This window comes from Gobio gobio (assembly GCF_949357685.1).
Source record: "Gobio gobio genome assembly, chromosome: 2".
In the NCBI taxonomy this organism is placed as follows: domain Eukaryota; kingdom Metazoa; phylum Chordata; class Actinopteri; order Cypriniformes; family Gobionidae; genus Gobio; species Gobio gobio.
In genome coordinates this window covers 12,104,587-12,248,765 of record NC_137098.1, presented here as the reverse complement: position 1 = coordinate 12,248,765, position 144,179 = coordinate 12,104,587, and the positions used below count along the sequence as shown (strand labels likewise).

Sequence of the window (144,179 nt, the reverse complement as noted above, 5' to 3'; positions counted from 1 at the left end):
TACTAAAGTTACTAACTTTCTGACATGAGTGACAGCCCCTCCGACTAGAAATAAACTAATAACCTGAAGTATATTCTAGTAACTACAACAGTTCACCCTGAACTGAGACATGCTGAGAGAACTGATGAGAAGTGAACTCAGGTCCATCCGTCTCTCTGGCAGCAGCTCGTGCGTCGTAGACCTCGTTAAACCACGCCCCCTCCGCTCATTTCAAATGCAAAGATGTCAGCCAATCACAACAGTGGGCGTTTTTACTGAAGTCTCAAAGCAGACACGCCTCTTGAAACAGGGCAGTCAGCCACAGGGCAAACTAACCTGGTTTTACCAGACTCTCGTACATTTCATTTGTACATAGAGTCTGGCCACTCTCCATTGACAAGCGTTTACTTCCTTGAAGGCGGGTTCTCTGTTGAAATTTAAAACTATTGGTTCTGCCAAGAGTCACTCTGAATCTGCCTAACCAATCGCTAACGTTTGGTCGTGACGTATGTCATGCGCCGTTCGCCTTTGATTCTCACATTAACTGAGCACACCACCTCAGTGTCAGTAATAAAACCTTGTGCATTCGGATTCTTATTTATTCACGGTGGAGGAGAGTTTTGTGATCGGAACGCGCTGCTCTCGTGGTGCATATCTCGTGCAATCATAACATGATTGTATGCTGTCAATAAAATGTCATATGCTTAGTATGATAAGAATAAATGCTGCCTTGAATAACAGCCCAATTCAAATGTTTACGTGCTTTTCTTTTATTTTTTGAGCGGTGGTGAAATATTTTGCTCTTGTAAACACTTGCCAGTATTCAAAGAGATACAAGTCTAGAAATGCAAATTACAGCTCACGCAACCGCGCAGTGCTCTGAAAGGGTCTATAAAGGATATAAACAGTGAGTTTTGAAGTGATATATTCTTGAAAACTCAGAGATGTGGATTCGGACAGCAATTACATTACCACACGACCTTGGTGTTTGTCAAAAGTCGATAATTCAGCCTGGGTTTTTCTCGCGGGTGGTGGGAGACGGACGGCTTCAGCAACTCCTTCACCACTAACGGAGCGAGCTGGAAAAGACTTTTCCCGGACCACAACATCAGCAGTACAGCAGTGATTGTTCTTGCTCCGTGTAACGGGAGTTCGTTTGTTCAGGGAAGAAGGAGGCGGGAACCGGCGAACGTTTAACAACTTTTAATCAAATAATAAACACAAAATGAAAGTAAAAGCGGCAGCCCCTCACGGACGACTGCCGCGCACAAACATAACAAAACCCAACTTAAAATCCAGGCCTGGTCCTCTCTCGTCCTTCACCGGTGTCGCTCGCCCTTATATGCCTCCGTGCTCCCTCATGAGAGGACTCGAGACCGGTGTGTCTCAATCACGCACACCGGTCTCGCTCGCTCGTCCACCTCGCCACACTTTTAACTTCTGGACATTCGTCAGCGCTGCCACACACTCGCATCTTTCTCCGACGCCATTACTGAACTACAACTCAAACTAGCGCACGACATCAACGTCATCGCTCTCAGCCACTCTCTCTGTTCGCTGATTGGACCGGTAAAAAATTGTTCGGGGGAAAACCTAAGCATACACGCAGTCCCAGACGTAGTACTGAAGGAAAATGAAAATTGAGCGGAAGTACGTAGGAGGGCGGAGCCAGGCTAAGGGCAAACAGCAGTAGAGACAAAATGCCTTTTATTTCTAAATTATGACATTTTATGATGAAAAAATCATACTAACAATATAAGTACACCTCAGGAAACACTATAAAATAATAGAAAAATGCCATGCCATGGGACCTTTAAAGTAAATAAAACCAACAAAAAAAACAGCAATAAGTGGATATGAAGAGTCAACACACTCCTGTGTGTGTGTGTGTGTGTGTGTGTGTGTGTGTGTGTGTGTGTGTGTGTGTGTGTGTGTGTGTGTGTGTGTGTGTGTGTGTGTGTGTGTGTGTGTGTGTGTGTGTGTGTGTGTGTGCGCCTATGTGATTTACGAGGACATTTGACATGAATACACGCCACACTATGAGGACATTTTGAATTATGAGGACAGGGCCGATGTCCTCATAATTCGGGGAATGTAGAAGTGCTCCAGAAGCTAGGGGGAGCTAAAATCCAAAATTTCTCCACATGTCTTTATAATTCACATAGACCTGAATTTGTGTATGACGTGTGTATCGGAAGTGCGCCTCTGTAGGACGGACTTGGTACTGCGCCTCCTCATTAATTATTAATACGTGTGTATAAATCGCGGCTTCTGATTGGCTGACCGCTAGAAGTCCTCATAATGTTGGAATTTGTCAAACTCAAGCCCCTTTAACACAGGTCGACGACAACGACGGTATTGGAAAATATATAATTCTAAGTATAAAATAATAGCCACATGTTACATGGACTAAGTTATAAAAACACTGCACACTGAAGCCTTTTCTCCTGACCGAAGTCTTTTCTGACGATATCATCACTCATCGCACAGGTAAGATCAATGATCAGCACAGCTGCTATCTGTGTTAAAATCTGCTTTAGTTTATAACGATTTAAACTATGACTGTTATTAAGACAACTGTGAAATTAAAGAGCATGAACTTTTAATCAAGTTAGCTTTGGTGAAACATCCCTTACGAAAATAAACCATGGTTTTATTATAGTAAAAGTGTAACCATGTTTTGTTTGGCTTACTGATTACCATTTAAATAACCACAGTTTTACCCCAAACTTTAGTTTAACTATAATTACTGTCGTTTAAGATCACATTATTTAGCGAAATGTCGTAATGCTTCTCAGCTTCAGCTGTTACTGTAACACATTAATCTGAATCTGAATGATAACGGTACTGAAATAATTATTTGTGCATCCCTAAGAAATGCAACAGATTCTGTAACTGCATGATAACTTTAATGTTGTCATTTTACTTAGTCTGAGCTAATAGATCGCTATGAGTTATAAATAATGTGTCTTAAGGTTTCAGGTATGTTTCAGCTGTAACCCTGTCTGTCAAATCATTAAGTTCAGTATTATTCAGTATTCAAAATATCAAGGATATGTTTTCACAGAATGTTTCTTTCATTATGTAAGATGCTTTTATGTATAAAACAATAAATCACAAAAAAATGACTTGCTGGACCTTTGCAGAAAATTGCAGGAATAAGGCCCAGAAGAGGAGGCTGTATATTATGATCAATGTGTAAAAAGACAAGGATGGATTTGAAGCAAAATAGATCACTTCATTCAAAGGTAAGTAACGCAGACCTATGTTTGAGTCAGGGATTTCCACCCCTGCTCTAAATCTTTATTTAAAACTTTTCTCTGATTAATCAGACTAATTCTTTTGTTAGGTCGGGAGTGTTCACCACTTCTCACTTTCAAAAAGGAGATGTTCTGATGGAATATCGAGGAGAGGTCATTAATAAAGAGGAATATGAAAGAAGACTCCAAACCTATGACAGTTCACTTGAAGTGTTTTTATTTGAATTCCGTTTTAATGGAAAACAATTATGGTATGTATATGGTTTTATTGGTTCTTATAAATATATTTGTAAGTTGAAAGTGAACCAGAAATGCAAACTGCATTTTCTGCAAGTAATAGCAATAGTAATAGTAAACTAGTGACTTTCATAACCCTTATTTCTTAAATGTTATTTTGCTCTAAACAATTATTCAAACATAAGCTTTAATCATGTTAAAGATTTATTTATAGTTTATTGTTAATCTACGCAGGTAACTTCGGAGACTGAAGAACCTGCCTCACTCGTCTGTGGAGCTGGAAGTAAAGCATCGCAGATGGTAAGTGTTCATGAAAAGTGACTGAATTTTGGGTCTTCTCGTTTTATTCTATATATTCTCCTTCAAACATGCATGTCACACAGTCAGGCACACAGTCAGGCACACAGTCACGCACACAGTCAGGCACACAGTCACGCACACAGTCAGGCACACAGTCACGCACACAGTCAGGCACACAGTCACGCACACAGTCAGGCACACAGTCACGCACACTGTCACGCACACAGTCACGCACACAGTCACGCACACAGTCACGCACACAGTCAGGCACACAGTCACGCACACAGTCAGGCACACAGTCAGGCACACAGTCAGGCACACAGTCACGCACACAGTCACGCACACAGTCAGGCACACAGTCACGCACACAGTCACGCACACAGTCAGGCACACAGTCAGGCACACAGTCAGGCACACAGTCACGCACACAGTCACGCACACAGTCACGCACACAGTCACGCACACAGTCAGGCACACAGTCAGGCACACAGTCAGGCACACAGTCAGGCACACAGTCACGCACACAGTCAGGCACACAGTCACGCACACAGTCACGCACACAGTCACGCACACAGTCAGGCACACAGTCACGCACACAGTCACGCACACAGTCACGCACACAGTCAGGCACACAGTCACGCACACAGTCAGGCACACAGTCAGGCACACAGTCACGCACACAGTCAGGCACACAGTCACGCACACAGTCACGCACACAGTCACGCACACAGTCACGCACACAGTCACGCACACAGTCAGGCACACAGTCACGCACACAGTCACGCACACAGTCAGGCACACAGTCAGGCACACAGTCACGCACACAGTCAGGCACACAGTCAGGCACACAGTCACGCACACAGTCACGCACACAGTCACGCACACAGTCACGCACACAGTCACGCACACAGTCAGGCACACAGTCACGCACACAGTCAGGCACACAGTCACGCACACAGTCACGCACACAGTCAGGCACACAGTCAGGCACACAGTCACGCACACAGTCAGGCACACAGTCACGCACACAGTCACGCACACAGTCACGCACACAGTCAGGCACACAGTCAGGCACACAGTCACGCACACAGTCAGGCACACAGTCAGGCACACAGTCAGGCACACAGTCAGGCACACAGTCACGCACACAGTCACGCACACAGTCACGCACACAGTCACGCACACAGTCACGCACACAGTCAGGCACACAGTCACGCACACAGTCACGCACACTGTCACGCACACTGTCACGCACACAGTCACGCACACAGTCAGGCACACAGTCAGGCACACAGTCAGGCACACAGTCACGCACACAGTCAGGCACACAGTCACGCACACAGTCACGCACACTGTCACGCACACAGTCACGCACACTGTCACGCACACAGTCACGCACACAGTCACGCACACAGTCACGCACACTGTCACGCACACTGTCACGCACACAGTCACGCACACAGTCAGGCACACAGTCAGGCACACAGTCAGGCACACAGTCACGCACACAGTCACGCACACAGTCACGCACACAGTCACGCACACTGTCACGCACACTGTCACGCACACAGTCACGCACACTGTCACGCACACAGTCAGGCACACAGTCACGCACACAGTCACGCACACTGTCACGCACACAGTCACGCACACAGTCACGCACACAGTCACAGTACATTTACACTCACAAGACCCATAAAAGGCACTAAACACGTTATTACAAAGTCCATCTCACTACAGTGGCTCTACAATAATTTTACAAAGCGACGACAATAGTTTTTGTGCGCAAAAAAAAAATCAAAATAACGACTTTATTCAACACAAACTTTGACCTCTGCCGTGAACTCATGAACCACCACGACGCATGTGCGAGAATATGACGCAGAACCGGCGTTCGGGAATCCATGAAATGCACACTTTAGTCCCATATTGAGCTCTACGCCGAGACCTAAAGCAGGATCAATGTAGAATTCAACAGCTTAGATACGGCGCGTCTTCCTCTGCTTGTAAACACATCTCCTCACGTCTGGGTCACGTGTCCGAATGCCGGATCTGCGTCATATTCTCGCACATGCGTCGTGGTGCTTCGTGAGTTCACGGCAGAGGCCAAAGTTTGTGTTGAATAAAGTCGTTATTTAGATTTTTTTTTTTGCGCACAAAAACTATTGTCGTCGCTTTGTAAAATTATTGTAGAGCCACTGTAGTGAGATGGACTTTGTAACGGCGTCTTTAGTGCCTTTTATGGGTCTTGTGAGTGTAAATGTACTGAATGTCAATGGAGGCCTTTCTCAGCATCAGCTTTCAACAAAAATATCTTCATTTGTGTTCCGAAGATGAACGAATGTCTTACGGGTGTCGAACGACATGAGGGTGAGTAATTAATGACATAATTTTCATTTTTGGGTGAACTAACCCTTTAATAAGGGTAAAGGAATCCTGCTCCTAGAGAGCCAATGTCCTTCAGAGAGTTACACCCATTTCATACCGCACGTGTAAGCAATGCGTAAGCAACACATCTTTTTTTGGCACCTAAGAGCAAATCACAAAGCATTCATAAGCAGTGCAGCCATCATTAGGGCCCTATAAAATCTGTTTTATTTTTTCCCAAATTCCGTTTTATTTCCCCAAATTACATTTTTTTCCATTCAAATTTTTGGGAATTATATATTTTTTTATCCTTAACTGTTATTTTAGTCGTAAAAAGATTGTGCTTTTAATGTTAATATAATAGAACATAGGAATGACCTAAAATTGATTGAGGAAACAAACAAACATTTACTCTGTACTTCAAGACAAATACTGCATGATGCAACATAACACTGCACTCTAAGTACCTCAAGTCACAACAAAATATTAGTGCTGTGAATAGATCAATTCAAATTAATAAAAAAAATTCTGTAATTAATCATGATTAATTGCATTTAAAAAACATTGGAGTTTTTAATATTTTGATATTGTATTAATTTCAGTTACTCTCCAAATTAATGTAGATACAATTTTAAAGACAGCAGATTTTTATGAATGAAGGCCAGTATCACTGATACTAATGTCTCTTTGAAACATTAATGACGTTACATTACAGTATCACTGAAAGATACCAATTTAACATTTATTAGGCTTTAAAAAAACTTTTAAAACAATCTTTACATAAACCCATTATAATAAATGTTATATTTACCCATGGCCTAGCCCTGTTAGACATAGCCTAAATAGAAATTGAATAAAGTTATCAACACCTTTATTAACTGCATAAATAATCTAGATTATTCATCATTAAAGCTACATTTGTCTCTGTTCCTTTTGTTCTTTGATGAACATTAATGACAGACATCATCAGTTCTCCTGTCCCTTTAAAAACGGCCACTGACGAACATGACGCAGATCTGACGCTGTCCCGCGCATCTCATTTTCTCACAAGTTAATTTAAGAAATTTTCCATACAGTACATTAAAGTGAATTAAAAGCAAGGGAAAATACAGTAAGTACTCCCCGCGAGGGAACTGCTCGGTACCGAGGGCTTAGCGTTGAGTTTCTTAACTTTTTCGCCAGCGAAAGCAGAGCCGTGGTGATCCGCTTTGCCATGCTTTCATTGTTTTGAAGGGGGGGCTGAAATGAAGGGGGGGGGTTGTGCTTCCCCCGGTCTGCATTTTCCCCAGACATGCGTTCTTCTCCCACACAAAACAGCATTGCATTCCAAATATGTAAAATTCAGTGAAATTCTGTGTTAACACTAGATTCCGCGTTAATATGCCAATTCTGCGATTCCGTCTGCCCATCCGTGATCGCGGAATTTATAGAGCCCTACATAATTTCAGAGCCAAGTCTATTTTTACTGCGTTGCTCATGCTGACTGGGGTATATGCTTATGTGGCGATGACATATTTCCGCTAAAATCTCAGCCAGCTTTGTTCCATCACGCGCATGTTGCTTTAATAGGGAGCAATGTTGTGTGTTTAGTCATTCACACAGAAGCCATACATCAAGAACAGTAAAGGAGAAGGGCTTCAAACTACACATTTCATTCGCCATTCACAAATATGAAAAAAAGGAAAAATGATTGCATCACAAATCACTCTCTCCTATAGTGAATAAACCCTTTATGCCCCCACATCATCAATATACTGCTTACATGTGCAGTGTAAAACAGGCGTTTCCCTTAATGGATCACGAATTGTGTATAATGTCCTCATATTTACTGTTGATGTCATGTTGTGGGGGTTGGGTGAAGATCCAGGTGAGGGTTCTACAGTCAGATAGGGATACGTGTTGTGTATAATGTCCTCATATTTACTGTTGATGTCATGTTGTGGGGGTTGAGTGAAGATCCAGGTGAGGGTTCTACAGTCAGATAGGGATACGTGTTGTGTATAATGTCCTCATATTTACTGTTGATGTCATGTTGTGGGGGTTGAGTGAAGATCCAGGTGAGGGTTCTACAGTCAGATAGGGATACGTGTTGTGTATAATGTCCTCATATTTACTGTTGATGTCATGTTGTGGGGGTTGAGTGAAGATCCAGGTGAGGGTTCTACAGTCAGATAGGGATACGTGTTGTGTATAATGTCCTCATATTTACTGTTGATGTCATGTTGTGGGGGTTGAGTGAAGATCCAGGTGAGGGTTCTACCGTCAGATAGGGATACGTGTTGTGTATAATGTCCTCATATTTACTGTTGATGTCATGTTGTGGGGGTTGAGTGAAGATCCAGGTGAGGGTTCTACAGTCAGATAGGGATACGTGTTGTGTATAATGTCCTCATATTTACTGTTGATGTCATGTTGTGGGGGTTGAGTGAAGATCCAGGTGAGGGTTCTACCGTCAGATAGGGATACGTGTTGTGTATAATGTCCTCATATTTACTGTTGATGTCATGTTGTGGGGGTTGGGTGAAGATCCAGGTGAGGGTTCTACAGTCAGATAGGGATACGTGTTGTGTATAATGTCCTCATATTTACTGTTGATGTCATGTTGTGGGGGTTGGGTGAATATCCAGGTGAGGGTTCCACAGTCAGATAGGGATACGTGTTGTGTATAATGTCCTCATATTTACTGTTGATGTCATGTTGTGGTGGTTGAGTGAAGATCCAGGTGAGGGTTCTACAGTTAGATAGGGATACGTGTTGTGTATAATGTCCTCATATTTACTGTTGATGTCATGTTGTGGGGGTTGAGTGAAGATCCAGGTGAGGGTTCTACCGTCAGATAGGGATACGTGTTGTGTATAATGTCCTCATATTTACTGTTGATGTCATGTTGTGGGGGTTGGGTGAAGATCCAGGTGAGGGTTCCACAGTCAGATAGGGATACGTGTTGTGTATAATGTCCTCATATTTACTGTTGATGTCATGTTGTGGGGGTTGGGTGAAGATCCAGGTGAGGGTTCTACAGTCAGATAGGGATACGTGTTGTGTATAATGTCCTCATATTTACTGTTGATGTCATATTGTGGGGGTGGAGTGAAGATCCAGGTGAGGGTTCTACAGTCAGATAGGGATACGTGTTGTGTATAATGTCCTCATATTTACTGTTGATGTCATGTTGTGGGGGTTGAGTGAAGATCCAGGTGAGGGTTCTACAGTCAAATAGGGATACGTGTTGTGTATAATGTCCTCATATTTACTGTTGATGTCATGTTGTGGGGGTTGAGTGAAGATCCAGGTGAGGGTTCTACAGTCAGATAGGGATACGTGTTGTGTATAATGTCCTCATATTTACTGTTGATATCATGTTGTGGGGGTTGGGTGAAGATCCAGGTGAGGGTTCTACAGTCAGATAGGGATACGTGTTGTGTATAATGTCCTCATATTTACTGTTGATGTCATGTTGTGGGGGTTGAGTGAAGATCCAGGTGAGGGTTCTACAGTCAGATAGGGATACGTGTTGTGTATAATGTCCTCATATTTACTGTTGATGTCATGTTGTGGGGGTTGGGTGAAGATCCAGGTGAGGGTTCTACAGTCAGATAGGGATACGTGTTGTGTATAATGTCCTCATATTTACTGTTGATGTCATGTTGTGGTGGTTGAGTGAAGATCCAGGTGAGGGTTCTACAGTTAGATAGGGATACGTGTTGTGTATAATGTCCTCATATTTACTGTTGATGTCATGTTGTGGGGGTTGAGTGAAGATCCAGGTGAGGGTTCTACCGTCAGATAGGGATACGTGTTGTGTATAATGTCCTCATATTTACTGTTGATGTCATGTTGTGGGGGTTGGGTGAAGATCCAGGTGAGGGTTCCACAGTCAGATAGGGATACGTGTTGTGTATAATGTCCTCATATTTACTGTTGATGTCATGTTGTGGGGGTTGGGTGAAGATCCAGGTGAGGGTTCTACAGTCAGATAGGGATACGTGTTGTGTATAATGTCCTCATATTTACTGTTGATGTCATGTTGTGGGGGTTGAGTGAAGATCCAGGTGAGGGTTCTACAGTCAAATAGGGATACGTGTTGTGTATAATGTCCTCATATTTACTGTTGATGTCATGTTGTGGGGGTTGAGTGAAGATCCAGGTGAGGGTTCTACAGTCAGATAGGGATACGTGTTGTGTATAATGTCCTCATATTTACTGTTGATATCATGTTGTGGGGGTTGGGTGAAGATCCAGGTGAGGGTTCTACAGTCAGATAGGGATACGTGTTGTGTATAATGTCCTCATATTTACTGTTGATGTCATGTTGTGGGGGTTGAGTGAAGATCCAGGTGAGGGTTCTACAGTCAGATAGGGATACGTGTTGTGTATAATGTCCTCATATTTACTGTTGATGTCATGTTGTGGGGGTTGGGTGAAGATCCAGGTGAGGGTTCTACAGTCAGATAGGGATACGTGTTGTGTATAATGTCCTCATATTTACTGTTGATGTCATGTTGTGGGGGTTGAGTGAAGATCCAGGTGTGGGTTCTACAGTCAGATAGGGATACGTGTTGTGTATAATGTCCTCATATTTACTGTTGATGTCATGTTGTGGGGGTTGGGTGAAGATCCAGGTGAGGGTTCTACAGTCAGATAGGGATACGTGTTGTGTATAATGTCCTCATATTTACTGTTGATGTCATGTTGTGGGGGTTGAGTGAAGATCCAGGTGTGGGTTCTACAGTCAGATAGGGATACGTGTTGTGTATAATGTCCTCATATTTACTGTTGATGTCATGTTGTGGGGGTTGAGTGAAGATCCAGGTGAGGGTTCTACAGTCAGATAGGGATACGTGTTGTGTATAATGTCCTCATATTTACTGTTGATGTCATGTTGTGGGGGTTGGGTGAAGATCCAGGTGTGGGTTCTACAGTCAGATAGGGATACGTGTTGTGTATAATGTCCTCATATTTACTGTTGATGTCATGTTGTGGGGGTTGAGTGAAGATCCAGGTGAGGGTTCTACAGTCAGACAGGGATACGTGTTGTGTATAATGTCCTCATATTTACTGTTGATGTCATGTTGTGGGGGTTGAGTGAAGATCCAGGTGAGGGTTCTACAGTCAGATAGGGATACGTGTTGTGTATAATGTCCTCATATTTACTGTTGATGTCATGTTGTGGGGGTTGAGTGAAGATCCAGGTGAGGGTTCTACAGTCAGATAGGGATACGTGTTGTGTATAATGTCCTCATATTTACTGTTGATGTCATGTTGTGGGGGTTGAGTGAAGATCCAGGTGAGGGTTCTACAGTCAGACAGGGATACGTGTTGTGTATAATGTCCTCATATTTACTGTTGATGTCATGTTGTGGGGGTTGAGTGAAGATCCAGGTGAGGGTTCCACAGTCAGATAGGGATACGTGTTGTGTATAATGTCCTCATATTTACTGTTGATGTCATGTTGTGGGGGTTGGGTGAAGATCCAGGTGAGGGTTCTACAGTCAGATAGGGATACGTGTTGTGTATAATGTCCTCATATTTACTGTTGATGTCATGTTGTGGGGGTTGAGTGAAGATCCAGGTGAGGGTTCTACACTCAGATAGGGATACGTGTTGTGTATAATGTCCTCATATTTACTGTTGATGTCATGTTGTGGGGGTTGAGTGAAGATCCAGGTGAGGGTTCTACAGTCAGATAGGGATACGTGTTGTGTATAATGTCCTCATATTTACTGTTGATGTCATGTTGTGGGGGTTGGGTGAAGATCCAGGTGAGGGTTCTACAGTCAGATAGGGATACGTGTTGTGTATAATGTCCTCATATTTACTGTTGATGTCATGTTGTGGGGGTTGAGTGAAGATCCAGGTGTGGGTTCTACAGTCAGATAGGGATACGTGTTGTGTATAATGTCCTCATATTTACTGTTGATGTCATGTTGTGGGGGTTGAGTGAAGATCCAGGTGAGGGTTCTACAGTCAGATAGGGATACGTGTTGTGTATAATGTCCTCATATTTACTGTTGATGTCATGTTGTGGGGGTTGGGTGAAGATCCAGGTGTGGGTTCTACAGTCAGATAGGGATACGTGTTGTGTATAATGTCCTCATATTTACTGTTGATGTCATGTTGTGGGGGTTGAGTGAAGATCCAGGTGAGGGTTCTACAGTCAGACAGGGATACGTGTTGTGTATAATGTCCTCATATTTACTGTTGATGTCATGTTGTGGGGGTTGAGTGAAGATCCAGGTGAGGGTTCTACAGTCAGATAGGGATACGTGTTGTGTATAATGTCCTCATATTTACTGTTGATGTCATGTTGTGGGGGTTGAGTGAAGATCCAGGTGAGGGTTCTACAGTCAGATAGGGATACGTGTTGTGTATAATGTCCTCATATTTACTGTTGATGTCATGTTGTGGGGGTTGAGTGAAGATCCAGGTGAGGGTTCTACAGTCAGACAGGGATACGTGTTGTGTATAATGTCCTCATATTTACTGTTGATGTCATGTTGTGGGGGTTGAGTGAAGATCCAGGTGAGGGTTCCACAGTCAGATAGGGATACGTGTTGTGTATAATGTCCTCATATTTACTGTTGATGTCATGTTGTGGGGGTTGGGTGAAGATCCAGGTGAGGGTTCTACAGTCAGATAGGGATACGTGTTGTGTATAATGTCCTCATATTTACTGTTGATGTCATGTTGTGGGGGTTGAGTGAAGATCCAGGTGAGGGTTCTACACTCAGATAGGGATACGTGTTGTGTATAATGTCCTCATATTTACTGTTGATGTCATGTTGTGGGGGTTGAGTGAAGATCCAGGTGAGGGTTCTACAGTCAGATAGGGATACGTGTTGTGTATAATGTCCTCATATTTACTGTTGATGTCATGTTGTGGGGGTTGAGTGAAGATCCAGGTGAGGGTTCTACAGTCAGATAGGGATACGTGTTGTGTATAATGTCCTCATATTTACTGTTGATGTCATGTTGTGGGGGTTGAGTGAAGATCCAGGTGAGGGTTCTACAGTCAGACAGGGATACGTGTTGTGTATAATGTCCTCATATTTACTGTTGATGTCATGTTGTGGGGGTTGAGTGAAGATCCAGGTGAGGGTTCCACAGTCAGATAGGGATACGTGTTGTGTATAATGTCCTCATATTTACTGTTGATGTCATGTTGTGGGGGTTGGGTGAAGATCCAGGTGAGGGTTCTACAGTCAGATAGGGATACGTGTTGTGTATAATGTCCTCATATTTACTGTTGATGTCATGTTGTGGGGGTTGAGTGAAGATCCAGGTGAGGGTTCCACAGTCAGATAGGGATACGTGTTGTGTATAATGTCCTCATATTTACTGTTGATGTCATGTTGTGGGGGTTGAGTGAAGATCCAGGTGAGGGTTCCACAGTCAGATAGGGATACGTGTTGTGTATAATGTCCTCATATTTACTGTTGATGTCATGTTGTGGGGGTTGGGTGAAGATCCAGGTGAGGGTTCTACAGTCAGATAGGGATACGTGTTGTGTATAATGTCCTCATATTTACTGTTGATGTCATGTTGTGGGGGTTGAGTGAAGATCCAGGTGTGGGTTCTACAGTCAGATAGGGATACGTGTTGTGTATAATGTCCTCATATTTACTGTTGATGTCATGTTGTGGGGGTTGAGTGAAGATCCAGGTGAGGGTTCTACACTCAGATAGGGATACGTGTTGTGTATAATGTCCTCATATTTACTGTTGATGTCATTTTTTGGGGGTTGAGTGAAGATCCAGGTGAGGGTTCTACAGTCAGATAGGGATACGTGTTGTGTATAATGTCCTCATATTTACTGTTGATGTCATGTTGTGGGGGTGGAGTGAAGATCCAGGTGAGGGTTCTACACTCAGATAGGGATACGTGTTGTGTATAATGTCCTCATATTTACTGTTGATGTCATGTTGTGGGGGTTGAGTGAAGATCCAGGTGAGGGTTCTACACTCAGATAGGGATACGTGTTGTGTATAATGTCCTCATATTTACTGTTGATGTCATGTTGTGGGGGTTGAGTGAAGATCCAGGTGAGGGTTCTACAGTCAGATAGGGATACGTGTTGTGTATAATGTCCTCATATTTACTGTTGATGTCATGTTGTGGGGGTGGAGTGAAGATCCAGGTGAGGGTTCTACACTCAGATAGGGATACGTGTTGTGTATAATGTCCTCATATTTACTGTTGATGTCATGTTGTGGGGGTTGGGTGAAGATCCAGGTGAGGGTTCCACAGTCAGATAGGGATACGTGTTGTGTATAATGTCCTCATATTTACTGTTGATGTCATGTTGTGGGGGTTGAGTGAAGATCCAGGTGAGGGTTCTACAGTCAGATAGGGATACGTGTTGTGTATAATGTCCTCATATTTACTGTTGATGTCATGTTGTGGGGGTTGGGTGAAGATCCAGGTGAGGGTTCTACAGTCAGATAGGGATACGTGTTGTGTATAATGTCCTCATATTTACTGTTGATGTCATGTTGTGGGGGTTGAGTGAAGATCCAGGTGTGGGTTCTACAGTCAGATAGGGATACGTGTTGTGTATAATGTCCTCATATTTACTGTTGATGTCATGTTGTGGGGGTTGGGTGAAGATCCAGGTGAGGGTTCTACAGTCAGATAGGGATACGTGTTGTGTATAATGTCCTCATATTTACTGTTGATGTCATGTTGTGGGGGTTGAGTGAAGATCCAGGTGAGGGTTCCACAGTCAGATAGGGATACGTGTTGTGTATAATGTCCTCATATTTACTGTTGATGTCATGTTGTGGGGGTTGAGTGAAGATCCAGGTGAGGGTTCTACAGTCAGATAGGGATACGTGTTGTGTATAATGTCCTCATATTTACTGTTGATGTCATGTTGTGGGGGTTGGGTGAAGATCCAGGTGAGGGTTCTACAGTCAGATAGGGATACGTGTTGTGTATAATGTCCTCATATTTACTGTTGATGTCATGTTGTGGGGGTTGAGTGAAGATCCAGGTGAGGGTTCCACAGTCAGATAGGGATACGTGTTGTGTATAATGTCCTCATATTTACTGTTGATGTCATGTTGTGGGGGTTGAGTGAAGATCCAGGTGAGGGTTCTACAGTCAGATAGGGATACGTGTTGTGTATAATGTCCTCATATTTACTGTTGATGTCATGTTGTGGGGGTTGGGTGAAGATCCAGGTGAGGGTTCTACAGTCAGATAGGGATACGTGTTGTGTATAATGTCCTCATATTTACTGTGTAACCAACATAATATTAGAAGGGGGGTCTTAATGTTATACCTGATCGGTGTATATACAGGTTGGGAAAGCAATTAAACATTAATCTTAAAAGAATGGTAAAAAATTTTAATGGTACAAACCTGCTTCCATATTACAAAACAAGCAGGTCAAAACAGCCACTCAACACTTTAGTAAAGACTAGCAATCATTCAAACAAGCCTAGACCAAAGATAATTATTAGACTGGTTAAAAGAATAGTGAGATGAGATCTAGCCATCATGGTGTTTACTCTAGTTTATTCTTGTATATAAATAAACATGTGACACCAAAACCTTAATATTAAACTATATTATTCATACCACAGCACTGAAGCGAGTTAGGCGACCTGTCGAGGATCTTCCAGGCACCTCAGAAGGTATGGGCATTAATCTCATTTAACTAGCATGTTTAGCAAGGTTTGATTCAGTTCATGTAGACCAAGCAGTGCCTACTGTATATTACAGTATTATTTTATTCTTGGATTATTAGCCTTGGAAAGCCCTGACCTTGAATCTGCTGGTAAGACAAGATGGAAGTTTTTAACTACTAATCGATTTTAAAGATATATAAATGTTAGTCGAAGCTAAAAAATCAGTGGCATATCTAGAATTTGAGATTCTGGATCACTTTTTGCATTTGCTTGATTGATTTAAATTAGATGTGCACATGTTTCTGTTTTGTTTTTAAGCAGTTTACCAAAAATGTAAGAAGAAGAAGAAGAAGAAGAAGAAGAAGAAGAAGCAGCAGCACAGCAGTAGGGAAGAGCATGAACAAGCTAGTAAAAAACACCAACAAAAATGTACAATAAACACTTAATTAGATCTGTAGATCAAGCCGCCTTAGCATCTGTTTCTATGAGCCGTTATACGTAGGTAATTCACCATATTGGAACAGTCCAAGCGGTTGGGGATGCCAAGTCCATCCCCCTAAACTACACTACTTTTAAAGGGGTGGTAAAACACATTCTTTCGAAGGCTTGATTGTGTTTGTGGGGTGGAATGTAACATGTGTTCATGCTTCGTTTAAAAAAAAAGCATTATTTTTCATATATTTGACCTTTATTCTACACTGCTCTGTCCCTCCTTGTAAAAACGGTCTGATGGTTTCCGGGTTGTATGAAGCCGGTTCCTCAAAAATACGCAATGGGCTCAGATTGGTTAGCTGGCCCAGTGTGTTGTGATTCGCTAACCGCCTAGTGCACGTATGTCGGAAACGCCACGCCCCTTCCCTTTACCGGTAGCCTCAGGCTACTAGCCTGTGCTTTGGGTAGTACAATGGCGTCTATAAAACCATACAAATTTGAGCAGTTTGTAACGTTAAGTGTTTGTCGGATAACGTTAAGTATGAATGAGCATTTAACGAACTGGTTTGCAGAGCCAAATGAGCGTTGTCATCTGTTTATTTCCTTGCTAACGTACAATTAACAATACAAACTATTACAGGAAAACACTGCGAAGAAAAATAAATCACACTTACAGGTTGTGGCCCGTAAACAGCTTCTGTTTTTAAATCCATCTTTCAGGACAAGCCGTTGTGCGAATCCTGCATTGAACTCATTGAACATGTGCAGCGGGAGCCGTGCACGCCCGCACGCGATTGACGCAAATAAATCGCGCTATTCGCGCGAAGGTGGACGCTTGAACATTTTGAGTTTACTCGCTTCATTCGCGGGTGAAATTCGCTTCATTCGCGTGTGACATTCACTGCACAACAGACGCAAATCCGTGTCATGGGCGGGGCTTCTGCCAGCGGCTCGTCTCGTTGAGAAATGGCTGACATGGGCTGCTACACATCTTTTTTTTGTTAAAATCTACTGTTAATGTGTGACAAAAGGAGTTTTAAGACTTTTTCAGTCGATAATGTAGTTGTTTAAAGCTCAAATCTGTGGTTTATTTATATAAAGAGTGCCTATTTGTACATTTTATCTGGCGTTTTCGGAGTTGTGAGCTCCAGTGGATCAGCGGCGCTCACACTGGCAGTGTGTGTCCCGTGCAGCTGAACCGCGGCTCGTGGATTGCAAATACAGGCAAATATTGTCCATTCTGTCACATTTTCCAGTCTTCTCCTCCGACCCCTGTCTGTCTCGTGCTTTGATTTATGATGGGCAGCATATATCTGCTGCAGATGCGACCTGTTCCCCTCTGTCTCATACACACATGCATATAACATGTTGAATGTTAAATGCACTGCAACCCCCCCCCGTCCCTAGGAAGGCTGAACAAAGTGGACCTGCAGTCTGGATGAAAATAACAGCGTTTCGTCGGCATTGGCAACAACACTCCAGCCTACTAACTATACCACAGCAACACTCCAGCCTACTAACTAGCCTACCTCAACAACTATTCCCCGCGGCGATACAAAATGGCCTCGCCCACCCTTATTTAATATTCTTGGAGGAGGGGTTTATGCAAATATTGGGGCTGGTGATGTCAGAGACCCCTGAGGAATGTCTAGTAGTCCCTAGCGGCCGTTTGCTGTAGTCCTTAGAAATAGATTTCTTTAAAAGCAAATATCTCCCTTTGCTTTAAACTTTGAACGTTGTAACTTTCCAGATGTTGTTTATGCTCAAACAGCAACATTACACACTAGCTAAAGTTAGAAAAGTGAAATCGTGCTTGCTCTATTGCTCTAAACTATAGAATTAAACTATTATTCTTCCGCAGTTTAAAGGTTAAATTTTTTTTTTTTAGCCAGCTGTCTTAAGGTGCGTTCTGGTTTCACCGATATCTATGGTTTCTCCACGGGGTTTGCAGCTTTTCGATGACCGTTGGCGTCGGGTGGCGTCACTTCAAAGCGTTCCCATGGCAACAGGGGGAAATGGCGGCTCTTGTGTGAAGTAAACGAACATTTTTCAACTTTCTACTAATATATGTGACTTTATTGCAACGAAAATGCGGGGATTATGAAATCATGCTAGCCCCAAATATTTTGCACGCGGAAATAGGCAATTTACGCAGCGAAAGTGCGGCGTATTTGGAAAAAAATGCTGTCCCCGCATAAATATGCAGATTTTGGCTGATTATGCATTAACTCTTGCGATCGCCTAATCGCGTTTTTCTGGAGGGACTGTATTTTATTTAACAGAAGTTCCCTTTCAAAGCCTACAGCGAACTGCCGGTTTGGACTACATCCCTCTACTTCCTGCTTTAATTACGTCAGTAGAACAGACTAACCTCCGCCCACAAGAATACGCCAAAAAGGGGGCGTGGTCTTGTTGCTCTCCCACGTGGAGAAGAGGAAGTGTTGCGTGGAGAAGAGGAAGTGTTGCGTTTGAGTGTGTTTGTCGCCATGTCGTCGAGACGCTGTTATTTTCATCCCGGAGTCAAATCACCTTTGTTTGGCTTTCCCAGGGACGCTGTAGAGATTATTGAACGCATACATCTCCCCGTTACGGTAAGAGGCGTGACCTTTCCGTGCAACGTGCGCTAAGCTGCTGTCCAATCACAACACGGGAACCGGGCAACGTGCGCTAAGCTGCTGTCCAATCACAACACGGGAACCGGGCAACGTGCGCTAAGCTGCGGTCGAATCACAATACAGGAACCGCTGGCACAATCAGAACTCGTTACGTATTTCTGAAGGAGGGACTTCATAGAACAAGGAACTCATCAGCCGTTTTTAGGACAGTGAGAACAGCGGTGTACAGATGAGTAAATTGTGTGAAAAATACTGTGTTTTTTTACACGCGAAACATGAACACATGTTATATTGCACACTGTAAACACAATCAAAGCTTAAAAAAAAACACGAAAACGGGACCTTTAATGTTTTTGATGAAAGCATTTCTCCATATAATGGACTTCGATGGGCATCATTCTGTTCAAGGTCCAAATGAGTTTCAGTGTATATCGTCTGGTGTCGTTTGGTATTATTTAAAGGTCCCGTTCTTTGTGATCCCATTGTTCAAACTTTAGTTAGTGTGTAATGTTGCTGTTAGAGCATAAATAATACCTGTAAAATTATAAAGCTCAAAGTTCAATGCCAAGCGAGATATTTTATTTAACAGAAGTTCCCTTTCAAAGCCTACAGCGAGCGGCCGGCTTGGACTACATCCTGGTACAGCCTGCTTTAATTACGTCAGTAGAACAGTAGAACAGACTAACCTCCACCCACAAGAATACGCGAAAAAAGGGGGCGTGGTCTTGTTGCTGTTCCACGTGGAGAAGAGGAAGTGTCGCGTGGAGAAAAGGAAGTGTTGCGTTTGAGTGTGTTTGTCGCCATGTCGTCGAGACGCTGTTATTTTCATCCCGGAGTCAAATCACCTTTGTTTGGCTTTCCCAGGGACGCTGTAGAGATCATTAAGCGCATACATCTCCCGTTAAGAGGCGTGACCTTTCCACGTGCGCTAAGCTGCTGTCGAATCACAACACAGGAACCGCTGGCACAATCAGAACTCGTTACGTATTTCTGAAGGAGGGACTTCATAGAATAAAGGAACTCATCAGCCGTTTTTAGGACAGTGAGAACAGCGGTGTACAGATGAGTAAATTGTGTTAAAAATACTGTTTTTTTTTTTACACGCGAAACATGAACACATGTTATATTGCACACTGTAAACACAATCAAAGCTTCAAAAAACACGAAGAACGGGACCTTTAAAGCCCTTTTGAAGCTGCACTGAAACTGTCATTTGGACCTTGAACAGAATGATGCCCATCGAAGTCCATTATATGGAGAAATGCTTTCATCAAAAACATTAATTTCTTTTTGACCGCAAAAAGAAAGACATGGACATCTTGGATGACATGGGGGTGAGGAAATTATCAGCAAAAGTTTATTTAAAAGTGAACTAATCCTTTAAGTTTATCAAAGGGAAATGATAAAGTGCTTTACCTCAATTCGCATTTTAGTTATTTTTTATTTTTGTATTTGAAAAAGCACACATTAAACTTTGCGTCTTGTTCCCGTACTTGGTGTACTGTTTTATGTTCCTATACACACACACACATATATATATATATAAAAATGGCCTAGTGGTTAGCGTTAAACTTTTCGTGTTTGTGTTAAACCATTTGTCCTCATAGATCACTTTTGTCCTTATAATACACAATGTTTTCACATTTGTGTTTGTGTGTTAAACCGTTTGTCCTCCTAGATCACTTTTGTCCTTATAATTAGGGTTGGGAATCGTGAGAAATTTTCCGGTTCCGGTTCCGGTTTCGGTTCCGCCTAACGATTCCGGTTCCGATTCCGGTTCCATTAAAATTATTACACAAATAGTGGTAAAGGAAAAAGGCACAATACGCAACTCAAACAATCCATTTTGTGTTTATTACTTGCTCTAAAATTAATTTACAGGTTGGCAATATCAAAAAAGTCCTGTACTGTACATATATTACAGTATTAATTAAGCCATTCTTGCAACACATTGTTTTTCAAATGAACACCTCTGAAATTGTCTTATTATATTTTATCTCTCTATCTCTGAATAAAACCAAGTTATAAATTATATTTATTAGTTATATTTATTAATTAGTTGTATATTAATGTAATAGTAATTCAGTTATTCAGTGAACTTGTAAATAATAAATTGCAATTCAGCATTACAAAGGTAATTGTGCCTAAACGCTTACCTAAACCATGGTGACTCAACGTTGACATATATATATATATATATATATATATATATATATATATATATAGGCCTTACACTATAAATCTGGTATAAGCCCTGTGGCACTCTGTGCTGTAGCAAATGTTTTGTCAAATTGCTAGTGCAGCCTCCTTTGCATGTTATTAACTTTTCACATTTTGCTTCATTATCATTCATTCTTTGGAAATGAATCCATACTTGTGACTTTCTCTTCGCCATGCTGGTGGTCAACGAGAAAATATCTGACGCAAAACCGTAAATGTGTAGCGCGAGGGCTTTCAGGCTGAACTGCGTTGCACTCCTGGAAGCGGCAGGCAACGTAATTAATATTCATGATGAGGTGAGCCAGGGTTGCCAGGTTTACACAACAAAACCCGCACAATTGCACAATCGCTTCAACCCGCGGACATGAAACACAGCCCGCGGCAACAGTGGAAAGCGGGAAAACCACGGACTTGGCAACACTGGCTGTCACTCGCTATGAAAGGATACGCTTCCAGCGCTTCGCACACACATTGCACCAGAACCGTTTTCGGAACCGAAACTTAGGAATTTCGCGCGGTTCTGGTATTTTTCAAAAATCAGTTTCGGTTCTGAATAAGAACCGGTTCTCGGTTCCCAACCCTACTTATAATACACAATGTTTTCACATTTGTGTGTGTGTGTTAAACCGTTTGTCCTCCTAGATCACCTTTGTCCTTATAATACACAATGTTTTCACATTTGTGTGTGTGTGTTAAACCGTTTGTCCTCATAGATCACCTTTGTCCTTATAATACACAATGTTTTCACGTTTGTGTGTGTGTGTTAAACCGTTTGTCCTCATAGATCACTTTTGTCCTTATAATACACAATGTTTTCACGTTGGTGTGTGTGTGTTAAACCGTTTGTCCTCATAGATCACCTTTGTCCTTATAATACACAATGTTTTCACGTTTGTGTGTGTGTGTTAAACCGTTTGTCCTCATAGATCACTTTTGTCCTTATAATACACAATGTTTTCACGTTGGTGTGTGTGTGTTAAACCGTTTGTCCTCATAGATCACCTTTGTCCTTATAATACACAATGTTTTCACGTTTGTGTGTTTGTGTTAAACCGTTTGTCCTCCTAGATCACCTTTGTCCTTATAATACACAATGTTTTCACGCTTGTGTTTGCGTTTTTAAGTTTTCAATTAATGGTGTTCTAGGGGGTGCATATAAAAATATATGGCTTGGTTGTCCAAGGATAAGACAAAGCTCACACATTCACACTTAGTGTAAAAAGATGAACAGAAAAAGAATTACTCTTGATTCTGATTGAGCTAATTATTGTGGCATTATATTGTTTTTGCATTGAATTATGTGTATGCATGGTTAAAGAGATGAGTCTGTAGACTTAAACTGATCAAGTGTGTCTGAATTCAGAACGGGGCTGTGGAGGCTTTTAAAGTTTAGAAGTCAGAAAACTGTTTACTACCTTTTAAAGGATTTAGATATTCAGGGCATTATTAACAGACCAGAACTTTGTGACTATAAGGTTTGACTGACAGTAGTCTCATGAGGGTTCACAAATATATTGACGTGATAAGCCATTTGTCCTCAGGTCAGCGATGTCATTTCAATACTCAATGCCTTGATTTTGTGTATGTTTAGATATGTCCTATTAATACATTTGTGTCCCTTTAATACCCGATAATAACGTGTGTGTGTGTGTGTTATAGCTACTGTCCTTATAATAATGGTTTGTGTCATAGGCGGGGCTTGCATGTAATTATAATATGTCCTCATAATTGTGTATTTTGTCAGGTTGTTACATTATCACTTGTGTTGAGTGTAAACTAATTCTGAAGTGAAATCTGTGTTGTGTGGCTAAAACAAAATTTTTTGATATGCACCACAACTCTGTAGAGCAAGTGCAAAGGGGTGTCCCTCTAATACAGCAAAAAACTGGTTTGGGCTGAAGTGTCCTTGTAATACACATAAACCCGTATGTGTGTGTGTGTGTGTGTGTGTGTGTGTGTGTGTGTGTGTGTGTGTGTGTGTGTGTGTGTGCGTGTGTGTGCGTGTGGACTGGTAATCCCTTCGTTATGGGGACAAAATGTCCCCACAAAGATGGCAATATCCGAAATCCTTGTCCTTGTGGGGACATTTTTAGGTCCCCATGAGGAAAACATCTTTTAAATTAGACTGTGATGTTTTTTGAAAATGTAAAAATGCAGAATGTCTCCTGTGATGGGTAGGTTTAGGGGCAGGGGCAGTGTAGGGGGATAGAATATACAGTTTATACAGTAAAAACCATTACGCCTATGGAAAGTAATCCTAAGTAATATTAGGAGAATGTCTGAAGTGGACTATTGAAACAAAGTATAACTTTCTATATTTATCAAAGAATCCTTAAAAAAACAAAAGTGTATCACGGTTTCCTCAAAGAATATTAAGCAGCACAACTTTTTTCAACATTGATAATAATAAGAAATGTTTCTTTAGCAGCAAATCACCATATTAGAATGATTTCTGAAGGATCATGTGTCACAGTAGCCTGACAAGCCAGACCCACATCAAGATGTCGGGTCTGGGAACGCACCATTGGCAGGGCTCAATCCGAGGGGCGGGGTAAACTGTTGTCTTTCAAATTCCCTCTGCACGCAATAGGATAACGCTACAACCAACCAGAGCAACGAAGAAGGTGACGTAGTCAGAGCAAACACACAAAACTCAGAACACATCTTCCTTTTTTAAGAATGACTTCACTGCCGTTCTTTGTTCTTTTAGCTTAACTCCAAGTCTTCCAGTGTCCAAAGCCGATTCGAAAGATCACCGTTCGCCAGCATTAGCCATCTTCTTTGTTTTCAAGTAGCAGGGAATTCACACAGAATCGTCGCAAACTCTGCCATCATTACGTTAAGCCCGCCCACAGACTCTATACACAATGTGATTGGCCTGACTAGAGTTTAGTTTTTCAAGCTCGCAAGCCAACAGAGAGTTGCTATACGACCCTGGCTGCAAATTCATTTGCTGCCGCTAGGGTGCGTCTAGATTTCTAGGCTATTGTCTGTGTCACTGAAGACTGGAGATGATTTTGTAGTCTTCCAGAAAGCCAGTTGGATTTTTTTCTCGTTAGGAAAATGAACAATAATTGATCTAGAATGAACAATGCGATGAGACAATAACTAATTGGGAATGTTAAACTGTGCAAAAAGTGACTTCATTTTTGAATAGTATGTTGACCTTCAATTCCACAGTGAATACATTTTGTAGAACAATTTGTTCTGCTGATTTGATGTGTCCTCTATCGCACGGGTTGATTTATTTTGAGAGTTTTAATGTTCCCTTTGTGCTGCTTTCTGAACGCAAACCTTGTTGTAAAGATTATATTTAGCCTTTATATAGGAAATATAGGAAAGTTCTCCTTTTTGTTAAGCCCATAATCTCTGGGGTGAAGCAGGGTTTATCAACGTTGTATTTAACATTTTTGGTAAGATGATTTTTTAACGGGACACGCTGAATTGACGTAGCCGTGTCTATGTATTTGAGTTGGCTGTTTGCATCCTTAAATATGTTTCACCGAGAATGCAAGCTGTCCTTGAGCCCCTCAAAGACACAGTCCTCCTCTTCACTCAACTTTTAAGAGGCTTGACAAATTTAGCTTTCGCCTGAATCAGGGGATTAGGTGGACCGTTACATGATCCCAGTTTCTGAGTGGGGTTTATGTTATGGCGCTAAGTGTCCTTTATTCTAAAGCGGTATATTTCCCACAGTCTTGTCAGAAATTTAATTAACGGTTCATATTTAGGCAATGACTTGAGTTTTTTGTCATCAAAATCTCTTTGAAATATGGTCACGGTGGATTATTTGTTCAGTTAGCAGGTAAAGGAGCAGTCGATTTATTGAACAGTTCTCTACTTCTGACTCAATGTGGTTTGCATTTATCTAATTTTCTGATGTTTTGTGCCACCATTTCATTTACTTAAAAAATTGTAATTTGCTTTCTGTTGTCTGAGTCAGCCCTTCGTGTACTTGCTAGGTAAGCTTCTTTGAAAAGAAGTAGGAGCATTTTGTTAAAAATATACAACTCATCTTAATAGTGACAGTCTTTGGTGAATCACAAGTGTCAAGGGCCCAAACAATCTCAGAAGCTTTGCTTTCTAATTATAATAGAAATGAACAGCTGAAAGATATTCTCAAAATGACATACACGGCTGCTGACCTTTATTTCTGCACTAAATTCTTCCTCTGTGAGAATGTTGTGCATTATAAAGGGTGTTATCTTCAGCTGTTTGTAGTTTTGAGAGCTGATGTTAGAGTCACCTCATTCACATTTGTTGAAGCCATGTGTTCTGTGTGCCATTTAGTTACTAATTACATTTTGTTTTTATTTTATGAAAACGAATATTTCTTGAGAGCAGGCTTCAAATGTCGTCTATGAAAAACATGTGTTTGAATCTGAGAAAAATAGAAAGAAAGAAAAAACAGATTTGAAATGTGAAATAATGGCCTGTTTTCACAGACAGAACTTAGATTAAGCCAGGATTAGACCTTAGTTCTGTTAGGGCATTTAAGTAGCTTTTATACACATGCCGTAGAAAAAAAACATTACTGGTGAGCATCTTTAGACAAAACAATCGCACTGACATATTTTAAAGGGGTCATGAACTGTGTTGTTTTATGATGTTTCCTGGGGTGCACTTATAATGTTAGAATGCTTTTTACATCCAAAATCGGTTACACTTTATTTTGATGGTCCCTTTTGAACATTCTGTTGACTATAAGTAGCGTTGCACCTACATGTCTACTAACTCTCAATAGAATATTAGTAATGTATTAGTAGACTGGTATGGTTAGGGTTAGAATAAGTTGACATGTAGTTGCAAAGTTACTTGTAGTCAGTGTAATGTCTGTTGGAGGACCATCACAATAAAGAGTTAGCAGATATTAAGCAGACGGTCTACTAATACTCTAGTGAGAGTTAGTTGACATGTAGTAGCAAAGTTACTTATAGTCAACAGAATGTTCAAAAGGGACCATCAAAATAAAGTGTTACCCAAAAATCATTTATAAATATAAAGGCATTTCTCCTACCCTGATTTGAATGCTCTGTTTTAAGGGGCGTGTCTGCTGTGTAAACTGCAGTGTAAACGCCCACTGCTGTGATTGGCTAATGTCTTTCCATTTGAAAAAGTATTACTCTCTCTTTTAACACATTTTTACTATTACAGCTCTCATGGTAAGACCACCTTAAGACTTGTTTGCAGGAAGAATGGAACAAAATTACACCTGAAACACTTCATCACTTGGTGTCTTTAGTCCCTAAACGTCTTTTAAGTGTTGTGAAAAGGAATGGCAACATTACAAAGTGGTAAATGCTTTTTTTGAAATGTGTTGCAGGTCTGAATTACAGGAAAGGATGCATATTTACAAATGACATGAAGTTGACCAGACAAAACATGAAATATTTTGTGTTCATATTGTCTGCAATGAAATACAAGTCAAAGTAAATTTAGAAATCATTTCATATATATATATGTATATATATATATATGTATATGTATATATATATATGTATATATATATATATATGTATATGTATATATATATATGTATATGTATATATATATATGTATATGTATATATATATATGTATACATTGGTGGTGGATGAGGAGATTCCCCCCTTCTATGTAAAGCGCTTTGAGTGCCTAGAAAAGCGCTATATAAATGTAACAAATTAATTAAATTAAAAGAGATTCGTTGAATAAAACGGGAGTCACTGATAAACTCTCCTGTTTGATTGACAGCTTCAGCGCGCGCTGCTCCAACGATTGCAAAGGGAGCTCTTTTATCGCTTTCTTTATAGAATTGAATCACCGTTAAATAACAGATTATTTTCATCCTACTAAGAGAAACAACGCAAGTTGACGTTTAGTCACTGGTTTGCTTTACTGACACACAGACAAAGAACATCTGACAACATGAATCATCACACTTCAGATCAGGCATTAGAATGAACACAGTTACTTACATGTTGCATTACTGTTGAGCCCAGGCACTGCACAATATTTTGTAATCCTCAACAGCATGTTTATTGCTTGGTAGCTCGCTCTGGTTTAACACTAGGCCTATGTTACATGTGCGAATCGGTGGGCGGGGCTAAACGGCAGTGATGAAGTAGGCGTTGATCTTCTTCTGCAGAGGTGGTGCTTGCCTCCCTTTGACGTCATAGATCCCCACTTTGAAAAAATTGTTGTTTGCTGGGCCTGGTGTCAATAAAAGCTTTTATTGGACTAACAAGGAAGTTTTCAGTTCTGAAACTTACAGGATATTCTTATAGTATGACCTCTATGTCTAAAGCTCAAGGAAAAATTGATTTCTCAGTTCATGACCCCTTTAAGCCAGGATTAGACCTTAGTTCTGTTAGGGCTTTTAAGTATGATTGTTTAATCATGTAAAACAGCATTGCGTTACCCCACATATGCAGCGAAAACAGTGGAAGCGGCCGACTGCAGCTCAGAGATCGGTGTTTCGCGCAGGTTTCAAACCACTGTAGCATTAATAAAACTTGAATATATTAGCTCATTCATGAACATGATTTCTGGCAGAGTCCGTCAGATTCCTTTCCTACGGCTGTGAAAGTGAAGAGTCAAGACTATAACTCCCATTATTCCACGCTCATTCACGGCGACATCAAGCTACCCCTTACTTTTGAGTAAGAAACCTCTAGCAGTGAAACTTACATACTGTGCCTTTAATATTAATGTCACATCCGCCAGATGGACTCCTCACTAGTCCATTGCTACCATTTCATGAACTACATTTCCCATAAACCTTTGCCTGGACTCATCATGTGCTGATTACTTCCACCTGTGTGTCATTATCTCATGAACTCTGCCTTTATAAGCCCTGTGTTTTCAGTCATTCTTTGCTAAGTCTTGTTTTTGTTTTTTTTATCACATTGCAATTCTAAACACTATCCTGGTATTCTGTTTTCATGTTTTTTTTAATCTCCTGCCTGCTTTCTGGGATTATCCTATAGCCTGTGTTTTCTGCCTTTTTGTTATTGTTTGGATTGTTTTCCCTGTGTTTTGACCTTTTGCCTGTTTTGGATTGGGGGACTGCATTTGGATTCTCAACCAAAGTCTCGGAGCAGTTTGTGACAGTTACAATATAATAATATATATATATATTTTTTTATATTATAGTACTACAATATTGTAATAATAATACAATTATTTTTAACAGACATAATTTGGGTCTCTGGGACCCCAACCACATAAATCTCAAACAAGATAAGTAAAACATTTTAATTGTTTACATTTTTAAACTGTAGTGGCGATGATTCTAAGGAGAAGAAAAAAACAGTATGAATTTTAACAACCCAGATCAGAAGTTATAAACCCAACCAAAACAAAGACTTTCTAAATTGTTGTTGACAGAAAAATGAACCTTGCCACATCCAGTACTGCAGGACAAACGAACTTTGATTCTTCAAGCGGTTACCGATTGGGGCAGCAACATATTCAAAAATAGCCTCTCAGGAGGAAAAGAGAGGGAGAGATTTTGAAGATATTGTCCTCAAAGGCGAGCATTAGCTTTGAGTGAGATGGAGAGAGAGAGAGAGAGAGGTGCTGTCTCTGGTAAAATATGAAAGGCCTGCACTTGCTGACAGCCCATGGCTTTTCTCCATAGCGCTAACACCAAGTGACTGGAATGATCCATCGCTGCTTTGTGGAGACTTGTGATATAAATGCTGAGGGCGAGATGTTGAAGATCCAAGTCCCCCCCCTCACTCCCACATCTCTCTTCTTTTGCCAGGCGGCGCCACGTCGCACGGGGGAATTTTTTATGTGTTCTCTCGTCTCGCCATTTCCGGGCGGGAGGCAACTCGGCCTCCCGTTCGTCCTTGTGCCTTTTTCAGTTTGACAAGTGAGTGGCCTTGGGGACTTCGGACTCCATTTTCAAATTGACCATTTGTAATCAGTTTTCAAAGGAGTGAAGGGGTTGAGGGAGGAGGTGAAAAACATGAGGCAGAAAAATGGAAATGAAGTCCTGCTTGTTTTGGCAAAGGGGACTTATATGAGAGTCAGGCAGCGGTGATCACTTAAAGGGATGCACAAAAAAGAAAATTCTGTTTATGGTTAGAATGCAAGGTAGGGTTATTGGTTAATATTTGCCGTAGCATTAGGCAATCAGCACTGTGATTGACATCAATAATTAAATATTTGTATTACTTTTTAGTTTGGGGAAAAAAATCACACGTCCACTATGTATCGGATTTAATACAGTTCATCATCGCACTATAGGCTGACTTTTCTCTGCAGAACATAAAATAAGATATTCTGAGAAATGTTTCAGTGTTTTTTGTTCATACAATAAAACTCAATGGTAACCAAAACTGGTTACCAACATTTTTCAAAATAACTAAGTCATACATACCATTTTTTTTATTTTTATGGAAGTTTATTGAACCTTTAGACATAAAAAAAACATGTTTTTATAAAGCATATTTTAAACATTGTGCTTTGTCATGGCTCATAATGTAGTATGATATAGCCTAGTGAGAATATGGTGGAGGAAATAAACAAATTGATTTTGTTGAGACGTACAAACTGAGCAAAAATATTTGGTGCAGTTTCTGATATTTATACGGCAAAAACTAAGATGAAATTCTAAAAGCTTGTAAATCAAAAAGAACTTTAGCAGTATCATGAGTCTACCACAAACTATAATAAAAGTTCTTTTACTTGCTAAACAAGTATGGACTATCAATCAGATGACAGAAGGTATGTAGTAGATTGTGTAATACAGATTTTTCCACAGTTTCTGCAGGCTTATATATGACAGAATTTTCCAAGAGTTGGAGGTGTGTATTTGTGTGTGTATGTGTACACTCACCTAAAGGATTATTAGGAACACCATACTAATACTGTGTTTGACCCCCTTTCGCCTTCAGAACTGCCTTCATTCTACATGGCATTGATTCAACAAGGTGCTGAAAGCATTCTTTAGAAATGTTGGCCCATTTTGATAGGATAGCATCTTCCAGTTGATGGAGATTTGTGGGATGCACATCCAGGGCATGAAGCTCCCGTTCCACCACATCCCAAAGATGCTCTATTGGGTTGAGATCTGGTGACTGCGGGGGCCATTTTAGTACAGTGAACTCATTGCCATGTTCAAGAAACCAATTTGAAATGATTCGAGCTTTGTGACATGGCGCATTATCCTGCTGGAAGTAGCCATCAGAGGATGGGTACATGGTGGTCATAAAGGGATGGACATGGTCAGAAACAATGCTCAGGTAGGCCGTGGCATTTAAACGATGCCCAATTGGCACTAAAGGGCCTAAAGTGTGCCAAGAAAACATCCCCCACACCATTACACCACCACCACCAGCCTGCACAGTGGTAACTAGGCATGATGGATCCATGTTCTCATTCTGTTTACGCCAAATTCTGACTCTACCATCTCAATGTCTCAACAGAAATCGTGACTCATCAGACCAAGCAACATTTTTCCAGTCTTCAACTGTCCAATTTTGGTGAGCTCGTGCAAATTGTAGCCTCTTTTTCCTATTTGTAGTGGAGATGAGTGGTACCCGGTGGGGTCTGGAATCAGTCGGCCCATTCTCCTCTGACCTCTAGCATCAACAAGGCATTTTCGCCCATAGGACTGCCGCATACTGGATGTTTTTTCCTTTTCACACCATTATTTGTAAACCCTAGAAATGGTTGTGCGTGAAAATCCCAGTAACTGAGCAGATTGTGAAATACTCAGACTTGCCCGTCTGGCACCAATAACCATGCCATGCTCAAAATTGCTTAAATCACCTTTCTTTCCCATTCTGACATTCAGTTTGGAGTTCAGGAGATTGTCTTGACCAGGACCACACCCCTAAATGCATTGAAGCAACTGCCATGTGATTGGTTGATTAGATAATTGCATTAATGAGAAATTGAACAGGTGTTCCTAATAATCCTTTAGGTGAGTGTATATATATATATTTGGGCTGTCAATAGATTTTAGGCTGTCACTTATCGTGAAATTAATCATACACCATTTATCTCATTAAACACATAATTTGATATATCCAAAGTAAACAATCAGATTGAAGAGTGGTTCTCACAAAACTGTATTTTCTGCAAGCTTTAAGGATCATTGGAGACTCCAAAATTACATCAAATAACCAAATAGGAGGAGTCCATATTCTTCTATTGTATAATACATTTATACAAACCTAAGCACCCATGAAAAAAAACATTACATAAAAAAACTTTACAGAATTCACAGTGTATAGTATGTGTACAGAGCAACAACAACAAGATTGCTTTCATTTTAGACGTCAAGCTGCGATACCAAACAGGTCCACACAGAGACTCAAAAAAAAAAAATCCTAAATCAACCGCTTTGACTGAATAAACCTACGATTACTAATCACAACAACATACACATAACAAATCAAACATAATCCTTCCGGAGTGTGTGTGTGGAAACAACGCAAATGTACTGAAATGTGTCTGTACATAAATGCAGTGTGCGATCAGTGATCGAGAGCGCGCACATACACAGTTTGTTGTTTGTGCATCAGACACTCACGTGCTTACTGTACGACTCCGGTACGTCACCAAAATTGCGTTCTTCAGAAACAATAGTAGAATACGACAGAACTCGTGTTTTAAAGCAAAGCACACTGGAACGAACAATTCACTAAAAACGCAATGTGAGTCTCTATTTTCTCTGATATGTGTGATGTGATCAGCCTGGCCTTCTTTACATTAGCACATGCAGTTTTGGACTGTTTGAATGATTTCGATTACTGGATCACTGAAAACTTTCCCAGAGTTTAACAGCTTAAAATAGCCTGATCACAAACAGAGAAGCAGAATCGGGTTAAAGAGTTAGAACGGACATTTCCTCCTCCCAGGGTTACAAGTGCTTGTAGATGCTCAGTATGATTGTGATAAACTCCCGACATCTAACATCATCTAATGCGTGACGGAAATTACGTCAATGACACAGCATCACGTACTTCTGAAATGTATTTGCCTTAATTGCATTAAATAATTTTAACGTGTTAAGGGCTTTAAATTAATCGCATGTGTTAACGGGTTAACGTTGACAGCCCTAATATATATATATACTGTATATATAGTATATTTGAAGTAAGAGGCTCAAGAGAAAAGAAAATGTCTTGCCCACCTCTGTCTATTCTATCTTTTAATTTCTGAAACATTTCTTGCAGAACTGTTCTTTGATGCAAATGTTAGTGAGTACATCTCTGGACACAAGGTCAGCCAGTCGAGAGTGTTCGGCGGTCGCCTTTGGTCACGCTGGCTGCTCCTGGCTCCTTGACATGGCTGACATTTTCGCTAGATAGCTGCCTTTATGTGCTATGAGAAAGAGAGAGAGAGGGTAAGCCATTTTCTGGATGTCTGCTTCACACCTGAAGCCACACTTGTTTCCATCAGCACGTTGTGGTGCTTATGCAAAATGGCATGGTGGTAATAAGGAGACAATCAATGCTGTCCGCTGCTTACTTTTCGACAGGCCGTGTCTGCGGGGCGGAACGACCCTGCGTACCCTCCAAGCGTGTCCTTTTTTTCTAAATTACTGCCAATTTAACACAGGTGGGATGTGATAACAGATATTCATGAAGTCTAAACCAGATGCTGGAAGCATTTCCTTACAAGCACAATTTGATAAAATGCTAAATTTTGTCATTATGTTCATGTCATTCTCAGAAAACAATGCTATAACCTTTTATTGTTTCAACTGGAAAAATACTATAGAACTTTCCAAGAAATTAGACCCATTTCCAGGTTGAAGTTCCGCTCCTGCATTTTGTCCTTGCTTATGAAAGGTTTCCTATAATGCTCCTTTTAACAAGATGTAAAACAAATCCCTGATGTCCCCAGAGTGTGTATGGGAAGCTTTAGCTCAAAATACCCCACAGAACATTTTTATACAAAAAATGTGCCGTTTTTGTGTGTCCCTTCAAATACAAATGTGATTTGTACAAAATACAAACATTTCTAAGAGGGCGGAGCTTCAAGAGCTCATGTTAGCAGCTTCGATTACCTCACACAGACACGCACTGAAAATGTCCGACAGCCTTTTATGTCCAAATCGGAGTCGGACAATGATGGAGAGACTCAAGATGAAGTGACAACATGTTGAATGCAACAGGACATTTCTGAATGGTTAGTAGATTAATCTATGTAGCTGATGTGGAGTTACTATCTTCAAGTTATTGATTAGCATAGTCTGTCATGATAATCTATAAATTGCTCGTGTGGGAACTGTTTTTTCATTTTCAGTTGGACTACTTTAGAATATGCAAGTGCTGAATATTCGCTTCTATACAATATAGTACAATACTATACTTGCAGTATATTCAGTCTACAATAAACACTGATCAGGCATAACATTATGACCTAATATTGTGTTGGTCCCCCTTTTGCTGCCAAAACATCCCTGACCCGTCGAGGCATGGACTCCACTAGACCCCTGAAGGTGTGCTGTAGTATCTAAGATGTTAGCGGCGATCATTTAAGTCCTGTAAGTTGCGAAGTGGGGCCTCCATGGATAGGGTGACCACCCGTCCCGCTTTGCGTTGTACCGCACAGCATTTTCATCCCTTGTCCCGCACGTCGCATATTGAGAAAATGTCCCACATTTTCATCAGTCTGTTGGTTTTTAATTATCATATTAAGAAAACATGCATGCGTTCTTTTGCCTTTTTAAGAAAGCATTTTATTTATTCTTTTTGCGGCATCGTTTTTCAACTATATTTAACAGCACTTCGTCAGAAGTAACATCCCGCCTTACACAAATACAACAGCCGTTTTTTAAATCCTATCCAATTGTTGAAAAGAAAGGAGCAAACACTGTCACTAGTAGGTTGTGACGGCTGTCAATCAAAATGTGGAGCGGTGATTCGTTCCATGTGTTCCTTGTCAGTAAACGAATGGATAATTCGCTAAATTGGTTATATTCTTAATATATAATATAATATAATATAATATAATATAATATAATATAATATAATATAATATAATATAATATATAATATAATATAATATAATATAATATAATATATAAGACTGTCAATTAACTAATTTCATGTTGTTTTATATTTTATTTGTTCATTATTTATTTAGTTGGATCTTAGTTGGCTCAGTGATGTTAAATTTAAATAACATGTAAAATGTTACATTGTGATGTAATGGTGTTTTCTGGAAGGGACTAAAGAACAAAGTATTTTTATCAGCTTAAAGACAGAATACAAATGTTTTTATTAAGTTAGATAGACATTATGTAACAGTTTCAGGTTATGTTTTAGTGTCGGTAACATGTCCCACATTGTCCCACACAAACTTAGTAATCGTCCCACATTTGGTTTGTTTGATAGTGGTCACCCTATCCATGGATCAGACTTGTTTGTTCAGCAAATCCCACAGATGCTTGACTGGATTGAGATCTGAGGAATTTGGAGGGCAAGTCAACACCTCAAACTCGTTGTTGTGCTCCTCAAACCATTACTGAACCATTTTTGTTTTATGGCAGGCTCATTATCCTGCTGAAAGAGACCACAGCCACCAGGAAATACAGTTTCCATGAAAGGGTGTACTTGGCCTGCAACAATGCTTAGGTAGGTGGTACGTGTCAAAGTAACATCCACATGGATGGCGGGACCCAAGGTTTCCCAGCAGAACATTGCCAAAAGCATCACACTGCCTCTGCCGGCTTGCCTTCTTCCCATAGTGCATCCTGGTGCCATGTGTTCCCCAGGTAAACGACACACACGCATCCGGCCATCCATGGAAACGTGATTCATCAGACTAGGCCGCCTTCTTCCATTGCTCCGTACTCCAGTTCTGATGCTCACGTGTCCACTGTTGGCGCTTTTGGTGGTGGACAGGGGTCAGCATGGGCACCCTGACCGGTCTGCGGCTATGCAGCCCCTAAGCAACAAACTGCGATGCACTGTGTATTCTGACACCTTTCTATCAGAACCAGCATTAACTTCTTGAGCAATTTGAGCTACAGTAGCTCGTCTGTTTGATTGACCCACACGGGCCAGCCTTCGCTCCCCACACTCTAAAAACGTTTACTATGATTTACTTAACTTTTTGTTGATACATTTTTACACTAAAAAAATTTTGTACATTTTAAAGCAGTGAAATCAATTACATACACCGTATGAGCTGAGCAAATGCAAGTAAAAAAATTAAATAGATCTGTGTAACTACATTTGGTACATTTACAAATAAAATTGAGTAGAAAAAATTGGAGGAAAAACATTTAAAAACCAATATTTATGAGTAAAATTAACTGTTTTTATTTATGAGTAATATTAACTCTTATAGTATAACTTTAATATTAACTTTAATTTCCTCTAAACCTTTGTAAAATACTCCATGCAACCACACTTATACATGACAATGGCCTTTATTGTCGATGAGTAAAGCAATACAGCATATATTACAGTTTTGACATGTATACAATATCATACAACATATTTACAACATTTAAACTCATGTAACAAACATTTTAGAAGTAAAAATTAAACATTTACAAGTAATTCAAGTGTAATCAACCTGTCTGTTAACCAATATCCACCGTATCAGCGCCGTTTCACGAGCCTGAGATGGACTCGCGTTCTGCGGGTGGACTTTGAACTTCAGACCGCTGTCCTGCATTTCACTCTTAGCTCAAAGATGCTGCAACGCGCCTGACTCCATAACCTGCCAATAAACAAACAGTGCACAGTTTTAAGAACATTTTATCATCCAAATTAATTATATTCATTATCTTAAGGATTAAAGTCGTGTGCTTTGGCTTCAAAGACAGATGCCGCACCTGTTTAGGTGACTCACATTGCGTCCCTGTATGTTGTTTTGCCTTAAATAAAATAATTTTAAGCACATTGATGATTTTATAGATAAAATAAAACACACAAACCTGAATTTCACAGAGGAAATGCACCAATTCTGCAACGCTGAGAAAAAGGAACTGCTCTGGAGACTGAAGAGAATTCAAACAGCCTGCGCGCTCACTCAACCGTCGAGCCGTCGTCATGTCAAAGGGCGGGGGAGGGGTTCAGTGTTATAATCGAGTAAAGTTACTCAATTTCTTCAGTGTGTGTTAAAGATTAATAATCTTGATTTGAATTAAGTAATATTTATGGTTCTTGAAACAGATCGATTTAATTATACTTTCTCAAATATTTTGATGGAAATTTCACAAATATATTAAGTATATTTTAAATAAATAATTGGTTATTCAAACACTAAATTCTTTTAGTGAAAAAAAACTTAAATATAACTGTAAATTTGAGACAAAATTAACTGTTGGATTTTTAGTCAATTATTTTGGTATGTTCAACTCAAAACATCAAGTAAATGATATTTAGAGATTTTATTAAGTTAATAAAGTTAATTATTACTGTGATATTTACTAAGCCACTGAATTATTTTTTAGAGTGCACGTGCATCAATGAGCCATGTCCCTTGACCCTGCAGCCGGTTCCCCACTGTTCCTTCCTTGGACCACTTTTGATAGATACGGACCACTGCAGACCAGGAACACCCCACAAGAGCTGCAATTTTGGAGATGCTCTGACCCAGTCATTAAGCCATAACAATTTGGTCCTTGTCAAACTCGCTCAAATCCTTACACTTTCCCATTTTTCCTGCTTCTAACACATCAACTTAGAGTAAAAATGTTCACTTGCTGCCTAATATATCACAGGTGCCGTGATGACGAGATAATCAGTGTTACTCACTTCACCTGTCAGTGGTTATTATACTTTATGTAACTGCAAAATTTGTTTACTGTATACAAAATAATATGATCTGTAGTGTTTATATATTGACTGCCTGTTTGTATGATCTGAAAGCATTGTTTGATTTTGAGTACAAGTGTGAGAAAATGCAATTGTCTTAGCAATTGGGAAAAACGTAATACTTTTCTTAATTCTTAGGTCACTTTTTCAAAACTCTTCACACAGTGAGCACAACAGCCGTCTACATGCATGGGCTAAACTGTGCATCATTTATTAAAGCCTTGGCACAAAATGCATTCAATGACAACATCTTTCAGTTTACATGAATTATTTTCTTACACAAACACCATCAAAACTTGATGTACTATACATGCCAATTTGCATGTTTACATACTCTTTTCAAAACTGTTAAACTTATGTTCAAATCCTAGCACAGCACAAAAATGAATGACAGAAATCTGCAACATTTCTACAGTAATACCATATTGAAATATATCCTGAATCTAAAAAAATCAAATACTATCAAAGCAATTAGTTTTTTTTTCAATTGCTAACAAGCATTGTTCAGTACTGATGCCACATTTTCAAAACTCTTCATACAGTCCGCATTACCAACATGCATCTTGGACAAACAGTTAATCTCACCTCCAAAACTCACTCATCTCTCAAAATAAGCTCCTTCCACCATAACACTGGCAACAATTCTCATTCAGAATGTCATTTATAACACACTGACCTAAAAACATTAACAACAGGGAGCATTATGATAAACTGATCTTTAAAGGGTTAGTTCACCCAAAAATGAAAATTCTGTCATTAATGACTTACCCTCATGTCGTTCGACACCCGTAAGACCACCGTTCATCTTCGGAACAGAAATGAAGATATTTTAGTTGAAATCTGATGGCTCTGAAAGGCCTCCATTGGCACAATGGCACGGTTCACTCTCAAGACCCTTAAAAGGTACTAAAGACGTCGTTACAAAGTCCATCTCACCACAGTGGTTCTAAAATAACTTTATGAATCGGCGACAATAGTTTTTGTGCGCAAAAAAAACGTAAATAACGACTTACATAGTGATGACGTTTTCAAAACAAGGCATCATGAAGCTTCGAAGCGTTATGAATCAGTGAGCCGAATGATGATTCGGATCGCGCGTCAAACCGCCAAACTGCTGAAATTTGGCGATTCAAACCGCTGATTCGACTCGCTGATTCATAACGCTTAGAAGCTTCATGATGCCTTGTTTTGAAATCGTCATCACTATGTAAGTCGTTATTTAGGGTTTTTTTGCGCACAAAAACTATTGTCGCCGATTCATAAAGTTATTTTAGAACCACTGTAGTGAGATGGACTTTGTAACGACGTCTTTAGTACCTTTTAAGGGTCTTGAGAGTGAACCGTGCCATTGTGCCAATGGAGGCCTTTCAGAGCCATCAGATTTCAACTAAAATATCTTCATTTCTGTTCCGAAGATGAACGGAGGTCTGACGGGTGTCGAACGACATGAGGGTAAGTAATTAATGACAGAATTTTCATTTTTGGGTGAACTAACCCTTTAAAATTAGAATTCTTTTTTTTCACATAAATTTGTATTTCGTCATAGGAGAAGAATAACATTTTCATTTTACTGACTGTATTACAGCATAAAGAATGAATGAGCATTTCAGAAATGTTTTTTTTTTTCTTCTTCTATATCTTTACATATAGTAACTCACTTGTGATAAATGAAAAATTGAAACAACAACAAAAAATCCTGAAGCAAAAAAACTAAAACGTAATCAGAGCAGTATTGGAGTCCCAACTGTGACAGGATGTCTTTCTGTGTGGAGTTTGTATATTCCAAAGATGTACAGGACAGGTGAATTGGAGACTGTAAGTGAGTATGAATATGAATGTGTGAGTGTGTGTCGTCCCTGTGATGGACTGGCCATCTATCCAGGGTGTTTTCCTGCCTATGGCCCGCTGGGAAAGACTCCAGTCTCCCCACGACCCTTCACAGGACAAGAGCTTTGGAAAATTTATGGAATAGATGGATGGATGACTGGATGCACGGATGGATGTACACTACAGTATCTAGTCCTCCCTCTTTCTGACACTCTTCTTTCACCATCAATGTCTTCCTTGATCCATGTTTCCAAACAAAATCATTCTGAAGCCATCCTGATTTACCAAAAGAATAAAAAAAATAATACTACTGTAATATAGACCAAAAATAGGACACCGGATTAGCCTTTCAGCTGAAATTAAAATGAGTTGCGTTTGTAATAATAATTTTATATGTGCTGCTAAGATTTTATATTTCAATATAGTTCCTGCAGAAATGCACAGAGTTTGCCATCATTTTTATTTGAATGTGCTTCGAAAAATGTGCAGCAAATATATAATGTTTTGCAGATGGTGAAGTATGAATGACAATATGAATGACAATGAGTTCATGGATTTTGAAAAATGTGATTAGTGAATGCATTTTGTTTGAAAGCAATGAAAAATGATTTGCAGTTTGGTACGCATAGACTTCTGTTTCACTGAATGTGTGGAGGGTTTTGAAAATGTGTCTTCAGTATTGGCCGATGCTTGTTAACAATTGAAAAAAAAAAACACTAGATAGAACTGAACACCTACACAAGTGGCCTTTCAATTTCATTATCATCCATTCAAAAGGGGAAAACTTAGGAATAATTGTGTACTGTAAGTGTACTGTTATTACTGTTTTTCTCTGTATGTAATATGGGATCTTGCTGTCACATTTTTACATTCTATTACAGTTTTACAGGGAATGGAGATTGAAGGATGAAAAGTGCATATTTCTGAATATGACCTATATAAGCATTCAAAGAAAAACAAATGAACACGATACCAAACACTGCATGTAAGCAGGCTAAATTCTATCGTTCAGATTCCGACATGCTTATGAGCTCCTTCCATTTTGTGACACAGCAAATCCATGATGCTTTCCAGAGGCCCATAAAATCAAATGGGGTTGCTCTCGATTTGCAATCACTGTCCTTAAAGCGTCCCCTTTGTAGGTGTCTCCCTATGCACACATTTTTATATGTCAAAAATGGATTGAATCATTTCGCAGCATACCTGAGAGTGCGGGCCTTTCATTATATTAAAAGCAATGGCTGGTGTGGAGGGTTTGGGCCTGGGGATTCGGATGGAAGGGAGATAATTAGGATAACACAGAGGATCCAAATATATCCAGCTCCGGTGGTGAGCTTGCATTTGTTTCAATAAAGTAAATTGATTATCAAGTCTTCCACTGCATCCCTTCTAATCGCTTTGATACACGGGACACAACATCTACACTAGACAAATCTTTTAAATAATACATTTGTTTTAATGTTTTTGAAGGAAGTATCTTGTGCTCACCAAGGCTGCATTTTGTTTTAATCAAAAATGCAGTAAAAACAGCAAAATTGTGAAATAGTTACTGTTTTCGGAAACACTTTATTTTGAATGGTCCCTTTTGAACATTCTGTTGACCATAAATAACGTTGCACCTACTAACTCTCAGAGTATTAGTAGACTGTTTAATATCTGCTAACCCTTTATTGTGACGGTCCCCCATCTGACATTCTACTGACTAGAAGTAACTTTGCAACCCTACCAGTCTACTAATACTCTACTAACACTCTAATAAGAGTTAGTAGACATGTAGGTGCAGTGTTACTTATAGTCAACAGAATGTGTTAAAAAGACCATCAAAATAATGTTAAACCTTGTTTTCTGTTTCAATATCTGTTAACATGCTTTATATTCCTGTGATTGCAAATATTAATTTTCTGCAACCATAACAAAAAAATCATAATTACTCCAAATTTTTGACCGGTAGTGTAAGTGCAATGATTTTATAGATCCTCATCATGATGTGAAGTTGTTGTGATTGGCTATAGCAGATTTGTGGTTATTTCCTGAAGGCAATAGCATAGAACTCATTACTCAATAGTACCTCATTTGCTTTACCTGTAGAGAAACAGTATTAATGTTAATATATGTATTCATATGCTAAAATCAAGTGCAAATAGCCCGCCTAGTTGGCAAACGCCATTTACACTAACTCCGCCCACCATTGTCTGATTGATGCAGACAAAATTACAAATGAAATCCAGCTGATAACAGGACCAGAATTAGACAGAATATTTTTTAAGAACTCGTTCTTCTCCTTTTTCCCATTGCACATCAGCTCGAAGAGATATAGAAGTGTGTTTATGGGAATTTTTTAACCATTCTTCTAGAAGCGCATTTGTGAGGTTAGGCACTGATGTTGGACGAGAAGGCCTGGCTCGCAGTCTCCGCTCTTATTCATCCCAAAGGTGTTCTATCGGGTTGAGGTTCAGGACTCAGTTCCTCTACACCAAACTCGCTCATCCATGTCTTCATGAACACTGGTGCACAGTCATGTTGGAACAGGAAGGGGCCATCCCCAAACTGTTCCCACAAAGCTGGGAGCATGAAATTGTCCAAAATGTCTCACGCCTCCACTGCTCATTCGACACTTTGCATTGCAATTGGTGATGTAAGGCTTGGATGCAGCTGCTCGGCTAAGGAAACCCATTCCATGAAGGCCACATGAAGTTATGAGGTCTGTAGCTATTGACTGCAGAAAGTTGGCAACTTTTGCGCACTGTGCTCCTCAGCATGCGCTGACCCCGCTCTGTGATTTTACGTGGCCTACCACTTCGTGGCTGAGTTGCTATGGTTCCCAATTGCTTCCACTTTGTAATAATACCACTAACAGTTGACCGTAGAATATTTAGTAGTGAGGACATTTCATGAATGGACATTGCTCCTGAGAGCGACCCATTCTTTCACAAATGTTTGTAGAAGCGTCTGCATGCCTACACCTTTGTCCATGGAAGTGATTGCAACACCTGAATTCAATGATTTGGGGTGGTGTCCCAATACTTTTGGCAATATAGCGCATATATTCAACAATGCATCATTAAAACAGCAAACAACCTCTAATATGAGAAGCTGAAAATGTATAATGCTTTATATGGTCAGTGGGTAGGACATGACGATACACTGAGTTGGCTGGCAATCCAGGATTATAAAGTGGTAGCCGCCAGCAATAGGCAAAAGAGGATGTGAAGGACGAGGACGGAATGTTGATTGCACATTGTCTCGGGGGTATTTCTCAGTCCTGCTCCCCTATAGAGGTGACTCATCAGAGTACAGGATCCAACCAGATACTTATCTGCACCCAAACTTTGCCATAATTAAATGTATATTGGGTTTCCCATTCATGCTAGATCAATCATATTTATATTTTTTTAAATAGAAGAATGTATCTGCTTCTGTGAATTTAGTCTCCTTAATACCAATTATGTTGCTCAAAACCATGGTGAATCATGAAGAGGAAGTGACGGTCATGAAACGGAAGTTGCGGTAGTCTTTTCTTCCCAAGGAAAAGTGTAGGGAAGGACTTGATTTTGTCCTTGGGGAATTGACTAGATGGTTGTGGTTTGCTATTGGTGGATCTCATGTGAGAAATATATATTTTAATTATAATTTTTTTATATAATAACGTACACACATAAATCATTTATAATAAATACTGTAATATTCCATAGAGGAAAAAAACTAAACAAGAATTGTCTATTTTGGTTTCATGGTGACTTCAAAAGCAAGTTCTATTCTCATTTAATATCATTCGTTATTTTTCATGCTTGGCCAAAGCATATCCATATATTACCTACAGTATATCCTATTTCCACCCTGTCACATAAGACAAAAATCCTTCTTTTTTTCCCCTACAATTTATAAAAAGTAATATCGTTGATGCTTGACTGCTAAAGATAGGAGGGCATAACCTTGAAAACAGAGAAAGCAACAGCAATTTTGGTTTAAAATGTTTCACCCTGTCACATGTTCAGAATATTCAAATTATTACCATTTGTTTAGTAATTTAACTTGAAGACTTAAATTTCAATACATGGGTTTCTAATACAGGGCCCTTCAAACACACTGGACAAGAGGATTTCAGGATTACTAGAAAGTTACAGAAAGGTCAGTTTGATCAGGGATGCAACTAAAACCAGTGGACCTTGAAGGCCAGAGTTAGTATTATGTAATAGGATGTTTAAACTTTAAGATTAACCTTAAAAGGCACCTTTTGGTTTGAATTGTTCAATATTGAGCAGAGTAGAAAGGTAACTAAAACAAACTAACAAAAAATCCAGAAGCAACTAATAATATTGCAATATGTGTATCCCACAACATTTTGTGAAATGGTCTAGGACCATCTTTTATTCTATCTTTTTCATACAGGATCATGCATAACAAGCCTGTTGTACATGATCGTGAGCTGGACATACAGGGACAGAAATTCATCATTGTTCTTTTAGACTGTTGTTAGTACATGGTCATTTTTCCTATGAACAGAGCTGACCCTGCCACACTGATTAAAGTGTCAAGGCAGTAAAAGAGGATAATTGAAACAGAAACGACACATTCTCCGTTGAATACCTTCTGGAAAGTGGTCCCAGATCGTCACTTTACTTAGACCTCGACATGTTTACACGCGCTCATTTTCACTGAAATGAAATAAATCCAACCCAATTTTAGATTCTGAAAGTTATGTTTATATGAACCCTAAATGATGCAGTCGGATTCATATTTGTTTACATGGATTTACATGCATTTTGAACAAATCGTCAGTGCCAGTCACGTTCACAACGGGAAAAAGTCACCATGATTATGTCACTGTAGCTACCACAAGGATAATTGTTGTTTTGCAAAATGGTATTTGTTATTATGTTATTTTTATCTATTATCATAATCATAAACACAAATGGTTTGTAGCACCAATAATTTTACTTAGCAAATGATTATACTGCACTTTGTTATTCTTCGAATTATTTACCTATAGGGTCTAATAAATCCGCTTACTTCCGCTATTAACTTTGGCATGAAACAGAAGTTGTGATCATTTTTCTTCCCTATTTTGGTGTACAGTAGCAGACAACATTTTTGATATTTGTTTTTTATGACGCTACAAGTTTCGATTAAACCATCAAAATATGAGGAAAATATTTAATATTTCTTAAATATGACAGAAGAACAAAATACTAACAAAATACAAACTTTTATTTCAGTATTATTTGGAAATTATTTGTGGGAAAAAGGCAAACTACAGCAACAGGTTTTATTTTACTGTGCAAAAAAGTGCATAGAAAAACAAAAAGCTCACAGGAAGAAAAAAAAAACCATGCATTGACAACAACATAATCAGTTATTCATATTTCTTTGGTTCTCTCTTGTTTTTGCATTTGTTCATAATTTCTTTGTATGACAACCTGGCCAAAAAAGATTTGGGTATCACAAATAAAACAAATGCCAATATGCTTACATAAAGATGTCAGTTTTCCTAGGCCGGACATCACTTTTGGCCACTACTGTATGTCCGAGTTAAATGGCTTCTCAAACAAGATAAAAAGTAGGGCGGGACTTGATTTTGTCCACTAGGAATTGATTGGATGGTTGTGGTTTGCTATTGGTCGAGCTCGTGTGATTGACAGCTTGTCCCGCCCTCGCGCCAGTAAACATGTCATTAGAGAAGAGATGTCACGGCAAGAGATTTAAACACTCAAGATTATGAGGGCATATGAATTTTAAAAAAGAATGTGTAAGGATACATACATTTATAATAAATACTGCAATATTACAAAAAAAGAAAAAAAAGAATGGTCCATTTTGATTTGATGGTGACTTCAAGGGATACAGACACTGCGATTCATTTGGAATGTATAAAGGTATTTTACAAAAACTCACTGATCAGATAGTCCATCACATGTCAGACGCCACGCTCCGTCCTTGCCAAACAGCAGCAGCTGGCACACACTCCGCTGGGCATTTTCCACTGCCCCATCGCCGCTCCATCACATCTAAAGATGAGAGGCTGTAATTCACAACAAGCTATCTATTCTCAAGGTTTAGCCACACAGTCTTACCCCTCCACTCGTCCATCCACCACAGCTCCCAAACCATGGTGGTATCCATCTCTTGTCTGCTATGGGAGGGCTGCAGGACAACCTCTTCCGGCATGGCATCACTCCCAATGCCCCACTTAGGGCCATCAGTCACTGTCTCAGCTGATAGCTCCATGTGTCAGCCGTATGGATGACTGTCGCTTACCTGTACGGACCTGCATGCCAATCGACTAGAAAAGAGTAGTCAGTCTGTTCAAGTATTTCACATCATCTGTGACGGGATGGAAAAGCATCTTATATTCATTAAGGCTGGGAAGTGTAAATATACTGCAATTTTTTTTCTATGTTTTTGGCTTGTTTTCCAGTACATGTATTTAATCAATCATTCTTAAAGCAATAAACAGAATTCAAAAAGAGAGCACGTTTATTTTTCTTACCCCATTCATTTTTCTCATTTTAAACACTTAATTTTGATAAATTTATCAGAAAACACAAAATAATTCCCTTGTATGACAGACAAAGCTTAAGCTAGTCCCAGTCTAAAGTTTGAGCTGTTTTAACTGAAAGCAATTTGCACTGACATATCTTAAAATATGTCAGTGCCATTGTTTTGTCTCAAGACACACACCAGTAATGTTTTTTTTTTTTTTTTTTTCTAAGGCACATTTTTAAAAGCTATAAATGCCCTAATTGAACTAAGGCCTAATTCTGGCTTAATCTAAGCCCTGTCTGTAAAACCGGGCCATTATCTTCTTAAGTAAATTACTTAAAAAACAAGACAAAAATAATGAATAAGACATTTTTTGTGTGTTGTGATAACAATCAGGTTTGAGAGTAACCAATTAAAAGTAGCGATGCTAACTTATGCCGAGTTCACACTGCCCGATTTTAGGCTTGATTTTGACTCGTCGACAGGTTTTGTGAAATCGCCGACAAAAGCCCGAAATTATAGGCAAATAGGTACTTGTACACGTGAGTGACAATCACGCAGTGTGAATGATCAAAGACTCGATCTGAGAGAATCAAACTCCTGCTGTGTGAAATGTGTTTTGACTGAAAAATATATCGCCGATGGCCAATGAGCGCGCAAGATACAGGGCAGCGGGAGGTTTGGGGAGAAGTTATAGACCAGAATATACCATACCAAAACAAAGCACACACATTTGCTTGACCCGCCGCAAGCAAATTTTCCTCAAACTCTCTTTGCAGAACACAATCCTTGCTCCCTGCGTCTCCCCAACCATTTCCTCCGCCATAATCTTTTTTCTTTTTCGCTGTAAATCAGCGCAGACAATTTGGATCGCAAACTTTCTGCAGTTTATCATTTTTAATAACAATTCCAGTCTCGCATGAGAACTCCGGTTTGACGCACGCGTGATCTTGTGTAGTTTACTTGTCACATCCCTCGTGTGTTTGGTTGTGAAAGGTAGTTGTCGGTGATTCTTCCTCTTGTACAGTCATGCAGTGTGAAACACTCTTTTAATGTCTTTGATAAGAGAATTGAACATGCTCACCTAAATGGTTCTCTCTCGCATATGTAGCTTCATTGTAGCGAATAACTTCATCAAGACGCAGTCTTTGACAAAAATGCAATTTTCTCAGATTTTTGCTCAAAATGTTGCTTTTTTATGAAACTTGCCCACATTCAAGTATTGATATAAAAAAAAATGCATGAAGCTGGAATAAAACAGATTTTTTTTTTTTAAGCAGACGGTCTGTTCTTTCTTTTGACATATTTCATGTTCAGATATTCATACAACAAAATATTCTGGGGGCCATGAAATCTTTGCGAAAATGACCAAAAATGCTGGTGGTATCTGGGAAAAAGTTAGGCACTGTCCCAAATGGCACACTTCCTATGTACTTTCGGTCTTGTGGACTTACAACGGCTGCCGCATGCGCGTATCCGTTAAAGGAACAAGCCGACTTTTTAGGACTTTAGCTTATTCACCGTATCCCCCAGAGTTAGATAAGTCCATACATACCATTCTGATTCCTGCGTAATAATCAAGGAACTTTGTGCTGTACAATGGGTGCAGCGGCGCAATGATATTACTGAAAATAGTCCCCAGCACGCTCTCTGTGCAAGCAGGTTGTCACGTTGGTTATGTTGACAGAAGTTAGCCTATTTTCAGGCACTGAGTAATATCATTGTGCCTGCTGCACTCATTACACAGGAATGAGAGAATAGTTCCTAGCCATATTGGTCTGCAAAATCGCAACTTTTCATTTTCCCTCAGTCTTAGTACACAATGTAACTCTACACATCACAACATGTAAATAGGAAAATGTTGGCGTTATTGTCACTTATTGAGCAGTAGGCTAGCTGGAGCCATTCACCTCCAGTCTTTGTGCTAAGCTAGGCTAGCGGTGGGTGCGTCAGACCGAGTTATGGCACGCACAGAGATGAGAATGGTATGTATGGATTTATCTAACTCTGGGGGATACGGTAAATAAGCTAAAGTCCCAAAAAGTACTTTTGCCAAGCCTGCACTGGTGCGAGGTACGCAGCAGACTACTTTCCGTTGCGCAGCGAAAGTGCAGAATCAGAGGAAGACCGCAAATGTTTAGGGTGCCGTTTGGACCTCAAAGTGAAATGAATAAGCCTCAGGCTGAAGGAATTGGAAATTCACCGCTGTACAGTAGAGGGTGCATCTCAAACAAACCTTTCAGCTGCTGCCATTCTGGATTGCAGAAGAATAGGACACAGGAGATGAAAGTTCAACACACTTCAGTAATAAAAACCAAAAAAGTTTAACAAATGTGATTACTTATTAGTATGGTTGAATTGGATCATTGAAGGTCAGCAAAGACAGTGGTTAATAAAGTGAGATTAAATACATAAAGGCTTGTTTCACATGTTAAATTATTTATAGGTAAAATAGTTTGCATTTCACTGTTTTTATGAATTTTAAGGCATACTGAGACTGTTTTTGTGCAAATAAGATAAATACATGCTCACATTTAGTCTAGAACTACAATAACCATCATGTTCACACAGCGCACACAACGCCTTGCTCTTGATTTCTCTCAACATGGGGTTTTAGTGTTGGGAAAACAAAGTAACTTGCATTACATATTTGAAAGAGTAAACTGATATTTTGTTGTAAATTTTAAAGTAATGCATTACATTACGAGTGACTTGAAAAAGTAATCTGATTACAGTACTCGTGTTACTTGTAATGCATTACCCCAAAATTGTTAAAGTTTTTACTTCAGAAGAGTGTGAATAAAAGAATACGGCTGAACATAAATTAGGACATTCATTTCCAATAGTTTTTTCAGTAAAAATCGCAATGTAATTGGTGCAATAATCTTTACAGTCTCTTAGTTTAAAGCTTATAGGGGATTTTTTTTTTTTTCAGAAGAGATCTTATACAAACAAAGACTCTGCAGTATCAATTGAGAATATAATCCTGTCATTATTGGGGCCCAAGGGAGGCCTTTTTCAGCCACTCAGATGATGACAGTTCACAGTGAGTGCCTATTATTCAGGACTAAATGGAACTGAAAATGTACATGCCACACTGAACTGGCTGCTGAAAGTACAGTCCTCATGCAAGCAGAAATGGCGAATCTCTTGTAATTGTGCCATTAGTGTTCCCATTCACTTCAGTCCAAATAGGCTGTAGTCAGTCAATTGAATGTCACAACAGTATGGGAGAGTTTACTTTTATTGCTGTCTCCTATACAGCTCTATCTTTTACAATTCTATGAAAATATATTTGTATCTTTTTGAATTCCTGACCGAAGATGTAAAATATAAATTCCATAGTGTCTAATCTACTTTTGATTTGAAATAAGGAGCTTGAAAATGCAGACACAAAACACAGAAGCAGAAACAAACAAGTGGGCTTGAGAATATTTAATATAAAATATTTACATTTATGTTCACTGTTATTTTATCATGAAATACCACTGAACCAGCAGGCTCTATTATTTATTATAAATATATATTCAATTCACATTTATTTGAAAGCGCATCTTTACAAATGTATGTCTACATGACAATTTAGAGTGATCTGTTATCAGAGGTGACTGTGGTCAAGTAATGAATTTCAGAAATACATATACAAATCACACAGTTGGCTAACATTATTTAAAGGGAACGATCAACCAAAAAAAGAAAATTACCCCATGATTTAATCACCCGCAAACCATCCTAGGTGTATGTTACTTTCTTCTTTCAGATGAATACAATCGGAGTTATATTTAAAAAAGTCCTGGGCCCTCATTTATCAACCGTGCGTAGAAAAGGTTCTATATTTTGTCCTACGAATGAAATTTAGAATGTGCCTAAGTACAATAAAATCCGTATTTATCAAACATGCGCACACAGTTCTTACTGTTCTTACGCACTCATTACGCACAAATAAAAAACACAGTTGATAAATGAGGGCGTTGATATAATGGCATTGAATGGTACCTTAGATTATAAAGCCCAAAAATGTGCATCCATCCATCATAAAAGTAATCAATACAACTCCAGGGGGTTAATAAAGGCCTTCTGAAATGAAGCGATGCATTTGTATAAGAAAAATATCCATATTTAAAACTTTATAAACTAAAATAACTAGCTTCCGACAGACGGCTTAACGCATCGATTTACAGCGAAAGAGTAACCTTGACCTGGCGCAAGAGGTATTGACGAACACAGAATCGCAGAGGATAGAGCAAAACAAAACACGTCACGAATTAGAAGTCTAAAATGAGTATTTTTAAAGAGAAATGTTTCAATATAAGAGAAGAGGAGCTTGAGTTTATTGCCTAGCCCTATTTGTTTGAACCGTGAGAGGTGACTAAGCTTACGCTACAACTACATCGCGCCATTAGTTACTCTTTTGGCGCAAGTCGGCTTGTGTAGGCCGTCTTTTGGAAGCTAGTTATTTTAGTTTATAAAGTTTTAAATGTGCATATTTTTCTAACAAAAACGCTTCGCTTCGCTTCAGAAGACCTTTCTTAACCCCCTGGAGCCATATGGATTATGTTTATGATGGATGGATGCACTTTATTGGATTTCAAAATCAGGAAAGCCATTTACTCCCATTATAAAGCTTGGAAGAGCAATGATATTTTTTAATATAACTCTGATTGTGTTCGTCTGAAAAAAGATATACCTAGGATGGCTTGAGGGTGAGTAAATCATGGGATACTTTTTTGGGTGAACTAACCCTTTAAGGCAGAAACAATGAGCTCATTGAAGTAATTATTACAAGTTGCGAACATAATTAAAATATATAGAACATTTAGCATTGGTGCATTTTGATTCAGAATTATATAATTGTAAATTATTGATTCTATATTGTATAAATTGGTAAATTCACAGAGGAAGGCCTCAGTCATGATCATTTGAATGTTTATTTGACAAATATCCTACATTTCTTTGATTGGAAGCATTCGGTCACTCACAAGGTTCTTCATTCAAGTATTGTAATACATAAAGCATCAGTTATTGGTGTTTTGTTACTTTTGGTGCTGTATCTATTCAGTGTGGTATAAAAATGTGATTTCTGGCCTATACACCTTATGCGCCATCCAGAGAAATGAAGTGGATTTACTAATTGTAAAGTTAACGACAGTTACCATGAGCACTGTAATGTTTGAAGTGGGTGTCATAACAAATGTCAGTAGACCGGGAAGATTTTAAAATGAGCTGTTCATTCATAAATCCATCAGATTCATGCTTAATGCTGTGGAAATAGAAACCAGAAGCCAGAACACAACGAGCGAAGATCTGCTACACAAGGTCTATAGATGTATTATAATATAAAAATGACAAAATGTAACGCTTGCATCATCATAAAAGGAGTGCTGAATTCAGCATCAGACTTTATTAGGTGAGGCTCTTTGAAATGCATTCTCTCTCATACACATTTTGTTTTTCTTCTGTGGTTTGTTTATTGCAACTGCCTTTATCTCACAGGCTATCTCTGTTTCTACATCTGTATTCCCCTGGATGTCTTGCACTCCCTGCTGGCTTCTCCCCCCCCGACACTGGAGCTGTATCAATCAGCACATACTGTCACAGACACTTAAAACTATAGGATGCTCGTCTAGCAGGGTTCACATCTCTTTACCAGAGCAGCGTTTCCTAAAAGCATTGTAAGCCTAAAGCCCAATTTATACTTCTGTGTCGAGTGTACGCTGTAGTTACGTACCCTGACGTGCACCTCTCCAAAAATGTAACAACACGTCAATTCTATGCGGACTGTAAGCGCTGTGATTCGTCTGCCAGAACCCCTCCCTCGGGGGTACACATGCTCCCTCTGCATGTGTAACTGCACGTCGACGAGGACAAGGACTAAGAAGTATAAATGAAAATCAACGCATAGCCCATGGCGTAGAGGCTACGGCACATGTCCGACGCAAATGTTCTACGACAATGCTTTTGGGAAACCCGCGTTTCCCAAAGTGCATTTCCATGAATTTGTCTTTTTTTACACTTCTGGGTTTCTGGCGTTCTGCATTGCTGGGTAAATTTACTTCTGGCAATGTCTAAGCATTAAGGCCAAAGTATACTTTACTTTTTACTCGTACGCAAGGGTCAGCATGCAGTACGCAAATTTCCTCATCAGAAGAGTGCGCGTACAGCCAGGTTTTTGTTACATTGTTACTTTGTACGCGTAGGTTGCACATGCGCATTTAACTTTTTGGCAGTATTTACATGGGTTGTAACTCAAAACTCAAAACTGTGCATGCATCACACGCCTGTGTGCACGTACAAGTCAAAAGAAGTATACTTTGTAAGGCTGTGCGTTCAACTTGTGCACATACACTCGCATACTCATAAAAAAAAAACAAAGTATACTTTCGGCTTCAACTTTTCCGTCCGCTAGAGGTCGCCTATTCAAAACAAAGGCGAAGTTTGATGAAGCCAAGTTTGAGCGCAGAATCTTGTGACATGTGGTCTTCACCTCACAGCCAGTGGAAAATAATCGGGATAGGACTCGGGCAGAAATCATGTGCATGGATGCGATTATTAACGTTACTGTAGTATGAACACACGCCTCGTGAGCAGCGGGACTTTTATTATGCCATAGTCGCCATTTCCGCTTTTCCGGTCATGAGTATGAGGTAATGCAGCTATGTTTATCATATTAGATACATCTGAGTGTGTTGAAAATTATGTTATGACATTACTCTGCGCGTTCACTCGGCGGCTGCTATGACACTTGTTGCACACTGCAGTGAGAGTAAAGCGTTTCTGCAAAATAAAAACGGAAACCGAGGGTAACGCAGATATGACGCAATCGACAGGCGACTCCCTCACGTGCCCCGGTTCTTTGGTTAAAATAGCAATTTTCTCACGATTTACAAATAGTTGGAAACATTTGGGATATTGTAAGTACTCAACTGAACAAAATATATAACACTGGCCTAGTGGTTTTTGGAGTATGTTATGGAGTATGTAAAATCAGTTACATAGTGCACCTTTAAGTGTTGTTGTAAGAGATTACATTAAATATATTTTTTTCTCAAATAGCAAAAGAAAAACTCCACAAAAGTGTTGTCAAAAGGGGGGGGGGGGGGTGTAGAGAGAGATTGATAACAGCACTCGGAACTCGGAAGAGAAGAAGGATGTCAACTTTACCATCCCTCCTACAGCCGCTGTATTAGAAACACCCTCACAGCAGCGTTAACTAGTTTTATGTAGTTTGATGCAAATGTAATATAATACAAAGTATAGTTTTATAAATGTGTACTTTTTTAAAATAAAAAACTTTGCCGGATTTACGATGCTTGTGACCATTAAAATCGTCATCACAGTCTTTGAAAAAGGCCTATTATCTAGTTAGTTGTTCATGATTAATGAATAAGGATTTTTAAAAGTAACTTCATAGAGAATGCACTCACAAAAAGCTATTGTTATACCCAATGAAAAATTTGAGCATAACCAAACATCATTTTAGGATTTTGCTAATTGCTGTGACTTTTTCCAGGCTGGAAATCACACACCCACACAAAATAAAATTATATTTCAAGGTTTTAATAGTGGGAACCCTGTTCTAGGACTGAGACACAACTTCTAGGTTTTGAATATAATCTTCTTCATACTGGAAATAGTTAATTAGCAGCTAAATTATTCAGTTAATTTATATTAATCTAATGAGTTCCCTTGTTGCTGAATATTTCATAAGTGTGTCAAAATATAACAAGTATGTTCCAATAAAAATGTGCCTCCGTTAATTTGACAACTGTATAATTGTCCATCAGTGGAGATGATTGAATGTTACAATTAAATACACTAATTTACAGTCAAGAAACCTGTATAAAAAATGCATTTGCCATTGGAACATGTGGATTAAAAATCGCTTCCAATGTTGCTTAATACACTTGTGCTCTGATTCAAATCATTTGAACAATTCAACTTGATAAATACCACATTCTATAAGATAATAATTCAAATATCTCTAAAATGTCTTGCGATCTTATTAATTTATAGGATGCGATAATGGCTGTTCCTGTGTGAATAATTAGAACGAAACCCAAATTTTTTCAGTCATTTATTCCCGTGGGAGTTTAGGGCTGCAGTTAGGTTCAGCATAACCTCATTTCCAATAGTAATTACATGTGCAATCCAGTTAACGACACTTGAGTTTGCATGTAAAATTACTACAACCTGTTACGTTAATATCTCATGAACATTCTGATTTTACACCATTAGGACTGTGTAATGCCTGTAGAACTGGCATAAAGCAATTCCAGCCAATATACCAGCACAAAATGCTGTTCCAAATTGAATACCATTTTGGACCACACAGAGGCAGCATTTATCAACTAAACACTAGTGCTGAAACCTTGATTCTCTTTTTATGGAATATTCATCTATGATGACTTCCCTACAGGAACTTTTTATCAATCAATCTTCAAATTATTCAAGGTATCTTATTTGACTGGAGATTCTAGTCAAAGCCACTCGTAGAAATCAGTAAGAAAATGACAAAAGTTCACCCTACAACAGAAGAAAACCCATGTGCTTTTCTTCATGCTTCATACTAAATGTTAAAGAACCCTCAGCTAAAGCAATTCAGTCCAACTTCGATTAAATGATTCTGAATCATTTAATTTTACAGCAAGCAACACTATAGAGTAACCACGGTAAGGCTTATCATTATTTTGGCTGCAAATAGCATTTTCATTAGACATTTCCTTATGTAATTTCTTCACGTGTAAAAGTGTTGATTTAGTTTCTTAGAAATTTTGTAAAATGCTCTTTGGTTTGGTCTGTCGATGTTTGGATATGACAGCAGCATACTCTCTACCTGAGCGATAAATGGTGCGCTTTAGTTAAGGTGTAGAGAAATCCACATGAAACAAGCCGAAGCGCACATTGAAGCCATCATTCCACTCAAAGTTATCCAGCAGCGACCAGGCAAAATATCCCTTTACATTCACTCCATCTTGACTGATAGCTGGAAAACAAACACATCATGCAGTTGATCCTCAAAACAGAGCTCCTATCATATTATAATAATGTTGTAGATATTATTTGAAATACTTCCAGCAGTCTGGGCTTCAAAGCTACAAGGAATGACTGGTTTTTAAGGACTACAGCCACCCTTGTGAAAAAGAAATATACTTACGCATACTTTTAAAAAGAGTACTTATTATGGCAATAATATACTTCATTAAAATGATATACTTAAAGGCACAATATGTAAGATTTTTGATTAAAATATCCAAAAACCCCTAGAACAGTGTTATACATTTCGTTGTCTTGTGTACTTACATTATTCCAAATGTTTCCAAGAATGTTTAAATCCAGAGAAATACTTTAACCAGGACATGGACTGCGTCCATCCGTCGCCTATCAATGACATCCTACCCGCGTTCGATTTCTGGTTTTATTTATTTTGTAGAAACCATGGAAACTAGCGCTGCATTACCCCACATACGCATGACCAGAAGAAGCCGAAGCGGCGCCTGTGGCATAATAAAAGTCTGTCGTGCTTGTCTCTCAGTAGCAATCGCTTCAGCGGCCACGTTGTGCCCACAGCTCTCGCCTCTGCTCTGCTTCATACTACAGTAACGTTAATAATCTCATCCATGAACATGATTTCTGCCCATGTCCCATCCCGATTCTTTTCCACCAGCTGTAGAGGTGAAGACGACAACTCCCAAGATTCCGCGCTCAATCTCGGCATCATCAAGCTACGCCTTTGTTTTGAATAGGCGACCTAGCGGCGAAAAAATACATAGTGTGCCATATGTTTTTGGACACTTAATTGCAATTAAATTAAAATGCATTATAGTTTAAATGAATATAATTAGTTAAACTTAAGAGTGCTTTTTGACCCACTTAAGAACATCATTATTACTTCCATTGTGCTTAAAATAGGGCAGCCCCCGACTAAAGATTTTTCTAGTTGCTAGCATTCATTTATGCCATTAGTCGACTAATCTCACATTTATATTAATTGAATAACTTAAATATATATTGGGGACAGAATATATGCCTCTCGCTCAAGCACACGCATAAAGCTTGACACAAAGCACTGGAAAAAATGCGTCGGAAAAAATAGAAAGGAGCCATTGTAACTTGTATGTTTAAACTTTAAAGTAATGTTTAGTAAACTATTAGGGGGCAGCCCTACTTTAAAATATGGCATTGCCACGTGTACTGACAAGCATTTATGGAAAAATAACATTTTAAGTAATTTCTGTTGAAATACATGTCATGTATTTAAATATATTTACGATCACACATTTGCAATGATACTACACTTCAACAGCACATTGAAGCACACTTCTTTTTCACAAGGGCACTACTAGTCTGTATAAAATGAACTTTGTACTCTGGAGTTATTTTACTATACATTGCAGTGTTGATATGACAGTACCTTTGCCAACTTCCTGCAGAGTGTCCTGATAGAACTGTGAGCGGTCGGCATCTTCTATCTGAACTGGCCCCATCTGCGAAAAGCCATTTTCTGTGATATAGATGGGCAGACTGGAATATGTATCCTAAAAAAAAAAAGCAAATGTAAATTATTTTGTTATAGTCCAATATATAAATCCTTGTATAATACATATAATAAAGGGAAGATCGAGAAAATGGTGCACAAATAAATGAAAATACCTTTATATATTTGAGCAATTTCCGCAATCCATCCGGAACAACAGCCAGCCAGTGAACCCCAGATATTGGCCATGATGGGTCAACAACCCCCTCTGCCGCCTGATCCCCCACAAAACTAAGCTTGTTGTTCTTACTAGCACTACTTTGATCTTTTACTTTCCGAGACGTGTAATAGTTCAGCGCAAAGAAATCCGCTGTGCCCAGAGGAGTTAGCTCTTCCTTTGAGAAGTGTGGTAGCCTTGAGCCCTGCTCGTATCCCAGATCCAAGCTCCTAGTCTCAATCCTGAACCTCATGGTCTCTGGGTAATCTCCTGTGCAAAACACAGGGCAGGCAAACCAGCCCAGAGTGAAGGCCTTGTAGCGCTCGGTGGCTGCAGCATCTTTAGGACAGCCCGGGTCCAACGGCTCTGCCCAGTCACTGTTCAGGGCAAGAGACACTTGTCCTGCTTGAGAAGGCCTGAAATGAGCATTATAAGCATGCCAGGCTTTAGTGTGGGCTCGCAGCATATTATGTCCAGCCAGGTAGACTGATATTCCGGGATCTTTGATCCCAGGGGCAAAGGTGCCATCCTCATGACCCAGCTTGGCACAAATATAGGGCTCATTCAGTGTGATCCAGAGCTTCACTCTGTCCCCAAAGGTCTTGAAGCAAAACCTGGCATAACTTTCAAAGATGTCTGCAATATCTGCCGCGTTCCATCCGCCAAGATCCTGTAAGGCCTGAGGTAAGTCCATGTGGTACAATGTGATCATGGGCGAAACATCACAAGCTATCAAATCGTCAATCACTTTGTTATAATACGCCACACCTGAGGGTTAAGGAAAAGAGACAAACACACAGGTAAACAACCTCTGGGACATTAGGTAACAAGTAGGCCAAAATTGAATTTGCACACTTTATAAATTGTCTGTGTCAATAGAGTTGGCATGAAACAGATATTTTCCTCACTAATGTGACGTATATCAGAGTGCAACGGCTTCACAGGCTAGGACAATGTGTGCGGGACTCATATTTAAGCTATTTAGACTTTTTGTGTTTTTAGTGAAAAGTTCTTATTTCAAAGTATTATTTACAGTGTTTGAAAATCTGTTTAGCACAGAGAAAGAACAAAGGATTGACTCTTTCTTTTCTTTTGACTCTTATGATCCTCACACAGAGGGTAATTTTGCCCTGAGCACCTTTTGGATTGACGTGATTTGTGGTTCCATCCGGAAGGAGCCGTGACCAGGATATGGACAGACGGTAATGGGTGAGACCAAGCTGTTGGATACATTTCAAGTCCTCTTTCCAGAGCTGATAGCTGTTACAGGCTACATCTCCGGTATGGTCTTCAAACACCCGTCCTTTGGCGTGACAGAATGTGTCCCATATGCTGGGGCCTCTACCATCCATATCCCAGCCGCCTGCAAGAGAGTTTAATTGAACAGAAAGTTTAGACCTATTATACATAATCTCATTTAAGTTTTTGTCATGTACAACTGTCAAATAATAAAGTTGAGAGTTTATCTGCTACAAAAATAACAATCCATATCTAACTTCAACAAAAAGTAGGCTACTGTAGCAGTGCTATGATCCAGCGAAATCAGCCTACCATGGTATTTACATGGTACTATAATGTACTTTAAAGAAGGAGATAATATAATTAAACCAAGGTATTTGGGTCATTCCTGTTATCCAGTAACATTTTGGCTTCATAATAGCATTCTACCAAAATAGTGGCATGTTTAACTATTAGGAATATATATTGGTCAAGCTCAGGGACTCAAAAAAATTATAATTATGGGTAGACTGTTCAGACACTGGCCGTGAAGGTATTCCACCCTGTTAGGGACATACCGGTATACATAGTCATCACAAAATGCTAATAATGTAAATGTTAAACAATATTGAGCTTTTCTTGGGTAGTATTATGTCCCTTATGCCATCATAGTATGTTTTATTCTTGAAACAATAACAAAACAATTATTGATTAATAGAATATGTCTTGATTATTAAGAACAGGTATTTTTTGTGCCCATTTTTTCCAACAGGATGGTAAATAATTGTAAATAATAAAAAATTGGCGAGAAAGTTCGTACTAACAACAGTGTGGAAGATGACTTCAGGGACACGGTAAATTAAGAAAATTTAAGAAAAAAAAGTATTTTATATATATATATATATATATATATATATATATATATATATATATATATATATATATATATATATATATATATATATATATATATATATATACGATGCAGTTTATCCTAGTCTATAACATACTTAAAAAAATGTATCAATATTATCATTTGATGGTTTATAGTTCTGGTCAAATATGATTTCTTTGCACTGAGGACACGATAAAATGAAATGCATATATATCAATAAAAAGTGTGTAAATACAAAACAGTATTTTTAATGTCTATTATCTCTGTTTAAGTGATAAAGACCTAAATATATAATTTAAGCCAAATATAAATGTGACTAATTTAGAGAAAACATGACAATATGAGTAAATCATAGAGACAGAAAAGTCACTGTATAACAGGAACAACTCATTAGTCAAAACAACTTGACAATAATGACACCACGTTAAACATTGTAACGTGATTTTTGTTAGAGTTACTGAACAACTTTATATTCTAAATAATTGCAAATGGTTGCTATTACATGCATCCTGGCCGATGCTGCAAGTGAGTCAAATCAGATGTTTACTACAGGAAACATGAATACTAGTGTAAATGTACCTTCTATTTGGTAAGCAGCAGTTGCCGCTCCCCACGCAAAGTCTTTTGGAAATACGGTATCTAGTGCAGCCATTTTTTAAGACAATGATGAAGGAGAAACTTGACAAGGTTATCGCGCTATTAAAGGGAGTTAAAAATACTTGCTATATCGAGTGTGACTGCATATGCTCTGCTTTAGTTTCGATAATAGCGCCGCTGAAAATCACCGGTGAACGTCAGCACGCACTGCACGTAACGTCATTGCGCACCTCCAGCACGAGCTCGTACAAATCTTTTGCAAAGTACATTTTTTAAATTTTTATAAGATGTTTTTTTTTTTACACGAGACGTTTTGGGTAGAATAGAAACGTTAATCAGTTGTTTTTATGCGCAACGAGTTTTAATACAAGAGTTCGTATCTCATGTTTCGTAAGAGACTGAAAAGCAAATAATACAAACGGAATAGCCCCAAGGACAGAGACCTTTGACCTGCATGAGGTGCAGTCCTCTTTACACGCGGCTTCTAAATTGTCCCTGATCATAATGACAATGTATGAGAAAGATTTATGCTCCCATAGGAAACAGATTCAGAGTCACAAACGCTGCACACAAGGCATTGTTCTCTTCAGATTGTTCTGCTATACGAGGGCCCATCTAGGCTATCTTTTTTTTAAACTACTGCCAAGTGCCAACCTGTCTAAACTTGTTTATAGTGCAGCGGTGTAACGAGAGTCTTTTGTGAGGGCCATAAAAAAAACGAATGAGCATCTACACAATGGAATTGCATTTTGTTTTGTGGTTTTGTAAAGGAAAAGCCATAACTTTTGAGGAAATAGATGTACTTTTTCATTAACTTTAGAAGTGGGTCAGTTATCTCTTACATGTTTAGATGACAAAATTGAGATTTTGATGTGTAATTTACTTAAATAGTACTGTGATCTGCATGTCAGTCACGCAACCTTTTAATGACATCAAAACATTTAGGCTAGTTGTAGCTATTCTAACAATTTTAAAAGGCGATCAAGCAAAAAGTGAGATTTTTCTGTGCAATTTGCTGGCTTTGAAAAGTAATGAAAATGACTAAAATGTATAGTCATAGAAATCAACAAGATAAAACTGATCAAACAAAATAGGTCAAGAGCAGATTTTTTTTTTATTTTCCATAACGGGTTTGGACAACATTAACAGCAGGAAAGCAAAGTAAACCTTACCAGTAGCATTACCAAAATAAATCTCTATATTGCTTCAGGAATCTGTCGCATTTTTATTAGGCCTAACAGTTAAACAAAGACTTTTAGGATGAACGTGATGTAGCCCAACATGTTCCTCTATCAACATTTTTGTTGATCCTGAAACAACATTCCAGTCAACCAATCAGATTTGAGGAACAAGTTTAGAGTTTATGTCAAGTTTAGGCTTACAGCAAGGTTTAGGTGCTTCTGCATCAATGTTATTAACCTATTATTTCCCTCTGATTTTAGGGATAACTTATGGGATATGGGCAGGTGTAGGGTTAGGGTTTTCGGACAGGAATGTTGCAAAATGTGTTGATCCAGGAATATTTCTTACTTGGCAAAATCACGGTGAACAACAATTTATATATCAGCCTAACTAAATCGAAAATGAGAAAGGGAGTGAAAATGAGGCAGTGATTCCAAAAACTTCTGTTCATGTTATATATATATATATATATATATATATATATATATATATATATATATATATATATATATATATATATATATATATATATACATATATATATATATATATATATATATATTTATATATATATCTCGATTAATCGTATCCAAAATAAAAGTTTGTGTTTACATAATATATGTGTGTGTAGTAGCCTAATTATTTTGTATATTTGAATACACACACATACATATTTAAGAAATATTTGCATGTATCTACTGTATATATATATATATATTTATATTATATATAAATATTTTATATATAAATATAACAAATTTTATATATATATATATATATATATATATATATATATATATATATATATATATATATATATATATATATATATATATATATATATATATATATATATATATATATATATATATATATATATATATATATATATATATGAAACTTACAAAACAAAACTTTTATTTTGGCTGTGATTAATCACAATGAATCAATTTGACAGCACTAATATATATATATATATATATATATATATATATATATATATATATATATATATATATATATATATATATATATATATATATATATATATATTAGAAGGAGAGAAGATATTGAGGATATATTATATATAGACTTAAATACTGACTGAAGTGTCAGTATAAAATAAATTTTATTTTTTTTTTATTTTTTTTAAATAAAGGTTTGGGTGTGGGTTCAAGGATCGGTGTTGACTGGAGTTCAGACCAAACCTGTGATGACGTCAGGGGAGGAAATGGAACATGGAGCCCGAGGCTCAGAGAACAGCAACACACTCCGCAATGGACTGAACGGCGTTGGATACATTCACGCTTTTACCGTCTGACCGCCTGCAAGGATCACACTCCGGGACCCTGGGTTATACACTCCGCTTGTGGCTTTCGAAAAGCGCTTTTTTACCGTCGTGGTCGGTAGCAGCATTCAAGCTTATGTGGGAACAGTCGCAAAGTGAAAACCAACTTTACGCATTCAGTTTTTCAAGAATGGTTTTATTGTTCGGCACGCGGATATATCGCGTTTAAAGACTTGTTTTAAAGAATCTTAGAAGAACCACCGTCTATAAACTGTTTCCTTTTCTCTTGGAGTGCAAATGTGCATTGAGACGAGCACAGAGAAAAAGTTTATGTGAACAGATTTCCTTGAGTTTGTGAGACTGTTATCTCGGGATGGTTGCAGCTGTCTCTCTTTTAGCGCAGGAGCGAGATCCCCACTTTGACTGGAAACAAAGAAAATGCTTCGCGTAAAACAGTGGAAACTTGCGTACAGTCAGCTGGAGAAGAAGGGTTGTTGAGTTGAGTTGTACAATGATTCTTATGGAAAACAAAGAAGGATATTCGACCGCTTCCTCTCGGACTGCTTAATGTGAAGAGCAAAAACCATGATACATCGACCTATCTAATGTTGTGTCGAGTCAGTGTTTTGACCATGACTTAAAGGAGTGCTGACCAGCGTCGCTGCTTGATGGCTTTTGACGAATATTCATCGCAGAGATCTTGTTTAGATATAAACAACAGCAGCGAAAGGCTTTCTGGGCTATTTATATGCTAATCTAACCCCCTCTTCTTGCCGTGTGAATATCAATGAAGGCAGGAGTGATGTCGGCGGGCGCTTCTTGCGTCTTTTTCCTGGCTTTTGTGCTGCTCAGAGGCTCGAGCTATGCAGGATCGACTGAATGCAAATCATATGATGATCGCTCCAAAAGTGCAGGGAAAAGCTCTTCGTCTGGGGCCACACTGGACAGAAAAGTGGTCTGCAGTAACATGGAGCTCCATCAGGTGCCTTCTACTGAATCATTTCCCAACAGAACTCTGTCACTGTAAGTCAACACTCATTTACCTCACATAATGTGCTGTAACATTGATTTTTATCTCAAAAATGCCCACAACCAGACATCACGAGGGTCATTCCAGCCATTTGACTTCATGGTCCTTCTGGGAAACTTTTGAAAGTTTTTTTAAGTGAGTCACACAGATCAAGCTGAGTCACTTAACTTGTATTTACAAAAAATACAACATATTTCATCCACTGATCATTTGATAAAGTCTCATGATTTTACTTAAAAGTGATTAACTTCTTTTGTGATTAACTTTTGAAGGATGCACACTATTAGTCAATTAAACTGTGATTTTCATTATTGAATTATGATTAAAACAAATACATAGAGAGCATACAGCCATAAAGGGTGTTCATTGTCATAACAATAACAGGACATAACTTATTAGCAGTGAACAATTTTACTTAATTTTGGGAAACATTCATTGTAACCAAACCATTTATGCATAACAACCTTGTGCAATTTGTTTTGCATGCCTACTTTAGATATTAGTGACCTGGTGTGACATTTTATGGTTGTTACTTAAAGGGATAGTTCACCCAAAAATGACAAATCTGTAATTGAATCGCCTTCATGTTGTTCCAAATGTAAAAATTTCAGTTCGGCTGAAATATCGAGAGGCGGCTCGCTGCTGAAGAACTTTCCCATGACTGATTTAATTGAGAACCTGACACCCTGAACAGCATAAAGAGTTTAATTACCCACTTACATATTTAATTTATGGTTTTATGTATATCTAAAAAATGGTTGACACGCATACATAGAGCACATTACATTTGGTAAACACAGAAGCTCCTGTGTGATGCACGAGAAAGTGTTTAACGTGATGCGCTATATGTATGTGTGTCCAATCGATCATTGTTTACATGTAAATAAATTCTAAATCAAATCTATGAATCATATAAAGCGATCATATCTCTTCACAAAACCGCTCTGTTCATATGGATTCATTTTGCAATGCCTTTACAACCTTTTTGGATCCTTTTACAGTTTGGTAGTGTGGACTTTCAATGGAGGGACAGAAACCTCTTATTTAATATTATTGATTTATTTCAGGTTTATTTAACAGAACACATCAACAGTACATAAATGTACAATGTGCCAACATTAGTATTATTACATGGTAAAGGGATAGTTCACCCAAAAATATGAATAAAAGCCTAAATTAAATCTGTTCTTCATATAAAGTGATCGAGTTTCTTCAGAAAATGTGGACTAAACCGCTCAATTCATATGGATTAGTTTTACGATCTCTTTATTAACTTTTTGAAGCACCAAAGTGGTGGTTGTGTAGCTGCCAATGGAGGGACAGAAAGCTCCCATTTTTCATTAAAAAGATCTTCATTTGTGTTCCAAAGATGAACAAAAGTCTTACGGGTTTGGAACAACACAAGTGTGAGTAAATGACAGAATTTTAATTTGTGGGTGAACTATCCCTTTATTTTCTGTCAAAGATGAACCAAAGCCTTATGGGAATAACATGAGGGTGACTAAATAATAAGTCGCTTTAAAGCTAGAAAATATTTGGTAACAACATTACATGTTATACACTCTAGTCAAAAGTTTAGATTGAATAGCCTATGTTTTTTTTGGGTCTTCATAATAACTAAATTTTTCACTGTGGTTTAGTTTTGCCTTGTGCTCAATCTGTGGCTGGCGGTGCAGCCTTATTAGAGTTTAAATGAAAAGCGGCCCACGTGACGGTGTCTTTCAGAGATGGATATCAAGCATGTCTGAAAGCCTGAATGGTGCAGTCGTCTTTCTTCATGTGGCTGTGCTGTGTTTGCAAAGAGAGGAAGAACACCTTTTGTACATGTAAAGGCAAAGATTTTGCTCAGGTGAGGGGAAATAAATGTGCTGTTAGTACACACTGTTGAAACCTTGATTTAGGTGTCTGTAAACATTTATTTCACTACTTTATGCACTGAAATAATTTTTTTTACTGAAACCTTTTTTTTTTTTGCTGAAAAGGAAAAAGAAATTTGGGTAATTGGTTAGTTCCAATTCATAGTAAAGTTATACGGCCACGAACCGCCTCTTAATATTTCCTCCAACAAATTTTACATATTGCCAATCTAGCAACCTTTTTGGTCACAGTTACCTGTTGCTTTTTGACATTGTGTGCATGAAATAGTTAAAACGCATTGAGGGACGCCATTTAAAAATCACTGTTTTGGTCAACTCTCCAAAACTATTTCAGCCGAAAACGAATATAATTTTTTTGGGGCTTTTTCAGAGGAATATTTTCAGTTGCCAAATAGTGTGTGCCACTAATAATGTAATGTAAAGCGCACATTTGATTTAGGAACACTAGGTTGATATTATAACACTTCCTGAGCATTACTTTGGTGAAGCTTTGTGAGCTGGTTCCGTCAAATGCGATTGGCAGTTGAAATTCAGCAGTGTCAAGTTCAGGCCCTGTACATGAAGTCTCAGCATTACAATAACCAAACTTAAACTTCATTCATGGTGTCTCAATTACTTTGGTTTGGCACATGAATGGCTATTTACACACAGGCTGAGTGTGTATGGGTCGCAAATCCTGCAGTCCTGTCACTTCACGTGATGTTTTCTTCACATGGAGAGGCAGACAGTAGTTATCCTACTACTTTTTTGACCTTCTCTAACCCTGAAAATCAATTACCTTCCCCAACCTGGTGTAGGAAATCCTTTACCTCACACACATGTGAGGTCATCAGGTTTATTATACCACCCTTTTAACAGGGTTATGAAGATACAACCTTGTGAAATGAAGCATTTTAATTGCTCACCTTTTGTACTGGAGGACCAGTTGGTTTTAATCCTGTTAAAGTCACAGTGAACTGGATTTTATTTCAGTGCTGATGTATTTCCAAGTGAAACGGAATATTGAATAGAGGGCAGGGTTTTATTTCAGCGCTCCTCGTCTCCATCTCTCGCTCATAGTAGACTAACAGTTGGAGGGGAGCGGTTAAGGATATTCAAACCGTCAAACTGCCGTCATCGGAAAGGGAACGCCATTCCAGACCGGAAGTTACTTTTCAAATTTTGATTAAAGATTACCACGGCAAACTACTTTTTTCTGTGTATTAACTTGCATGGATTAATTGTAAAAAGACCTGTGCACAGCGTTTTTTCGGCCACACCCAATCGCTTTTCACTGACGATGCGCCGAGTGAACATGCAAATTCTGTAGATGGCGCTCCCGGTACACAAGGTGGTGCTGCGCCACTTTACGCTTCTGACACTCGCTTGTCACGCAGAAGAAGAAGAGAGACGTGCTTGGTGGATTGCCAAACCCATTCACACACTTTTTGCTAACTGGCAAGCAGCATTAGCAGCTCATCATCTTCTTTGTCTACTTACTTCCTCTTTGTCGTATCAATGTGTGCTCGGCAAGACCGTTTTGTGCTTGTGCTTGAGTCGTGTTTTACTGAAACTTCCGCAGCTCCAGGCATGTGAACAACAAAAGCACCGATCTCATTGGTTGGACAGTTTTTAACGCGCCACGTCAAAACAAAAAAACGAACCCACGGCGTTTTTTTTTTCTAAATGACGCTTTTATGCCTTGCATTTTGGTTGGTGTGCACACTTACATTAGCGCCCTTTGTTTAGTCATGAGGCGTTAGGGATGCACGGTATACCGGTACTGTATTTCAAACGGTACGATATCATGATTTTGCTCATTTCGGTATATGCTGCTGTTCCGAAGTTCACCGCTAGGTGGCAGCGCGCTACCCAAACTGACGTGAAACCGGCAAATGTGGCAACAGAACAAGATGATTACAGCAGTTGAATCTCACTCAACACGCACAAAACTCATTAATAAAGAGAGTAGATGTGAAATTTGGAATTACTTTGCTTATAAAACTGCTGAAGAACCATCAAACCTTGCCAAGCATCTGTCAATGAATTCCTGACTTGAAAGACATTAAGAGATCGATAGGTGAGTGCATCATTCAAACGATCTAATTTAGACATTTTTCTTTTAACACTGATCAACGCACATACATAAGATCGTATCTTTTAAATATAAAGAAATCTCCAGCGTTCGTTTCAACCAGTGATGTTTAGACCTCATAATATTTGCACGCATACTATTGCACTATTTACATCCGCGAAAGACATAACCAACTGTGTTTGTGACGACTCACTAAAGATTGAAATTTGACATAATTTTGTGTGTATTTGACTGAGAAAAAACAACTTAATTTGGAGGGCGAGAGCTCTTTAGGCTTGTGTGTTTGTTGTTGGTATGAGCACAAAGAAAACTCTCTCTTAAAGAGCTCCCATCCCATATGTATTACGAAATGCTAGAAAATCGCTTGCATGTTCAAATTGGCAAGGTTTAAAAAGATGTGGGCAGTGATTTCCGTCAGCTGTCCCACAACGGAAGCGAAAGTGTTGAATTTGAGCGCGCAGATTGCTTTTGTGTCGGTATGATGTCTTTTAAAACCAGAAGCAATTTGCTCATTTTGAGAATGGAGACGTGCAGTAATGCTGAAATTACTTACAAGAAAGTTTCCAAATGACTGATTGATGTGAATCTTTGTTGATTAATTTAATAATAAACATTTGCGGTAATTTCCCGCTTCATAAACCCAAAACTTGCGAGAGTGAGTAAAATTATGCGCAATACCCGCATCATAATTCAGACCCTGTGTGGTATCGATTTAATATCGGTACTTCGGTATTAGATTGTGGTACCGTACCGAAGCCAAAATTGTGGTATCGAGCCATCCCTACGAGGCGTTAAACGTGCGAAAATCGCCCTGGTGTGAACAGGTCTTAAGACCTGTAATGTGTGCTAACAAAATAAATAAGATTGATTTTGATTTCTTGAGGACTTTAAAGTCTAAATGAAATGAAATAAATTCACCCTGTTTTCTAAATGCATACAATTTAATCCTTCCTTTCATTTACCTGCGTTTTTGAGTCCACAAGTCCCTGCCATATTTTCTTGTTTGATAATCTGTACACTTGGATTTGTATCACAATATCAAAGAAAATGTCTGTCACTACTTTCGTTTCTTTGCAACTTGTGCTTGTATCTGGAGTTTGAGAGTTTGTTTATGCAATGCTACTTCTTAAATGTCCTGCAAATGGCTTTAGGAAAGTTACTAAATCCCCGCCCAACGTTGACATTGTTTCTTAGTGCCTGGGATCGGTTTATAGCAATTTCTGTTGTAAGTGGATCATGTTTGTGCAGCTGTCTTTTTATGTGAGCCCAGTCCTAGAGATTGTTTCTCTTAGGCAAGTGTTGAAAGCTACACCTGGACTGAGCTGTCCTCCCCAAAGCACACCTGGTGACTGTAGCAAGGCACTGTGGGATAGGTTTCAGAAAAGCTTCAAAAATATTCCTTAATAGTTTTTTGATTAACTTAGATTTTTTTAATGGTTGCAGCTTGTAGTGAATGATAGTGAATCGTCCACAGGTCAAGTAACAAAGAAATAAGAGAGTCCTCAATAAGCAAATCATGTGTTGATTGCTCACAAATTACACGCTTCACCTTTAATGTAATTATTTGTGTTGTGAGACTGAGAAATAAATTGTCTGCACTTAGGTTTAATTAGTTGATTTTTAGTTGATTTGCCCTATTTCAGATCATATTTCCAAATATTATACTGGCTGTTTGAACATAGTCCAGGTTTTTAATTTGTTTAGGAAGATTTGTTCTTTGTAGAAAAAAGAACTTGGATCAATTTCAAGTTTATGTAACTGCAAGCCTGTTTTGATGCTCTCTTTGCTTTCCAGTGGTGTTATTTGTTTGGTCACTAGATCCTGTAGAACCTCTGAAAATCAAGATAAGATTGTATCTTTACCATCTGTCTCCAGCACCGGCAGACCTACAGGTGCCTAGCCAGACGCTCATTTAAATGCTAATTGTTAGAACGTCTTGTCCACTGATGCAAGTTCCAGATGAGTGGTCATCACCCCAATCACTTAATGTCACCCTGTACGACTGGACTACACCTCATTCTTGCCAACTAGACATCTCATTGGTAGAGAATGTAAATACATGATATATTCGAAGTGATTTTGCTGGCTATATAAAGTTTAGTTTTTGCTGTTCAGAAAGAGGTCCCTCTTTGGATTCTTTCATGTGATTTAATGCTTTAGTAAAAATAGTTTATTAGGGTGTAACGGTACACAAAATGGTGTACGTACCTCGGTTTTTGAAGTCACGGTTCGGTACGGGTTCGGAATAGCAGGGGAGAGAAAATGAAATATAAAATAGCTTTTGTGTTTGTCTTTAATTTAATTATAACTAAAAGTTTCTTAAAGATAAAAAAAAATTATCTGCTAATGCTGTAAAGTTTAAACTTTATAGGGAGCCCTTACTTGCGCATTACTATAATATAACAACAGATCCCAAATTACCTTAAATTAAGTAGCTATTAATTTTTAAATATAATAATCAAAACTCAAATAACATTGTATGCAAACATTTAAACTTCACAGTTTTTACATTAACTATTAAATCTAATTATAAAATTATGTTTTTACTCCAATTCGTTGAAATACACTCACCTAAAGGATTATTATGAACACCTGTTCAATTTCTCATTAATGCAATTATCTAATCAACCAATCACATGGCAGTTGCTTCAATGCATTTAGGGGTGTGGTCCTGGTCAAGACAATCTCCTGAACTCCAAACTGAATGTCAGAATGGGAAAGAAAGGTGATTTAAGCAATTTTGAGTGTGGCCTGGTTGTTGGTGCCAGACGGGCCGGTCTGAGTATTTCACAATCTGCTCAATTACTGGGATTTTCACGCACAGCCATTTCTAGGGTTTACAAAGAATGGTGTGAAAAGGGAAAAACATCCAGTATGCGCAGTAATCAATGGGTTTGTGTAAGAAAAATATCCATATTTAAAACTTTATAAAGTAAAATATCTAGCTTCTTCCAGACCGCCTTCCAGAATTTTATTTATACAGTGAAGACTATGCAGTAGTATTTTACATTGGATTTAAAAATTTCTGTACCTGAATACTGTTAGATTTACCTGAAAAATATAAAGCACTTTGTTGTATTGTATTTATCTTATCCACCCCTGTGATGTGTGGCAGCAGCTGCAGCGCAAGATCTTGGGAGAATGCTCAAGGAACCACAGACACAGTGCAGTACTATAACATTCTCAAATTTATTAAGGAAGAAAGGTCATATATAAAGGTGTAAGTGAAACATGTATGTGCGCAAAATGTGTGTATGTGTATCTTAATGTTTTTTCTTGGATGTCTGGGTGTGTGCGAATGTGTCCAAGGACTACTGAATGTATTGTCTAATTGTGCACACGTACCATGGCAGAAAAGTCAGTGTTATACAAGGAAAGTAAGAAAGTGAAGCCCAAGAAATAAGAAAATATTAACACTTCTTTAGTATTTTCTATGCAGATTCACTACCCCTACAAAATCATCCAAATCATTCTAGAATGATTAATTCTTTCCAAATAGAGCTATACAAGTCATCTGGTGATTTATTTATTTTAATTTTGAAATATCACAGAAAAACAAAATATTGCAATGTCATTTTTTTCCAAATATCGTGCAGCCCTACGTCATTTTGTAAAATTTAAATGCCAAAGAAATATTTTACTACTACTTTGAATATCAAAAGGCTGAAAAATATAAAATTTTGAGGTACATTTCCATTAAAACTTTTGGGGTGAATACGATTTGTTTTTTATTTTAATTTATTACTGTTTTCTATTTTAAAATGTAATTTATTCCTGTGATGGCAAAGCTGAACTTTCAGCATAATTATTCTTGTTTTCAGTGTCACACGATCCTTCAGAAATCATTCTAAAGGTCCAGGTATAACTTTCTTTTCCACTCCATGCCTTTCAAAGTAAACTCCTTTGGCCACGAGCATGGAAAACGTGTTCGGCACGTGTACACTATCTACTTTAATCACTTTAATGCATTCTTGCTGATTTTTTTCTTTAAAAAAAATAAACTAAAAACAACATCTTAATGGCCCTAAACTTTTGAACTGTAGTGTATGTTGGCTAGCCCTAAATGTACAGAAAAGCAAAACAGAAAGTCAAGAGGACTTGCATTATTCTTGTTTTTAAATGAATGTTTCTGTTATTAAAGGATTAATTCACTTCAAAATGTAATTTTCCTGATATTTTACTCACCCCCATCTCATCCAAGATGTTCATGCCTTTCTTTCTTTAGTTGAAAATAAATTGTTTTTTTTTAGTTAAACATTCCAGGATTTTTCTCCACATCATAGACTTCCATGACAACCTAAATGTTGAAGATTCAAATCTATGCGGTTTCAAAGCCCTTCGAAGGGCTTCAGAGGCTCTACGTGATCCCAGACAAGGAATAGGGTCTTATCTAGTGAGACCATCAGTTGAGACCTAAAAATGAATATACTTTTTAACCTAAATTGCTCATCTTGCGCTGCTCTGCGCCAAGGATTGTGCAATCACATCGAAAAACGTCACTAGACGTAGGCAGAAGTATCGCCCCCCTGTTTACAAAGCGCACCTGCGAAGACTAATACAAAACATACCCCCTTGCTAATACCCTTTAGCAAAAAAAGGTAAAACAACGACCTTTAACATTCTGGTTGTCATGGAAGTCGATGGTGTGGAGAAAAATCCTCGAATGTTTTCCTCGAAAAACTTAATTTCTTTTTGACTGAAGAAAGAAAGACATGAACATCTTGGATGGGATGGGGGTGAGTAAAATATCAGGACATTTTCATTTTGAAGTGAACTAATTCCTTAAACACAATGTGCTGCTGCATTCAGAAACCAACTTGTTGTTGTTCTGTGTTTTGACTTCATTTTGCAAGTAAAATAACATCAGTGCTGAGTAACCTTGTAGATGCTGTTAAACTTGTACTCAGGCCCACACTAGGAGTTGTTTGTCAGTAATTCTCCTGGGCTCATTGTAATCATGAGGGAGGGGAATCGCTCCCAGCTGGGAGATCGCTGTGCTCATGAATATCAGTATCGCTCTCAAATTGATCTTGACAGATCAGAGTCACAAGGCAGCGTGTGGTTGTTTATCTCTACAAACTTCAGAATGTTTTCATGCATTTTCTTTCTGTCTTTCATTCTTGTCTTGACAGCATCAAAATCTACAATTAAAGTTGTCCAGAATGAAAATGTAAACAAACACAACTGTAATTGCAGACAGATGAGAAGTTAATCTGAGAGATATCATTAGATATCATACGTAATATACACTGCCCGGCCAAAAAAAAAAGGTTTTGTTTGGATTTAAATAGGCAAATGCTTTAGAGCCTATGATTGGATCATTGTTGCAGTGATTATGTTGTTTCTGGAATGTAGGAAGACATCATGGCCATATTCCAGGATGACAATGTCAAGATTCATCAGGCTCAAATTGTGAAAGAATGGTTGGGAGGATGCATGAAGAATCATTTTCCCACATGAATTGGCGAGTCCAGATGTTAAATTCATTGAAAGTCTTTGGGATGTGCTGGAGGAGACTTTACAGAGTGCTGGACTCTTGTATTGCCAATACCTTGGCCCAAAAATTGATGCACCTCTTGATGGAAATAAAAAATGTTGTGATGTTATTTTGTAAAGTTACAAAGCTCATAGTCTCCCACAAAAGGGTTTATTCGATCTAATAGACAGGCCCGTCGCGACAAGGCAGGCAAACCAAGCAATTGCTTGGGGCCCCGAGCTGGCCTGGGGCCCCAAGACAACGACAGGTTAAGAATAAAATGAAACGACAAACTGTGTGAGCGCCCCATCGATAGTCAATGCAGTAAAGTGCAATGACACTGTTATCGGGATCCCCCTTAAGGGGGCCCCTCTCAGTAGTCGCTGACAGCAGCCAGCCAACCACGCGATCTCTGCTGCCGGTAAAATACAAAATCGCTTCGGATTTGAAGCGGAATTTTATGCTTCAGGAAGCCAGAAAGGAAAAAAAGAGAAAGGAAGAGCAGGATAAGAAAAAAAACAAGATAGTGGTATGTGATAAATTACACTGGATAAAATAACTCTATTTGTCTTGTACAAAAATGGTGTAAGTTTGCAGCAGGTAGGCTAGCAAAAATATGTTTATGTTGGCTAACTTACCTGCCTGACTGCAAATGCTGCTTGTAACGAACAGTTAGTGCAACTTTTTTTTCGAACAGACGGAATGACATAAGATTGCTATAGCTTTGTAATAGGTTTTGATGAAAGTGGCATAGCATGCTATACTAACTATTATTTATGCTATGCTTAAATACGGTAACCTGGAGTTAATATAGCATGCTATATTAACAATTATTATAAACATTTAACCAGAAAGAGGCAGAGGAACATGATTTTTTTCATAGCTTATCTTAATGTGCTAGTGTCGGGATATATACGGTAGTGACAGAAATGCAAATATGACATTATTTGTATTAGTTACCAATGGATCTTGAACAGTTACTTTATTCTGTGTGGCAATTTTTACACTGTTACATTTTGAAGTACAGTATCAGGACAACCCACATGTTTTACAGGTACTGTTTACATGTTTTACTGGTACTGCCCACATGTTTTACTGGTACTGTTTATTAACTATTTAACAAGGTATTATAGTCATCTGTATTCTGCAACTTTATAATAACCATCCAGATAATGTTTATAGACAGTTTACAAACCAACTAGTAACCCTTAAGTATTCCCAAAGTGTTAGGAATATCTGGTCCGTCTATCTATGTAAATGTAATGTTTATAGATGTTTAAAAAAATTCTAGTCAATCTACTGCAGTATTTCCTCTCTCAATCAGTAGAAAATATGGTTAACACCCGGTCATGCATAGGGGAAAAAAAATTCTGTCATATACTGCGAAACCGATATAATTTTGAAAAATACTGTGATATACATTTTTGGTCATACCGCCCAGCACTACTCTGACGTCACAGGGAAGAACATTCGCAGATTGATCGTTTGCTGAACCAGCTGTCAAATAAAAGCTTTTCTTTGACTAACAAGGACGTTTTCAGCTCTGAAACGTACACGATATTCTTATATTAAGATGACCTTTTATATATCAAAAGCTTAAGGGAAAGTTGATTTCCCAATTCATGACCCCTTTAAGAGAGTAAATGGTATCATTATTGATTTCATGTTGACTTTCCCTTCATGCAAATACATCCTCTCAGTGCAGTGAGACACTTGATATCAGAGTTTTGCACACAGGTGGTGAACCACCAATTTGATGTAATGGGTGTAATAATATTTACCTGGTCAATTGCGGTACAGGTCGCAAATCAATAGGCACGGGCGGACTGAGGGTCTAATAGCCAAGACTGTTTTAAATAATTTGGTACCCACTGCTTATGTTTACATGCACAACTTTTATTTAAATCGGACTGAGCTCCTTCCGATTGATGAATCTGAATGTAGAGTTCACATGAACGCTAAACAAAGTGATCGGGTTGATGTGCGCGTTTATATGTCACAAGCTTCAAATTCGAATTGATGTTTTTTTTTGTTTTTTTTTTGAGTTTCCCACTGTTTGCACACACCTTTTCGAATACATTGGTTATTTATTTGTTTTAAACAGCAGACTTAATATTTATCCTTTTCTGGTCATAATTTGGAGACCATGAGCATACCTTTTGCCGTGCTGCTAATATTAATCGTGCAGTAAAAATGCATCCCCTAGCGCCCAAAACCAGTTATCTGTCGATGAGAATCCGAAACAAGGACTTGTGGGATGTTGTCCTGCCCCACTTCACAGACGCTGAGTGAAAGGATCATTTTAGAATGACGGGACACTCATTTCTATATGACACTTTATTCAACAGCTTGTTCCGCACGTCACACTATTTCTACGTCATTGCACATTCGCAGTCCTTTCAGTTTCGGTTTTCAATCCGATCAAGTGTTTGCATGTCTTCTTGATCGGATTAGAAATGGAATAAACTCCCCCTTTCAATCCGATCAAACTCAATCAGATCGATTAAGGTGTTTACATGAAGGCTTTTCAGTCCGATTGAGCCGTCAATCTGATTACTAACGGATTATTATACATGTAAACGTCCTGTGCTTATTTGTGTTCATGCTCTGTAGTCTGAAGACCATCAAAGGTTTCTGATTACAATGTGATTTGCAGCGTTTGCGTGCTGCAACTAGGGCTGGGCGGTATGGCCAAAAAAGGATTTCGATTAAAATCTTTTCAGATCAGTCGATATCGATAATTATCACGATAAATGTCAAATATTTAGACTTAAGACGTAGATTTGTGCTCCTAAGTGAAAGTTGTAGAAACCAGACTGTTAATTGTGGTTTTAAGCTACTTTTTGTTGTCAGAATATGACAAACACTTCACGTTTGAATTCCTTACACTTCTCCAGTTATGTTTCCTTAAAATACATTTCTTAATAGAAAAAAATTAATGTCTTAGTTTCTGCATGTTCTAATGTGATATTGTTTCTAGTCATGAAACGGGTTTGTGTTGCCTGACTTTGGCATACATCTTTGGCGCAGTTTGCAGTGCAGCCTGCAGTATTAATAATATTACATGGTTTGTCTCTTAGAAATGCACATTTGACAGTGAGTTGACAGTAGTAGTAGCTTGAGTTAGGATGCAGATGTAAATTTATGTTCATTAACAAAAACATGGGCATCTATAAAAATTGTAACAACCTCATTTTTATATGGTAAAATTTAAATGTATATATTTTTTCATATTAAAATGTTTTAAATAATAGTTTTAATAAAATTTAACCAATGGTCTTCCATAGTATCATACATTTAGATCATGATAACCACAGTTAAAAACATATTTAGCTCTTCACTGCCTTGGTAAAATATTTCTACATGGTTTCTATGGTATTTGTATGAAAAACAATAGGCCTAGCCTAAGAACATTTAGTAAAAATGCACAAATTCTATAGCTCAATTACAAAAAAATACTGAAATAATATTCCATTACTCCTTTTAATACATGTCTACATTAATAATATATAATTAAATTATATATGAATAGAATATCCCATATTTCTGCCACAGTACCATGGTGCAGTTAGTTACAACAGTACATCCATGGTAAATTATGGAGATTTGTCGATCGGAAAGTCTTCTGACTGTATCGCTTCTCCTGTTTGTCAAGACTGTGTAATCAGGCTATAAAGGGGTCATGAACTGGCTTTTAAAAAAAATGTTATACTGTTTTCTGAGGTCAACTTATGACGTGGTTTTTACATTTAAAAACATCATAATTAAGTAATAGGCTATTTTCTACCCTGGTTTTAAGGCTCTCTCAAGAAACACTGGGTTTTAATGGGTGTGCCGCACGGAAGACTCGGAAGTAAACGCCCACAGCTAGGATTGGATAACAGTTTTGCATATTTAATGAGCTTAATCTCCCCTGTGAGTAGGCTACACAAGGAATTGTTTTGAAAGCCTGTGAGAAACGGCAAACAAAATTATTCGTCCCACAGGGCTCGCAAAACGTCTTTATCAAACAAACACAATGATTCATCTCTCATCCACCCGATTGATTGATTGGAATGTTATTTTTTTTTATTACTTGGCCCACCCAATCGGTGGATATAAGTGTGAACCGTGCATCACACACACACGCTACAAGTACATCGCAAACTGCATGATCAAAACTTCCGTGATTGAATTTTCCTTCAAAGTCAAGGGAGTGAACGCAATTCATCACCCCTTTAAACTAGTTTAAATCACAGAGACAATGTGTTTTTCGTTGAATGCATGCGCTTCTCACTGGATCTCAGCACTGTTTAGTGGTCGCGTGACCGACCGAGACCGATCCGTTTGGACTTTGACCGGAGCGGATAAATGGTCTGTGTGACGCGGTTCAAATGAGTAACAATTCGTGCTACCTTTTATCGACAAATTTGTTGTCTTTATAGATGATAACTCAAGGTTAGTTTCACTTTTAATTTAACGTTCGTCGCCGCTTCCACTAATTTTTTCCTTCTCGTGTAGAGTTTGAGTAAAAATGTCCAGAGGTTATCATCATTATCGATATAAATTTTATCGCAGTTCGATATGATATTGTTTATCGGCCCAGCCCTAGCTGCAACAGAAGTGACTGACAGCTTCAGTCATTAAGGGAGTGCTCTTTGCTTTCAGTATATAATTTGAATAAAAGTTTTATCTTTCATGCTGCTAAGAGGACAAACGACCACATTGGAGAGTTCCAGGTGAGACAACCACATTTAAATGCAGAGTGAATCCGCTAAAATATCCTTGATATTATATGACAGTAATGGCTTGTATTTGGCTATAGGCTCTTTTAATTTATAGAGACGCCTAAGCATTTGTATAGCCTATAGTGTGATTTAAGCACATTTGTTCAAAATAGCCTCTGTGGGCAGATTGTTTACACGATGTAGGCAAAAGTGTTGTATTGTTTACACGAGGGATGCACACTTTCATCTTTTTTTCCTTTTAATTATTACCACGTTGGGCTGCGTGACTATTTTTCTTAAATGCATCAACTCAGAATGCATAATGTTGGTTTGATTGCTTGTGTTACATGAGAAAATAAATAATTTTTGTCTACCTGATGTAGTCTAGATGTAATGCGGGTGGGGGTCAGGTCGCGATCTTTGTCAAACAGGTCGGGTGGAATTAAATCACTGCTTTTGTCAGATAATGGGTCGGGTGTTCTGTTATGTACTGTGGGTGCAGGTTTACCAAACAGGACCCGTACAGGACTCTGCTTGACATACTTTAATGCTCTGCACATCTGGAGTTTGAAAATCCACAAGCTGTTAAAGTGAGGAGAGGATTGGAACTGTTTGTGTTCTCAAAGCCAGAAAAATATGTAGGCTGTCTCAATAGGCCAAGCTTGTAATAAAGCACCCCATAATAATAACAGTCTGCCCGGGACCTGTGGATAAGGGGTTGTGAGCATGAGCGACCGCATCCGGTGCAACTGTCCCTAAAACAGCCAGCCACAAACAGTTGTGGTGCTTCCTCTGGAATGTACATCACTGTTTATTGCCGAATGACACAAAATGGAGGAGACATGCGGAAAATGATTCCCCTATGTTTTGGCTCCCGAAAACAAAAACAAACATGATTCAGCAGTGTATTTTATGTATAATAGCTGGGTTTCATTTTAGAAACCTACTTCTAAAGTCAGAGACTTTTATATAATTTTGCAGTAATTTCATGTTTCGAAATTAAACCAAGTTAAATGCAATTCATTCTTTATTTATCTGTTGGAACAGTTTTCTTTCTTGTATATCATTTGTAAGCTGCGTGTAGCAGTGCACCAGTTTATAGCAAAACAAATTGTCTGGTGCGTGCCTCAGCAGCCACGAAAGCTCTGCTCCATTGATAGTCGTGTCAGCCAATTGGCCGTCATCTATGTGGAAAATTGAAGCAAGAAGACATTCGATTTGTTTCAGACCTGTTCTGTTGGACTGATTCAGAAGCGATCAAATAGGATTCATAGGTTCTATCACTGTGTAATTGTGTAATCATTTGGTAGACATTTTAATTAGGCCCACAATAGTGATTGTCCTTTGGGTTTAAATTTTAAAACTTTTGGTTACCAGTTCATACCTTTTAACTGTTACATTACCACTCCAGTTGGTTGCTATGGTAACTTTCCATATCTTTCTGTATCTTCAGCTGCTAGAAGCTTCTTTCTGATGATTAAGAGCTTAGCTGGTCTCTTGTGTTCTCAGCTGCCTGTCCTTGTATTTGCTAGGCCACTTTCGTCAGAAAGCATTTGCTCAGAAACAAAACATGTAGAATTAATGTAATATTATGCAAATATCATACAATGCTATTTTTTTTTTCTGAGGTACTTTGTGTCCATTGAGTCCAAGGTTTTGAGGATGCAGCTGATGAAAAATAAATTGAGGATGTTTGCTCATGAACTTGCAAGCAAATAACCAGTAGATCTAGTTTTACACTTCAGGTTCAAGTTGTGTATTATTTATCTGTGGTCACCTGTTTTTTTTTTAACATTAACCTCTTTTGTTTTCTCCACAGGATTTTGAGTAACAATAAAATCCAGGAACTTCTGAATGGTTCTTTCATTGGTTTGTCATCACTGGAACGACTGTAAGTTCAAAATTCTCTTTATTTGTTATGTTAATTGTAGTTTATTTTAGTGTGTATGATAGGCATATACACTGTTAATGGAATAGTTCACCCAAAAATGAAAAATCGGTCATTAATTACTCACCCTCGTGTCGTTCAAAACCCGCAAGACCTTTCATCTTCAGAACACAAATTAAATTGATGAAGTCTGAGAGCTTTCTGTCCCTCCATAGACGGCTACGCAACTACTACTTTAGCCCCATTTCCACCAAAATTACCCAGAACAATTTGTTCCAGGAATTTTTTTTCCCAGGAATCCCCTCCCCCCAGACCTATTGCTGTCTGCATTTCCATCGCGGTCTCAACTACCGTGAAGAGTTGTCCGGTGATGTAGGACTGCACGCAACTTTCCAGAGCCCACTGGATTTTGTCTTCTGCAAATACACTTAATAAAGCCTGAACCTCATCGTCGGTCCATCTGTCGTATTTTTTAAACTTCATTGTTGATTCGAATAGCAAAACAACTCTTACTGCACGCACCGCAACAGACTTTTAGGTTGAAATAAAATGCTGCGTGAACTCAACCAATCAGTATGTTCAGCGCCTAAGTCCCACCCCAGAAAGTTCCTGAACCTTGAAAAAGTACTACCTCGGAAGCAGGACCATTTTGAGGGTAATTTTTTTTTTTACCCGGAATTTCATTTAGACCCAAGTCCCTGCGGTCGAACCACACCAAGTACCACCCCAAAGTCCCTATAGTACCTGGGGAAAGTTACCGCGGTGGAAGCGTGGCTTTTGACGCTTCGAAAAGTTCATAAAGAGATGGTAAAGCTAATGAACCTCATTGGTTCTTGTGGAAGCTCAAACGTGTTGCATAACACGAGAATGAGCCTCATTGGCTCTCACATGTCAAGCAAACATGCATGAGCTTCTGTTTGCCACAACTGATGTGTGAGATGATGAATGTTTATATGTGAATAAAAGCTTAAATTCGATCTGTTCATCATATAAAACGACTTGGTCTCTTCAGAAAATTTGTGCTAAACCGCTCAATTCATATGGATTAGTTTTATGATCTCACTATGAACTTTTTGAAGCATCAAAGTGGTAGTTGCGTAGCTGTCTATGGAGTTGACAGAAAGCTCTCAGATTTCATCCAAAAGATCTTAATTTGTGTTCTGAAGATGAACGAAAGTCTTACGGGTTTGGGACGACATGAGTAATTAATGACAGAATTTTCATAAAACTATTATTTTAATAGATTGTGATTTATGAAAATTTCATTCAATTCCATCCAAGAACCAGCCTTCCCTTGTGAAAAAGTACACTGTAGCATACCTTTAAAAAGATTACAGAAATAATATACTTACTAAATATATTTTAAGCGCAAAAATGAATGTATTGTTTTCAGACACTTAATTGCATGTTAATTGCAATTAAATTAAAATGTTTTCTAGTTTGAATTTCTATTAATTGCATCTAGTTGAACTTTTGTAACGGATCATTACACGATTCTGGTTCACAATTCACAATTTTTTTGTTTCAAAATGAGACAACTAAACAAAATAACATTTAATTTACTAGAAGTTCTGTAGGTTCTATTTAATGTTTAATCTGAATGAATGTATTTTTTTGGTTTGAATCAATGATTCAATGACTTCACTTGTAACTCATAAATACTTCACTTGTTTCATTACTGTTTGAATCAGTGTTTTTTTTTTTATGCTTCAATGACAAATACATTTTTAACAGTCACTTATTGTCACCACGTTGTAGTTGATACAATTGTTATTTGCAGTGCCATGTTGATCGCTTCCGTAGACATCATTGTTTACTACAAATGTTTATCCCAGTACTATCTGTAACACCGCAATAACGATACTGTGATGTTGAAAATATTTGTGGTTGTGAAGCCGTTTTAATACTTCTACATGACGGCAGTCCTTCACCGGTAGGCTGTTGAAGACCTCAAGCAGGTCATGAGGGGGATGGTCAAGTGAAAGTTAATTATATCTGTTGCCTTCAGGGAGCACAATTGTCTGGTCTTGGCATCAGTTTACTGCTCCGTACTTCCGTTAGGCATTCAATGTCACTCACTGTAGGAGTGCTGGTCAAATGCTGGAGCTCACGGCTAAATTTAGAGCCAGCCTGTACATTGAAATGCCGTATTTAGTGTTGCTGTTTATGTGTCCACCTTCCCTTATACTGCTGCGTGACTATACATGACCCAGATTTTCAGTGACCAATAGACATGTTCACGGGCATATCACATAACCGGTTTCTTTCAAAGAACTGCTGAATAAAGGGGTAAACAATATGTTTTGTTTTGTATAGAAAGTATTGATTGATTTGTTCATGCTCATTAAGACTTTTCAATGGGTTTGAATCTGTAAACATGGAAGTAGTCCTTTAGTTTCGTGCTTCATTCAGGGCCAGAATAACACAATGTCATCCTTGAGGAACTCGTGAGGGTGTATTTACCATGTTCTTATTCGTGTCAATATTAAAGTTATTTCAGGGTTATATCTGTAAGTGTCCAAGTTTTCTTTCTTTTTTAAATGTAATTAATTCCTGTGATTTAAAAGCTGAATTTTCGGCATCATTACTCCAGTCTTAAGTTTCACATGATCCTTCAGAATTCATTCTATTATGTTGATTTGCTGGTCAAGAAGCCTTTATTATTAATATTAATGTTGAAAACAGTTGTGCTGCTGATTGAACTATGACAAGCCGTTTTGACTTTTATTCATTCCCAGGATATGAATTTTTGATATCAACAACTCAGTTTTCACCAGTTAAAGTGCTAATTCTTGATATAATTACAAAGTAGGCCTAATGTTTTTTTTTCTAGTAAGAATTGTATTTCTGATATGTGAAATTTGAATGTCAACTAGTAAGAAATAAATTCTTTATATCAACAATTGAATTTGAATGGCAGCCTATGCTGACATTTTAACAATTCAAGATTTCAAGAATAATAGTTTTTATTAGTGGAAATGTAATTCCTGATATCAAAAATAGCCATTGTTACTAGTAGAAATCTAATTGTTGATATCAAGAATTAGCTTTTTAACCAGTGAAATTTAAATTTTTATATCACAAATTCATACCCTGCGAGTGATTAAAAGTCAAAACGGCTCGCCATAAATGATGAGGTCTTGTTGCGTATCCTTCATCTTAGTTTCCAGTGCGTGTTCACCCCTGAGTAAGATCTGGGAATCATCTCAGCCAACAAAGAAACAGATGGACTTTCGGCTTGTGTTTTGCTTGAATGCAAAAAAAAATTTGTTGTTCGTTACAGTTGTGATTGTGGTGGAACCTTGCGTTCAAGCAGCCAGTAAACCTTGTCGTCTTGAGAAATGTGTAAGGAATTGAGGGCTTCCAACTGGACCATTTCAGCCAGTTACAAAGCTTCATCTTGATTAATGACTGAATCGGTGCACCATTCTGTTTATAATGTGAGGGAATTCTTCACTCTTTTTATGTTGAGAAAATGATACAGTTCAGGGTATGAACAGCTAAACCCCCACCTTTATAACACGTTGGAAGTGTAAACATCTTTGATCTTTGCGTGCTTTGAAAGCCTGAGGAATTTATCTTCGACTCTCTTGACGGCACGGCGGGTTTCTGCGCCTGGGCTTTTTGGCACAGTTACCTTCCAATGCTGCTCCCTGTGTGCCCTCTCTGGCTCACGCTTCTCTCTCGCTCCAATCCCTTCTGCCCAGAGCAGAGCGCTGCTTTTGTCATTCTAATAAATCGAGCTAAAGCCAGAGATGTCAGCAGTCTGATTCACGCATTATTCTCTGCACTGTGACTCTTTGTCTCTGTGTCGGTTTGTTGGAGTGTGTGTGTGTGCACTTTTTAAGACTGAATTGGTGAAAGACTGATTTTTTTTTTTCCCCACCTCATTGTCGCCTTTGCAGTTAAAGGTATAGTTCACCTAAATATGAAAACCCCTTCATGTTGTTTCAAACTACTGGAAGTGAATGGGGCTATCAAGCTCCAGCATCATAAAATAGCATACAAGTGCTCCATACATCTCATGTACTATATTCTAAGTCTTTCAAAGTCATATAGAAACGTTGTGTATGAAAACTAAACTTAGTTATTCACTAAAACTCTTGCAGAAGTAGCGATGCTCAATTTGTGAATGAATCAGATCTTTTCAGTGAATCGGTTAATTCAGATCACCAAACCTGAATGATTTGTTTGTGAATTGGACTGATGGCCTTTCATTTACACAACAATGGCAACTTTTAAAAACAGGATTCAAAGGGAACGTTTTTGAAAATGATACCGGTATTGTCTCCATAATCTACAAAAAGTCCCAGTGCTTAATTCACCTGGAAATTTCATAATTTACTTATCCTCATGTTTCCAAACCCATAAGACTTTTGTTCATCTTCAAACCACAAATTCATATATTTTTAATGAAACCGGAGATGTTTATGTCCATCCATTGAAAGTAAATTCACCCAAAACTTTGATGCATCAACGTTCATAAAGGAGCCGTAAAACGAGTCGGTTGAATCCAAGTATTGTGAAGTCACAAGTGCTTTTATATGATGAACAGACGAATCAGGGTTTAATTTTATTTATCATTTGACTTTTTATGATCAACCCACATCAAATATGGTAATCAGGGAAGCTTAAATGTGTGTGCATCACGTTTAAACCTCGTTGCATGGACTTTCAATCGAGGGACAGAAACTTCTCAGGTTTCATTTAAAAATATCTTAATTTGTGTTTGAAGAGGAATGAAAGTCTTATGGGTTTGGAACATGAGGATAAGTAAATTATGACCGAATTAAAAATGTTTTGGAGAACGGTCAGCTCCCTGGAGATTGTTAGTGAATAACACAAATTTCGGTGTGTTCATCACGCAGAGCTTTCATATGACTTCGGAAGACTCGCATGAACAAATTTTATGATGCTTGCTTGATTTATTTCTTTAATACCAAAATATTGTTTCAGGCAATGGCGATGTGCCAGCATATTCATGTTGAAATTTGACTACACATAAATTTTGAAAATGTAAAATGTTTTTTTTTAGTCATTTTAAAGTAACTGCTGAAAAGCATTGAGTTTGAGCTTTCCATGTTCCCCCTTTTTCCCTCTCTCTCCCCCCTACCCTTGTGCAAAGGTTATGAGCAGTGCTACTGGGACGCGTGTTTGCCTTTCCACTCCAGAGAACTGCCCACTGTGACCTAAAGCTCTTCTCTGTATAAGGGTTTTCTCACAGAAAGAAAACGCTTTTCCATGTGCTATCCACATTTGCTTGACATTAACCTTTCTCAGTATCGGTTTTAGAAATATTTCTTAAATCAAGAGTGGCTTATCTTAGAGATTCTGTTGTCATTTACTCACCCTCAGTGTTTTTCCAAACCTGTTTGACTTTCTTTCTTGTGAAGATTGATCAAATAATAACAGCTTATGGGTTTAGAATGATATCAGGGCTTAAAAGCACAGTAAGGACACTTTCCTGTCACACATTACACTTGCACTTCGAAAAGCAAACAGAGCGCAGGTTAATGTGTTTACACTCACCTAAAGAATTATTAGGAACACCTGTTGAATTTCTCATTAATGCAATTATCTAATCAACCAATCACATGGCAGTTGCTTCAATCATTCAAACTTATTAATCGTTTCGCTAGATAAGACCCTATTCCTAGTCACTGAAGCCCTTCAAAGCGCTTTGAAACTACATTGATGTGGACCTTCAACACTTTAGTTGCCATGGAAGTCTATGATGGGGAGAAAAATCCTGGAATGTTTTCCTTAAAAAACTTAATTTCTTTTCGATTGAAGAAAGAAATACATGAACATCTTGGATGAGATGGGGGTGAATAAAATAACAGGAAATTTTCATTTTGAAGTGAACTAATCCTTTGGGAATGGAAATTTATTTGGTGAGCTATTTCTTTAAATGTTTTCGTTTAGTAGTCAGTATTGTTAAAGAATGTTGTTCTAAATAGAAAATGTAAATTAGAGCTGCAACTAACGATTATTTTTTCTGTCGACTAATCTAACGATTATTTTTTCGATTAGTCGACTAATCTAACGATTATTTTTCCAGATTAATCTTATTATTCTTTTTTTACTGATTATTGTATTTCAAAGAGGGTAGTGAATTTGTATATTATTTTAACATAAAATCAATGAATGATGACAATATTAATTGTATTTCAGGAAGGGTAGTGTACATAGTATGCCATTTTATAATGAAATATAAGAACACAAGAAGCTTTTTAAACATAATATATAATGATACTATTCATCATAAAATGTATACAGAGTAGGCCTAATTAGGAAAAGTTGTTTACTATAGTAGTTGAGTATGATTTACTTATTGATTTGTGTCAATAGTAAACGAAAATGCACTTGTATTTATCTGCAAAAGGTTCACATACAGGAGCTTTCAGCATAGTGTTAATGTTTAACTAGTCGTCTATTTTGAAGATACATGTGCACAAACAACGACTAAAGCTGCCAGAAGTTTTTGCCCAAACTTCAAAGACACATTTAAATGATTAAAGCTAGAGGCATATCTTAACTTTAATGTTACTTTAATCATGTAAACTACCTATATACAGCAAGTTATTATGCATATGTGTTTGGGACAGAGCGGAACCAGGTCGCATTAACAGGAGATATATGCAGCCCATAATAAATAAAAGCACGAGACGTACTGGGGTCGGAGAAGAACCCAGGAAAATGTGACCGTCTGTTGCAATACACGCGCCACGGTTCAGCTGCGCGAGAGAACACTGGCAGCAGGGTTGCCAGGTTTACACAACAAAACCCACCCATTCGTTACTCAAAACTAGCCCAAAACAAGCCCAATCGCGTTTCGGGGAGGTTCTCTGGTAAACATCGCGTTCGGGGGGTTAAATATGTGTGTTTTTTGCTTCAACCCGCGGACATGAGACACAGCCCGCGGCAACAGTGTAGAAGTAGCCCAATTCCGCGGAAAAAAGCGGACTTGGCAACACTGACTGCAGTGGGAAAGCTCCCGCTCTCCACGCGCACAGCTTCGGCTCTGCCACCGCGTGCAGTGTGAAACCGGCGTTATACAGAGCGAACAAAGGACAGTTTTATTCGGCTTCTGTTTAAAGTACTCCCACTTTTGAATGTCGCGGTCTGGCTTTATATGATAAATTATCATTTTCACTATGCCCGGGAGCAGAAGCCGCCATTATTCTAGATCTTCTGTTCCATTCTAGAACGTAAATAATGTGCCGCCGACGCGTCGACGCATTTCACGCACGTCGACGTATTTTCGTAGTCGACGTCATCGACGACGTCGACGCGTCGTTGCAGCCCTAATGTAAATACATTTATGCATTCAGCAGACGCTTTTATCCAAAGTGATTTGTATTGCATTAATGCATTTATTATACTTTCATATTTTCAACTTTAGTTAGTGTTAGGGGTGCACTGATATGAACATTTTGTCTGATATCGATGAACACATTTTTTTTATATTTGAAAGCCGATATTTTGGCCAATAAATCAAAATCCAAATTTTTATACAGTACAGTAGCCTAAAAAAATTCTAAGTAAATAATACATTTATTTATTGGCTTTAAGATAATGGCTAAATCTTCTTATCAGACCGTTAACGATAACATTAAGGGTGTACTCACATTAGCCGATCACACTAGGCGATCTTCGGTTGACTAGTGTGAGTGCTCCGTACCGTGCCCGGGCACGGTTCGTTTTGCTGGCCCTGGAAGAGTGGGCCAGAGCACGGTTTGGTTGGGCTCGGGCGCAGTACGCATGTAGTGTGATCACTAACCGCGCTGGAGCACGGAAAAGCTTTGCGCTACTGTCATCATTACGACAGCAAACTATTACTACTTGGATACACTTTTCGATTAAATCAAGTATATTTAGGTTTATAGCGGTTCTGGTTCTCACCTTATTGATGAACATGAATTGTAGTTTGCGAGTAAAGGTCCTTTCACACTGGACGCGATTTTGACGCGCGAATAAATTGCGCGATGGTTTTATTTTTGCAACAGCTGTTTGTGTAATGAGAGCTTCCACACTGAACGCGAATGTGCTGCGGCGAAAAAACGACGTTTATTTTTTTCGTTTCGATGTCGATTTTTTTTTAACACTCGCAGCGATAGAAAAGGCTTAAACCAATCACATACAAGGAAACAAAGGTGACGAAATGTCCAGTTGATGTCATTAGCCATTCAATCAACATTAACCTTTGCCAGGTATCGCATTTCTCACGAGATTACAGCTGTAGTTGTGTTTACAGCTGTACAGATGCAGCTGTGTTTGCCCACTATAGGCTACAGATTACGATATTATAATCAATACGTTGATTTTTTTTTTAAGTGCGACTATGGCCCTTAACTTAAATGTTTACATTGTGACTCAACTGGAAACATAGCTGGAAACGCAGCTGCTCCGGATCGATTGGTTCCTGAGGTGTGTGTTTGTCTCGTCCGATGTGGTGCTACTGTCTCTGGGGGAGCTCCTCAAATTGTCCCACGGACATTTGAAAGTAAGTGCGTAACCGGCCATGATAAAGTTTTAGCTCCTGTACAAGATTAGCATATACTCCAATTCAGACTCTCTGTTCTTTAAGACTGGGTGCACCCAAAACCTTCTTTTCGGTCTTTTAAGGAAAATGAAAAGCCTGTCTCCACTGAATGATGAAGTGTCCGTGTTTTCTCAGCTGTCGCCGCGAATGTTTTGGAATGTTGGAGCTCTGAAACGTAGCAAACTCGCGTCGCGGTTGATGTGAATGGTTTTGACGCGAACTATTCGCACACGAAATATTCGCTTTTACGCTTCGCTTTTTCGTTACGCGTCCGGTGTGAAAGGGCCTTAAAGCTGCAAATTTCTCCATCAAAGTCAGCTGCCTCCGTAATAATCTTCTGATGCATACAGTGCAATCAAGTGAAAATCATAAATGATAATTCTTTTAGGCAGTCTATTAGCAAAAGCGCTTTTCTTCCTGTCTTCTTCAAAACAAAAAGTTGCATCGTGAATGACGTAAGCGTGCTCCGGCCCGGTACATTAAGTGCAATGTGAGTGCAGGCCAATGGGGGAGGGGGGAGGGGGGACAATCGTGCTTGGGCACGGTACAAGGCAACCGTGCCTAGTGTGAGTACACCCTAAAAGTGAACATAGTATAGGCCCTTTCACACCGGACGCGTAACGGAAAAGCGAATATTTCGTGTGCGAATAGTTCGCGTCAAAACCATTCACATCAGCCGCGACGCGAGTTTGCGACGTTTCAGAGCTCCAACAATCCAAAACATTTGCGGCGACAGCTGAGAAAACACGGACACTTCATCATTCAGTGGAGACAAGCTTTTCATTTTCTTTAAAAGCAGAGTTTTTGGTGCACCCAGTCTTAAAGAACAGAGAGTCTGAAGGGGAGTGTGCTAATCTTGTACAGGAGCTAAAACTTTATCATGGCTGGTTCCGCACTGAGTTAAAATGTCCGTGGGACAATTTGAGGAGCTCCTCCAGAGACAGTGGCACCGCATCCGACGACACACACACACACACACACACACACACACACATACACACACACACACACACACACACACACTTCAGGAACCAATCGATCCGGAGCAGCTCTGTTTCCAGTTGAGTCACAAGTGCCACAGTCGTACTGACAGAAGCACATTCACTTTCTATAGTCGGGGACACAATTAGGTTAGAAAAAAAATCAGCGTATTGATTATAATATCGTAATCTGTAGCCTATAGTGGGCAAACACAGCTGCATCTGTACAGCTGTAAACACAACTACAGCTGTAATCTCGTGAGAAATGCGATACCTGGCAAGGGTTAATGTTGATTGAATGGCTAGTGACATCATCTGATCAGTGGCCAATCATTTAGAGTTTTCAATATTTAGTGATTCAGCCTTTTACCATCAGGCATCGTCTCGCATGTAAAAAGTACCTGTACACATAAGAGGTGGCAAGATCCCAAGAAAAGCTTGATGTGTGCCACTGCCTATATATTATTTAAGGCCATTTTCTATTCATTACAATATTGATTTAGAAACTCTTGTTGTCAAGAAAGCTTCATTCTGCTTCTCCCGTTGCAAGCCTGTGCGCTCTGTAAACTGTCCGGGTGCTGCACTTCTCTCACAGTTGACTGCCTTCTTCTTTGTTCCAACAACATCCTGTCATTAACAAACATTTAGAAGATCGATTTTTGAAATTTGTGATTCGATTCGAACCGGTAGAAGATAGAACCGTGATTCATATGTGATTTGATTTCCCCCCACCCCTATTATCAATGTTCAGAACAATTGTCCTGCTTAATATTTTCGTGAAAATCGTGATGCATTTTAAATGTTATTCTTCCAGAAATCCTATAATCATTGATATGACCTTAGTCTACCTTCTCTCTCTTGCCATATTGTGTGTGTTGTGTGCTCCTCTATTCCACTCTCAAACCACAAATGGCACGACATCAAAGAGGCTCGCATGGTTACTCCGCCTTTGATGCAGGAACTCTGTGATGATGTTTTGAACAGGGCTAGCTGACTGACGCAGGTGTGGGCTTTGGGTATCAGTGACGGTAGCCTTTGAACTTATCCTCCCTTTCTGTTCTGTCGGATTCTGGAATTGTTGCACGCTTACTCATTTAAGTCATTTTTCTGTGCACTCAAACCACTTTACATGGAAGGGGGGAATCTCCTCAAACACCACCAATGTGCAGCATCCACCTGGATGATGCAATGGCAGCCATATTGTGCCAGAACGCCCACCACACACCAGCTTATTGGTGGAGTGGAGACAGAATGGTGAAGCCAATCGTATATGGGGATGATTAGGTGGCCATGATGGACAGAGGCCAATGGGCAAATTTGCCAGGATGCCAGGGTTACACCCCTGCACTTTTTTTTTTCTTCTTTTTTTTCGAAGGACATCCTGAGATATTTAATGACCACAGAGAGTCAGGACCTCGGTTTAATGTCTCATCTGAAGGAATGGTGCTTTTTGACAATATAGTGCACTAGGGGTGTGACGAGACACTTATTTCACGGGACGAGACAAGACACGAGATTGGGTTCACGAGACGAGACAAGATTTTTATGTAGTATTTTTAAGAAATCATCAATCATGAAATACAGGTGCATTTGAAATGTTTTAACTCATCATCTTGTAATGGATGTCATTTCAGTTCTACTTCCTGAGTATGAATTATCATATGCAGTAAAAGACAACAAGCACTGTACATTTTTTGCCAAAATCTCAACTGACTGACTTCTTATATGTATGATTGTCTCTTCAGACCTTAGAACTGCACATGAGCTTTTTTTGACCTCCTAACGGAACTCCTTTCAAAAAATTGATTATAGATATTAAGTGCAAACAATAACCATAATACCATTATCAAAGTTCAATATTCAAAGTGAAAATAGAGACCACATTTTTCTTCAAGCATGATACAGAGCTAATAGATGGTTACAACGAGAGAGTTTTTATATTGGGAGATATTCACGTGCCTCAGGTACCCCTTTTCCACCAGAATGAACCGGGTTGCTAGTTCAGAGCCAGTGCCAGTCCCAGTTCATAGTTGGTTCGACTGAGGAGCCTTCTAAGAACCGTTTGCTTTTCCACATGCTGAGAGCCACAACAGAGCCAGGTCTTACGTCACTGTATACGTCTAATCTTTCTCAGCAACTAGCGAGGCAGCGGGAAACAAACACACCAGGCTTGTTCGAGATGCATCAGCGCTGCGCAGACCGATCAACGTATGATATAAAAAAGAAAAAAAGCATGAGTGAATCAAAAGCATAAAGGCCAATTTATACTTCTGCGTCGGACCTACGCCTTAGCTACGCTGTAGGCTGTGTGATGCGCGCGTACCCTACGCCGTACCCTGACGCGCACCTCTCCAAAAATGTAACAATGCGTCAATTCTACGTGGACCGCAAGCGCTGTGATTGGTCTGCCAGAACCCTTCCCTCAGGTCAATAAATAAATAAATCTGCAATAGGTGTGTGTGTGTGTGTGTTTGTGTGTCCAGAAATGGGATGATAGTTTCATCCTTACATCTGCTATAACACAATATTTTGTAGTGCAGAGATTTTTATGTCAGTGAATAAATACATAGATCCGCTGTGTATCGTTTATTTATTTTCTCATTAAAACCAAAAATGTTAATCAGTGATTGTATATCAAGAACAGGGACACATTAGGGTGCATTTCGTTTTGTGATTTCAACGGAACGAATAGTCTCCGCAACAGCAATCGATTGAGATGCATGTCATCTGTGCATGAGCCAACGATACTGAAAACGGCTCCATTAGCTGCTATTTAAAAAATGGCGGATCTCAAGTTTGTATTCGTCTTATTGACCCCGCCCCCAGCGCCTGACGTAATCGGTTCTTACTTCTAGCCCAGCAATGTTTTGGTGCTACTTAAGAACCACTTTTCCTGGCTCAGAGCTGGTGCTTTGGGTGTGGAAACACAAAGAACCGATTTGAAACTAGGCTCCGAACTAGCACCAGTACTGCCTTGGTGGAAAAGGGGTAAGTGAGCTGCTTTCAAACAGCAGTAACTTATTGGAATCACGTTTTAATGCATGCTCCCGTTTACTCCCAGTGTGCTGCTGGTGGTGCTGAACGCGCATTTTAAAATATACATCAGACGCTTCTGCTGCGCAGCGAATCTTGCGCCACTGTCAAGTCCACTAACATGTAACACACACTCAATGCGAGTGCTTCACTAACACGTAAAGGTTGATTTATACTTCTGTGTCGGACCTATGCTGTATACTCTACGGCGCAAGTTACACGTTGGTTTTCATTTATACTTCTGCGTTGTTGTCCGCGTCAATATGCAATTCCACATGCAGACCGCTAGTTGGCAGTGTCCATGGGCATGTTGATGGTAACCCACAGTATCAAGGCAAAAGCCGAAGAAGCAGCGGCTTGTTTACATTCATTGTCAGAGTATCAGCAGCCGTCACGGCGTCAGATAGCGGCTTTTCTTGCAGCTTCAGTTGTTGTATGTAATACAAATTAAGCATCTTTAGTTGATTAGTAGAATTACATAAGAGGCGATCTGGCGCTGGAATGCGTTTTTGAAATCATGCAGAGTGCTCGTGGCACTGTTTTCAGTATCGGTGGCTCGTGCAGACGAGCGCTTCAATCGATTGCTGTTGCGGAGACTATTAATTCCGTTGAAATCACAAAACGAAATGCACCCTAATGTGTTCTTGATACAGTCACTGATTAACATCTTTGGTTTTAATGAGAAAATAAATAAACTATACACAGCGGATCTATGTTTTTATTCACTAACATAAAGAATCTCTGCACTACAAAACATTGTGTTATATAGCAGATGTAAGGATTAAACTATCATCCCATTTCTGGACACACACACACTCCTATCGCAGATTTTGTTTTAATTTATTGACCTGAGGTAGGGGTTCTGGCAGACCAATCACAGCGCTTGCGGTCCGTGTAGTATTGACATTTTTGGAGAGGTGCGCGTCAGGGTACGTTGTAGGGTACGTTGTAGGGTACGCGTGCATCACACAGCCTACAATGACACTTGACGCAAGAGTATAAATTGGCCTTAACACACACTCATAACACACGCTCAATGTCTTCTCGTCACGTGATCAGTGCTGCCCCCCAATGTGCGACTCAAACAGCTCGTGTTGGATGAGCTGATGGAATTTAAGCGACTGTTATCCACCTGAATGAAATAGTTTTTATTTCTCTAGAAAAGCAAAACTCGAGTGGAGGCGGAATGTAAACGTAGCATTGTCGTATTCTTTACTATCTTCACCCTCGCACTCCGTCATGACCAGGTCAAGACAATATGACACAAGACAGCTTTTCACCTCGACGAGAAATCTCATCACAGTTTTGCGAGATCTCGTGACACGAAATCTCGTCACACCCCTATAGTGTACACATCAAGACCCACACAGTCCACAGGGTGAGCACAGACCTGCTGGTCTCACTAACACCTCTTCCGGCAGCAACCTAGTTTTCCCAAGAGGTCTCCCATCCAGGTACTGACCAGGGTCAACCCTGCTTATCTTCAGTGGGCAACCAGTCTTGGGCCACAGGGTGATATGGCTGCTGGTTTACAGTTTAGACATATGGCAGTATAATTGATGTATAATATAGTGCAGTACATCAGGATTTTATTGAATTACCTAAATAGATTCATTTTGCAGATTGAATTACTGTGTTTGAAGACGTTCCAATTCGCATGTTACGTTACACTGCTAAATGAGAGTGATTTATTAAGGGGTGTGCGTTGGCTTATGGCTGATAGCTCCCGCACGTCAAGCATCAAAAGGTTTAAGTGTTATACCCACTGGCATGTTTTCTGAGTTTTGAATAACCTGTTATTATAGGGTTGGGTTGGCTCAGTTTAGCTCATGTTTGAAATTAACCAAAGGCCTTTTTTTGATGTGTTTGATAATGTTCACCGCCTAAAACTGTTTTTCTTCGCAGGGACATAAAGAACAACATAATCACACATATTGAACCAGGAGCTTTTTATGGACTTTTTGCCCTCAAAAGACTGTAAGTATTATCGTTTTATTATTGTATTATACTATCTTTCTTGTGTGTAAAATGTGTTGTGGACACCGGAGGCCAGATTTACGAAAAATGGCAAACTAAAGAACACAGACGCAGCCTGATTATTTCCATAATGACCAACACAGTCTACTAAGAGCAGCGCAAATTTGCATCTGGTTTAAGACATGCTTTTTTTGGGTGGTAAATAATGGTGCAAATACCAGTAAATTGACTAGCACAAAGTCTGAGGTCAACTTGTGACGTTTGCGTGGTTATTTACATTCAAAAACATCATAATGAATAAGTAATAGGCTATTTTCTACCCTGGTTTTGAGCCTAGCTCCTGGAACGCTCCGTTTTTATGAGCGGGCTGCACTGAAGACTTGAAAGTAAACGGCCACTGCTATGATTGGATAACAGTTTTGCAAATTATAATGAGCTTCGGCTCCCCCATCAGTACATGTGGGAATTGTTTTGAAAACGTGTGGAAAAATGGCAACCGGAATGATTTGCCCACAGGGCTCGCTAAATGTATACATCAAACAAATACAATGATTTATCTCTCATGCACCCGCAATTAATTGGAATGTTATTTTTTTATTACTTGGCCTGGCCGATTGGTGGAGATAACAGCGAACTGCATCACACACAAGCACAAGCATCTGAAAAACTTCACTGCAGACAAATCAGCATGTTCAAATCTTCTGCGACTGTATTTTTCCTTCAAAAATCAAGTCAAGAGAGTGAAAAACGCACATCAAGAAAGGAATGTTATTTCACTGTTTAAGAGAGCCCGTCGGGCAGGCCGGTGACACATTTTGGTAGCCCGACTAATGTGGATAAATGTGGCATATTAAAATGTGGATAAATCAACTCAACTACTTATATTATAAATGTATAAGGCTCGTCGCCTTGCACTTGTTCCTGTTGTGTTTTCTCAATCTGGTAACCTGCGAGAGCGTCGAGTCTGAGGAGGAGGGGACAGGGCGGGGGCAACAACGCTCTTCAATATTTTGAATTTAGACTGCAGTACCCATTTCAACCACTAGCTGTCAAAATTACACACTGCACCTTTTAAACGGATAGTTCAACAAAAAAGGACAATTTTCTCATTGTTTACTTACCCTCATGCCAACCCTGATGTTTATGACTTTCTTCAGACAAACACAAAGAAAGATTTTTAGGAAAATAATCTCTTTTGAATGGCTGCAGGCTCTGTTGATGCCTGAAAAACCACACACAGCGAACGTGTTGGTAATCCTTAAGACCCCCGTGGATGAATCAATGTCTTCTCACAGATTGATTATTTTCTTAAAAATTTTTGTTTGTGTTTATCTGAAGAAAAAAAGTCATACAGTATATTATTTCAGTTAAAGGGATAGTTCACCCAAAAGTGAAAATTCTCTCATCTATACACGCTCATGCCACTTCGTGTGTGTGTGTGTGTGTGTGTGTGTGTGTGTGTGTGTGTGTGTGTGTGTGTGTGTGTGTGTGTGTGTGTGTGTGTGTGTGTGTGTGTGTGTGTGTGTGTGTGTGTGTGTGTGTGTGTGTGTGTGTGTGTGTGTGTGTGTGTGTGTGTGTGTGTGTGTGTGTGTGTGTGTGTGTGTGTGTGTGTGTGTGTGTGTGTGTGTGTGTGTGTGTGTGTGTGTGTGTGTGTGTGTGTGTGTGTGTGTGTGTGTGTGTGTGTGTGTGTGTGTGTGTGTGTGTGTGTGTGTGTGTGTGTGTGTGTTATTTATTTCAGCTAGTTGCCAAGGTAACATTTCTCATTTTCATTTTGTTTAACTTGATGCAACAAAAATAACGAACTAAAACTGAAATAAAATGGAATAAAAAACGTATAGGCATATTTAAAAACTAAAATCATATAAAAAGAACAAAAACACAGCAAAATTACTTAACTTGGAACTAAAATTGAAATTAAAACAAAATATAAAAATAAAAACAATTTCAGTTTATTAATAAAAACTATCTGTTATACTAAAATAACACTGGTTGACACCTCTCTTGCGGAAATGCTCTGATTCAAGTAAATACAGCTTCACTGTTGGGTGTGTGCAACCACGGAAATAAGACTTCATCTTTCTACAGTTCTTCACTCCAGATGGACGATGTCCAGACAGCACTCTGCACAGCATGACTGATGCTATCTACTTTAACATGCCAGTAGTTTGTGTGTGTGTGTGTGTGTCTGTGTGTGTGTGAGAGAGAGAGAGAGAGAGCACAAACTGAGAGCAAGAGACTTGGAGAAAGAAAGGAGAGTTTGTTCCTTGTTTTGTGCAGAGTGAAGTATGTATATGTGGTGAGTGTTCGGCTATATATGTTCTCTAGACACACACTGTGAGGGTTCGCGTGTATGCCGTGGCCATGTAATATGACTCACTCCTTGCCAATATAAACTGCTCTTTGGCTAGCTAAATGGAGAAGTATGCAGCTCCCCTGAAAAAGAATTGCTGTCGTACTAACTTTTGAGAGAGCGCACAAGATGAATTTTCACAGTTGTATAACCCTAGTTACTTTGCCAACACCAGAGAAGAAAATGTCAAAGTCTCCTGAACTTTAATAAGAAATGGCTGATGCTAATATGAAAATGCATTCATTAATTATTAGCATGAGAACTAAATGGGTGTGTGAGAGATGATAATATCTAAAAGTATTCTCTTAAAAGACGGTTTTATGTGATCATGATTTAACATTATTCACATTTTATTAAATGGTAAAATAAGTATATTCATAAATGAACAAAATACAGATATCAGGAATTAATCTTTAATATTTAATACTATTAATTTATATTAATATTACTTGTCATTATTTATATTATTTATTATAAGAGGTTACATGCAAAACATAATTGTTCATATTAGTCTTCATCTGTCTGCTCTTGTTTCAGTATCTAATTGTTTGGTCTGTTGATGACTTCATTTTTTTCTTCATTTTGAATGGATGGAAATAATGCATTTTGTCTATAGAATGCGTTTTTCGCTTCTGTATAGTGACATGGCTGGCAGAGCCCAGACTAATTGATAATGAAATGTATTGTTGATTACTTTAAATATCAATTATTATCAGTTTTATTGATTAGCTCTTACAACCCAGTTGTCTGGCTATCACCAGACCAAGCTCAATCTTTCAAGATTAAACATCTGCTCTGTATTTTGTACTACACAAGAGGCGTGATCAACGGGCATAGTTAGGGCTGTCGCGATAACCGCAATATCGCAATACCGCGCTATTGAGGAGCCAACCACAGAGCAACGCAAGAACCGCAGCAACCGCGTTTAACACTTGTTTAACACTTTGTGCATGTTTACCAAATATTAAATAAGTTAGTAAATATAACATAATGTGCACAATGGTGATTTGTACAGATGCTCCGTAGATTTGCACTTAACAGGCTCAAACAAACAGTGAATGTGAGAGAGATCGACTGAGCACATGCGATTACCTACGTCTGTCCTTCAGGCCGAGACACATTCGTGAAAAATGTTTGCTGTGTCCAAGGCATGCGAAATCTCTGTCTTAGCATCAACGCATTGCTGGTCAGTTGAGTCTTCTAAAGGGGTGCTCAAAGTTAAAATGATTTCAACAGCCGTTTCATTACATCTCTCTTTGATAGAATCAGCGTTTTTGAACGTGTAGTTGAATGAACGGCTTAAAGACTCACTCAAAGACAGTCCCTTGCCGCCAACTTGTGGCGTACCAATGTAACGGCACTGACTTACATCCCGTCTAGAATGTGCAGAGTAGCTGCTTTTACTGGTGAAATATTAGCTTGTCCAGTCAGATTCGATCATCAGAATCAACTGTTATACATATAACAATAGCCCTACAATTGTATTGTCAGGTTTATGTTCTGTTATGTGGACCCTTATATGACATTCTCTTTGGTTTTCTTTTTCAATGCTCTATTATATACAAACACACACATATCACGCTATTGAGCCACTCAAATTAAACGCAAGGGAAATTCCTAGGCATAGTTCAAATGACTCTGTACGCAATTGGATAGTCCTTCAACCAATCAGACCAACGATCTATCGCTTCTCTATCTGCCCTTGTGTTAAACCTACCAATAGCGCGCCGGTTTGTGATTGGTCCCCGAAAATTTGTAACAGAAGCAGGATAGAAATAGGTACAGGTTTACCCAGTCTATCAACCCAGTAGTTGCAGGGGGTACTTTACCACTGGCAAAAGGGGATTTCAATAAAACTTGGTTGCCTATGCAAAAGAAAGGTGAAAACATGTTGTAATTGGTGCTACCTGACTAGAGAAAACAGAGAAAAAAAAAACAGGTTGTCTTCCCTTTTGCCAAATGGGTAGGAAAAGTTAATAACACCCATAATGCACTGGGCATGCTGCTGTCCTAGCCACTCCGACCAGTCTGCTATGGATACACTTCCCAGAGTCAAATGCCACATTGCTTTAGTAGGGAATACTTTTTAGCAAACTTTTAATCATAATGGTGTTGACTTGTATTGTTCCATGTGCAAGAATGCAAAGAGTAAAGTTTTAGTGGGAGTGAGTTACTTTCAGTTTCCAGTGAAGGATTGTGCACTGTAGCCAGTGGCTAAAGGCTGCAAAGAATCGTCAAAACAGAGAATGCCGCATTGCAAAATCCGAAAAATCTTAGTTTGTTGCCAACATTTTAAACTGGATGACCACGAACACAGCTTTATGCCAAACGGAGCATATCGATATGTCTTACAAACTCAATATTCTGCCTAGCCCTAACATCCATAAGCATCACCCACAGGAATTGCGCTAGTAAGGAATAGAAGTAACTAAAAGGACCTCCATCCATCTCAAAAGGATGCTTTTAGATAACTTTTACGCATCGTCATATTTTAGACAATAAATAATAACCATTCTTGCTTTATCAAAAACACAAGCCTCATATTTCTGCTGTTAAACACTCTGGTACGATAGTCCCTTTTGAATGATTCACAGTCACATACATAATCATGCCAATTTTAAACAATAAAACCACTTGATATTAAATGCAATTTCAAACCATTTATGCCGTTTGCTTCATAAAGATGTGATTGGTGGATTTATGCCTAGTTTTTCTATTATTGTCATTCTGCAATGTTATCTGTGTAACTTCTCAAATGCACACGTCCCCATCATATATTGATGTGCTTTTTCATGTTCAAAGGAAGCTTGTGATAAATCAAAGTGCTATATATATTTTTTATGTCTCATGCTTGTATGTCTGAAAAATGTGGCTTGACATTAAAGTGAGCGATTAGATGGGGTTTAGAAACATTTGCCAAAACATGTTGTGTCGTGTACAAAGACTGGAACGACTCCTAGATTGACAGTAATGGTTATGTTTTGTCTGGGATGTAATGGTAGTTTGGCTGTCAATATTGTCTAAATATAGGCAGGATGAGATAATTTCCTAATTGGTGTTTGGTGAAGTGTATATTTTAGGTTTCTAGAAGGGATGTTTTACTTTATTATAAGCAGTTATGAGGCTGTATGGATGCTCTTTCACTCCATCAAGACCAGTGTTATTGGACACTAAAGCTATTAGAAATGGTTTTCATTATTCAAAATTAATCTGAAATTAAATCAAATGAAAGTTTTGAAACTAAATGCAATAAAACGTACTAAACGTACTAAAATTTAAATAAATTAAATTCAAAATAAAGAGAAATATTGAAAAAATAATAAAATGACAGAAGCACAATTATAAAAATTTAACTAAAGTTTAAATGAAAACTGAACATAAAAATACATGCTAATTCAAAGTATTACATACTGTAATAGTATATAATAATATTAATAATGGTGTATAGTATATAAAAACTGTGTTCATAATAATAATACTGTAAAATTATATACAACTCAATACTAAAATAACACTGACCAAGCCCAAGTGGAACTGATGGGATCAGTCATGGTGTCATCTACAGCTCAACAGTTAAAATGGGTGTAAAGGCTTTATTCAGAGTATAAAAATACTGGAAGATGTTGCAAATTGTTTGTGGTTGTATGTATTTGATGTTTCAGTTTGACAAACACCGGTAAGAAGCGGTATATAATAGGGCCTGTACGAGTTAACACACAACACTTTCTCTTATATTTTGTACCTTGCAGAGACTTGTCCAAAAACCTGATCGGCTGCCTCCATGTGGACGTGTTCAAAGGTCTCACAAACCTTGTTAAACTGTAAGTCATGTTTTTGTTACTGTAATTCTTTGAAATACCCGATTTTCACATGTTTTTAATTACATTTCATAGAAATATGGGTTGTTTATGGTATTATAAGGCACATTCACAGCAACAACAACAAAGTCACGTGCTTTTAGTTTAAAATGAATCTGTCTACGCATTTCACCCCCTTTAATGTATGATACGCTGATGAGCCAAAACATGTTGACCACTCACAGGTGAAAGTTGATCATTTCCCTAACAAAGTTCTGAGTCAGGTTCTGAGTAGTTCTCGTAATCAACGTGTTTGATGCAAGAGAAATGGGCAGGAATAAAGATCTGAGTGACATTAGGGGCTTTCGCATCGTATGAACCTTTTCATAGTTCCTAGAACTAGGGATGCACCGATGGATCGGCCGCCGTTACGTATCGGCCGATTTTTTTTATCAATTTCCAACCATCCGCATATCGGCTATAGCACGAGAAAGGCAGATATATAACAATCCCGATGGTTTATTAATGAACTGCGTGAAGGCACTGAGCTGTGTAATGTCTGCTGCATAATCCAAGATTATATGTAAAATTCCTGCTGCGCTGCTGTCTGTGTTTTAATGTTTATCAACCAACAAAAGACCAACAAACAAAAAAATGAATCGCTCATTACTCTTGACTAAACTTTCATAAGGATTAATTTCCGCGATGCGGACAACGCAGACAGAATCCAGTAAAAACACTATTTTAAATGAATTTCTAATAAGAGGGCAAGTGACAAATATCGGTATCGGCATCGGCCAATTATTGTTTGTTAAAATCGGTATCGGCCCCCAAAAATCATATCGGTGCATCCCTACCTAGAACTATTGGCGGAAGTACCTGGTTTTTGTTCGCACAGCAGGAACTAGGAACGATTTTTGTTCTAGAACTACTAAATTAGCTCCTACTTCAGAGTAGGGTCTAAACCAGCACTATAGGAACTTACCAGTGACGTAAGTTTACGCTGATTGGCTGAACGCACGCAAAGCCATGAACATACACTCTACAAACATGGAAAACGGTGATAGATGGACCTCTCAACCTTTACGCTAAAGAGAATCCAACTCGACTTTGATGGGACCAAACAAAGCATGATTATGTATTTCTGCTCAGCTTGCGATGTTGGGTTTCAACCACACAGCACACAACCACAGGCTTGGATCACTTAAGAGTTCCTACTCGCGGTGCAAATGCAACCAGGAAAACGGCCCTAGGGGAACCTTTAGTTTTCGGGGAACCATCCTGGTGGCTAGTTCCTAGAACTACCCAGTGTGAAAGCCCTTTTTTTGGCCAAACTGCTATGGCCAGGCGACTGGGTCAGAGCGTCTCTGAAACAGCAGTTCTTGTGGGTTGCTCGTTCAGCAGTGGTGAGAATTTACCAACAGTGGTCCGAGGAGGGACAAACCACAAACCGGCGACAGGGTGTTGGGCAGGAAGGCCATCCCGTCTGGTCCGAACAAACAGAGGGTCTAATGTGGCATAAGTCACACAACATTTTAATGATGGTTTGGAGAGGAATGTTACAACACAGTGCATCACACTCTGCTGCGTAAGGGGCTGCCTCGCCACGGACCAATCAGAGTGATGACCTAAGGTGACCCCTGTCCACCGTCGAAAGTGCCTACAATGGGCACACACCACACGAGTGTCGGAACTGGTCCTTGGAGCAGTGGTCCAATAAGTGCCATTTTTCTTTACATCATGTGGGCGGCTGTGTACGTGTGAGCCGTTTACCTGGTGAAGTGATGGCACCAGGATGCACTGTGGGACGACGACAAGCCAGTGGATGGAGTGTGATGCTCTAGGAAATGCTTTGCTGGGATTCTCTGGGTTCGACCATTCATGTGGACGTAAATTTCACCAAGTACACCCTTTCAAGACACTGGTGTTCCCTGTTGGAAGTGGCCTCTTTCAGCAGGATAATGCACCCTGCCACACTGCACCCATTGTTTTGGAATGGTTTGAGGAACATGATGAAGAGTTCAAGGTGTTGCCCTGGCCTCCCAGTTCCCCAGATCTCAAACTGATTGAGCATCTGTAGGATGTTCTGGACCATAAATTCCAATCCAAGGTGGTCGCAACTTACAGGATCTGTTGCTAACATCTTGGTGCCAGATACTACAAGACACCTTGAGGGGTCTTGCAGAGTCCATGCCTCGGCAGGTCTGAGCTGTTTGGTGGCACGCAGAGGACCAACAGCAAATTATTCAAATTGGCTCATCTGTGTATAATCCATCTCATAATGCGAATTTAACGTATTTATCCATTTGTCTGTCTGTTTATCTGCAGATATTCTTATTAGATTGTGATGATGAGCGCAAATGTCATCGGTGTTTGGCTGAGATTCATTAGCCTAATTACCCTTCACAGAATTCTGAAACTCGTAACAGATGTTGTTAGATGAGCGTGTTAACGCTGACTTCCCATGGGTGTAGCGACAGCTGCAGGTGTAATAGTGAGCATCGTCTTCACCAGGTGAAGGTGAAGATTATTATAACCGATCCAGTCGTTTCAATTAAGACAGCAGTCGAAGCACTGAACAGATTTCATCCCAAACAGATGTGATTGTCAAGGGTATACAGGAAAAATTGAAAACAAACCGTTTGTAATGAGGGTTTTTAGTTTAATATGTTAACGGATCCCACTTGAATAAATTTGACTGGTACAATCATTAAGGTTTTTTTTCTTTTTTCATTCGAGACAGCAGATATGACATTTGTCTCAGTGGTTCAGAAAGTGTTGTTCATGAGATATTTAAATTATTTAGCACAATCTTCACAGACTGTGTTGCAGTATTCTATTTCATAATAATAGTAATAACAATGTTCCATTTTATTCATCGTTCAAGATACTTAAAGGTGCAGTAAGCGATTCTGAGAAATGCTGTTGAATTTGGATTGGAGAGAGAGCGAGCAAGAGGGAGATTTGAAGAAAGACTTAGAAAGAGAGACGGCTAAGAGACATTTCAAAAGAGAAAAGGTCAGAGGAATATCACTGGAAAAGAAGGGTTATGATCAGGCAAGAGCTTTAGGACCTGTGTTAATATTAGAAACGCTTTTCAGCGCTGGAGAGACCTAAAGCCGAAAGCATACTTTTGTTTTTTACTCGTACTTATGCGCACACTCGAACGCACAGCCTTGCAAAGTATACTTTTTTTGACTCATACGTGTACACAGGCGTTTGGCGCATGCACCGTTTTGAGCAATCTCTCGGCACGAGTTACAACCCATGTAAATACTGCAAAAAAAATGTATGTGCAACCTGAGCGTACAAAGTACCCGCAGTTAAAAAATCTGGAGGTTTTGCACGTACTGTACTCTGACCCTCGTGTACGCGTAAAAAGTGAAGTATACTTTGGCCATAAGCGGGAAGGCCTGAAAATGGACGCTGAGATTGCATTGTTTCTGCTCCATATGTGAGCATCATTGTTTTAATGTTAGCTACAGTAACAGTTTTGAGTGTCATTGTTTGTCTGGAGCTGGTGCGCTGCTGGCAAATAACAACAAACTCTTGCTTGTGTTTCCTCTTGTGCACTGTATGTTCTTCCTTGTTTTTTGTTCATCATCTTCTCTTTATTTTTTGCAAAGCAAAAATGATTTTGCTTAGCTTCAGCTATGAGAAACAGACATCCACTCTTGCAATGCGTGTTTGTGCATTTTGGGTGCTGAGCAATGAAGGGAGGGGTGTGTTTGTTTGGGTTGATTTTAAAATATCTCTCAGAAATCACTTACTGCACCTTTTTAAGGGAATTTTAAACGATATAAAACAACTAATATGACTTGTGATCTTAACATAAATTTCCTTTTAGGATGCTATATTTTGCTCAATACTGCCCCATTTTCGTTGTAGTAACCTTTCAGAGAACAAGTTTTCTTCACTGTCTCAAGGGATCTTCGACAGCCTTGGCTCTCTGAAAATACTGTAAGTGTTTTGTTGTACTTTGCATCATTAAAATTGTAATGTGCAACACCTAAACAAAAATGCAGATTGCATTTTATTAGTGCTTGTGTTTGCTAACTTCATATTCATTATCTTAAACATTTGAGATAAGGTCTAATAACACTTGGCAAGTCTTCAAACATATTGGACATTTCAAAGTTTACACTCAGAACCCAGTCTAAATTGAAAACCATCTGTTGACCCACACTCTATAGAAAATAATGTTCTTCTGATCTTATCAAAAGATGTTTGGCTCCGATACAATAATTTCTGAACATGCTGTATACATTTTTAGGGAGTTTGACAGCCCGTATCTTCTGTGTGACTGTAACCTGCAATGGTTGGTGGTCTGGATCAAGGAGAAGGCGGTAGGGGTGAAGGAAACTCGCTGCTCGTTCCCTCGCTCCCTACAGGGTCAGCAAATAACCTCGCTCAGGCCTGTAACCCTCACCTGTGGTAAGAATACACTCTAACAGACTTGTTTTCTGTAATGTTGGTGATTTTACACTGACTTCTGTTGTATTTATAACGAAACTAATGATGTTTTCTAACCCGTACACATTTATGTTATATCTTTTTTATTTCAATTTACATTTAAATACATTTACAAATATACTAAAATGTAAATTAATTTATTAATAACAAGTAATTTAACAATCTGTGTTTTTTGGATCATTTATATACTGTTATTGTACTTGTTGAATTATTTTGAATCAACTTTTTTATATTTTCAGTTTTCCTTTTAATGTTACTTTAACTTTTTGTAATGTTGTTGTCTGTATTATATAAATTATGTTATATTTGTGTGTGTGTGTGTGTGTGTGCGTGTGTCGTGTGTGTGTGTGTGTGTGTGTCGTGTGTGTGTGTCGTGTGTGTGTGTCGTGTGTGTGTGTCGTGTGTGCCGTGTGTACCCTTAATAAAGAAACATAAATATTTAACATTAATATAAAAATATAATTATATTTTTATGTGTGTGTGTGTGTATATGTGTGTGTATATGTATATATATGTATACATATATATATATATATATACATATATATATACATATATACACACACACACACACACACACACACATACCCTTTACATTTTATATATATATATATATATATATATATATATATATATATATATATATATATATATATATATATATATGTATATATGTATGTATAATGTATATATTTATAATGTATATATTTATAATGTATATATTTATAATGTATATATTTATAATGTATATATTTATAATATATATATATATATATATATATATATATATATTATAATGTATATATTTATAATATATATATTTATAATGTATATATTTATAATATATATATTTATAATATACTTTACATTTTATATATATTATAATTTTTATAATAATTATTTCATGTTTGTTTATTAAGGTCCTAACAATTACTGTTATTTTAGTATCATTTAGGTACTATCATAGTATTTATTCAAATTTTAAATGATCTTTTCTTTTTATATTTTCAGGGTTTCTTTTTATGTTAGTTTAGTAGTGCTTTTGTCATTATTATTATTATTTCTATTTTGCTTTTTTTTTTTAGTTAGTTGCCAAGGTAACATCTGATTTTCTTTTACGTTTTTCATCTATTAATATTCTATTTTGTTTTGGCTTTATTTCAATTAAAGAAAACAATTTTGAATAGTTTTAGGTTTATTTAAGGATAACATCACTGCTAACAATGTAGGCAAAACCTGACCCGCATGCATTGTTAGCTCCCTTCCCGCTCATGTATGCAAACAGAAACTAGATTAAGTGCCTTATTTTGTTATATTTGAATGACATTGTGCAACATGAAGTCTGATAAGAGTAAACAGACCGTAGCTTTCCATGAACTATGACACATTGCACATTAGGTGACTTATCTGTATTCAGAGAAAGAAAAATTACACTGTTGCTAATAGAACTTCAGAACCAACGATTTTCTGTTCTTTTACCAACACACTCTCCTACACCAAAAGCAAAGTAATCCTGGTATAAAAAACCTTCAGCCTTGATCCAGGCCTCCCATTTATGTTGATTTTGGACTTTCTAACCATAGCTTGCGCAAGAACTACAATAAAACTGCTCCCAGATCACTCATTAATGTCAACTTTTGCAAAAAGCAATTATCTGTGGCTGACCACAGTGTTTTTTTTTTCTTTCTCTATTTTTGTTGTTCTCCGTTCTCTATTTTAGATGCTCCTCTAGAGCTTCCCTCCTTCCAGATGACTCCATCTCAACATCAGATCGTCTTCCAGGGCGACAGCCTGCCGTTTCAGTGCATGGCTTCTTTCGTAGATGAGGACATGCAGGTTCTGTGGTATCAGGATGGGAAGATGGTGGAACCTGATGCCACTCAAGGCATCTACATAGAGAAAAGCATGGTGCAGAATTGCTCTTTAATAGCCAGGTAATAGAAACCAGCCATGAAGGAGATACCAAATCCAATACCGACTGCAAAATGCCATTTCTGCACACTAGATATACATGAATCACACTATGAGCAATGTTTGCCTCGGAGCATGGCGATACATATACCTGAAATATAAACTAACACTTGATCTACCAACATTGTGCTGGAAACTGACTGAACCTTATTGTAAAGTGTCACTATTTCAGTTTTTGTTGGTTAAAGTCTGTAATGCTAAACCCACTCTCCTGGAGCAACAAGTTCTTGTTTGATTTGTCCTCACACAGCGCCTTGACCATTTCCAACATCCAGCCAGGGTTCACTGGGAACTGGGAGTGTCGTGTGCGCACCAGTCGAGGCAACAACACTAGGACGGTCCACATTGTGGTTTTGGAGAGTTCTGCCAAGTACTGCTTGTCAGATCGGGTGTCGAATAACAAAGGGGAGTATAGGTGAGTCTTGCGAACACCTGATCAGATGTGCATTACTGCTTTAACCCTCTATGGTACACAATATGATATCAATGAGGAAAAAATTATAAGTTTGTTGCCTCAAGGTAACATTGTACCACAATGGACAAATTGAAACATTTTATATTTTCATGTAAAAAAAATATTTATTTATTTATTTATATATATAATTTATATTGAAAACATCAATTTCTTTAACCAGACACTTGAACAAACAAATTTATCCAGTTTTTAATGTATTACAAATCCATCTTCATCCTCATCTCCATCTCCATCTACAATTTAAGATAATTGTTTTCTTTGGAAGCTGTTTCCGCCACAGAATAAAAAAATTAAAAAGGTAATTGCGACTTTTTATCACACAATTCTTACTTAAAATGTTTTAGTTTACATCTCGCAATTCTGACTTATCTCAGAACTGCATTATATAAAGTCCCAATTGCGAGTCATAAAGTCAGAATTGCGACTTTATATAATGCAGTTCTGACTTTATAACACAATTCTGACTTTAAATCACACAATTCTGACTTTATAATATGCAATTGCCAGTTATAAATCAGAATTCTGAGATTTAAACTCTCAAGTCCGCAAAATATCATGTAATTCTTACTTTATAACTCGCAGTTGCGAGTTTATATCTCGCAATTCTGAGAAAAAAAAGTCACAATTATCTTTTAAAATGTTTTAAAACAAGCTTCCATAGATTTCTATTTGAATATATTGTAAAAATGTAATTTGTTCCTGTGACGCAATGCTGTTTTTTTAGCATTTATCTAGTCTTCAGTGTCACATGATCCTTCAGAAATCATTCTAATGTAGTGATTTGGTGCTCAAGAAACATTTCTTGTTATAAATGTTGAAACGGCTTTATATTTTTAGCAGAAACCTAAAGTTTAATTAGCATTGTTTGTTTGAAATCATTTGTAACATTATAAATGCCTTTACTGTCACTCTTGATCAATTTAATGCTGAATAAAATTAATTTCAGAAAAAAATTAATTTGATCGTGTGTATCCCATGCTGACAGTATCAAAACAAATGTCCCTTATATTTTAGCTCTTCGCTGCACTCTAGTGGTTATAGATCTAAGTGAAACCTCTTAACCACTTCAAACAAATGCATTCCCATTTAAGGCCATTTATTTCCATCCCCTATCACAGACATGTGGTGTTCTTGGTACTTTCTTTCTTGCACATTAACCTGAAGGAGATTTAGCATGTTTTTGTCTGTATACAGATGGCCTCGTACACTGGCTGGCATTACGGCGTACTTGCCCTGTAAACGACAGGTGACCGGAGCTGGAATTTATTCAGGCAGCTCGGCCGAAGAGCGACGTGCATGGAGGCGATGCGACCGGGGTGGACAGTGGGCGGAAGACGACTACTCGCGCTGTGAATATATGAAAGACGTCACACGTGTGCTTTATATCATCAACCAGGTAGGTGACTGTAACTTTGCGGTACAGTATTCTGTGTTTAACTTTCATCATATACCTTTAGTCAGATGCATTTGATTCTTCTATGTTCTCATCTTTGCTTTCTTTTCTTGAATATCAGATGCCTCTGAATCTGACTAATGCGGTTCAGACAGCGCAGCAGCTGTTAGCTTACACTGCAGAGGCGCCCAACTTCTCTGACAAGGTGGATGTGATCTTTGTAGCAGAGATGATTGAGAAGATTGGCAAGTTTGCGGAGAAGTATAAAGAGGTGAGTTAAATGAAGGGGAAAACTGTGATTTGTATTAGCATCAACAATAAAAATCAAGCAGTTCTGGTCTGAATAATGTTATTTTTTTACATGCAACCAAAAAGACATGAAATAGTTTGTGCATAGCTGTGCTTGTGCATGTGTGTTTTTGTTGAGTTTCATATTTGATTCATCAGGCTTTTATGGCTCATATAGTGTGATGTTGTGAGAATATGGAGCTTATACTTGAGGAGGGAAAATACACCTTTATTCAGATGCACAAACTGAACGAAATATGAAATTTAGTGGAGTTCCTGATATTTATATGGCCAAAAATAAGATGAAGTTCTGATAGCTTGTAATGCAGTTCAGTCAGATATTTATAAGAGTGTAGCAAATTACTTCCGAAAAAATTATATAAATATCAGTATATCTCCTATTAATATGTCTTATTAAGATTATATTTAAATTAGGGCTGTCAATAGATTAAAATTAATCGCACACTTATCGTGAAATTAATCATACACCATTTATCTCATTAAAAACATTCATTTTGTCATAATTTGCTTCAAGGATCATTGGAGACTCCAAAATGATACCAAATAACCAAATATAAGGTGTCCATATTCTTCTATTATATAATACATTTATACACACCTAAGCACCCATGAAAAAAAAACATTACATAAAAAAACTTTACAGAATTCACAGTGTATAGTATGTGTACAGAGCAACAACATGACAAATCAAACATTATCCTTCCTGAGTGTGTGTGGAAACAACGCAAATGAACTGAAATGTGTCTGTACATGAATGCAGCGTGCGATCAGTAATCGAGAGCGCGCACATACACGGTTTGTTGCATCAGACATTCATGCGCTTACTGTACGACTCCGGTAGGTCACCAAAATTGCACTCCTCAGAAACAATCACAAAATACGACAGAGCTCGTGTTTTAAAGCAAAGCACACTGGAACGATCAATTCACTAAAAACGCAATGTGAGTCTCTATTCTCTCTGATATGTGGGATGTGATCAGCCTGGCCTTTTTTACATTAGCACAGTTTTGGACTGTTTGAATGAATTCAACTGGATCACTGAACACTTTCCCAGAGTTTAATGGCTTAAAATGGCCTGATCACAAACAGAGAAGCAGAATTGAGTTAAAGAGTTAGAATGGAAATGTCCTCCTACCAGGGTTACAAGTGCTAGTAGATGCTCAGTGTGATTGTGTTAAACTCCCGACTTCTAACATCATCTAATGCGTGACGAAAATTACGTTAATGACGCAGCTTCACGTACTTCTGAAATTTATTGTAATTAATTATTGAATCGCATGCGTTAACGCATTAACATTGACAGCACTTATTTAAATGCTTAATTTTATGATCAAAGATCTGTAGTTTTTATTATTGGGGCAAAACGTATAATGCAGTGCAATACAATGATGGTTGAGAGATGAACAAATAAACGTTCTTTAAAAGCCTGATGGATATTATTTGATATTCACAAGTTACTTCAGCCAGTAAGTGTTCATCTTGAAATATTACTAACAATATAAAAGTAATTCTGGTAACACCTTACAATAAGGTCTCCTTTGTTAACATTAGTTTATGTATTAACTAACATGAAATAACAATGAGCAATACATTTGTTACAGTATTTATTAATGTTTGTTCACGTTAGTTCATTAGCTAATGTTATCAAATACAACTTTTGATTTTAATAATGTATTAGTAAATGTTGAAACTAACATTAACTAAGATGAATAAATGCTCTAAAAGTATTGTTCATTTCTTAGTTTGTGTTAACTAAAATAGTTAATATTAACTAATGAAACCTTACTGCAAAGTGTTACTGTAATTCTTATGTTTACTTCATAAAAATCAGGAAAGATTTTACATAAAAAAGACACGTGTACCACAACCCAGAGGGGGACATTTTTACAATTCTACTAAAAGGCCTTTTACTTGCTAAAAAGCTATAATCTATCAATCAGATGACAGAAGGCATGCAGTAGACCGTGTACAACAGGTTTCTCAGCAAGTTTTGAAAAATTTGGAGGCCTTAGAAATTTGTGTATCAAACATGATTCAGTAGACTTAAATGGGATTAAAATAAGACAAAACAACCATTAAAATAAGCTAAAAATCAAGATATTCCTTATTTAATTGACACCCCCGTCCAGCTGTTTTATGTCGCTGAACCATGATTCCTACTTTTTTAGAAAATGTGTGTATTTGAGGAAATTTCTAGACCTGAAAAACTGCCATAATTAATTTTATCATTGACAAATTTGAAGTATTTTTACGAAATCATTAATCTTTATCCATTAAATCACAAAAAAACTGGAAAAGTTATGTGGCCTTTGAATATTGTTGTGGACAGTGGGGGGCCTTGGAGTCAAAAAGGTTGAAAACCGTTGATTTAAATCAACGTCACTGTTCGCCACCTCGTGACTCTCTTCCTCTCTGGAGAACAAAACCGGCTTTTGCAGTTGAATCTGTAAGGAGAGGAGCAGATAGGATCAGAATGGAGGGATTTGGACACTGGGGCCACAGAGGAACATAGAACCTACTTTGCAGGATCAGGTTGCACTTCACTCAGTTTTGAGGGGAAATGTTATCATGTAACACCTGCGCAGGGATCTGTACCATCATTCAACGTCTCACATATTGCAAGAACACGTTATTAAATTTGCCTCGCGATTTTGCCATGCTTGTGTAATTTTGCTTAGGAATTTAGTGGAGCTCCGTTATATGAGTTGACAAAGAAGAGGTTGTTTATGGCTCCAGCATTGTTTTTTGATAACGTGCAGTGATTGTTTCTCTACTGGGATGCGTCCGACATTCTCACACTAATCACATTTTAGTTCTTCTTCTTCTTCAAAAAAAAGCTTCATTCTTCAACATTTTTCTGAGTGTGATGTCAGGTTTTGTTCAAGAATGCAGTAGTGAAACAAAGTTTTGCATCTGCGCTGAGAGTGTAACAAAAATGTCCTTGTTTGTGTGTGTACATTGAATTAGTATGTAGTCTGTTTGTGGGTGTAATGCACGCCTGGAGGAATCGGCAGTGTTGTGGGTGTGCATGCATTGTCTCTAACTGCATTTTCTCCCTCAGCTGGGAGATGTGATGGTGGATATCTCCAGTAATCTGATGCTGGCTGATGAGCGAGTGTTATGGATGGCTCAGAGGGAGGCGCGAGCTTGCTCACGTATCGTTGAGTGCCTGCAGAGGATTGCTGTTCTCCGAATCAGTAATGGGGCTCTGGCCTATTCTACTGTGAGTACTGTGAAAATTATTTCGATTGTACATTTTTAAAAGATCTTTCTCCTAAATCGGCTGTCCATATTGTCGATTGCAAATTATTTTAGTAATATGTATACACTGCCTGCCCTGGCCAAACAAAGGTCTCTGTTTGGATTTAAGTAGACAAATGTTTAACTCTTTCCCGGCCAAACACGGAATTTTATGTTATTTGTGAGAAAACGCTTCCCCGCCAAACACAGAATTTTCTGTGTTTCCATGTTTTCACTGTTATACGCTAGGGGGCGCTATTACACATCTTCTGAATGAGTACAGAATCTCCTGTTCAAAACACAGGCGAAGAAGACACAAAAAAACAAGCGATCGTATGTAAAATAATGTGATCATCAACATTAAACATCATATATATCAAAACTGCCTAATGTTACTGGATGAAATGTTAACCCCGGGCGAGTTATAGGACTGTGCAAGTATTAGGGGTGTTGATGGACTCGATCTATTTCATCTGTGTTTGATCATCACTATGAATCTGATCTGGATGTAGTCTTTGACCAAAACGCGATTTTCTCAGCTTTTTGTTCAAAATGTTGCTTTTATATTAAACTTACCCATATTTAAGTGTTGAAAAAAAAAGAATGCATGAAAAATTTACATTTTTTTGTTTAAAAGCAGAGGGTCTGCTCTTTTTTGCTCTTATGGGCCTTAACATTTTTGTGAAAATGATCAAAAACCCTGGCGGTGGCTGGCAACTTTTTTTTTTTAAACGCTGGTTGGGAAAGAGTTAAGAGTCAATGATTGGATCATTATTGCAGTGATTATTATGTTTCTAGCATGTTATATGTTTGGCAACAGTTCTTCTAACCCTAATTGGAGTGAGTAGCTTTTAATTTCTTAACCATGTAACCATGTAGGAAGACACATCGTGGCCATATTCCAAAAGGACAATGTCAAGATTCATCAGGCTCAAATTCTGAAAGAATAGTTGGGAGATCTTGAAACGGTTCAGTGGTCTTTCAAGGGTCTTGAAAGTCTTTGGGATGTGCCTGGAGTAGACTTAACAGAGTGCTTGACTCTTGAATTTATTGGAATAAATGTTGTGATGTTATTTCCATCAAGAGGTGCATCGATTTTTGGTCAAGATCTTGTACACAATGCTAGATTCAAGCACTCTGTAAAGTCTCTTCCAGGCACATCCCAATTTGAACCTGATGCATCTTGACATTGTCATCCTGGAATATGGCCAATGGAGTATTCTGTGATTTTGTTTGCTTTTACAAATTAAAGGATTAGTTCACTTCAAAATGAAAATTTTCTGATTAGTTTATTCACCTTTCATTCATGTATTTCTTTCTTCGGTCGAAAAGAAATTAATTTTTTTTGAGGAAAACATTCCAGGATGTTTCTCCACATAATGGACTATAATGGCAACCAAATCAATGCAGTTTCAAAGGGCTTCAGAGGGTCTGCATGATCCCAGACGAGGAATAGGGTCTTATTTAGCGAAACCATGTCATTTAAAAAAAAAAAAAAAACACAAAATTGTATATACTTTTTAACCACGAATGCTTGACTTCAGTGTTGTGATTTCTTCACGACGTATGACAGTATTGTACGTGAAATTTAGTAATTTAAATTTAGAGTGTGTTCATGCACAAGATAAAGATAATACATTAAATTACTTTTCTTTTCTTTTTTTAAAGCAACTGAACAGTTTATGTAACTTATTTAAACTAAAATAAATATATATATTTGTATACATTTTCTCTTAATGTCTCATGCTCACCAAGGCTGCATTTATCTGATAAAAAATAAATTATTAAGTAAAACTAAATTATTGAGAAATTTTAATACAGTATTAAAATGCTGATTTCTATTTTAAAATATTCTTAAATGTAGTTAAAGGGATGTTAGTATTTTTCTTACACTGTTTTCAGGATTCGTTGATGAATAGAAAGTTTAAAAGAGAAGCATTTATTTGAAATGGAAGTCTTTTGTAACATTATAAATGTGTACTGACCCCAAACTTTTGAATGGCAGTGTACATTATATAGACTTTAGTTTGAAGGAGTTTTCATAGTCCTTCAATAACATGTGATTGTGAGAGGATGGTGTGGTACCCATTTTTCTTTATTCTTGTCTGTTTCAACAGAACTCTCATAACATAGCTCTGGAGGCTCATGCGATCAAGGCCAGCAGCTTCAATGGAATGACCTGCACTCTGTTCCAGAAGGTCTCACCGGAGCGCACGGCCATGGCCCATTTCTCTCCCAGAGACCCTGACGTCAACCTAGAGCGCCAGCTCAGCTTCAAATGCAACGTGACCAGCAACCTGTCAGCATTGGCTCTCAAAGTAAGCATATTTTTCCCAGGTACTTTCTGTATGTCAATGTCTGTGGAGTATACAGTACTATAGTTGCTTTGTCACAGCATATAAGATGAGTGTTTCTTCAATCCGAGAATTCCAATAAAGCTGTGGAACCTGGAATATATCCATCATGTTTTGACAGTAACGTTATTGCATCTCCATGTCTGCAGAACACTATAGTGGAGGCCTCACTACAGCTTCCCCCGTCTCTCTTCTCATCGCTGGGAAGTTCAGGTCAGGCCGAAGAGGCCGTCTACAAACTCCACCTGCTAGCCTTCCGCAACGGCAAACTCTTTCCCCTGATGGGAAACTCCACCGTCCTCAATGACGGCAGCAAGAGAAGGAGTGTGGTCACACCTGTGATTCTCACAAAGATTGGTAAGAACACACTTCAACTACTGGGCAAGATCAGACCTGCGCTCAAACCCACTTCATTGTTGATGTTATACTATATTTCTACCAGGCTAGAAAGCAAAGTAACATACAATAGTCTAAAAATTAAGAATCGAATATACAGAAATATGCACTTGAGTTGTAACTGTCATCATGAGTGACAGGGTTCCCACACGTCCTTGAAATCCTTGAAAGTTTGTGTATATGAAAAAAAATGTCAAGGTCCTGGAAAGTTTTTGAAAATAAACATACATGCATACATACAGGTCCTTGAAAGTGCTTGATTTTATTTTGTGCAAGACGTTTTCTGGAAAAAATTCCATATTATTATCGCCTACGGTCCGCTAATGAGTTATTTCGCCAACACTTTGTGGCCTATGCATACTAGCTTACTTGATTTACGTTAGTTACACGCGTTGCATCAAAGGTGGGGTAAGTGCTTTCTGGAAACCAATGTTGATATTTCACCAAAACAAACATGCCCCTACCCCAAAAAGGGTCTCGGCCCTATTTTGATAGCTCCGCCCCACACATACGTACGCAACGCAGGCAACGTATCTGCTGTGAGACTGCTGTGCCGAGGGTATGATGCCATCAATAAGTGAAAGCAATGTGTGTTACTATGGTAATCCAGGTCCAATGTTCAATAAAAAAAGTCATCCCTTACATCCCAAAAACACAAACACAGTTCTCATGAACAACTCCATAGCAGGAGTACCACAGACCAACTAATGAATATGAATACAATTATGACAAGATTAGAGGGTTATATCGATTACGAAAAGAGGAACCAAAAGAAAACAAACATATTAGGAGTTTATTGACTTACTTTTTGGACACACTTTGGGAGCTGACACTTGAAACAGACAGTGGAGGAGGTTTAGACGCTCCAGGCTTAAATTAATGGGTAATTATCATAGCTGAAGTGAACGACAATACAATTGCAAATGGACAAACAAATGCGGAAAAAAATGCAGTTTGGGGGGTAAAATGTGTTTTTTTTTGGCAGGGTTGCCTGGGTTCCTGGGTCTAACTATCACATAACTGGGGTCGCTTCAACCCACGGACATGGAAAAACAGCCCGCGGCTAAACCGTGGACTTGGCAACACTGTGTGCAGTTGAGTTCTGTTGACATTTGACAACTAACGTTATGCGTCGCTCTGTTGCTCTGATTGGTTGTAGGTCTATCCAATTGAGGTCTTTCGAAACATGCCCCATAATCACAGCCCAACGGAGCAGTATCAGACTCATATTCTGACTAGAATTGAGTATGACAACGTCAGGCTAGCATATATTAGTTCTGTGAAACAAAACAAAAACCAATGTTACTCGCCTATCGAGGAGAAATAAAGCAACCTCGGCCTTCGCTCCTTGAGTTCTCGCCAATGCTGGAAAGCTGATACTTTTGCCTGATCGTAAGCCTTCTTTTGTTCCAGACTTTTTCCACATTTGTTTTTTTATCTGCCATCTCTCTCTTTCTGTCGTCGCACGGCTAATGTCTGTCCTGTGTCGTGTATTTTGAATAATGACGTGCACCGAGCGCTTTCTTCGCACCATAATTCGTAGACACGCCCCTTACTACTGATTGGCTACAAATTTGTTTTGGTCCTTGACCCGAGACACTTTTATAAAGCATTTTTTAAATAACACTTACCCCACCTTTAAGTGTTTCCTGCGTGAGGTATTTTGTCTTGTATGTTGCCATGACGTTCACGCGCACGAAACTACTACGATGGTACCCAAATATGTTCAGTCAATGACTGCATATTGTGTAAACATAAAACGTGTGATAATCTGTTGCCCAAATATTTTATTTAATTTAATGTTGAATTGCATTGCTTTGTAAACGAAATGTAAAGCCATGAGGCAAGAAAAACTTCAAAGCATATTCATATATCTTAAAACTTCTGGTTACATGAGCCTAAGCTCTTTTCAATAAAATCCATGCAAAAGTTAATATCAGATCATTTTATAATACAGTATAGGATGTACAGAATATTCTTCAGTTTTATGCAAAACAGAAATAAGACAAAAAGAATATCAGATCTCTGTCAAATGGCCAAAAATAAATGAGAAAAAAAAGCTTTTTTGCATAGTTGTGTTTGACACATGAAAACTGTAACAATGTAGCTTACAAGTTAACAAGATATAACCTTGCTCTCACTTGAAATGTGTCCCCACATTAAGTCCTTGAATTTGAGGGTATTGGACCTGGAAAGTCCTTGAAAGGTCCTTGTATTTGAAGTTAACCAAGGTGTGGGAACCCTGGAGTGATAAGTTTAATTTTTGCTACTGCAGATACTTTTTTCCTCCCTGGACATAAGTCACACTCAATAATTTGCACCAGGTCAAAACTGCTGGAAAGCAAATAATAAGTCACAACTATGTATAAGTTGTTTTATTATTACATTCAGAAATAATCTAAAATGCCAGTGAATAAAAACGAAAAGTTAAACATTATAGACACTATAAACATGTTTTTGAGTTCCCCTCACTCCACAATAAATTATAAACAACATTAATTATGAACACCAAGCCTAAATGATTTTCTTTAAAAGCGAAAGTTAAACTACCGTCATGTGGGAAGTGCACTGTACAAATTACATTTAAATGCATAAATAAAATATAAAATGTATATATTGCAGCACATTTCAGATGATTAAAAATGTCACATGTTCTGGAAAATATGTAAAGTTTTGAAAAATAAGTGGATATTTGGAACTAACGTTCATTTTGTGATTTGATCTTTGCTGCACAGCACTATTATCATCCATCCCTCCCCCACTTTGGCTTCAAGCAGGTAAAGAGGCATTGTGTCATAGACACAACAATAATAATAGCAGCTACTGAAGTGAGAGGGGGCGGCAAAGAACCGCACAGGGAGCTGCTGGGAAAAAGTTACCTGCTATAACAGATTAATTTCACTTAGAAGGATAAGCAGAGAACAAATCTCAAGAAAAAACTGAAAAGGTTCCAAAAGTCAGTTTTCGAAGCAACCATTTTTGATTCCCTAAAAAAACCTTTCAGTGAACAGTTCTTCAAAAGAAGTCTTCTTAGTGCGAAGAACATTTTAGAATTCTAAAGAACCTTTCTCCTCTATAAAGGTTATAAGGGGCCTTCGCACCAGAGGAACGTTTTCATAATTCCTATGAAAAACACAAACATGCCTCTCCTCACTCACTCATTTAATGTGCTCTGGATGAATATTGTTCGTTACAGGGCTTGAGTTTCGGTGTGTGATTGTGCATATTGTGCAAAATTTTAAAAAAAGTTTGTGCTCACACCCAAAGTGCACACACATAAAGCCGCCTCTCAGTTCTAAATTGAGCTCTTTTAGCTGCTTATTGCACTTAAACAGTCAAATACACACAAAATAATGTCAAAATGCTGGTCTTGGCGAGAAATTGCGTGAAGTTATGTTTTAAAGGATTAGTTCACTTTAAAATGAAAATTTCCTGATATTTTACTCACCCCCTTTCATCCAAGATTTAAGATGTAGCATGTCTTTCTTTCTTCAGTCGAAAAGAAATTAAGTTTTTTTAGGAAAACATTCCAGGATTTTTCTCCACATCATAGATTTCCATGGCAACCAAAATGCTGAAGGTCCAAATCAATGCATTTTCAAAGGAAGGGCTTCAGAGGCTCTGCACAATCCCAGACAAGGAATGGGGTCTTATCAAGCGAAATCATCTGTCATTTTCAAAAGTAAAATAAAAATGTATATACATTTTAACCTAAATTGCTAGACGAAGGCAGAAGTACCGTCCCCGTGTTTACAAAGCGCTCATGCAAAGACTAATTAGAAACGTCCTTTAGCAAAAAAAAAAAAAGTACAACAACGATGTCGGACGATTTTGAAGTTGAAGTGTTTTTGGTAAACAGTGTTTATACTAGTCCTTGCAAGTTCGCTTGTGGGCAGTACTTACGCCTTCGTCTAGTGTGACCTATCCGGTGTGATTGCGCAATCCGTGGCACGTCGCAGAGTAGCACAAGATGAGCAATTTAGGTTAAAAAGTATATACATTTGTTTTTTTATTGTTTTAAATTACCGATCTTTTGGCTAGATTAGACCCTATTCCTCATCTGGGAATCGTGCAGAGCCTCTGAAGCCCTTTGAAACTGCATTGATTTGGACCTTCAACATTTTGGTTGCCTTGGAAGTCTATAATGTGTAGAAAAATCCTGGAAACTTTTCCTCAAAAAACTTAACGTCTTTTCGACTGAACAAAAGAAAGACATGGACATCTTGGATAAGATGGGTTGGGATAAAATTTTGAAGTGAACTAATCTTTTAAGTGAAGATTTGTCTACAGTTGAGAAAGAAAATGAATGTGTAACAGTGTAATGGATCCATGGATCACGTCTTTAAGTGACATTAGCCTAATATACCTGATGCCAAATTATGAGATGATAATCTGCCAAATTATGAGATAATATTAAAAATATCTTTTATTGCGGTTTTTCCCTATGGTATCGATTGTCAACATTTTGGCCAGTGAAAATGCTAATGGCTAGTAACTTTGGAAAACCACTAGCCACAGTGGCTGGTGAGCAAAACATTTTTCAAGCCCTGAATACAGCTATACTATAGTACATGTTATGTGGTTAGTTAACGCCCTGTATTCAATTAAGTATTCAATGCTATAAGAGGCTTTATCACCAGGAACGCTTTCATAGTTCCTATAACTATTGGTGGAAGTACCTGCTTTTTGGCGTGTTTGCACCGCAGGAATTGAGAATGATTTTAATTCTATGAATGCCTTTTTGGGGGACTAAATTAGCTCCTACTTCAGAGTAGGGTCTAACCCAGCACAATAGTCATGTAAGTGTACGCTGATTGGCCGAACACGTCATACGAAACACCGTCATATGTAACACTGCAAGTTGTCGTAGGAGATTTCATCTCTTAGCCCTCCTTTTTGCTCTGTCAATCGCATAGCTTATACGTCTACTGTACATTCTATCTCCAATATCACAAAACCCAAAATAAAAACACAGCTCCGATCACGGCATCCTCAATCCTCCAGTTGCTGACGTTGTTGAATGACATCACTGACGGCAGGCTTGCGTAACTTCAGAGTTCCTACTGGTTGTGTGAATGCAGCCAGGAAAATGGTCCTAGGGGAAAATTTTCCTTTAACTATATAGTATAACTCAAACTCAGTTCCTATAACTACCTGGTGTGAAATGTCTCAAAGGTTCTTCATGGAATCATGAATGCCAATAGAGAACCTTTCCTCTTCATCGATGGTCCGTAACCAGATTTGTTTTGAGTTTTGTAACACAAACTGATTAAACATCCATTCTCCTGTTGTTTAGACGGCTTTCCACTGAAGAACCTGCTAAGTCCAGTGAACGCCACTCTGCGGCGCTTCCTGCATGGATCAGATGCTGTTCCCGCCTTCTGGAACTTCAGTCTGCTGGGCGGACAGGGTGGATGGCAGAGCGACGGTTGCCGGATCCTCCATCAGGATGACAACTTCACCACAATGTCCTGCGATTCACTTAATAACTACGCTTTACTGATGGTAAGAGAGACGTGGCTTAAATGTTAGTCTGTTCTTCAGTTCAATTCACTTCAACTTCATTTGTATAGTGCTTTTCCCAATACGTAATGTTTCAAAGCAGTTTTACAGAACATTTCTAGAAAGCCTGCTCATCAAAGCTGCATTTATTGGATCAAAAATACAGAAAAAAACTGTAATATTGTGAAATATTACAATATAAAATAATGGTTTTCTATTTTAATATACTTTAAAAATATTATTTATTTCTGTGATGCAAAGCTGATTTTTTTCATCAGCCATTATTCCAGTCTTCAGTGTTACACATGATCCTTCAGAAATCTTACTGCTTAATATATTTTTTTATAACCTGTGATATTTTTCTTTCCAGGATTGTTTGATGAATATAAAAAAATGAAAAAAAAGAACAGCTTTTTTAAAGAAATATAAATCTTTTGCAACAATATACACTTCACTTTAAAAGTTTGGTGTCAGTATTTTATTTTATTAAAAAAAAAATATGTTGGGGGGGGGGGGTATTATTTAGTAAGGATGTGTTAAATTGATAAAAAGTGATTAATAAAGATTTATATTGTTAGAAAAGATTTCTATTTTGAATTAAAATAACAGAATTGAACTTTTTATTCATCAATGAATCCTGAAAAAAATATCACAGGTTATAAACAAAAATATTAAGCAGCATTTGAAACGAAAACTAAAACTATTACAAATCATTTTTACATAGTTTTTCCATAATTTTCTCATCAAGCCTAACTCTAATTAAAGCAAAATAAAAAATGTATATTAAAGGAAAACCTAATAAAAGTGTATAAAAAGTTTATAACAAAAATACTAAATCTTACTTGAACTAAAATTAAAAGGAAAATTGAAAATATTAAAAATTAAAGCTAATTCAAAATATTAATAAATAGTGTACAAGGAATATGAAAAAACACTGCTGACCAGTATTTACTAAAAAAACATCATTAATACAGAAATCTGATGCGGCACTACGATAACAGTAAAACAAAGATGTGCAGGATTGTTAATGAATTCCAATGTTCCCATCATCCTCTTGTCATGTAATTACATATTTCAAGGGTTTATTTTTGTGCTGGATTGATTTGCTATGTAATTTTGTTCTGATTTTCCTTCATGTTTGACGTGTACCGTGAGACCTTGACTTTAGACCTGTTTATAATTAACATCCTCAACACCCACCTTGTACCTTCCAGAAGATGAAGAAACATTCAAATTATTGGCTGTTGGAAAGCATTTGCAAATATAATCTTCTGATATACTCTCGTCTAACAGGATCTGAACAGAACTGGGTATAACGCATACAGCTTCAAACCTCTTCACCCTGTTATCTACGCCACAGCCATCGTCCTGGTGCTCTGCCTGCTATCAGTCATAGTCAGTTATATCTACCACCACAAGTAAGTGCTGCAATTTCTTTTTGGAGGATGAAAAATGCAGTACAAGGCAAGGGGTTTTGCTGATTTTAATATGATTTTTTTTCATGTGTTCGCAGGACAGTGCGTATAAGTAAGAAGTGCTGGCACATGCTGGTTAACCTGTGCTTGCATATTCTCCTCACCTGTGCTGTGTTTGTGGGAGGCATCAACCAAACGTACAACGCAAGTGTTTGTCAAGCGGTATGTGCCGGCTTTTCCACATGTATATACACAATATTTACATGAAATATTTATACAAGTTTCTCGGTTTACATACAGAACTGCAATACTGCTCAAGTTCTCATTTGATCTTAAATGCGGCATAAAATGGAAGGTGCAAGTGAAATGGCATCTGGAACAAGAAGAAATGAAGGGGGGGCTTGATTTTGTCCGTGGGGAATTAATTGGATGGTTGTGGTTTACTATTGGTGGATCTCATGTAAGTGACAGGTTGCCCTGCCCTCGCGCCAGTTAACGCGTCATCAGAGAAGAGAAGAGATGTTGCTGCAAGAGGGAGGGGAAGATATTTTGATTTAAAGATTATGAGGACACATGAGAGAAAAAAAAGTAATAATGATGTGCACAGTTAAAGGTTCACCCAAAAATGAAAATTGTCATTGATTACTCGCCCTCATGTCATTCCAAACCTGTTTCGTTTATCTTCAGAACACAAATGAAGATCTTTTGATAAAATCTGAGAGCTTTCTGTCCCTCCATTGACAGCTACGCAACTACCACTTTGACGCTTCAAAAAGTTGATAAAGTGATTAAAACTAACCCATATGAATTGAGCGGTTCAGTCCAAATTTTCTGAAGAGACACAATCACTTTATATGATGAACAGATTTAATTTATTTTTATTTTTATTCACATAAACAAGCTCAGCTGAACCTGCTTAACACATGAGAATGAACCTCATTGGATCTTGCTGAAGCTCAAACGTGCTGCTTAACACAAGAATGAACCTCATTGGTTTTTGCGGAAGCTCAAACTTGCTGCTTAACACAAGAATGAACCTCATTTGTTCTCGCACGTCAAGTGAACATGCTTGAGCTCCAGTTTACCACAACTGATGAGCGAGATGATGAATGTTTATATGTAAATAAAAGCCTAAATTCAATCTGTTCATCATATATAAAGTGATTGTGTCTCTTCAGAAAATGTGGACTAAACCGCTCAATTCATATGGATTAGTTTTACGATCTCTTTATGAACTAATCCACTGGTAGTTGCATAGCTGTCAATGGAGGCACAGAAAGCTCTCAGATTTCATCAAAAATATCTTCATGTGTGTTCTGAAGATGAACGGAAGTCTTACAGGTTTAAAAAGACGCGAGTAATTAATGACACGGTTTTCATTTTTGTGTGAACTATCGCTTTAAATATTTTATAATAAATATTGCAATATTCCATAAAAAAATATCCAATTTGTCCATTTTGAATTCATGGGTACTTGAAATGGTACTTTTTTGAGAATATTTGCATTTTCATTGACCTCGAGGAGAATTGATGTGTTTTCTAATGTCTCGTCCTGAAGGTGGGGATAGTGCTGCATTACTCCACACTGGCTACGGCCTTGTGGTCCGGCGTAACTGCCCGCAACATCTACAAACAGGTGACGCGGAAGGCCAAGCGCTACGAGGAACTGGATGAGCCTCCACCTCCACCCAGACCTATGCTGAGGTAAAGGTCAAAGTAATCAATGAGTAGTGTAGAAAAAAGGCAGAAAGATATGAAATAAAAATGGGCAAATAATAAATAATTGTATCTAAATAAGGGATAAAAAATAGATGATTAATAAATGCATTTAAAAAGCAAGCACACATGACATGTGTGATTCATTTTAGGGTACAGAGAGTCTGGAACTTTCATTTTACACTTGCGTTGCACAAAAGGCAAAACTCTGTGTTTTAAATTAAGTTCCCTTGTTCTCCACTTGATGTCAGTAAACATACAACAGTAAGCAGGGCTTTTTTAGGGGAATTTCAAATGATGATCTTTTAAAGGAATATTTCACCCAAAAATTCTGTCATTTTCTCACCCTCATGTTGTTACAAATTCTCTGGAACACAAAAAAAACTATATTTTAAAAAATGTTGGTAATGTGTAATGGACAAAAAGAATATCTTTTGTGTTTCACAGCAGAAAAAAAGTAATACAGATTTGGAACGACATGAGGCTGAGTAAATTGATGTGTAGTAAATTATATAAGTATTTTTTTGTATTATTTATATAAGACTATAGTATCCCGCTTCTAACTAACTTGCGATACAGAAACACCAGTACTTATAAACATATGGATATTCAGTTGATATCATTTCTTTTAGTAATTTCATGTTCTTTTGTCATTATTGTTATATTTCTATTTAGCTTTATTTTTTACTTTAGTTTTAGTAATTTTAGCTCTTCAGTTTATTTTAGAATGTCTTAAGTTTTTTGTCTAATATTAATATTTTATTTAAGTTGTATTTAATTTAATGAAATTTATGCAAAGTTTAAGTGAACAATAACACAGGATTTCTGTTTTTGGTGAACTATCCCTTTAAGGCTGGAATCCACCAAATGACTTTTGCCCAAATTTTCTTTAATGTGTGAAAGGGATCGTTCACCCAATTTTCATTTTGTCATAATTTACTCACCTTCATGCTTTTTTTCAAGCCTGTATGAGTTTCTTTCTTCTGATGAACACAAAAGAAGATATTTTGAAGAATGTTGGTAATCATTGACGGTAGCCATTGACTTCCACAGTAGGAAAAAAACACTATGGAAGTCAATGGCTGCCATCAACTGTCTGGTTTAGGGCGGGACCATAATATTAGAATATTCGTTCGATGGGTTGGTATTCGATTTTCAATTTTGGGATTTGAATATTCGTTGTTGTTGTTTTTTTTCGCGCACACCCGGCATCCCCCTCAAAACGGTTCTCATTCATGCTTGCATATGTTTACACTATAAAATCTGGAGAAATACAATACTCCTTTTGTTCATCTGTGCGGCTGTGAATGAATGACAGTGCAGCCGTGCGTATTTTACTTTCGATTTGCCAATTCGGGGGCGGGTTGCTTGAATGGTAGGTTCATTAGCCTATTATTCTTAATGAAAAGCACAACAACAAAACAGTACAGTAACAAACTGACTTAAATGTATAGTAAAAAATCACTTTTAGTAAAAAAATGTTTTACTATAAAATATCAAAATGACGGTGCTGCGTTGGGCAAGTTATGCCTGAACACCAGTGTAACACAGACGATCACAGCAAGCCTAATATTACCCGTTATTATCAATCTAAATGAATCTACTGCGAAATATGGGAGCTTGTTACTGGGACGTAACATACGTGTGTTTTGTATCACAGTATCCGTTCTCGGCGCGCCGCTTAGAATCTCAAGATTCCTGTCTTTATTAGAGAGAAAAATATGTTCAGCTCCCTCTCTCCAAAGCTTTGAATATTCTGTGTTAATTATTACCGACGCTTCGAAGCTCAAAAAATGGTATTCGGACCAGCCCCTAGTCTGGTTACCAACATTCTTCAAAATATCATCTTTTGTGTTCAGCAGAAGCAAGAGGGTGAGTAAGTGATGACAATTTTAATTTTGGGTTGAACTATCCCTTTAAGTGTATGATTTCCCAGTTACCTTACCTTACCTTACTAATGAAATGTCAACTGTATCCTTAAACTGTTTAAAATATAGTTTTTTCTTCTACAGATTCTACCTAATAGGTGGAGGCATACCGATCATTGTCTGTGGAATAACAGCTGCTGCTAACATCAAAAACTACGGAAGTCAAGTCAATGCGCCTTAGTAAGTATGAATTTTAGGACACTTTTTAACTAGCCTGACATCGTCATACAGAGATTCTAGTCAGAATACGAGTTTGATACTACTCCATTATGGGGGCGTGTTTCAACCGAACCAGGAAAGAAAATGCCTCTGCACTCAATCGGATAGACCTACAACCGAACCAATCAGAGCAAAGGAGTAAGTGACATATGTTGAGCAACGCATAGTTGTCAACAGAACTCAACTGCACCCACTGTAAGAAGTAGAAGGAGAAGATGAGTGTAAACAATCTTTGCCGGTGTTGTAAAAAAAAGATTTTAAGGATTCACGGAGTACTTACCAACACGATCATCATTTTTGAGAGAAATAGTAAAGGTGAATGCCTATACGAACAAGTTCTCCGTTTAGGATTAGAATGAATTCAATCCAAGCGCTCTTTGGTGACATAGATGATGACATTACTGTTGATCATCTGTCTTTTATCGTATAAAGCCCGCCCTGACAATTTGATTGGTCCGAACAGCTCTGGTTCAAGCATAGTTACTCCACAACGGATCAAGTCCAGACCGAACTTCCCGACCTCAAATGTTGTGGTCGGGGCTAAGTTTGCCTGGCATCCAGGCTACTTTTTAACCATCCCTTACAATAAAATTCAAGCTAGGGGTATTGATTGTAATTGACAATTTTTGTATAATCGATTAGACATTTGTGTTTGGATACATTTAAGCCACCAGATAAAATGCAATGGAACAGTATGTCTCCTTAACTTCGTTGCTATTAACGACATACTGTACAGATACAGCCTGCATGTGCCTCAAGGCGCTTTCCAAATCCCCCTGTGAACATTTCCTGTCATTTCATAGTCTTTCTCTGCCATGAGAAATCGCTTCTGCTATCGCTGGAGCCTAATGCCCATGCTTTGTAAAGTGCAGAATAATACATTATGGAGGAGTAAGTAGCGTAGACTTCTGAAGTTGTGTGAACCTAATTATGCTGCTCTATTTTTGGCTCCCCACCTAGTGTCTGTTGGTTTCCCAGTCTCCCTTCTTTCACTTGTGACAGCTGTTTGGATTGTATAACAGCATGGTTTAATTTCAAAATCCAGACCATCTGAGATCTTTGGGGTTTAATTAATCTCACGCTACCGTGACAAAAGAAAAAAAACGCTCTGCTGAGCATCACAGAACTCTTAAGTGCCTCAGAAGTGTCTTACTTTTCTCTACAATATGAAGCCCTGTATACCACCAGTGTAAATCTTTAGAACTTATATGTACTTAAATATAAGAGCTACTTTGGAGAGAGCAGACCTGCTGAGAGTGACAGCTGCTTTGATTTGTAAAATACGATGGCAGTGTTCTAGCACTGTTCTGTGTATATTTTATATCTAAAATGTAACTTTAATTTAAAATCTAAATTGTATTTTCATGCTGCCAAGTTAGAGCAATGTGACATTGATTTACTGAAGTATAAAACGGGAAAAAATGTCTTCTCAGGAACAGTTCTCAGCTTGTCATAACATCAGTATTTTAATGTACATTCTAATAATAATCATTAAAAGATGATAGTTTAATTGTTTATTATTATTATTATTGGCATGAATATAGCCTTTGATGTTTATGTAAAAAAAAAAAAAAAAGTTTGTTCACCCAAAAATGAAAATTATCCCATAATTTACTCACCCTCAAGCCATCCTAGATGTATATGACTATTCTTCACAATCAAAGTTATATAAAAAAAAATATTCTGGCTCTTCCAAGCTTTATAATGACAGTGAATGGTGCCATTTTTTTTTTTTGAAGCCCAAAAAAGTGCGCCCATCCATTATAAAAGAAATCCATGCTCCTCCAGGGGGTTAATAAAGGCCTTCTGAAGTGAAGCAATGCGTTTTTGTAAGAAAAATATCCATAACTATAACTTTATAAATTAATTTCTGGCTTCCAGCAACGGCTGTACCGGCAGAAGAGTGACCTGGAGGATGGAGCAAAACAAAACAGCGGTCACAAATAAAAAGTCTAAAAGGAGAATTTTTAAAGAGAAATCTCGGAGGAGCTTCAGCTTGTTGGCCAGCCCTATTAGTTTGAACCGCGAGAGGCATCTATCAAGAGTCCTGAGCGGGTTCGGGTTCTTTATTTCAAGTTGATAAAATAATTTCAAAACCATATCAGTTTATTTATATTCACTTTTTAAAAAATCACAACCGCGCCCACGCGATCTGCCTGCACCGCAGTCGTCGAGATGGATCCTGAGGAGTTGAAGAAAAGAATAGCTAGTGGAGATTGTAAAGTTGTCGACTATACGTCATCAAAAATCAAGTCCAGTGTGTGGGGGAAATTTGGAGTTATCGCACATGAAGAAAACAATATTGTGAAAGGCTTTCACTCCCATTACAAAGCTTGGAAGAACCAGGATATTTTTTAATATAACTCAGATTGTGTTTGGCTGAAAGAAGAAAGTCATATACACCAAGGGTGGCTTGACTGTGAGTAAATTAAGGGACATTTTTGTCGTAACAGCCCTAGCTGAACGATTTATCGAAGGCATTTCGTTTTTTGAGTGTAATATATGCATTAAAAATGTATTTAAAATGTTCCTGGGAGGGTATTGATATTATTATTGCCATCAATAAAGCCTTTACTGGTATGGTAATAAAAAAAATCAATGTTTAATGTGAACATTCAGAATTTGAGGGCTTTTTGTTTTTTGAGTTAAACAGCAAATATAAGCATTAAAGTCTCGATAAACTGAAAGAGCTTTTCTCCCATGTGTCATATGTTCGACTGAAATGGACTTGGGTCTATGCATTACTTGCTGATTGGATGGAGACATATTAGCAGAATGTGAGCTTGCAGTTGATTGCAAGACAGGGCAGAGGTTTATGCGGACTAAATGATTGTGGAAGTCCGGCATACGTCACCAGAAACAAGTCTGCCTTTTCACCAGAAGATCCATTTATGTTTTGATAACAAAGTTACAAAGTCAACAAAATTGAAACCGATGAATTATTCACAATATAATCAATAACATGCATTAAGAAAATAGAAGTTTAAAAAAAAAATCTGTTGTCTTTCCTCAGCTGCTGGATGGCATGGGAACCCAGTCTTGGTGCATTTTATGGCCCGGCAGGCTTCATCGTTTTCGTGGATTGCATGTACTTCCTCAGCATTCTCATTCAGCTCCGTCGGCATCCCGAGCGGCGCTTTGAACTCAAAGAACAGTCCGAAGAGCAGCTGCACCTTTCTGTGGCTGAAGCAACCGAGATAACACCTGACCATCTGGAGACCTCATCCACAGCCGTCGAACACCCGGTTTTGATGTCGGCTCTGGAGAACGAACATACTTTTGTGGCCCAACTCATTGGCGTCGCAGGATCCCTAGCTCTTTATGTATCGCTGTGGGTGTTTGGTGCTCTTGCGGTGTCCCAGGAGCACCCAGCAGATTTGGTGTTCGCCTGCCTGTTCGGCGCTGTTGCGTTAGCCCTCGGGGCGTTTTTTGTGGCGCACCATTGCGTGAACCGTCAGGACATGCGGCGTCATTGGTCACAAGCTTGTTGCCTGGTTCGCCGTAACTATGGCGGGCAGGTTGATTCACTGCTGTTGCCCGTCACGGTTACCAGTGGCTCGGTGTTGGCGGCCAGGGGAAACAGTGAAGCTGCGAAGTGTCCGGCCAGCAGCGCTGAATCCTCCTGCACCAATAAGAGTGCACCAAGCGTACGCAACTCCACCCAAGGCTGTAAACTGACCAATCTGCAGGTCGAAGCCGCTCAGTGCAAAGCAGCCCCTTCAACGGCCAATGGGACGGCTTTACTGGACAACAGCCTGACTGAACATTCAGTCGACAATGAGATTAAGATGCACGTAGCGCCTGTTGAGGTCCAATATCGGCCCAGCTCAGTCAACAACAACAATCTTCCAGGGACGGGCAACGCGAACATCAATGGGCACTCGGGACGACACCACAAGAACCGCTCAAGAGCCCATCGGGCCAGCAGGCTCACTGTTTTGCGCGAGTACTCTTACGACGTACCTACCAGCGTGGAGGGCAGCGTGCAAAGCGTCCCGCACAAGCGCCACCATCACGAGAGCCTACACGCCCGCAACAGCCGACGGGCGGCCTATTTGGCTTACCGGGAGCGCCAGCAGAGCCAACTTCAACAGGACAGCAGCGACGCCAGCGCCGGTTTGCCGCGTCGCTCGCGCCACCCTGGCAAAGGTGGAGGCGTCCGCCTCGGTAACGGTTTTGGGCACGGCCTCAGCAACAATGTGGGGAACGGTGTCAGTAATGGAAGCTTAGTCGGAGGAGGGGAGGGATCTGGGACTGATGTCACCAGCCAAACTAGAGACTGTCCAAAGCAGCCCCTCGCTGTTGAACTAGAGGTACAGCCCAAGTCTTACGGGTTGAATCTAGCGTGCCAAAACGGACCTGCCAAAGACTCCGAGAGACTACAGAATGTGTCCCCCCTGAACGTGGAGAGTTCAGGGAACATTAAGACTGGCTTGTGGAAGCACGAAACTACTGTGTAGCAAGATTCCCTTCTCAGAGACTACAAATCGGACTTTTATATATAACTGTGAATCTTTTATTTTATGATTTTTGGTGGTACAGTTTGTAAAAAAATAGTTCCTAAAAGAATTAGCGTTTTAATGTTTATGTTCAAAAACGGAGTACCTAAAAATGCTTGGCTGCGAATCATCATAGTCTACAAATGGTCTATTTTTGTACTTTTAGCCCATTTCGTGTTTCATTCTTTCGTTTTGTATGTGAAGGTGCATGACTCGCTGCTCTGAGTATATGCTGGCTGAATCTCTTATGTGTTTTCACATAATTGCAGCCATCAAAATAAAAAATTTGAAATGTAAAAAACGCAGCCCTTCTCATCTCTGAGTTCAAAGGTGAGTTCAGACCCTCTCATCTGAGAGCTTCCTTTAGGCCTTGTGGTTTCAATTCCTTTGGAGCTTAATTAATTTTATCCCAAATGGTACAATTTGTAAAAAATTGTTTGTGAAAGAATTCGTTGTTCAAAATTGAAGTACATACAAATGCACAGTTTCCCACTTGACTGCGAATCATCATGGTCAGTCTACAAATGGTTTATTTTTGTATCCGTTAAGCCCATTTTGTATTTCACGCTGACATTTTGTATGTGAAGATGCATGGCGTTCTGCCCTTTTGAGTATACGTTGGCTGAATCTTTTGTGTTCTAATATGTTTTCACATAATTGCGCCTATCAAATAATAAAAAAATCTCTTCGCGCAGCCACTTCATCTCGTCTCTGAGTTCAAAGGTGCGTTCAGACCCCCTCTTCTGAGAGCTTCCTTTAGGCCTTGTGGTTTGGAGTAATTGGGAGCACATTGTGCGATTTACATCCGTTTCATGGAGGCTCTAATTGAGATGCAGGTCTTGATACCTATCTGTGCTTTTTTTTCCCCCACTTTGGTGGAACCTATTGCATGGGCAAGAAATTGTAGGCCCCTGCTTCCAGAGTTAGATACCCACGCAGTGATTGATGGCTGACTCTCAGGTCGGACTGCCTGTCATCATTAGCGCTGACGGGAATATAATTGCCGTAGTGAAGCCTCACCTCTCCTACCCCCTTCTTGTCTAACTTGCCATAAGTCTGTCGAGCTGTTCTCTGCAGGATAATACAGGACCGAGTGAAGGACAACTGAATAATGCTTCATTCGCGCGCACACACACACACACACACACTTTTAATGTGTTATTTTAATAACCAATATTTTGTGAGTTTGGTGGTTCTAATGAAGTCCGCAGGGGTTTCACTTTCTAAAATTAGGCCATATATCAATTGTGCTCAAGACATTGAAGAAAATTGAGATTATTGCTTTCATAACCTATAGCTGTATTTTTGCCCTGGATTTGAAGTTTATTCTCTTCTTGTGCTGAAAAAGGTTTTAGTTCGTATTTATGTCCTCGACAGGCACAAAGTATATTATGATTATTAATTATGGGTTAATGACGTAAGGCGTTTTTTATGAAGGGGTCCCTCATCCCAAAACCCTTTTATTTTATTTTTTTATTATTATTTTCTGGTTCATTTTAATTTTAGATTAGTTTCAGTAATTTTGTTGTTTTATGTATTTATTTTTAAAGTATGCCTCTATATACAGTCATGCTCAAAAGTTTACATACCCCTTATAGAATCTGCAAAATGTGAATAATTTTAACAAAATAAGAAGGATAATACAAAATGCATGTTATTTTTTATTTAGTACTGTCCTGGATAAGACATTTTACATAAAATATGTTTACATATAGTCCACATAACACAAAAATAACTAAATTTTTTATTTAAATTTTTAATGACCTGTTCAAAAGTTGACACCCTTGATTCTTAATACTGTGTCATTACCACAGCTGTTTTTTTTTGTTTTTTTTCGGTTATTGTTGTTCATGAGTCCCTTGTTTGTCCTGAGCAGTTAAAGGAACACGCCTACTTTTTGGGACTTTAGTTTATTCACCGTATCCCCCAGAGTTAGATAAGTCCATACATACAATTCTCATCTCCGTGCGTGTCAACTCTGTCTGACGCACCCACTGCTAGCCTAGCTTAGCACAAAGACTGGAGGTAAATGGCTCCATCTAGCCTACCGCTCAATAAATGTGGCTGCCGTTCCATGGGTGCAGCGGCGCAATGATATTACGCTGCACCTGAAAATAGTCCCCAGCACACTCTCTGTGCAAGCAGGTTGTCACGTTGGTTATGTTGACGGAAGTTAGCCTATTTTCAGGCGCTGTGTAATATCATTGCACCGCTGCACCCATGGTACGACAGCAAAGTTCCTTGATCATTACGCAGAAATGAGAGAATAGTTCCTAGCCATATGAGCCTAGAAAATCACAACTTTTCATTTTCCGTCGGTCTTAGAACACGATGTAACTATCGTGGAGCTGGAGCCGTTTACCTCCAGTCTTTGTGCTAAGCTAGGTTAGCGGTGGGTGTGCGTCGGACACAGTTATGGCACGCACAGAGATGAGAATGGTATGTATGGACTTATCTAACTCTGGGGGATTTGGTGAATAAGCTAAAGTCCCAAAAAGTCGGCTTGTTCCTTTAAAGTGTTAGTTCGCCTAAAAATGAAAATTTGTCCTCAAGCCATCCTAGGTGTATATGACATTCTTCTTTCAGACGAACACAATCGGAATTATATTAAAAAATGTCCTGACTAATCCAAGCTTTATAATGGCAGTGAATGGCAGCCCGAAATTTGAAACCCCAAAAAAGTGCATCCACCCATTATAAAAGTAATCCACACTGCTCCAGAGGGTTAATAAAGGCCTTCTGAAGCAAATAAATGGAGTTTGTATGAAAAATATCCATATTTAAAACTTTATAAAGTAAAATATCTACTGCCTTCAGCATGCAACTTACAAAGAAAGTGTAATTCTCAGAGTTCAAAATGCTTACGCTACGTCCAACATCATCCATCGCAACTATGCTTTTTCCGTAAGTTGAATACTGAAGGCAGTCTGGCGGAAGCAAGACATTTTACTTTATACCATGTTAAATATGGATATTTTTTGTGCATAAACCCATTGATTCACTTCAGAAGACCTTTATGGAACCGTGTGGATTACTTTTATAAAGGATGGCTGCACTTTTTTGGGCTTTTAAAACTTTAGAACAGGATGATGTCGTCTAAATTTTTCTTATTGTTTTTTAAATATCACATTTTTTTCATTTAATATTGCCCTTCAGAAGCAACAGATATATACTGGAAGACAAATTAGGTACAATTTACCTTGATCTTCAAATTCAAAAAGTTTTCACTCCCTGGCAGATTCAAAACTGTGGTGCAAGTGCACGTCTGCATATGCAGTTACACAAGATAAGTGTAAGTGCAAGAGATGCTTATAAAGATAAAATTATATACATTATGAAAAAAAGATTGTTTGTTGCCAGCAGAGTGTGCTTGTTCCACTGACCTTGTTTTACCATATGGGGTTGTTGATTCTCACTTGATGTCCAGTGACTATGTCCAGATGGATTCATGGGTGACATGCCCATTTCATGTCCCAGAAATCCACTTCCTCAGTAACACACCAACGCACCGAAATCCTGAAAGTTCTTCTAAAGTGTGTTTTATAAGTTAACACAGATAAAGCCTATGCATTCTTAACTTCTTTGTCAAGGTCATGCGGGAACAGTTCATTCAAAAATTATAGAAAGTATCCATTAACGTCATCTGCTGTATCTACTCATCATGGAGGACTTAACGAATGAGTAAAAGACAAGATGTTCTTAATTTCAGTTCACTAATGATATATTAAAATCATATATCTCACAGACAGAGATGTATTACCAGACCCTCCTGAATGTGACAATGAGAGAGGCTTTGAATTATGCATGGAGCACTTATGACTGTATTACTCCAACCAAACTGCACTGTGCCAGCCTTTCTGAGTTAAATGGTATTCATTTTCTACTGTCCCACATGCCCTTAAAAATTCACCAATGCTTCGAGTCATGAACGTTTCATCATTTGAATGAACAGTCTCCCACGGAGAACAGAACACTAAAATAAAATTAAAAATAAATAATATAAAATGGTACACAAACTCTGGGGTCAGTAAGAATTTGAAATGTTTTTGAAAGAAGTCTCTTCTGCTCACCAAGGCGGCATATGTTTGATCAAAAATACAGTAAAAACAGTAATATTTTGAAATGATTACAATTTAAAAGAAATGTTTTCTATTTTAATACATTTTAAAATATCATTTATTATTGTGATGCAAAGCTGATTTTTCAGCGTCATTACTCCAGTCTTCAGTGTCTCATGATCCTTCAGAACGAGGGTATGTTTACACAACAACGATGTGCTATAAACCGAACAGCTTTTCTTTTGCCTTTTTCGGCAAGACCATCCCTGTTCCCACGAATCCTTGAAAGCGAATAAAAACGCTGCCTTGTTCTTCCAGGCCAGTAGTTGGCGATGTCACTTTGGAAATAAACACTACGCATCTATAGATTGAACACATAATACGCATGCGCATGAGGTCACCGTTTTCACAAATTCACATTTTTGCAGTTTTCACATAGGTAATGTTATCGTTTTCAAAAACGTACGTTGTCGCCCCCCAAAACACCAAATGAATGGCGAAAACGCACACATTTTTAGTTGTCGCGTAAACGACCCTTAAAGGTGCAGTGTGTAAACTTTAGCGCCACCCAGCGGTGAAGTTGTGAACTGCAATCTCCCACCGATCACCCCTCCCTTTCGAAGCCCATAGAGAAGCTACGGTGGCCGACACAGAAATGTCGTTGTCTGAGACAGCAGAGAGTAGCTAGCGCTCTGTAGAGCAGTTTGTCCGTTTAGGGCCACTTTAGAAACATGATGGCGTAAAATGGCGTCTTCACTGTAAGGGGACCCGTGGTGTATGTAGAGAGTGTTGGGAAGGATACTTTCAAAATGTATTTCGTTACAGAATACAGAATACATGCCCAAAAATGTAATTTGTAACGTATTCCGTTACGTTACTCAATCTGCGTAACGTATTCTGAATACTTGGATTACTTGTTAGCTAGTGGTGGGTGCGTCAGACAGAATTATGGCACGCACGGAAATGAGAATGGTATGTATGGACTTATCTAACTCTAGGGGATACGGTGAATAAGCTAAACTCCCCAAAAAGTCGGCGTGTTCCTTTAAAATATATAAAAATTGAAAAGAGTTATTTTAAATTGTATTATTTCACAAAATTATTATTGATTAAAAACTTTTGACTGGTATACACTCACCTAAAGGATTATTAGGAACACCATACTAATACTAATACTGTGTTTGACCCTTGACCCTTTTGGCCTTCATAACTGCCTTAATTCTACATGGCATTGATTCAACAAGGTGCTGAAAGCATTCTTTAGAAATGTTGGCCCATATTGATAGGATAGCATCTTGCAGTTGATGGAGATTTGTGGGATGCACATCCAGGGCACGAAGCTCCCATTCCACCACATCCCAAAGATGCTCTATTGGGTTGAGATCTGGTGACTGTGGTGGCCATTTTAGTACAGTGAACTCATTGTCATGTTCAAGAAACCAATTTGAAATGATTGTAGCTTTGTGACATGGTGCATTATCCTGCTGGAAGTAGCCATCAGAGGATGGGGACATGGTGGTCATAAAGGGATGGACATGGTCAGAAACAATGCTCAGGTAGGCCGTGGCATTTAAACAATGCCCAATTGGCACTAAGGGGCCTAAAGTGTGCCAAGAAAACATCCCCCACACCATTACACCAGCACCACCACCCTGCACAGTGGTAACAAGGCATGATGGATCCATGTTCTCATTGTGTTTACGCCAAATTCTGACTCTACCATCTGAATGTCTCAACAGAAATCGAGACTCATCAGACCAGGCAACATTTTTCCAGTCTTCAAATGTCCAATTTTGGTGAGCTCGTGCAAATTGTAGCCACATTTTCCTATTTGTAGTGGAGATGAGTGGTACCCGGTGGGGTCTTCTGCTGTTGTAGCCCATCCGCCTCAAGGTTGTGCGTGTTGTGGCTTCACAAATGCTTTGCTGCATACCTCGGTTGTAACGAGTGGTTATTTCAGTCAAAGTTGCTCTTCTATCAGCTTGAATCAGTCGGCCCATTCTCCTCTGACCTCTAGCATCAACAAGGCATTTTCTCCCACAGGACTGCCGCATACTGGATGTTTTTCCCTTTTCACACTATTCTTTGTAAACCCTAGAAATGGTTGTGCGTGAAAATCCCAGTAACTGAGCAGATTGTGAAATACTCAGACCGGCCCGTCTGGCACACTCAAAATTGCTTAAATCACACTCAAAATTGCTTAAATCACCTTTCTTTCCCATTTTCGACATTCAGTTTGGAGTTCAGGAGATTGTCTTGACCAGGACCACACCCCTAAATGCATTGAAGTAACTGCCATGTGATTGGTTGATTAGATAATTGCATTAATGAGAAATTGAACAGGTGTTCCTAATACTCCTTTAGGTGAGGGTATATACAATATCAAACTTGTCAGCTTTTATGACTGTTATGCATATCAGAACACATCATAGTAGCGTCAAATCGTTTGCATATTTTGATTTTTGGTGAATGTGCTTTAGAAGCATCTGGCAGTGATTTTTAAGGTTTGCCTCAGAGATGAAGATTGATATCTTCCATGAAGTTTTACCATCTGTGCCTGATAGAATCAGCTTGACTAAAGTGTAGGAATAAACCTAGTTACCTACAGTTCACTAATTGGGAATGATGTCAGTAGCGGCATACATGTAATCAGATATCATATATGAAACCTTCCTCCACCTTAATGCAAGCGAATAGTGTGCTTGAGTCATATTTGCTGTGATAATATGCTCTAAAGTGGTTCCCCTATGATTACAAGCCAATGAACCACTTTTAGTGCTATATATAGCACCTATCTTTAAAGGGGCTATACAGGTACATTCATTCAAAAACTAAAGCCAATCACCATGTTGTATACATTTCTATCATCTTCCATTTGTATTAATCCTTCCACATAATTTAAACTGCAACTTACAGCTCTATAGCACCTTAACCACCCCTAAGAACCGCTGAAGAACCACACTGGACTTAACAGGTTCTTGTGCTATATAGCACCTTAACCACCCCAAAGAACCGCTGAAGAACCACACTGACTACAATTTGCTCAATTTGAAGTAATCTGGCCAGCATTATATATTAATATGGCAACTCAGCACCTGATGTGATCAGACAGCAGCTGTCAGTTGCTCTTCAGCTATTGTGCTCAATGAGAAAACATTGCAACCTTACAAATATGTCTTGGGAAGGAAATTCAAACTTTATATCTGAGATTTTAGATCTATCAAGTTTGACGGAAGACATTACAGCGGACCCGAGTCTCTTAACTGCACAGATGGCTGTTTCGACGAAGGCTGGATTAGTTTCGTGCTTGAAGATGTGTTCAAAAAGTAGTTGATATGTTTCCCTGTCAGCCTGCTATTATTTTTGAAATGAGTGTCATAATTAATCAGTCATCCACTGACATGGAAAAAAAAGCTTGTGTTTTTGCTTCTTTACTGACAGACATTGAAGAGTTAAAGGAGACAAGAGGACAGAGAGGCCAGACTCGAACTTCCTTTAACGGTTTGAGCTCAGTGGCTCGACGTGTCAGAAGCGTATACACAAGAATCTGTGGCACTGCTGCGATGGCTCATTTTTCTATTAATATAAATAGTGTTGTCAAAAGTACCAACTTCGGTACCAAGTCGGTACTGAAATTTAAAATAAATGTAACGATACCAGCATTTCCCTTTAGCATTGAGCGCTGTTGAACAGATTCTTAAACACCTCTGATTGGCCATTGTGTTCACGCGCTCAACATATATGTCTGTGATTGGCTAGAATAATCAACTCTCTTCACCAAGTGCTTCAATGATGCTCTCTCTTCACCAAGCACTTACACAGATATACACTCCAAATAAAATGGTGCTAAATAGCACTAAAAGTGGTTAATTGGCTTGTAATCATAGGGGAACCACTTTAAGTGCTATATATAGCACCTATCTTTAAAGGGGCTGTACAGGTACATTCATTCAAAGACTAAAGCCAATCACCATGTCTTACCTTTCTCTCATCTTCCAATTGTATTCATCCTTCCACATAATTTAAACTGCAACTGACAGCTCTCAGTATCCAAACTGTCTTGTTGCATCCCACCCCATTCTCCTCCTTAGATTTTAGATATGTTCCTCCACTCTCATATTATGTTTGCTCTGAATGGGAATCTACTACAATGGCAAAAGCTGTTTTTAATCACTTTTATGCTTTTCTGAGGTCAAAAAGTCCATTGTGGGGGCCCTGGAATATTTCCTTACAGGGGGGTCTTGTGGGGCAAAAAGGTTGAGAACCATGTTATCTTCAGGAAATACAATGTATTTTAATATAGTGTTAACATTTTTCATTTTTACATTTTTCGTTTTATAATCCTTTCCCCAACTAAACTAACAGACTAAGAGAGCCTTAAAGAACTTTTAAAGAACTATACAGGGGCTTAAGGGGTTATTTGTATGGCAGCGGAGCTATATAGCACCTTAACCACCCCGAAGAACCACTGAAAAACCGCTGAAGAACCAGACTGGGCTTATCAGGTTCTTTATACGGTAGCGGTGCTATATAGCACCTCAACCACCCTAAAGAACCACTAAAGAACTGCTGAAGAACCAATTTTTTTTGTGTGTGTGTACACGGGAGTGTTTGAAAGGGAGGTCTATAAGTGGATCCCTAATTTATCCACTGATAGACGGATCCACTGATAGACGCTCCCGCGTCGTGTGTATTAGTGTAAGTGCCTGGTGAAGAGTGTTGATCGTTGTAGCCAATCATATATATGTTGAGCGCGTGAACACAATGGCCAATCACAGACATATATGTTGAGCACGTGAGCACAATGGCCAATCAGAGGTGTTTAAGAATCCGTTCAACAGCGCTCAAAATGAGGGAATTGCAACTCTTACCAACTCTAAATACAAATAGAGTGGTGCAGGTACGATGGTGATGGTAATGATGATGTTGAAGTCGAGCGACTGTGGTGTAGTTTGTTTATAGCCTATTAGCTTTTTACTTCTGGCGACTGCATTTTGGCTTCAAAATTCATAAAAGTTATGTGTTCATCTGTGAAAATGATCTTGATGGACAAAATGTGTAAGTATCATAAACTTTTGTTGATTACAGATCTTGTTTTTAGCGATAAACCAAAATCTTATTGGGTTTTTGTCGAGGGAACCAGTGTGATGCTAACTGCCGATAGGCGTGACATCATGCACCACTGTACATTGCAAAAGAACAGGGTTATAATAGTTTACTAAAACAAAGCCAAAGCCATAAAAAAAAAAAAAAATGTTACTGTGAATCAACTGAAATAATAAAACAAATATTTCATTGTAAAAAATTATACTAATAACTACTATTAAAATTGCAATAGGAATGAATAAAAACTATATGGACATTAAAAAGAAAAAAACTAAAAAAAATGGTAAAAACAAAACTAAATCACAATTTTTTTTAATTGAAAATGGAAAATATAAAATAAAAAATATATAAAACTATAATAGAAATATATCTCAACATTGATTCAAAATTATATTTTTGATGGGTTTTTGTATAAAACATAGGTTTCTTGACTCAAATCTAAAGAATTATACTTTCATGTTTATCGGTTTATTTCTGTTTATTTCTAATGATAAAGTATATTTACAAGCTGTTTACTGAATACAATCTAGTTAAAAATGAATGAAAACAAAATTCATTAAAGCTGAATCCATAATAATTATCCCATATTGGTAACCTCTAAAAGGTTAAGCGCCTGACAGAACCCTTTAAGAAAATGTGTGTGTTCGTGTCTGTGTGGTCCTGGTAAACCCACAAAGATGGCAATGTCAGAAATCCTTGTCCTTTTGGGGACATTTTTGGTCCCCATGAAGAAAAAACTTATAAATCAACAAAAAATGCAGAAAGTGATTGGTAGGTTTAGGGGTAGGGTTAGTGATAGAATACACAGTTTGTACAGTATAAAAACCATTACGTCTATGGAATGTCCCCTTAAAACATGACAACACAATGTGTGTGTATGCGCGAGCATGTGTGTGTGTGTGTGTGTGTGTGTGTGTTTAAATCCATAAATAAATGTGGTAGTTATTTTAAAGGTGACTTATAGGGAAATTGTATTTTTTTTTCTCATCTGTGTGAGAATATTGAAATATTGAACACGTTAAACATAAAGAACTACTGAAACTTTGATTTTTGATTTGTAATTCACTAAAATGAAATGATTGCTCAGCCTCATATTAACTCACTTTCTATACATAATACACTATAATAGTATAGTAATAATCTGTCTCTGTGTACAGTACTGTATGACAACAGGACAACAGTACAGTCATGACAACAGGAACCAACTGTATTTGCCTTTTAGATTTAAGGTTATGTTATGTTATGTTATGTTATGTTATGTTATGTTATGTTATGTTATGTTATGTTATGTTATGTTATGTTATGTTATGTTATGTTATGTTATGTTATGTTATGTTATGTTATGTTATGTATGTTAATTATACACATCTGCTGCCAGGGACAACCGTTAATAATTCGATTTTTATTTTGGTCATTGTTTTTTTCAGTGCTAATTATCTCTAGCTGCATTTTATCAACTTGTTTTCAGAGCTGCGGGCGAGCCACGGAAAGGTTAAATGAGCATGTTTGAGTGAAATAACATCTAATGCTAATTGGAAGATTTCAAGTCAGCTGCTCGCATCTCGTTCTCGGGTGTTTTCCTCAATGTCATGTCCACATTAACTCCCATATTCTGCATGTGCCTCAGTCCTCAGTTACGTAAGCTCATCACACTTGATAGCTCAGACATTATCTTCTTAGTCTCCAGGCTGCAATCTCTTGTACGCACCCACTATACAGTACAGTACAGTCAGATGTGGGATGGAGTCAGTGAATTACTGCATTGAGCAAATGGAGCCAAATCCTTCTATATCCTCTTGTCTGAAAGACATAAAGTTTGCCTAGAGGATGCTTAATTTCTCCTGTGAGGAGTTTTGCCCTCCTACGTGTTCTCCAGCTCTTCATTTCCTTTCACCAGCATTTCATTATCACAGCTTGGGTAGTGGATGTTGATTGCTGATGTTTAATTTATGATGTTAATATGGTTTAAGGAAAAAGTGAGGATGATGATGACGTTTATTCTTCTTTTAAAGCAAAATTTCTAATATACAAATATTGCTAGATCACTTTTATGATAGAATAACAGCACAACATCTTGAGGAATATACTGGTAAAATAATGGATGTATATTCCAGAGATGGTGTAAACGCTGGTTATTGCCGTTCGAAATGCTGTCAGAAATGTCAAATCCCATCTGCTCGTTTCTGAGCAGTCTTTTTATATACTCTTTTCCATCCTCCATGAAACCGTAAATCAAGCTTCAGCGTGGCAGTGTGTTCTCAGCAGTGCCAGTTCTGAGTAGCAAGTCTCAAACTGAAAAGACATAGTGGTACGGTAGGCTATAGCCGTATATCATATTATAGTGGTATGCTAGATCAGAATTATAGTTCAGTGTGAATGTTACTGATGGATCATGCAATATACAGTTGGCCCCCAAAGTATCTGGATACTGAAAACCCACTGTATGAATCTGCATTAGATAAAAGTGTTCAAGCACTGATGCTGACTTTTTCTCAGAGCTACATTTATTCTCTTTATACTTTTGGCATTACTGTTTATTAACTGCTCTAAAAGACTGGCAGTCACCACAGGCAGTGTTGGGGAAAGTTTCTTTGAAAAGTAATGCATTACAATATTGAGGTAGGGGAGAGCAGCGGCGAAAGTACCATTTTTCAGAAAATCGTAATTTTAAAAGATAATGTTTTAGACCGAGATATATTTTTGATGTGGCCAATAACTCACAAGTGTGGTCTATCAATAGCAGGTGGTATTTTGTACAAATGTAGAACGACTACAGTATAATTTCACTTTGAACATAAGCTGCACATTGTTACTTTTGACCCCATCAGGTGGGACGAAAGTAACACACAGGTGGGTCAAAAGTAACACAACAATACAAGCTAGATTTTTTGGTGCTACTCTTGTTTTTATTAAACATACCTGACTATGACCTTGTTAATATGTAACTGCAAACATATTTTGTCCTTTATCTTTGCAAAAAAATTATTAAATTACATTTTCATTTTATATGTTAAAGTTCATCAAATGTTTCAAATGTAATATGACAGTACAAACTTGAATTGTTTAGAATATTTTTTATTTGCAATGTCAATCTATTTGATAAGTTTTTTCTTCAACAGTATGAACAATATAAAAATTAAATTAAATTAAATTTGCATAATATGCATTATATATATAATAGCAGGACAAAAGTAACAAGTGTTACTTTCGTCCCGACAGGAAGTCCTGACATTTAAACACGATTTACTTTTACTGAAAAACTCTGAAAAGACAAACCTTCAGGGTTTGTAACAGCACTAAATAACCCGTAGATTGATCATTACTGTGACACATGAAACAAGAAACACAACTTTTAATTAGAAAAAAAGTACCGCTTCATTCATTTACTTGCCGTACTTGAAAACTGCATTTCGGACCTAACCGCGGGAAACGATGGCGGAATCACATGATATTTGGCAGATCCGTCAAGGGTTGTGTGCTGAACATGCTGTCATAGCTTGAAATGCAAATGTATTCAGGGCTCGGAGAAAATCGCGTTGTTACTTTCGTCCCGTGTTACTTTCGCCCGGTTCTCCCCTACTCCTTTAAAAAGTAACTAATTACTTTTTAAGAAAAGTAATGTTACGTTACTTTTGCGTTACTTTTTCTCACCTGGGCTGGGCTTGTTTGCTTTTGTGTTTTTTTGTGTTTGTTTTTTTCATAACAAAAAAATATATTTTTGGGCAAATGTAAAGACTCACACACCATAATTGAAATAACAACCCTCAGGCTGAAGGAAATGCAAATTTACGTCTGTACAGTAGACCGCTAACAAAACTTTTAGCTGTGCTGCCATTCTGGATAATGGAAGAATAGGACGCAGGAGAATACTTTTTTTCACTTTATCAATAAAAATCTAAAGTAATTTTTGCTATAGTTTAACTGAATCATCTATGGTCAGCAGCAAGTACATTGGTCAACAAAGTTAGATTAAATGCATAAAAATGTTTCACATTTCATTATTGGAGGTTTGCATAGTATTCTGATTTTGCATTATTTTTGAGCAATACTGATTCTTTTTTTTTGCAAGTGAGATGAGTAAATGCCTGCTCACGTTACTCTAGAACTACAATAGCCATCATGTTTACACACAGCGCCTTTGCAATTACGATTTCTCTCAACATTGGGACGAGAGCGTCAGTCAATAAACTGGGAGAACAAAGAAACTTGTGTTACTTATTTGAAACAGTAACTCAGATATTTTGTTGTGAATTAAATTTTAAAAGTAATAGGTTACTTTACTAGTTACTTGAAAAAGTACGTAATTACGAATTACGTAACTCAAGTTACTTTTAATGCGTTACCCCCAAAACTGACCACAGGTGTTGTTTTTTTTACACAATATTTGACCGAAAGGGTAAAAATGACGGTTATTTTCATCAGTTACTGTAACGTTTAGCTTCCAATAAAGATAAAAATGATTCAGAATCAATTCAAAATTAAGTTCATTAAATTAAATCCACTAAGCTACAAACTAAAGCGAGAGTCTATGAAACTGTATGCGTAGCACAAACAATACTAGACAACTGAATGAACCAAAATGAGGGACTTTAAGGTGCAGTGTGTGATTTTTAGTAGCATCTAGCGGTGAGGTTGTGAATTGCACCCCCCCAATGCTCACCCCTCCCTTTCGGAGCATAAAGAGATGCTACGGGGGCCAATACAGCAGTTCGCGGTTTATGTGAATCCCAATTATGTGATATTTAGTCCCGGGAATGCAAAATTTAGCAGGCAACCCCATAGATATACATAATAAAGGCTAGATGTCTTACGGTGGAGTCTCTAACATCATCACCGGCGGCCATCTTGTTACAGGCAAGCTTTCTGGCGGGCTCTGTGGTACCTGATGTAAGGTGAGTGATCTGCACGAACACACATACTCTTATCTCGCTGAAATCTTGACGGATTTGCAAATGGTTTGGTTTCTTACAAACTTTATTAACGTGACTATAATTCTGGATGCTTGAACAAATTACGAATAATTATTCCTAAGTATGCAGTGTCATAACTACATCTCTGACGTTTATGACAACCAAACAGTTTGAAAATCGGTAGAAAATTGAGCAAGTTATGGTTATTTAAAAAGTACATGCACCATTAAAACACAATGTTACGAGTGAGCGAGCTGACTGTGACAAGATGGCCGCCAGATGCGGACACCGACCTCCATTGGCCAGCAGCGCGGACGAGACATCTAGCTTTTATTATGTATATCTATGGGCAACCCAACCAAAAAACACATATTTTACCCCCCAAGGGCAGGGTACCCCCCAAATTTTTACCGGAGAAGTGCACATTGAGGGCGCATATCGACCTCAAAGGGGGCGCTCGCGAGCACCCTTCTGAGACCTAAAATGACAAATGGGACACCCTACGGTCTCGTGGACTTAACGGACACCCACACGCAGCGGCCATTGTAAGTCCACAAGACCGAAAGTGCACATGAAGTGTGCCATTTGGGACAAGGCCAGAGAGTAAATTAGAAGTTTGTCCGTTTATGGTTACTGTAGAAACATGACGGCACAAAATGGTGACTTCACTCTAAGAGGACCCGCAGTGCTCATTCTAAGGTAATAGAAACATAACAGTACATTATGTAAGGTCTTTATACTTCACTGAAAATATAGTTATGTATATTATATTGCATTTCCGTCAATAGATCCTCATAAATACTACACATGGAACCTATAAATACACAGTGATAATGAACAGAATACAAACAGGTGTGATCGTTAAATCGAATATTGTGGTGGCAAACTAGTGGCGGGAAACGGAGAACAAAGGAAACTAAAAGAATGAAAAAAAAAGAAAACCAAACTGCTGTGTTCGAAATCGCCCCCTATACCCTCATTCACTATTCCCTATATTACTCCGCTAATATAACCCACTTGAAGGAGTAAATGAAAACGAGTGATTGAATTCAGACACTGAATGCTCCGGAAGGGCTGCCGCTTTTACATTGTTTGTGCTTGCCATTTAACACTTATTTGAAACGTAGCAAACTGGCAGCTCCAGTAGTAATGAGTTATCTTGTACTCTGCCATGGAAACTAGCATGTATAAACCGTATTTAAACAATTTACTAATCAATTAAAAAGGAATTTATATGTGTATGAAATTACACTGGACTAGCGCGGTTTGGGAAATGGATGGATGATTGATTCAATTGTGGGCGCCATCTCCTGGCAAGACGCAGGAATTCATTTTAGCGCGCGAATCTCACAGTGCATTATGGGTATTCTCTAGCCGTTGAGCGTACATCCGTTGTACACTCGTTATTGGAGTGTATTGTGGGATTGAATGAGTGCACTCAATAATGTCCACTATGGTTTCGGACAACACTACAAATGGCTGTC

At 38.4% G+C, this 144,179-nt stretch overlaps 2 protein-coding genes across 3 annotated transcripts; one reads left to right on the top strand and one right to left on the bottom strand.

Moving 5' to 3' along the window:
• Positions 1-52,676: 52,676 nt before the first annotated feature.
• gba3 (glucosidase, beta, acid 3) lies at positions 52,677-58,911 on the bottom strand. Of its 2 annotated transcripts, none has more exons than XM_079838022.1 (5): positions 58,511-58,911; positions 56,957-57,181; positions 55,778-56,586; positions 55,539-55,662; positions 52,677-54,110 (listed from the first exon to the last, which is right to left on the bottom strand). In XM_079838022.1, exons 1-5 carry the CDS (start codon positions 58,581-58,583, stop codon positions 53,986-53,988), a joined length of 1,356 nt encoding a protein of 451 aa, XP_079694148.1. In that variant the 5' UTR covers positions 58,584-58,911; the 3' UTR covers positions 52,677-53,985. The 2 variants fall into 2 exon arrangements, with proteins under 2 accessions (XP_079694148.1, XP_079694149.1); XM_079838023.1 differs by having other exon boundaries at positions 53,195-54,875; positions 58,511-58,714.
• A 2,011-nt stretch (positions 58,912-60,922) lies between these two features.
• On the top strand, positions 60,923-129,317 carry adgra3 (adhesion G protein-coupled receptor A3). Its single transcript, XM_079810709.1, has 19 exons — positions 60,923-62,021; positions 77,981-78,052; positions 92,513-92,584; positions 98,684-98,755; positions 102,620-102,691; positions 103,005-103,165; positions 104,925-105,138; positions 105,426-105,590; positions 106,845-107,046; positions 107,165-107,314; positions 110,414-110,575; positions 112,710-112,910; positions 113,096-113,303; positions 118,639-118,847; positions 120,138-120,262; positions 120,358-120,481; positions 121,818-121,963; positions 123,988-124,083; positions 127,136-129,317. Exons 1-19 carry the CDS (start codon positions 61,786-61,788, stop codon positions 128,580-128,582), a joined length of 4,134 nt encoding a protein of 1,377 aa, XP_079666835.1. The 5' UTR covers positions 60,923-61,785; the 3' UTR covers positions 128,583-129,317.
• The last annotated feature ends 14,862 nt before the right edge of the window (positions 129,318-144,179 follow it).

Bases quoted from the DNA above. Each gene is read 5' to 3' on its own strand.
- adgra3 (XM_079810709.1), top strand. From the start codon at position 61,786: ATGAAGGCAGGAGTGATGTCGGCGGGCGCTTCTTGCGTCTTTTTCCTG. The intron at 105,139-105,425 runs GTAATAGAAACC...GTCCTCACACAG, and splicing joins AATTGCTCTTTAATAGCCAG to CGCCTTGACCATTTCCAACA. The intron at 118,848-120,137 runs GTAAGAGAGACG...CTCGTCTAACAG, and splicing joins ATAACTACGCTTTACTGATG to GATCTGAACAGAACTGGGTA.
- gba3 (XM_079838022.1), bottom strand. From the start codon at position 58,583: ATGGCTGCACTAGATACCGTATTTCCAAAAGACTTTGCGTGGGGAGCG. The intron at 57,182-58,510 runs GTACATTTACAC...ACTCTCTTGCAG, and splicing joins TGCTGCTTACCAAATAGAAG to GCGGCTGGGATATGGATGGT. The intron at 55,663-55,777 runs GTATTTTCATTT...TTTTTTTTTTAG, and splicing joins AATTGCTCAAATATATAAAG to GATACATATTCCAGTCTGCC.